The 117314-nt window shown below is 41.5% G+C and overlaps 6 protein-coding genes across 8 annotated transcripts in view; 5 read left to right on the top strand and 1 right to left on the bottom strand.

Moving 5' to 3' along the window:
* Positions 1 to 38295: 38295 nt before the first annotated feature.
* Positions 38296 to 52756, bottom strand: LOC105049108 (probable serine/threonine protein kinase IRE). The gene is made up of 15 exons (XM_073251367.1): positions 52575 to 52756; positions 51060 to 52376; positions 48692 to 48864; positions 48234 to 48483; positions 44724 to 44816; positions 44508 to 44648; positions 44291 to 44383; positions 42146 to 42353; positions 41948 to 42033; positions 40412 to 40500; positions 39331 to 39382; positions 39199 to 39255; positions 38932 to 39108; positions 38768 to 38848; positions 38296 to 38683 (listed from the first exon to the last, which is right to left on the bottom strand). The coding sequence occupies exons 1-15, from the start codon at positions 52725 to 52727 to the stop codon at positions 38603 to 38605; spliced, it is 3051 nt and encodes a 1016-aa protein (XP_073107468.1). The 5' UTR covers positions 52728 to 52756; the 3' UTR covers positions 38296 to 38602.
* Positions 52757 to 54063: 1307 nt separating this feature from the next.
* On the top strand, positions 54064 to 60940 carry LOC105044829 (phosphoethanolamine N-methyltransferase). 2 transcript variants are annotated; one of them, XM_019853969.3, is made up of 12 exons: positions 54064 to 54303; positions 54555 to 54673; positions 54973 to 55110; positions 55219 to 55356; positions 55916 to 56059; positions 57342 to 57452; positions 57552 to 57693; positions 59317 to 59597; positions 59915 to 60076; positions 60183 to 60236; positions 60418 to 60492; positions 60580 to 60940. In XM_019853969.3, the coding sequence occupies exons 1-12, from the start codon at positions 54288 to 54290 to the stop codon at positions 60676 to 60678; spliced, it is 1479 nt and encodes a 492-aa protein (XP_019709528.1). In that variant the 5' UTR covers positions 54064 to 54287; the 3' UTR covers positions 60679 to 60940. The 2 variants fall into 2 exon arrangements, with proteins under 2 accessions (XP_019709528.1, XP_010921161.1); XM_010922859.3 differs by having other exon boundaries at positions 54549 to 54673.
* A 2062-nt stretch (positions 60941 to 63002) lies between these two features.
* LOC105044820 (COP1-interacting protein 7) lies at positions 63003 to 71688 on the top strand. Its single transcript, XM_010922849.4, has 10 exons — positions 63003 to 63576; positions 63673 to 63858; positions 64170 to 64266; positions 64401 to 64437; positions 64693 to 64745; positions 64868 to 64917; positions 65036 to 65188; positions 67411 to 67634; positions 68245 to 70121; positions 70940 to 71688. The coding sequence occupies exons 1-10, from the start codon at positions 63518 to 63520 to the stop codon at positions 71339 to 71341; spliced, it is 3138 nt and encodes a 1045-aa protein (XP_010921151.1). The 5' UTR covers positions 63003 to 63517; the 3' UTR covers positions 71342 to 71688.
* A 666-nt stretch (positions 71689 to 72354) lies between these two features.
* On the top strand, positions 72355 to 74116 carry LOC105044815 (protein EPIDERMAL PATTERNING FACTOR 2). The gene is made up of 2 exons (XM_019852616.3): positions 72355 to 73106; positions 73208 to 74116. Exons 1-2 carry the CDS (start codon positions 73010 to 73012, stop codon positions 73480 to 73482), a joined length of 372 nt encoding a protein of 123 aa, XP_019708175.1. The 5' UTR covers positions 72355 to 73009; the 3' UTR covers positions 73483 to 74116.
* Positions 74117 to 78654: 4538 nt separating this feature from the next.
* LOC105049099 (probable 2' cyclic ADP-D-ribose synthase BdTIR) lies at positions 78655 to 79520 on the top strand. The gene is made up of 2 exons (XM_010928660.1): positions 78655 to 79208; positions 79448 to 79520. The coding sequence occupies exons 1-2, from the start codon at positions 78655 to 78657 to the stop codon at positions 79518 to 79520; spliced, it is 627 nt and encodes a 208-aa protein (XP_010926962.1).
* A 35820-nt stretch (positions 79521 to 115340) lies between these two features.
* LOC105044807 (ABC transporter G family member 9) overlaps positions 115341 to 117314 on the top strand; it is a 5373-nt gene continuing 3399 nt past the window's right edge. Inside the window, exons 1-2 of one of the 2 annotated variants that reach the window (XM_010922827.4) lie at positions 115341 to 115729; positions 116426 to 117209. In XM_010922827.4, coding sequence (XP_010921129.1) covers positions 115625 to 115729; positions 116426 to 117209 — 889 coding nt within the window. In that variant the 5' untranslated portion in view covers positions 115341 to 115624. Of the gene's footprint in view, positions 115730 to 115995; positions 116298 to 116425; positions 117210 to 117314 lie in introns of those variants that run through there. The other variant, XM_019852271.3, reaches the window with a different exon arrangement.

Here is a 117314-nt window from a genome sequence, read left to right as displayed (position 1 = left end):
GATAATATATAAACTTATAATCTTTAAAATTTATAATTATATAAAGATAATATAAATATTTAGTTTTAATTTAATTTGATAAACAATTTATAAAATAATTAAATATAGATAAATTTATTTATATGTACTGATTATATCAATAACAAGATTTATAATTTAATTTAAATAGTTTCTTAATTTTATACAAATAATTAAATAAAAATAATGAATATAAATAAAAATAGAAGATAATTCTAATTATTTACTTATAATTATGAAAATTATGTACTAAAAATAAAAAGAATAAATATTAATAAAATTTAATAGCATAGGGTGAACAATATAGGTAAATTAAAAATATATATATAAATAAAATAAACAAAAATATTTATAAGTGTTAGATTTTGTTAAAAATAAATAAGAGATAATTTTGTTAATATAGAAATCTACCCCTTAAGGATCCAATCCATCATTTTTTGCATCCTCCCAAATTGGGAGGATGCAAATTGATAGTGGATGGATGAGTAATCCCTCCTTTCATCCTTTTTTTCTAAAAAATTTTGAACCAAAAGATAAAGGAGACCATCGATCATTCTAATTTCATCCATCTTTCTTCTTATGATCCCAATCAAATATATGATAAAATAGCAGCTTTTGAAACGTCCAATTAGACTAGTGCTGAAAATGAAGAGAAAAATAATCTTCGTGCGGGATAATTTTGTTGGTAAAAAAATATGGTTCATCATTTTATTTCTTGGTTAGCTTTTTGATATTTATTGTTTTCTTATTTTTTATTAGTTTTCCTCAAAAATGATGGAATAGTCCTGCAAGAAAGCTGATTTTGTAAATTAGCCTAGGAGTAAGAACAAATAACAAAATTATATTTTTGGAGTGTCCATAGTTTTATTGCCCCATTGCTATAAAAGGAACTTTTTATGTTATTATTTTACTGTATTAACTTTCATAACTACTGACTATTAGTCATGAGCAGTTATTTAGTTATTATAATGATGAGGCCTATATAGATTTTAGATATGTATATGATACAAAGGAAACAACAAATTTATAAATCACTCAACATTTCATATTAACCTTGTCTATTAATATACTCGGTCTATACATCATGTTAAAAACCTAGGCATCAAGAAGATAATTCAAAAGAGAGAGATATACCTAAGTTTTCATATTTCATTGGGTAAAATATTTCTTCTGGATTGTATAAGAAAAATCTACTAATTGTTTACCTTCCTATTGTTTGCATCATTATTTCTCTTTATATAGTGAGAATTTATATTCCACACCTGATGTACCAACTCATTAAGATATGAAACTAACGATATTTCATCATATTGTGCGAAGAAAAAAAAATTGTACCATTTGAAAAAATGATCCTCAGAGATGATGGTGATCTTGAACTTGTCATGAGTTATGGAGACCTAGTCAATGGAAGGTGGGGGAGGAGAGCAAAGTGGTTGATGGAAGATAGAAAAGAGAGGTCGAGGCTCTATTAAGGGTGGAAGAGACGACAAGCCGAAAGCTTTCTTTGTTTTCCTCTGTTAAGGCCCAAAGAATGTTTGGAAGAGGATCTCTGTTATTCGCTCCGAAGATTAGGAATTTAGGATGCATTCTCCTTTCCTCTTTGTCGTTCACTCAGTAGAGGAGTGCAGCTAGGGCTTTTTTTACTTGGAAGAGTGGGTAAAGAACTTGATAGCTTTTTTTTTTTTTTTAACATATGCCGGTGTGGCTAGGTATGTGATGTGGCAAAATATCATTAGTCTGATGTACCGCTAAGTTGGTATACGGAGCATAAGATATAATTTCTTTGTGCGTAGCTTGGGGTAAGGGTATTATATTTAGGTGATTTGGTTATCCAAAGTAAATTTTCCAATCATTTTCCACTCATTTTGTCATTCACCTATACCATGAGCCTTTGTTCATTACATTTTATTACACAAAAAAAGGGAAAGGGGAACTTACAACTTCAAGGATTCAAAATATGGATGCCAAGAGACGTTTCAACCACTGGTCAGCCAAAAACATGTATATTAAAAATGGAAAGACAAAATATTATGCCAATCCATGTTGAGTGTAGGGGTGTAAACGAGCACAGCCAAGCCGAGTATCAAACTGCCTAGCCTCAACTTGTCGAGTCCTAGCTTGTTTCCCAATCGACCCAAGCTTAAACCAATCTAAGTTATCTAACGCGGCTCATGAGCAACGTGGATGGTTTGGTGTTCTAATTAGATGTCGGACTGGTACCACCGATAGCTCTAGGGTAGCAATCACCATTCACAACTATTCTTCGTTGCTGGAACCGGGTGGGTTCGACGGTCACCACTCACCACGAAGTGCCAAAGGAGGAGAGAGGATGGATCCGGACTAGTTCTATAATGCACCTCCCCATACAACATCCCTAAAGCTAGACATCTTAATTCATTAAACCCAATTTAACCCAACACTAGTTAGCATCTTTGGTTTGGATATACCAAGGTTAAGTCATGGATAGGTTGGCCCAACGATCAATTTATTTGAGTTCGACGTAGATGTAGAGACTGTCTGAACGAACCTATTCAATTATCAAGTTAGTTTTAGCATGATCATGACCCAAATCTGGATGACCGAGCACCAACCAAAATTCTCCTGACCCATGATGTAGCTCTTCACTAAGCCTCAGAGAGAGAGATATTAGAAAATATATCTCGAGATTCGATCCATATTGAGCCTATAGAGAGGTCCAGGATGACGAACGGAGTCCAATGAGTTCAAGAATAGCTCGAACGGAGTCCAATGAGTTCAAGAATAGCTCAAACGGAGTCCAAACAGAGAAGATACGCACGAAAGAAGATTGGAGTGGATGGCTCAATACACGAGGTGGCGGCGGATCATCGAAGGCCGACGGTGGTGCCGTTGGAAGCCGACTGTGGTGCCGTCGGGCCCAGCAGAGATGCGCGTGTGCGGGCGTGAGCGGCCCAGCATGCCGGCAGGCCCAGCGCGGGCGCACGCATGGGCCGGCCTAGCACGCGTGGGCGACCCAGCGCCCCTGCGCGATCCACTGAACACGCGGTCCACACGCAATTCAGAAGATTTTTTGTATGATCCGACAGTCCAAATTGCAGCCAATCACGATCGGACGACTGAGGATGAATCCGAGCTTGATCAGGTGATTGGACGGCTGAGGATGTGCATGATTGGACGGCTCTGGTGTAAGCCGATCACGATCAGATGGCTATGGATGATTCTAGACTTGATTGAGACTTTGTTTCCTAGTGTAACAGTATTTTGGAGTTTTTGGAGTCTATAAAACTTCGATTGATGAGTTGTCAAATCGCGTTGGGAAGCTGGTGACGTCCTGGAGGTGCAGAAAAGCTTCAACAGAGATTTCAAAAAGCTTTTGTAAGAATTTTGAGATTTTTTGTTGAGAGACTCTTGTACAAGGGTTGAGTGGTGAGTTTCTCTTGCATTGATTTTATTTTATTCTCTCATAGTAAATCTTGCACACCTCGTGGAGGTAGGCTTGAGGCCGATCTATATATTTGTATTGTGTTTCTTGTTTCTTCCTGCTGCATCTTCTGGTACCGAATCTTAATGCAACAATTGGTATCAGAGCAAGATAGTACCAGAGCATAAGTTGTAGCGGTGGTGATCGAGATAGAAGATGGAGAAGACAAGCACAATCAAGATTGAGATCAACATATTTGATGAAAAGAATAATTTCTTCTTGTGGCAGGCGAGGGTAAAAGACATGCTTATCCAGCAAAGGTTGATTGATGCTCTCTTGTGCGAAGAGAAGCCGACCACCATGTGTTGGGAATAGTGTCCCAAAGCCAATCATCAGTCTATTGACGGTTGTGCTCATTTTTGTATATATACATGAATTATGAATTAATAAAAATTATTTTGATATTTTTCATCACAAAATGTTTCATCTTCTAATGAACTCCGATGTTGTGGTGAAGTCCTTAGGACTATTTAGACTCGACAAAGGAGGATTTGTCGTTTAGTCCTTAAATCTGTTCGCGATCAAATGATACGTTGTTACCAAGGACGACAACGTTTATCAAGCATAGGTCATTGTGTGCCATATAGGTTGGTTGTCCTCTTAACCAATGAGTGTGGAGACACTGGTATGGCATACAGGTGAGATGTAAGGGTACATCTGCACTGAACGTGACTGACTCCGGAGCTATTTCTGCTGTCAAGATTTGCTCTGATGGAATATGGGTATAAATGTCCCTCCGACCTGAGACCGCCACGGTGACTTGCAAGCAACTCACTGCACTTAGGCACTGGACTACCTGAATTTCTAATTCAATGATGGAAGGCTGCTGGGTGTAGTCAAGTACTTGACTTGTCAGTGCGTGTGTCAAGATGGGATTGACCACTCCAGTTTAGGAGTTGTGTACAGTCGTGTTTCAATTTAGCAAAATTTTGGCTAGGGTAGTCTTTGTGAGGAGGCACAGAACTGTTTGAGTTGAGCACGATTCGGATGATCTAATCAGGGTTGACAGTTTAACCCTGAGTCGTCCTAAACACAGAGGTCAAAAGGATGAATTATACAATAACCATATTCACGTAGGTTCTGAGTGTTGCGATTGCGACTATTCAACCTATCCGATCGTCAGGTACCATTGCTAGATGGTCACTTCGATTAGTACAGAAATTGATTCCTGTGCTACCGGCTTAGGTTCGAACCTGCGGGGTCACACACATTAGAGGTTCCTATCTGATCTGATGGCTGATGAAGAGTCCTAATGCTCGTGGACTATGAGTCCTACGTGTCTAGGACTCTGTGGTCGAGAATTAGGATTCTCTGATCACGAGTCCCACACATTTTGGGTACCGGGGTCAAGAGTCCCACTGGTTTGGGACTCTTCGATCATGGTTACATATCGATGAATTCTGATGCCCGATTATCCATCGAATTTGGACTCAATATTTATGAGAAATTTAATTAGTGATTTGATTACTAATTAACTCAATTTAATTGAGTAATTATTTTTGGATCAAGTCCAATTGAATTGGATTCAGTTGGGTTTGACTCGATTAGGTTAAAAGTTGACCTAATCATCGAGATGGTTTGGTCCCTGATTTGATCAGAGGTTGGGCTTAATCAATTTTTGATTTGATTAGGATTTTATTGAGCATAATTAAGCCTAATTAAGTTGGGTTTAAATTAGTCTAATTGAGCCTAACTTATTTGGTTCAATTAGGTTGGTTTAAATAATGAAACCACCTTGACCCATTCTCCCTGCACCACATCACTTCCACTGCGTCCATTTGAATTCACGAGAAGGAAGTTCTCATAAATTTTTCCTCATGTCCTACTTTAATGCACCAAATGAGTGGATAAGGATGATTGGTTGGCCATTCAAATTCAAAACAAAGTTTGAATTTGAATGAGCAACCAATCTTAGCGCCTTGACCTTATCCTCTTTTAACACCCCATTTATTACACGAGAAAATATTTCTCATGAAATCACTCACGCATAAATTAAGCCACGCCCTCCTCTTCTCATGCCCTTAGTGGATAGGGATAAATTGATTTCCATTTGAATTCAAAATTTGATTTGAATTCAAATGTGCAATTACTCATCTTTATCCTCTCACGTGGATAAGACGTTTGACATTGTTTTAAAAGGAGGAGAAGAGTGGGGCGTGTGCAAAAAAAAATTTGGAGAGAAAATCTAGGCGTGAGGAATCCTTGTGTGCAAGATGAAGGTCTATATCCTTCTGAGAGAAAAAGAAAGAAAAAGTGTGCGCAGGGTTTCAGTGAGTTCTTCAGGGTTTTAGCCTAGAGTTCGGAAAGTGAGAATGTGAGCTACGAGTGTCGTGAGCCCACCAAATTTCAGGAAGATCTTCAACATCCTCTCAAGCACGTTTGCTAATGATCTGAAGTATTCAAAGAATCGACAGACATCGATCGAAGGAGTTCGATCAGCATCGACCGTCGAAAGGGCTCTACAACAAGCTAGCACTCGTGAGGAGTCGATCAGATCGGAAGCTTCGTGTGGATGATCCGTAGAGATCAGACATGCTGTGTAGCTGCATCGTGATGATCAGACTCTTCCGATGGTAATCAGATTGCGGTGATCTACTATCCGCACAAAGGTATTGTATTCTGAACATATTATAGTAAAGTGTTTACTGTTCAAATTCGAATTTCAAATTTAAATACATGCATGCTATATATCATATTTAGATCCCAGTGTAGGATAAATTTTTATTAATTAATTAGATTAATTAATAATTTTTACTGTAAAATAGTGATTTTGAAAAGTTTTAAAATTATCATTTTACCCCTGCACTGAATTTTCCCCATGAATGGTATCAGAGTGGGTTCTTAGATATGATATATATATTTGCATGTGTAGATTAAGTTGTAATCTAAAAATTTAAATTTAAAATTTGAATTTTGAAAGTTGTTCGAAATTCAAAATTCAAAAATTTGAAATTTGAAATTTGAATTTTGAAATTTAAAATTTAAAATTTAAAATTCAAAATTTTGAAATTTAAAATTTAAAATTTGAAATTTGATTGAAATTTCAAATTTAAAATTTAAAATTCAAAATTTGAAATTCAAAAATTTGAAATTTGAAATTTGTTTGAAATTTGAAATTCAAAATTTAAAATTTGAAATTTAAAATTTAAAATTTAAATTTTGAAATTGATATATTTAGATATACTTGATCCAAGTAGCAAGTAATCGAATTGGGTTGGTTGCCATGGCCATCCGGTCATAGAAAAAAAGTAGGATTTAAAGGTCCTCTCTTCCCATTCGATGGGGTCTCCTATGGCGGTAGGGGTGCCGATGCGATTATATCCCATGCAGATGAAGTAGCAAAAGGAATATTCATGATTTATTTTGATTGAGTTATTTTCTGTTATGTAATTAGCAATAGGATTGCTATTTATGAAATATGCTGATATATTTGTGTAATAAGTCAACATATTTGGTGAACAGAAAATAAAATCTTTAAAATTTAAAAATTATTTTCGAAATGTCAAATCCTAACCCATCAGTCCAAATACTTAATTAAAAGAATTAAGTGTTGTCTAGTAGATCTAGAATTATGAATTAAGACCTAAGACAATTGCATAAACTTGTGGGTCAATGGGTTAGATGGATTAGGTCCATAATTAGGTTAGACCTAAGGTTAGCTTAAAGAAATGGACTAAATTAGAGTAATTGGTCAAATCTAATCAAAAGTTGAATTAGATTAGGTCAAGGATACTCTAGACTCAACTCCAATAGTTGTAGTTGAATGGGTCTATGTCTTTAACTAGACCAAGATGGACTTAATTCATGGCTACACGGTGGAACCCTATTTACTAAGTTGATCAAATTAAAACTAATGAACCGATTGGTGTCTAAGGTAAGTTTGGCAGTTTGACCAGTGATTTTTAAGCGGAAGCTACTCACAGTGATTCGATCTCTGACGAGTTAATGGCTTATCCCCACCACTGATCTCACTTACCTGGCCAATCTGATGAATTAAGTTTTGATTAGATCACTTGATGATTAGGGCTCACCCATGTCATTAGGTAAATCAGTTTGACTGATTTAGGTGCTCCTAATGCTAGCTTTAAGTAAATCCTTTTTAATCTGACTTGGTGAAGTCAGTGGGAGGATTGAAATTGGCTGGATATTTTCTTCTCATCTATTCTTTAATAACATCTTCAAAAAAAAAAATTTATTAGGTCCTAAAAATGATTAAGTTATATTGATAACTAAGTCATAGCCTCCCATTAAGTGAGTGATAATGAGTCCATTAGTTTAATAATCATTGGAGGCCCAAAGGCCTGGTGCTTATTGACTAATGAAATTATCATTCATAGTATGATAATTTGGTTTGAGTCTTTCTGATGGTGGTTAGGTTGGCCGACCAAAGTCAGACTTGATCATTTATTGGTCTGATTCACCAAATCAAATCATGTTAATGGTTGGACCTAACCAAATTTTTTCAGTGGAGGCCAAAGCCTACTGATTAGGTTCTGGGATAAAATTAATTACTAGAAGTTGTTTAGAGAAACAACTGGTTATGAACCTACCCATAGATGCACATGGGTTGACCAACCAAAGTTGGGCTCGTGTGTAGTCTGTGTGGATTCTAATACCCACTAAGGAATTAAAGTAATTTCTTGAATTGGAGGTTGAGGCTACCAATTCGTAAAAATACTGGGAGAAACTTTAGACTAAAGTCCAAGTCTTTAGTATTAATAATTTATGTACTAATATAGATCTGATTTTCTTTTATGCAGCTATGGCCACTACCCTTTCGCTCGGTCATTATTAGATAATGACAAGCTCATGGGACCTAATTTCGATAGCTGGTATCGAAAATTAAAAATCGTCCTTGAGCATGAGCGGATCCTTTATGTAGTAACGGATCCGGCACCTGAGGAGCCAGCCCTGAACGCTCGAGGGACGGTTCGAGATACTTACCAGAAGTGGCTCAACGACCGCACCAACGTCTGGTGCATAATGCTGACGGCAATGAATGATGAGTTCAGTCACAGGTTCGAGAATGCCCAGCTACAGGAGATGCTTCAAATGTTGAACGACTCTTTTGGCACGCCTGACGATGTTGAAAGGTACAAAACTAGTTGTGCCATTTTCAATGCTCGGATGAGGGATGGAGCCTCAGTCACTGATCATGTACTGTACATGATCGAAATGATTGAGCACCTAAGTAAACTGGATTTTTTCCTATACGAGCAGCTCGGTAAGGATGCGATCCTTAATTCTCTGCCCAAGTCCTTCCTTCCCTTCCTTACTTATTTTCGAATGACAAAGCCTGCAGTGAACTACCACGGCTTGTTGGGGTTGCTGCAGAACTTTGAGAAGGATCACCAGCTCCATAAGGAGTCGGTGAATGTTGTGGGAGGGTCTTCTTCTGGTTGTCGACCCTTTAAGAAAGGGAAGAAGAACAAGAAGAAGAAGAATAAGAAGGTGCAGCTGCATGCTGGGATGTCTGCACAGGGTCAGACCAAGAAGCGCAAGCCCGACCAGAGCCAGGCGGAGTGCTTCTTTTGCAAGAAGTAAGGGCACTGGAAGAAGAACTGTCCTCTATACATTGCCTCACTGGACCCGAACAGACCAAAGAAGAAGCAAGGTACTTATATGATAACACCTTGCAACTTTTTCATTTGTGATACTACTGCCTGGGTATTGGATACCGGAAGTCCTTATCATATTTGCAATTCGATGCAGGGTCTGCAGGTCAGTAGGAGATTTGATGAAGGCGAGAGGTTCCTGAACGTTGGAGATGGAAGCAAAGTTCCAGTTCTAGCATTAGAAATCATGAACCTTGTAATCAATTCTCAAAATATAATTCTGAGTGAATGTCACTATTGTCCAAGCTTTTTATTAAATATGATTTCTGTAGGCCTTTTGGCCATGAACGGTTATCAATTTTTAATAAAAGAAAATGTTTGCAATATCATTTTGAATGGTGTTACAATGTTTATTGGACAACTTTATAATGGAATTTACTTTCTATCACAACCTGTTAATGTGGTTCAAACCTCCGGTAAACATCCTAGAATAGATAATGTGTCAGAAGTCTACCTTTGACACTGTAGGCTAGGTCATATCAATAAGAACAGGATAAACAGGTTGGCTCAAGAAGAAATTTTTGAAGTAGGTGATTGTGAATCACTTCCAACCTGTGAGTCCTGTCTTCTTGGTAAAATGACCAAGTCACCTTTTACTGAAAAAGGTGAGCGAGCCAGTGAACTCTTGGGTCTGGTACATTCTGATGTATGTGGACCCATGAGCACAAGTGCAAAAGGTGGATATTTCTACTTCATAACCTTCACAGATGACCTATCGAGGTATGGGTATGTCTATTTAATGAAGCATAAGTCGGAGTCATTTGAAATGTTCAAACTATTCTGAAATGAGATAGAAAAACAAACTAAAAAGTGTATTAAAACTCTTCGATCTGATCGAGGAGGTGAATACCTTTCCAATGAGTTTCTGACATATCTTGAGGAGAATGAGATTCTCTCTCAATAGACTCCTCTTGGAACACCACAGCATAATGGTGTATCTGAAAGAAAGAATCGGACCTTGTTAGACATGGTTCGATCCATAATGGGGTTTGCTGGTCTGCCGATCTTTCTCTGGGGATATACGCTCGAATCGGCTTGTTACCTTCTAAATAGAGTTCCGAGTAAGTCTGTAACCAAAACGCCATATGAGATATGGATAGGATGTAAGCCAGTACTCTCGCACCTTAGGATTTGGGGGTGTCCGGCTTATGTTAAACGTTTAATTATGGACAAGCTAGGACCTAGGTCTGACAAGTGTAATTTTATAGGATACCCAAAAGAGACCAAAAGATATTATTTCTACCTGGCTGATGAGCAAAAGGTGTTTGTCAGCCTTAAGGCAATCTTTTTGGAAAAAGAGTTCCTTGGTGAAGGGATTGTTGCCTCTAAGATCGAACTTGACGAAGTTCGACAGATGAAAAAATCGACACAAGTTGCTGAACCTGAATCGGATTTGATTAGATCAGATCCGGAGCCCATTGTTCAAGCACCCTTAAGGTGATCTGGTAGAGTACCACGTCAACCGGACAGATACTATGGTTTCTTGGTCCGGGACGATGATCCTATCAAACTTGATGAAAACGATGAGGATCCGATCACCTACATGGATGTAATGCAGAGACCCAACTCTGAGAAATGGCTAGAGGCCATGAAATTCGAAATCGAGTCCATGAAGGTCAACGATGTGTGGACATTGGTTGACCCACCCGAAGGAGTAAAATCCATAGGGTGTAAGTGGGTCTTCAAGAGGAAGAGGGGTGCAGACGGAAAGATGGAAACCTATAAAGCCCGTCTGGTTGTCAAGGAATATCGTCAACGTTATGGTATAGACTATGATGAGATATTTTCTCCTGTAGCAATGCTCAAATCCATTCGGATTATGCTTGCGATAGCTGCCCATCTGGACTATGAAATCTGGCAGATGGATGTGAAGACAGCTTTCCTAAATGGAGAGCTGAATGAAGAGGTGTATATGATACAACCTGAAAGATTCACATCCACTGATGAGTCTAAGGTGTGCAGACTACAGAGGTCCATTTATGGACTTAAGCAGGCATCCTGGAGTTGGAACATACGTTTTGATAGGACGATCAAGATGTATGGCTTCGTTAAGAACGGAGAAGAGTCCTGCATTTATAAGTGGGCTAATGGTCCAGTAGTGATATTTCTTGTATTGTATGCGGATGATATTCTCTTAATCGAGAATGAAGTCCCTGCATTACAGGGAATAAAGATTTGGCTGTCGTCACAGTTCTCCATGAAGGATTTGGGAGAAGCTTCCTACATCCTAGGGATGAGGATCTATATGGATAGATCTAAAAAGTTGCTTGGTTTATCTCAGTCTACATACATAGATACTATGTTGAAGAGGTTCAGCATGGAGAATTTCAAGAAAGGCTATCTATCGATAGGCCATGGAATTTTTCTCTCGAAGAGGGATTGTCCGACAACACCTCAAGAGAGAGAGCGTATGGGTAAGATTCCATATGCTTCGGCAGTGGGATCTATCATGTACGCCATGACATGTACATGACCAGATGTGGCATACTCACTAGGGGTAGTGAGTAGATACCAATCTGATCCAGGAGAGAATCACTGGAAGGTTGTTAAAGCCATCCTGAAGTATTTAAGAAATACTAAGGACTAGTGGCTTGTTTATGGTGAATCGGACTTGAGACTTATAGGGTTTACAGACTCTAGTTTCCAGTCTGATCACGATGATAGCAAAAGTGTGTCGGGATTTATTTTTATCCTTAGTGGTGGGGCTATCTGCTGGAAGAGTTTCAAGCAACACACAGTGGCTGATTTAGTTTGCGAGGTGAAGTATGTCGCTGCATCAGATGCTGCCAAAGAAGCGGTGTGGCTGAGAAAATTCATCACCGAACTCGGAGTAGTACCCTCTCTTGTTGGTCCAGTTCTGCTCTACTGTGACGGCTCTAGAGCCATTGCTCAGGCGAAGGAACCCGAGGCACACCAGCGGATGAAGCATATTCTGCGCCGCTACCATCTCATCCGGAAAATTGTGGATCGAGGTGACGTCGACCTTCTGAAGATCGACGGAAAGGAGAACCTGGCCGACCCATTCACTAAAGCCATTGTGGTGAAGGAGTTCGATGACTACAAGTCGAAGATGGGTATTAGAAACTGCACCGATTGGCTTTAGGCCAAGTGGGAGATTGTTGGAAATAGTGTCTCAAAGTCAATCGTCAGTCTATTGACAGTTGTGCTCATTTTTGTATATGTACAGGAATTATGAATTAATAAAAATTATTTTGGTATTTTTCATCATAAAATATTTCATCTTCTAATGAACTCCTATGTTGTGGTGAAGTCCTTAGGACTATTTAGACTCGACAAAGGAGGATTTGTCGTTTAGTCCTTAAATCTGTTCGTGACCAAATGATACGTTGTTACCAAGGACGACAATGTTTATCAAGCATAGGTCGTTGTGTGCCATATAGGTTGGTTGTCCTCTTAACCAATGAGTGTGGAGACACTGGTATGGCATACAAGTGAGATGTAAGGGTACATTTGCACTGAACGTGACCGACTCCGGAGCTATTTCTACTGTCAAGATTTGCTTCGATGGAATATGGGTATAAATGTCCCTCCGACCTGAGACCGCCATGGTGACTTGCAAGCAACTCACTGCACTTAGGCACTGGACTACCTGAATTTTTAATTCAGTGACGGAAGGCTGCTAGGTGTAGTCAAGTACTTGACTTGTCGGTGCGTGTGTCAAGATGGGATTGATCACTCCAGTTTAAGAGTTGTGTACAGTCGTGTTTCAATTTAGCAAAACCTTGGCCAGGGTAGTCTTTGTGAGGAGTCACAGGACTGTTTGAGTTGAGCACGATTCGGATGATCTAATCAGGATTGACAGTTTAACCCTGAGTCATCCTAAACACAGAGGTCAAAAGGATGAATTATGCAGTAACCATATTCACATAAGTTCTGAGTGTTGCGATTGCGACAATTCAACCTATCCGATCGTCGGTTACCATTGCTAGATGGTCATTTCGATTAGTACAGGAATTGGTTCGTGTGTTACCGGCTTAGGTTCGAACCTGCGGGGTCACACACATTAGAGGTTTCAATCTGATCTAATGGCTGATGAAGAGTCCTAATGCTAGTGGACTATGAGTCCTACGTGTCTGAAACTCTGTGATCGAGAATCAGGATTCTCTGATCATGAGTCCCACACATTTTGGGTACCGGGGTCAAGAGTTCCACTGGTTTGGAACTCTTCGATCAGGGTTACATATCGATGAATTCTGATGCCCGATTACCCATCGGATTTGGACTCAATATTTATGAGAGGTTTAATTAGTGATTTGATCATTAATTAACTTAATTTAATTGAGTAATTATTTTTGGATCAAGTCCAATTGAATTGGATTCAGTTGGGTTTGACCCGATTAGGTTAAGAGTTGACCTAATCGTCGAGATGGTTTGGTCCCTGATTTGATCAGGGGTTGGGCTTAATCAAATCCTGATTTGATTAGGATTTTATTGAGCCTAATTAAGCCTAATTAAGTTAGATTTAAATTAGTCTAATTGGGCCTAACTTATTTGGTTCAATTAGGTTGGTTTAAATAATGAAACCACCTTGACCCATTCTCCCTGCGCCACCTCACTTCCACTGCGCCCATTTGAATTCACGAGAAGGAAGTTCTCATGAATTTTTCTTCACGCAAAGCCCTCCTCACGCCCTACTTTAATATACCAAATGAGTGGATAAGGATGATTGGTTGGCCATTCAAATTCAAAACAAAGTTTGAATTTGAATGAGCAACCAATCTTAGCGCCTTGACCTTATCCTCTTTTAGCACCCCATTTATTACACGAGAAAATGTTTCTCATGAAATCACTCACGCATAAATTAAGCCACGCCCTCCTCTTCTCATGCCCTTAGTGGATAGGGATAAATTGGTTTCCATTTGAATTCAAAATTTGATTTGAATTCAAATGTGCAATTACTCATCTTTATCCTCTCACGTGGATAAGACGTTTGACATTATTTTAAAATGAGGAGAAGAGTGGGGCGTGTGCAAAAAAAATTTTGGAGAGAAAATCTAGGCGTGAGGAATCCTTGTGTGTAAGGTAAAGGTCTATATCCTTCTGAGAGAAAAAGAAAGAAAAGAAAGAAAAAGTGTGCGCAGGGTTTCAGTGAGTTCTTCAGGGTTTTAGCCTAGAGTTCGGGAAGTGAGAAGGTGAGTTACGAGTGTCGTGAGCCCACCAAATTTTAGAGAGATCTTCAACATCCTCTCAAGCATGTTTGCTGATGATCTGAAACATCCAAGGAATCGACAGACATCGATCGAAGGAGTTCGATCAGCATCGACCGTCGAAAGGGCTCTACAACGAGCTAGCACTTGTGAGGAGTCGATCAGATCGGGAGCTTCGTGTGGACGATCTGCAGAGGCTAGACATGCTGTGTGGCTGTATCGCAATGATCAGACTCTTCCGACGATGATCAGATTGCGGCGATCTACTATCCGCACAAAAGTATTGTGTTCTGAACACATTACAGTAAAGTATTTACTGTTCAAATTCGAATTTCAAATTTAAATACATGCATTCTATATATCATATTTAGATCCTAGTGTAGGATAAATTTTTATTAATTAATTAGATTAATTAATAATTTTTACTGTAAAATAGTGATTTTGAAAAGTTTTAAAATTACTATTTTACCCCTGCACTGAATTTTCCCGATGACCATGGAGGTGCGGGATTGGAGACGGCTATAGATGCAGATGGTGAGTACCATCTGTATGTACCTAGCAGATGAGATGGTGATCCATGTGCTTGACGAGACTTTCTCTACGGTACTATAATCGAAGTTCGAGGAGTTGTACATGATGAAGTCTTTCACCAATATCCTTTTCCTCTGGTGGCAGTTTTACCAGTTGCAGATAACCGTGGGACAGAGCGTGCAAGAGCATCTCAGCCACTTTCAAAAGATCCTCATCGATCTCCTCAGCATTGACGAAAAAGTTGAGGAGAAGACCAAGGTGTTGATTTTGCTAGTGTCGCTTTCTCCTTTGTATAAGTCCTTGGTGATTGCTTTGAAGCGAAAATTTAGTGCAGGGGCAAAATGGTAATTTTAAAACTTTTTCAAAATTACTATTTTACAGTAGAATTATTAATTAATCTCATTAATTAATACTAATTAACCCTACACTAGGATCTAAATATGATACAACAGCATACATTTAAATTTGAAATTCAAATTTGAATCAGTAAACGTTTTACAGTACTGTGTTCAGAACACATCACCTTTTGCGGGTAGTCGATCACCGCAATCTGATCATCGTCGGAGAGCTCTGATCATCACGTCACAGCCACCCAACTGTCTGGCCTCTGCGGATCGTCCACACGAAGCTCCCGTCTGATCAGCTCCTCACGAATGCTAGTTCGTGATTTCACCCTTTTGATGGCAGATGTTGATCGAACTCCTTCGATCGATATGTGCCAACTTCTTGGATGCTCTGGATCATCTGCACAGTTACTTGAGAGGCTGATGGATCTCTCTCTGAAATTTGGTGGACTCACGACACTCGTGGCACACCAATCTCACTTCCCGAACCCTAGGTAGAAACCCTAGGGTACACACCAAAAACCCTGTGCCCAATTTTCTCTCTTTTCTTTCTTTTTCTCTCGGAAGGTTTTGGACCTTCACCTTGCGCAGAAGCCTTCCTCACGCCCCAAAGTTTCTCTCCTAATTTTTCTATGCATGTCCCACCTTTCTCCTCTTTTTAAAACAACGTCGAACGTGTCTTATCCGCGTGAGAGGATAAAGACAAGAGGTTACACATTTGAATTCAAATCAAATTTGAATTCAAACGAAAACCAACTTATCCCTATCCTTTTGGGCGTGAGAAGAGAAGGGGCGTGGCTCTTTATGCGTGGAAAAAGTTTCACGAGAAACCTTTTCTCGTGTAAGTAATGTGGCGCACAAAATGGATAAGGATGAAAGGGCAAGTGATAAGTTATCCATTCAAATTCAAACATGCTTTGAATTTGAATGGCTAACTAATTAATTTATCCATCCATATGGCGCACAAATGAGGACGTGGGGAAGGGTTTTACGTGAGAAAAATTTTACAAGAAGTTTCTTCTCGTGAATTCAAATGGGTGCAAGGAAGTTGGGTGACGCAGGGAATTTAAAACAAGGTGGTTTGATTCAAATTGAGCCAACCTAGTTTAAAATAGGTTGAGCACAATTAGACCAAATTAAACCCAACATAATTAGGCTTAATTAGGCTTAATAAAATCCTAATCAAATCAGGAATTAACTAAACCTAACCCCTGATCAAATCAGGGACTAAACCACCTTAGCGATTAGGTCAACATTTAACCTAATCGGGTCAATCCAAACTGAATCCAATTCAATTGGACTTGATCCAAAAATAATTACTCAATCAAATTGAGTTAATTAGTGATTAAATCACTAATTAAACCTCTCATAAATATTGAGTCCAAATTCGATGGGCAATCAGGCATCAGAGACCATCGATATGAAACCTTGATCAAAGAGTTCAAATTCAAAATTTGAAATTCAAAATTTTGACCCCGGTACCCAAAATATGTGGAACTCATGATTAGAGAATCCTAATTCTCAATCATAGAGTCCCAGATAGATAAGACTCATAATCAGCCATCAGATCAGAAAGGAACCTCTAATGTGTGTGACCCCGCAGGTTCGAACCTAAGCCGGTAGCACAGGAACCAATTTCTGTACTAATCGAAGTGACCATCTAGCAATGGTACCCGACGACCGGATAGGTCGAATAATCGCAATCGCAGCATTCAGAACCTACGTGAATATGGTTACCGTATAATTCATCCCTTTTGACCCCTGTGTTTAGGATGACTCAGGGTTAAACTGTCAACCCTGATGATATCATCCGAATCGTGCTCAACTCAATTAGTCTTGTGACTCCTCACTAGGACTACCCTGGCCAAGATTTTGCTAAATTGAAACACGACTGTACACAGCTCCTAAACTGGAGTGGTCAATCCCATCTTGACACACGCACCGACAAGTCAAGTACTTGACTACACCCAGCAACCTTCCGTCACTGAATTAGAAATTCAGGTAGTCCAGTGCCTAAGTGCAGTGAGTTGCTTGCAAGTCACCGTGGCGGTCTCAGGTCGGAGGGACATTTATACCCATATCCCATCGGAGCAAATCTTGACAGCAGAAATAGCTCCAGAGTTGGTCACGTTCAGTGCAGATGTACCATTACATCTCACCTGTATGCCATACCAGTGTCTCCACACTCTTTGGTTATGAGGACAACCAACCCATATGGCACACAACGACCTATGCTCGATAAATGTTGTCGTCCTTGGTAACAACGTATCATTTGGTCGCGAACATGTTTAAGGACTAAGCGACAAATCCTCCTTTGTCGAGTCTAAATAGTCCTAAGGACTTCACCACAACACAGGAGTTCATTAGAAGATGAAACATTTGTGATGAAAAAATACTAAAATAACTTTTATTTATTTATAATTCATGTACTAATATAAAAGGAGCACAACCGTCGACAGGCTGACGATTGACTTTGGGACACTATTCCCAACAATCCCCCACTTGGCCTAAAGCCTATCGGTGCAGTATCTAATACCCATCTTCGACTTGTAGTCGTTGAACTCCTTCACCGCAATGGCTTTAGTGAATGGGTCGGCCAGGTTCTCCTTTCCGTCGATCTTCTGAAGGTCGACGTCACCTCGATCCACGATCTTCTGGATGAGATGGTAGCGGTGCAGAATATGCTTCGTCCGCTGGTGTGCCTTTGGTTCCTTCGCCTGAGCAATGGCTCCAGAGCTGTCGCAGTAGAGCAGAACTGGACCAACAAGGGAGGGTGCTACTCCGAGCTCGGTGATGAATTTTCTCAGCCACACCGCTTCTTTGGCAGCATCTGATGCAGCAATATACTCCGCCTCGCATACTGAATCAGCCACAGTGTGCTGCTTGGAACTCTTCCAACAGACAGCCCCACCATTAAGGGTAAAAATAAATCCTGACACACTCTTGCTATCATCTCGATCAGACTGGAAACTAGAGTCTGTAAACCCTATAAGTCTCAAGTCCGATTCACCATATATAAGCCACTGGTCCTTAGTATTTCTCAAATACTTCAGGATGGTTTTAACAACCTTCCAGTGATTCTCTCCTGGATCAGATTGGTATCTACTCACTACCCCTAGTGAGTATGCCACATCTGGTCGTGTACATGTCATGGCGTACATGATAGATCCCACTGTCGAAGCATATGGAATCCTACCCATACGCTCTCTCTCTTGAGGTGTTGTCGGACAATCCCTCTTCGAGAGAGAAATTCCATGGCTTATCGGTAGATAGCCTTTCTTGGAATTTTCCATGCTGAACCTTTTCAGCATAGTATCAATGTACGTGGACTGGGATAAGCCAAGCAACTTTTTGGATCTATCCCTATAGATCCTCATCCCTAGGATGTAGGAAGCTTCTCCCAGATCCTTCATGGAGAACTGTGACGATAGCCAAATCTTTATTCCCTGTAATGCAGGGACATCATTCCCGATTAAGAGAATGTCATCCACATACAATACAAGAAATACTACTGCTGGACCATTAGCCCACTTATAAATGCAGGGTTCTTCTCCGTTCTTAATGAAGCCATACGTTTTGATCGTCCTATCAAAATGTATGTTCCAACTCCGAGATGCCTGCTTAAGTCCATAAATGGACCTCTGTAGCTTGCACACCTTAGACTCATCTGTGGATGTGAACCCTTCAGGTTGTATCATATACACCTCTTCGTCCAGCTCTCCGTTTAGGAAAGCTGTCTTCACATCCATCTGTCAGATTTCATAGTCCAGATGGGCAGCTATCGCAAGCATAATCCGAATGGATTTGAGCATTGCCACAGGAGAAAACATCTCGTCATAGTCTATACCATAACGTTGACGATATCCCTTGGCAACCAGACGGGCTTTATAGGTCTCCACCTTTCCGTCTGCGCCCCTCTTCCTTTTGAAGACCCACTTACACTCTATGGGTTTTACTCCTTCGGGTGGGTCAACCAATGTCCACACATCGTTGACCTTCATGGACTCCATTTCGGATTTCATGGCCTCTAGCCATTTCTCAGAGTCAGGTCTCTGCATTGCATCCATGTAGGTGATCGAATCCTCATCGTTTTCATCAAGTTCGATAGGATCACCATCCCGGACCAAGAAACCATAATATCTGTCCGGTTGTTGTGGTACTCTGCCAGACCGCCTTAAGGGTGCATAATCAATGGGCTCCGGATCTGATCTAATCAAATCCGGTTCAGGTTCAGTAACATGTGTCGGTTTTTTCACCTGTCGAACTTCGTCAAGTTCGACTTTAGAGGCAACAGTTCCTTCACTAAGGAACTCCTTTTCTAAAAAGATTGCCTTAAGGCTGACAAACACCTTTTGCTCATCAGCAAGGTAGAAATAATATCCTTTGGTCTCTTTTGGGTACTCTATAAAATTACACTTGTCAGACCTAGGTCCAAGCTTGTCTGTAATTAAACGTTTAACATAAGCCGGACACCCCCAAACCCTAAGGTGCGAGAGTACTGGCTTACGTCCTATCCATATCTCATATGGCGTTTTGGCTACAGACTTACTCGGAACTCTATTTAGAAGGTAACAAGCCGATTCGAGCGCATATCCCCAGAGGGAGATCGGTAGACCAGCAAACCCCATCATGGATCGAACCATGTCTAACAGGGTCCGATTCCTCCTTTCAGACACACCATTATGCTGTGGTGTTCCAAGAGGAGTCCACTGAGAGAGAATCCCATTCTCCCCTTGATACGTCAGAAACTCATTGGAAAGGTATTCACCTCCTCGATCAGATCGAAGAGTTTTAATACACTTTCCAGTTTGTTTTTCTACCTCATTTCGAAATAGTTTGAACATTTCAAATGATTCCGACTTATGCTTCATTAAATAGACATACCCATACCTAGATAGGTCGTCTGTGAAGGTTATGAAGTAGAAAAATCCACCTCTTGCACTTGAGCTCATGGGTCCACATACATCAGAATGTACCAGACCTAAGAGTTCACTGGCTCGCTCACCTTTTCCAGTAAAAGGTGACTTGGTCATCTTTCCAAGAAGACAGGACTCACAGGTTGGAAGTGATTCACAATCACTAACTTCAAGAATTTCTTCTTGAGCCAACATGTTTATCCTGTTCTTATTGATATGACCTAGCCTACAGTGCCAAAGGTAGACTTCTGACACATTATCTATTCTAGAGCATTTACCGAATTTTTGAACCACATTAACAGACTGTGATAGTAAGTAAATTCTATTATTTAATTGTCCAACAAATATTGTAACACCATTCAAAATGATATTGCAAATATTTCTTTTTATTAAAAAATCATAACCGTACATGGCCAAAAGACCTACAGAAATAATATTTAATAAAAAACTTGGACAATAGTGACATTCACTCAGAATTACATTACGAAAATTGATTACAAGACTCATGATTCCTAACGCTAGAACTGGAACTTTGCTTCCATCTCCAACATTCAGGAACCTCTCGCCTTCATCAAATCTCCTACTGACCTGCAGACCCTGCATCGAATTACAAATATGATAAGGGCTTCCGGTATCCAATACCCAGGCAGTAGTATCACAAATCGAAAAGTTGCAAGGAGTTATCATATAATTACCTTGCTTCTTCTTTGGCCTGTTCGGGTCCAGGGAGGCAATGTATTGAGGACAGTTCCTCTTCCAATGCCCGTGCTTCTTGCAAAAGAAGCACTCCGCCTGGCTCTGGTCATGCTTGCGCTTCTTGGTCTGACCCCGTGCTACTGTCCCAGCATGAGATTGCACCTTCTTATTTTTCTTCTTCTTGTTCTTCTTCCCCTTCCCAAAGGGTTGACGACGAGAAGAAGACCCTCCCACTACATTCACCGACTCCTTATGGAGTTGGTGATCCTTCTCAAAGTTCTGCAGCAACCCCAACAATCCGTGGTAGTTTACTGCAGGCTTTGTCATTCGAAAATGAGTAAGGAATGGGAGGAAGGACTTGGGCAAGGAATTAAGGATCGCATCCTTACCGAGCTGCTCATGCAGAGGAAAGCCCAATTTGCTTAGGCGCTCAATCATCTCGATCATATACAGTACATGATCAGTGACTGAGGCCCCATCCCTCATCCGAGCATTGAAAATAGCACAACTAGTTTTGTGCCTTTCAACGTCGTCAGGCGTGCCAAAGGAGTCGTTCAACATTTGAAGCATCTCCTGTGGCTGGGCGTTCTCAAACCTTCGGCTGAACTCGTCATTCATTGCTGCCAGCATAATACATCGAACGGTGGTGCGGTCATTGAGCCACTTCAAGTAAGTGTCTCAGATCGCTTTACTAGCGTTCGGAGCTGGCTCCTCAGGTGCTGGATCCGTTACTACATAAAGGATCCGTTCATGCTCAAGGACGATTTTCAATTTTCGATACCAGCTATCGAAATTGGGTCCCATGAGCTTGTCATTATCTAATAATGACCGGAGCGACAGGGTAGTGACCATAGCTGCTTAAAGGAAAACGAGACCTCTATTAGTACATAAATTAATACTAAAGACTTGGACTTTAGTCTAAAGTTTTTTCCAATATTTTTACGAACTGGTAGCCTCATCCTCCAATTCGAGAAATTACTTTAATTCCTTAATGGGTACTAGAATCCACACAGACTACACACGAGCCCAACTTTGGTTGGTCAACCCATGTGCATCTATGGATAGGTTCTTAACCAGTTGTTTCTCTAAACAACTTCTAGTAATTTATTTTGCCCCAGAACCTAATCAGTAGGCTTTGGCCTCCACTGAAAAGATCTGGTTAGGTCCAACCATTAACATGACTTAATTTAGTGAATCGAACCAATAAATGATCAGGCCCGACTTTGGCCGGCCAACCTAACCCCATCAGAAAAACTCAATCAAATTATCATATTGTGAATAATAATTCCATTAGTCAATGAGCACCAGGCCTTTGGGCCTCCAATGATCATTGAACTAATGGACTCATTATCATTCACTTAATGGGAGGCTATGACTTAGTTATCATTATAACTTAATCATTTTAGGGACCTAATAATTTTGAGAATTTTATTAAAGAATAGTAGAGAAGAAATCATCCAGCCAATTTCAATCCTCCCACTGACTTCACCAAATCAGATTAAAAAAGGATTTAATTAAAGCTGGTATTAGGAGCACCTAAATCAGTCATACTGATTTACCTAATGACATGGGTGAGCTCTAATCACCAAGTGATCTAATCAAAATCTAACTTACCAGATTGGCCAGGTAAGTGAGATCAGTGGTGGGGATTTGCCATTAACTCGTCAATGATTGAATCAATGCGAGTAGCTCCCGCTTAAGAACCACTGGTCAAAACTGCCGAACTTACCTTAGACACCAACCGGTTCATTAGTTTTAATTTTGATCAACTTAGTAAATAGAGCTCCACCGCGTAGCCATGAATTAAGTCCATCTTGGTCTAGTTAAAGACATAGACCCATTCAACTACAACTATTGAAGTTGAGTCTAGAGTATCCTTGACCTAATCTAATTCAACTTTTGATTAGATTTGACCAATTACTCCAATTCGTCCATTTTTTAAACTAACCTTAGGTCTAACCCAATTATGGACCTAATTCATCTAACCCATTGACCCAAAAGTTTATGCAATTATCTTAGGTCTTAATTCACAATTCTAGACCTACTAGACAACACTTAATTCTTTTAATTAAGTACTTGGGCTGATGGGTCAGGGTTTGGCATTTCGAAAATAATTTTCAAATTTGAAAGATTTTATTTTCTGTTCACCAAATGTGTTAACTCATTTCACAAACGGGTCAGCACATTTCATAAACAGCAATTCTATTGCTCATTTCATAACAGAAAATAACTCAAAATAAATCATAAATTTTCTTTTAGATCTAATCTAACATATTCATGATAAATTTCTTAATTAAGTCTTTTCGCTGCTTCATCGGCATGGGATATAATTGCATCGGCACCCCTACCGTCATAGGAGACCCCATCGAATGGGAAGAGAGGGCCTTTAAACCCTACTTTTCTCCTATGACCGGACGGCCATGGCAACCAACCCAATTAGATTACTTGCTACTTGGATCAAGTATATCTAAATATACAAATTTCAAAATTTAAATTTTGAATTTCAAATTTCAAATTTCAAATTTCAAATTTCAAATTTCAAATTTGAGATTTCAACCAAATTTCAAATTTCGAATTTTCAATCTTTGAATTTTAAATTTTGAATTTTGAATTTCAAATTTCAAATTTCGAATTTCAAATCTCAAATTTCAAATTTGAGATTTCAACCAAATTTCAAATTTTAAATTTTGAATTTTGAATTTCAAATTTCAAATTTTAAATTTGAGATTTCAACCAAATTTCAAATTTTAAATTTTGAATTTCAAATTTGAAACTTCTAACAAATTTCAAATTTCAAATTTCAAATCTTTTTGAATTTCGAATTTTGAATTTTGAATTTCAAATTTAAACTTATAGATTACACCTTAATCTATGCATGCATATGTATATCATATTCTAGAACCTGCTCTGATACCAATTGAAGCGAAAATTTAGTGCAGGGGCAAAATGGTAATTTTAAAACTTTTTCAAAATTACTATTTTACAGTAGAATTATTAATTAATCTCATTAATTAATACTAATTAACCCTACACTAGGATCTAAATATGATACAACAGCATACATTTAAATTTGAAATTCAAATTTGAATCAGTAAACGTTTTACAGTACTGTGTTCAGAACACATCACCTTTTGCGGGTAGTCGATCACCGCAATCTGATCATCGTCGGAGAGCTCTGATCATCACGTCACAGCCACCCAACTGTCTGGCCTCTGCGGATCGTCCACACGAAGCTCCCGTCTGATCAGCTCCTCACGAATGCTAGTTCGTGATTTCACCCTTTTGATGGCAGATGTTGATCGAACTCCTTCGATCGATATGTGCCAACTTCTCGGATGCTCTGGATCATCTGCACAGTTACTTGAGAGGCTGATGGATCTCTCTCTGAAATTTGGTGGACTCACGACACTCGTGGCACACCAATCTCACTTCCCGAACCCTAGGTAGAAACCCTAGGGTACACACCAAAAACCCTGTGCCCAATTTTCTCTCTTTTCTTTCTTTTTCTCTCGGAAGGTTTTGGACCTTCACCTTGCGCAGAAGCCTTCCTCACGCCCCAAAGTTTCTCTCCTAATTTTTCTACGCATGTCCCACCTTTCTCCTCTTTTTAAAACAACGTCGAACGTGTCTTATCCGCGTGAGAGGATAAAGACAAGAGGTTACACATTTGAATTCAAATCAAATTTGAATTCAAACGAAAACCAACTTATCCCTATCCTTTTGGGCGTGAGAAGAGAAGGGGCGTGGCTCTTTATGCGTGGAAAAAGTTTCACGAGAAACCTTTTCTCGTGTAAGTAATGTGGCGCACAAAATGGATAAGGATGAAAGGGCAAGTGATAAGTTATCCATTCAAATTCAAACATGCTTTGAATTTGAATGGCTAACTAATTAATTTATCCATCCATATGGCGCACAAATGAGGACGTGGGGAAGGGTTTTACATGAGAAAAATTTTACAAGAAGTTTCTTCTCGTGAATTCAAATGGGTGCAAGGAAGTTGGGTGACGCAGGGAATTTAAAACAAGGTGGTTTGATTCAAATTGAGCCAACCTAGTTTAAAATAGGTTGAGCACAATTAGACCAAATTAAACCCAACATAATTAGGCTTAATTAGGCTTAATAAAATCCTAATCAAATCAGGAATTAACTAAACCTAACCCCTGATCAAATCAGGGACTAAACCACCTTAGCGATTAGGTCAACATTTAACCTAATCGGGTCAATCCAAATGAATCCAATTCAATTGGACTTGATCCAAAAATAATTACTCAATCAAATTGAGTTAATTAGTGATTAAATCACTAATTAAACCTCTCATAAATATTGAGTCCAAATTCGATGGGCAATCAGGCATCAGAGACCATCGATATGAAACCTTGATCAAAGAGTTCAAATTCAAAATTTGAAATTCAAAATTTTGACCCCGGTACCCAAAATATGTGGAACTCATGATTAGAGAATCCTAATTCTCAATCATAGAGTCCCAGATAGATAAGACTCATAATCAGCCATCAGATCAGAAAGGAACCTCTAATGTGTGTGACCCCGCAGGTTCGAACCTAAGCCGGTAGCACAGGAACCAATTTCTGTACTAATCGAAGTGACCATCTAGCAATGGTACCCGACGACCGGATAGGTCGAATAATCGCAATCGCAGCATTCAGAACCTACGTGAATATGGTTACCGTATAATTCATCCCTTTTGACCCCTGTGTTTAGGATGACTCAGGGTTAAACTGTCAACCCTGATGATATCATCCGAATCGTGCTCAACTCAATTAGTCCTGTGACTCCTCACTAGGACTACCCTGGCCAAGATTTTGCTAAATTGAAACACGACTGTACACAGCTCCTAAACTGGAGTGGTCAATCCCATCTTGACACACGCACCGACAAGTCAAGTACTTGACTACACCCAGCAACCTTCCGTCACTGAATTAGAAATTCAGGTAGTCCAGTGCCTAAGTGCAGTGAGTTGCTTGCAAGTCACCGTGGCGGTCTCAGGTCGGAGGGACATTTATACCCATATCCCATCGGAGCAAATCTTGACAGCAGAAATAGCTCCAGAGTTGGTCACGTTCAGTGCAGATGTACCATTACATCTCACCTGTATGCCATACCAGTGTCTCCACACTCTTTGGTTATGAGGACAACCAACCCATATGGCACACAACGACCTATGCTCGATAAATGTTGTCGTCCTTGGTAACAACGTATCATTTGGTCGCGAACATGTTTAAGGACTAAGCGACAAATCCTCCTTTGTCGAGTCTAAATAGTCCTAAGGACTTCACCACAACACAGGAGTTCATTAGAAGATGAAACATTTGTGATGAAAAAATACCAAAATAACTTTTATTTATTTATAATTCATGTACTAATACAAAAAGAGTACAACCGTCAACAGGCTGACGATTGGCTTTGGGACACTATTCCCAACATGCTTTTCTAGTGAGGAAGAGCACCATCAAAATAGACGAGGTCACCGCAGCAATTTTCCAGAACGAGATTCTCAAGAGGGAGAATCCAGCTTCGAGCTTAGGTAGCAGCTCAGCTTGGTGGTTTCTGGAGGAGCAGGAGGCGACAGATAAGATGACAGGAGATCGCGGTGAGGGTGGTCCAAGTCCAAGATGAGGGACTTGAGCAAGACCAGATATTACCGGTGTGACAAGTTGGGGTATTTAGTCAGAGTTGCCATCAACTCAGGGATCAGATGAAGGCTACTGCAGTGACAGTCAGTAGCGACTCAGAGGGTGATGCTGTAGAGATATCTGATGAAGTATCTACTTCTTTCCAGCAGTAGATTTTAGGTTCTGCATGCACCTATCATGTATGTTGTAGAGAAGAGCAGTTTGACTCAATGGAGAGTAGTGAGGGCACTGTTTATTTGCCGGATGGATCGAGCTGTGCGATTAGAGACATCGGGACAGCCAGCTGGAGGACACATGATGATGTAGTGAAAAAATTGGGGGAGATCTGATACATACTTGATTTCAAACGGAATCTTATCTCACTGAGCAAACTGAATTCGAGAGGCTACAGGATGGTAGCTGGTGGAGGAATCCTGAAAGTGTTGCACGACGATAGGATTATTTTGGAGGGGAAGAAGAGAACGAGAGGATATTACTACTTGACGGGAAGCCCAGTGCGAGGTAGAGCTTCAGGAGCTAGGAGGAGTCCAGAGCAAGGTGGAGCTCTAGGTGGAGGTGGATCGGACACAAGATGGGAGACTCGGGAGGACGAGAGGCAATATCGCAGGGTGAGATTCCTATTGTCGCAGGATGATATCTCGAGCAGGTCTTTGGTCAAAGTGGACACAGTTTATGACGGAGGTGAGATCGAGCGGCTTGGCTCGACTCTCATATTTGCCCATCTATGAGACAGCAGGTATGCCCTAAGGTGTGGGGGTGAGACGGATCACAGGTTCTCAAAGACAGGTGGAGGCCAAATATGTAGTCGAGATGGAGATTGTTAGAAATTATACCTCGAGATTTAATCCATATTGAGCTCACAACAAGGTCCAGAACGATGAACGGAGTCCAACGAGTCCAAGAATAGCCTAAATGGAGTCCAAACGGAGAAGATACGTATGAAAGAAGATCGGAGTGGACGGCATGGTGTATGAGGCGGCGGCGGCCGGTGGTGGTGCCGCCAGGCCCGGCGGAGATGCGCGCACGCAGGTGCACGCGGCCTAGCACACGGGCGAGCTAGCGTGGGTGCGCATATGGGCCAGCCTAGCACGTGCGAGTGACCCAGCGCCCCTGTGCAGTCCACCATGGACCGCAGGGCGCTGGGCGGTCCATGGGACCGGTGTGGACCGAACATGCGGTCCATATGCGGTTCAGGTTGTTTTTTGCACGATCCAACGGTTCAGATCGTAGCCGATCATGATTGAATGACTGAAAATGAATCTGAGCTTGATCAGGTGATCAGTGGCCCTGATGTATGCGATCGGATGGCTCTGGTGCGAGCTGATCACGATCGGATGGCTACGGATGATTCTAGATTTGATTGAAACTCTATTTCCTAGTATAACAATATTTTAGAGTTTTTGGAGTCTATAAAACTCCAATTGACGAGCCGTCAGTTGCGTTGGGAAGCTGATGATGTCCTGGAGATCTAAAAAAGGCTTCAACAGAAGTTTCAGAGGGCTTTTATGAAGATTTTGATATTTTTTATTGAGAGACTCTTGTACAAGGATTGCATGATAAGTTCCTCTTGTATTGATTTTATTTTATTTTTTTATAATAAAACTTGCACGTCCTGTAGAGATAAGTTTGAAATTGATCTACGTATTTATATTTTATTTTATATTTTATTATTATTGTTGGATATAAAATATCTTCAGCCGAAGCTCTTAACAGGATTGACCCTCGCAAGACTCCTCCGGCTTTCGGCTGCTGATGGCAAACTCCCATTGCACCGCCCGGACTCCTATGGGAGCCGGACTCCGCCCACGACTCCAACTGAAAGTAGACTCCGCCCGGACTCCTACGGGAGCCGGGCTCCGTCCCCAACTTCAACTACTGGTAAGTTTCGTCCGGACTCCTACGGGAGCCGGACTTTGCCCCTGACTTTAATTGCAGGAAGACTCCGCCCGGACTCCTACGGGAGCCGGGCCTCGTCTCCAACTCCGACTGCGGGAAGACTCCGTCTGGACTCTCACGGGAGCCGGACCTCATCCCCGACTTCGGCTGAAGGAAGACTTCGTCCGGACTCCTAGGTAGCCGGACTCTGGGCTCCTCTCAGACGGGTAGCTAACCACCTCTCTCCGCCAGACACTCCAGCCGAACTTCAGTCGACAGGCCTGCACTCCCTGGTGCGCCACAGCAACGGCCACGATCCTGCTCCACTTCCTGCAACGGATTCCGTGCGGCCCCATCACTCCCTGGCGGGCTGCAGTAACAGCCACGACTCTGCTCCACTTCCTGCGACGGATTCTGCACGGCTCCATTACTCCCTGGCAGACAGCAATGATGCCCACGATCCTGCTCCACTTTCTACGATGGATACCGCGTAATTCTTCCATATTCTGGCAAGTCGCGACAACGGACGCCGCTCCACTCCCCGCGACAGACTCCACGTGGCATGTTCCGGTGGTAGCCATGATTCCACTCCACTACTCTTCGCAACAAACTCCTCCTGACTCTGGACAGCCCACTGCCAGACGATTACAGATATCGCTATCAGTCTGTTACTCCCTCCGCCTATAAAAGGAGAACCCCAGATACGTTATTCTCTAAGCTCTATTTTCTATCCGAAAACTCTGCTAAAATTTTCATTCGAACACTCCATTCTTGTTGAGGCAGAGAACTGACTTGAGCGTCGGAGGGTCTTGCCGGAGCAACCCCACCTCCGGTATAGACTTCTTTTGCAGGTCCCGGCGGCGACCGCGACTCGCTCGACTCCAGCTTCTCCGGCGCAGACGGATTTTTGCACCAACAGGATTGGCGCTAGAGGAAGGGGCCTGTGTCTTCGCAGTACCCTTATTCTTAAAGGAGCGCTCAACGGGACCGCCTCTGGTCATTTTCTCCGACATCCACTCCTCCTTCTCTTACTTGGTCTTCGCCCGATGCCTCCCCGTAGAGCATCCACACGGCGATCCACGGCCTCCGCGGCCAGATCCCAGGCTCCGGCCTCACCTCCGGTCTCTCAGCCTCTACCCCTCCTCCGGCAGCGACGGTTGGCGCAGAGCAATTCGACCTGCTGGTGCAGCAGGTCAGAGGCCTCACTGAAGCCGTGCAGGCCATGCAACAGCAGCAGCAGTCGCAGGCATCAGTGCGATCGGAAAGAGCGTCGTCAGAACTCCAAAATCCGACGGTGGGACGGGCCACTTGGGCCAGCCGCCCAGTCTTTTCCGGAAAGACGAATCCAAGGGTGGAAAGCCCCCAATCAGACCACGACTCCACCCTCAGAAGATCTCTGCCTCCGTCCTGCCAGAGGACCCTCGAGACCCGTTGTCGAGAGGACTTCCTGGATCGGAGGCTTCAGGAGATGAACCGACGGATCGAAGAACTCCGCCACGCTCCCTCCGCTTATGGTGAGGACATTTGTACCGACCTCCCCTTTTCTCAAATGATCATGCAGGAGCCAATCCCGCCAAACTTCAAGCTCCCTCAATTTGAAAGCTACGACGGGACTTCGGATCCGGTTGACCACCTGGAGGCCTTCCGGACAATGATGCTGCTTCATGGCGCATCCGATGCCATTCTATGCCGAACCTTCCCATCCACTTTGAAGGGAGCGGCGAGAAACTGGTACTCGGTGCTGAAGCCGGGTACCATCTTTTCTTTCGATCAGATGAGCCATCAATTTGTGGCTCATTTTATCAGCAGCCGACGCCCCCGAAAGGGTTCGAAGTCCCTCATCAACATCAAGCAGAGGGAGGGGGAATCCATTCGGGCCTACATCAACTGTTTCAAAGTCGCCGCGCTGGAGGTCCGAAACTTGGACCAGTCGGTAGCAATGGCCGCTCTGAAGGGCGGCCTTCAGAAGAACGACCTTTTGTTCTCCCTGGAGAAGAAGTACCGCAGAGATTTTGCTGACCTGTTGACTCGGGCCGAAGGATATGCCCGAGCGGAAGAAGCCTTCAAGATGAAGGATGAGGAGACTGCGAGAGAGTGGCAGGCGGGAGACTCGAGTAAGCCCGTAGTCGAAAAAGGGGCAAGAGAAGCTCGACCCCGTTCTCGAACTCCTCCCGGGCACAAGCGCGCCCAGACTCCTCTGCGAGCGCACAGGCAGGGAAGCCCGAAACGCCGAGCTCAGTAGGGCTCTCCCCCAGAAAGGTTTCGCAACTATGCCCCCCTCAACGCATCGAAAGCCCAGGTACTGATAGAGGTCAAAGAGTAGCTCCCTAGGCCAGAGAGGATGCACACACACCCCGGGAAGTGCAATCCTAACAAGTTCTGCCTCTACCATCGCGACCACGGCCACGACACAGAGGAATGCATCCAGCTCTGAGACAAGATCGAGGAGCTCATCCGGCGAGGTCGACTTGATAGGTTCATTCGGCGCCGGCCTGACGGTAGAGAGGATTGGCCAAGGGCCCTGCCGCCACCTGAACCGTCAAGGAGGGAAGAGCAGCCCGGAGATCAACCTCCAAACAGGACCATCAACTCCGTCACCGGAGGACCTCAAGGAGGAGCAGACCTTCCACGACCATGGGACTTGAAAAAACTGTAAATGTATTACTAACGACTTTGCTTTGAATTAAAATTTTTTTTGACTTTGCATGGGCTTGTCACGACTGGGGATAACCCCTTCAAACAATTAAAATAAGGTCATGTTAGGAACAAGAGGAGAACCTCGTTCTAACATAAATAAAATGAAAGTCCGGTTCTTTAAGATCGGATTGGGGGAGAGGCCCATATAACGGCCCTTAGGTGCCCCCATGACTATGTTAGGAACAGGAGGAGAACCTCGTCCTAACATAAATAAAATGAAAGTCTAATTATTTTAAGGTCGGATGGGGGGAGAGGCCCTACAACGCCCTAATGTGCCCCCACAGCCATGTTAGGAATAGGAGGAGAACCTCGTCCTAACATGAGCAAAGTCAAAGGCTCGATTCTTTTAGACCGGATGGGGGGAGAGGCCTTACAACGTCCTAATGTGCCCCAACAGCCATGTTAGGAACAGGAGGAGAACCTCATCCTAATATGAGCAAAGTCAAAGGCCCGATTCTTTTAGACTGGATGGGGGGAGAGGCCCTACAACGTCCTAATGTGCCCCCACAGCCATGTTAGGAACAGGAGGAGAACCTCGTTCTAACATGAGCAAAGTTGAAGGCCCGATTCTTCTAGACCGGATGGGGGGAGAGGCCCTTGCAACGACCCTTATGTGCCCCCACAGTCCCGTCGGGAACAGGAGGAGAACCTCATCCTAACCTGAGCTGAGATCGACTACGTCAAGAACAGAAGGAGAACCTCGTCCTGACGGTAACAAAAATTCGACTGCCCAACAAGATCAGATGAAGAGGAAAGGCCCCTCAGCGGCACCTCTACACTTCTACGCAACCCCACAAAAAGCAAGGGGAGGACCCTCACTCCGAAAAGAGGAGAGAAATTAAAAAGGAAAGTGACGAACTACATCGGCAACAGATGAAAGACAAACTACGTCAAAGACATAGGGGACCTCGTCTCCACAAAGACGGGAGTTCCTATCGGACACCCCTGGTCCTCAAGAAGGCTCTTGACACAAGTCAAGAAAATAATGACTCCTTCGAGATAATGTGAAGTTCGGACCACCGAGCTCGAGCCTACGGCCATGGACGACAAGAAAAGCAAATCAGCGTGGCGACGACTGGGCACCTCCAAACGACATCGACATCGAACAAATCAAAAGACAAGAGAAGTTCGGTGGACGATAATTTAATACAATACATGAACGAAGTAACACAAAATCTCCTTTTCATTTCATTCGCGAAATATATACTATAAAGCTCAGAAGGCTAAAGGAACAAAAACAAAACAACAAAAACAACAACGACAGCAACGGCGACGATAAACAGACGAGCGACAAAAGAAGACACTTAGAGGAAGAAAGGACAAAAAGAGCCCTAAGGGGACCCGGCTTCCTCCGACCTCGGACTTTCGGCTTCGACCCTCGTCAGGGAACCCCTTGAATGTTCGACTTTTGCTTCCAATTTCTTCTCTCTCATTAATATCTCCATGTATCTTTGATGAAATCGCTGGCTTTCGTTCTCCGCCTCTCGACGCCTTTTTCTTAGGACCTCGGATTTTGCCTCCGCATCCTTGACGGCCTGCTGCTCGCATACCAGCTGGATCTTCAATTGCTGCAGCTCGGTCTTCCCCTCCCCAAGAGCGATGGATAGTTCTTTTGCAGTCCTCCTCAGGGATTGGAGTTTGTCGGAATCCCGAGCGGAAGCAGATTGAGCCCCCTCAGCTAGCTGCCTTCGAAGGCGGGCCACCTCGTCGGTCGCCATCCTGAGCCTCCCCTTGTACTCATCCACCTGCTTGCGCCAGCCGGTCTGGTATGCATCATAGCTCGCCTCGACATCCTGGAGCTGTTGCTGGAGGTCGGAGACCTTCTTCGACCACTCCCGATCGCTGTCGGCCCGAGACAAAAGTCGGGATGAACTTCCCTCCAGCTGGCCAATCCTCTCCTGAGCAGCCGACAGCTCCACCCTGAGAGAACTGATCTTGGCGGCTTGAGCCCAAATTTGATCGCTGGCATGCTTCTTGTGTTTCTCAAGCTCCTTCTCAAAGTTCGCCTTCCTCCGGCTGTACTCCATGATCCCCTTCACGTGGAGATTCCGAAAGTGGGTGGCCTCCACGATGGCTTCAGAGTGACTCTCCCTCAACCTGCGAAGCTCGCCTTCCGTCTTCTTCGACCTTTTTGTTAAATGAAGGACTTCCTTCTTCAGCCGCTGGATTGTAGACTTCAGCGGAATCTTCTGTGGTAGGGGAAGCGCTTCGGCAGGACACTGCCATCGGAAGACAAAAGCGTCAAGGCGCGCCTCATTACAGAAAGAAAAATAAAAAAGGAGGAGGAAGGAAGAGAGGAGAAGCCATCCACGATGAAAAATTCAACTTTATTGATTGAATGATTCTTGAAGACAAAAAGAAAAAAAAAATTACAGTAAAAGAAAAATACAAGATCGGAGGTCTCAGACCTCTGCAGTAGGAGTTGGAGAGCTCGGGGTCTCTGGAAGGAGGGCTACGGTAGCAGTAGCAGCAGGAGAGGGACCGGCCTCATCTTCAGACTCCTCGCCCAAGAAGCTGAGATCGAGCTCGAAAAATTTCACGACCACCTTCTCCTGGCAGAGCTCGAACCCCTTGATGAATGCTTCTTGACCGAACTTGATGTTCAGGTCCCTCATCTCCGCAGAAGCTTTGAACTCCTCCACCGCAAGAACCCTGACCTCCGAGACCAGGACCAAAATTTGCTCCACCAAATTGACGACCTCGGCCTCCGCCTTCCTCACCGTCTCCTCCGAGATCTGCTTCTCTTCCTCCCGGACCTATTTTTCTCTCTCCAGGGCCTCTTGGAGGGCGACTACCTCGGCTGCCTTCTCCTCGAGATGAGCGATTCTGGCCCGGTGACTCTCCTCTGCCTGGATGGCGTCCCTCCTCGTCCGGTTCGTCACCTCGATATTAGCAAGGAGCTGGTGCCCGATCTGCAAGGTCGACTGGGAGGTCAGAATGAAAGAGCAAGAAGCTAGTTAAACGAAGGGAAAGGGGAGGACGAATCTGTTTACCTCGAGGAAGGACCCCAGAGAGTCCCAAACCCGCTGTTCGAGATCGACGCGATCGATCCTCTCGACGACCTCGGGCAGGATGCAGCCGTCAATCAGCCACTTTATCAGATCCCTGTCATTAAAGGGATTCTCCTCTGGCTCTCCCTCGGAACTAGGGGACTCTTTAACGGCGGTTCGGTGGCTACTTACCCTGTGGACCACCGACTTCCTTCTCCTCCCCCTCTCAACCCCGGGCACCACCTCGACGCGGTCCCCTGAGGCGGGAACCTCAGCGGGAGAGCTCCTTGAAGGGGCCCGAGGAGCCAGTGGTTCGATGTCCGAAGGAACGTCGACCGCGGGGGCCACCTGAACAGGCGTGGCCGAGCTCGTCTCCTCCACTCTGGCCTTCTTTGCTGATCCGGAGGCTGCGACGTCTTTTCTTTTGTGGGCCTTGAGGCCCCGGGCGAGCATCCGCGCTGCCTCAGCGTTTATTCTTAAAAAAAAAAAATCAAATCAAAAATCGGCGATGGGGTGAAAAAGGAAGAAGTGCCACGAAAAAAAAAAAAGGGAAGAGAAAGAAAAGAAAGAAGAAGGACGGAAGAAAAGAAGAGAAAAGAAAAGATGGAATACTCGTGGGATCCTGGGGGCTCAAGTCGATGTTGAACAAAAATTGCTCCTTCAGAAGGTTGAGAAGGGAATGAACGAAATAGTCGAGAAGCTTTCGGGCGGCCTGAAGGTCGTCCTCCCCCAGACCAGGAGCCCGACAGACAGAGTCCCTCAGAGAGCCCCAAGGGGGCAGTCCAAGTCTCAAGGTCGGGCAGTGGACGAAGAGGTACTTCCCCTTCCAGTTGTGGATTGAAGAGGGAGCACCTTTCAGTAACCCCTTCTTGCCAAACTGGGAGGAGAAATACCACCAGTCCTTCACCGAAGGGTGACGTTTGAAGGTGTAAAAATGCCTAAACAAAGAAAGGGATGGCTGAACTTCGACTACATGGTAAAGGGAGAGAAACCCTATCAAAAACCTAAAGGAATTCGGAGCAACTGAAGCTAAAGAGATATCTAAGAAGCGAAAAAGGGCGACGACAAAGGGCGGAAGTGGAAGCCGGAGTCCGGCACGGAAGGCCTCCTGATACAGGCAGAAACGACCGGGTGGGGGAGTGCTAGCCCGATCGGAGGGGCCAGGAAGCTCCAGGTCGTACTCCGGAGGAATTCCATACTGAACCCTTATAAGTAGGAGTTTATTCGGAGTCAGGGAGCAGGGAATGGTACCCGACGTAAAAATCGGACGAAACCCAGCCCCAGATGTGGGTTCATCTACAGAGTGGGGGTCCTGAGGGGCTGAGGCGGAAGAACTCCCGGAACCGCTGGAAGTGGAGGTGCCGGAAGACATTTCGAATGATTTCAAATGAAGGCCCTAAAGAACCCGGAGAAATCAGGCGGGACAAAGGACGAGAGGTTGCGGGAGACCAGATCAGAGGAATGCGACAGAAGAAAATGGAAGAGAAGAGGCCCCTAAATGGCAAGAAGAAAGACGAAGGTTCCGGGACTAACCTAGATCGCTCTGAAGGATGCAGAGGGGCGAGGATAGGGACGACTCGAAGGATGCCTAGGGCCAAGGAATATGCCAAGGAGGGTCAGGGCTCTCGAAGAAAAGGCAGATATTGATAGAATTCTCAGGCGGAATAGGGCCCCTAAAGGCGGAAGGACGGGTTTAAATAGACCCTGGGATCCGACGTCATAATGATCGTGAATCTCCCCAGGCCGACCCGCGCTCGACACGTATCCCACTCGCCACAGCAGGCGGCTAAAAGCGGCTGACAGCTGACAGAGCCATTACTGCGCCGTGCCTGGGCCAGCGTACCAGCGAAAATTCTGAAAGGTCCCTTCGAATCGCCCCGATTCGAAAAGATTCCAACACGCGCGCATTTAATGCCAAAATATCTAGGGGGCGATCGTGCACAGGATTCAAGGAGACAACTTCGGCTGCGAAAATTTCTCTGTACTTTCTTCATTCGAAATTCGAACTCGGAAGTAGGAGGACTGGTGTTGGGTATAAAATACCCTCAGCCGAAGCTCTTAACAGGATTGACCCTCGCAAAACTCCTCCGGCTTTCGGCTGCTGATGGCGAACTCCCGGTGCACCGCCCGGACTTCTATGGGAGCCGGACTCCGCCCACGACTCCAACTGAAAGTAGACTCCGTCCGGACTCCTACGAGAGCCGGGCTTCGTCTCCAACTTCAACTGCTGGTAAGTTTCGTCTGGACTCCTACGGGAGCCGGACTTCACCCCTGACTTTAATTGCAGGAAGACTCCGCTCGGACTCCTACGGGAGCCGGGCCTCGTCTCCAACTCCGGCTGCGGGAAGACTCCGTCTGGACTCTCACGGGAGCCGGACCTCGTCCCCGACTTCGGCTGAAGGAAGACTTCGTCCGGACTCCTACGGGAGCCGGACTCCGGGCTCTTCTCAGACGGGTAGCTAACCACCTCTCTCCGCCAGACACTCCAGCCGAATTTCAGCCGACAGGCCTGCACTCCGTGGCGCGCTGCAGCAACGGCCACGATCCTGCTCCACTTCCTGCGACGGATTCCGCACGGCCCCATCACTCCCTGGCGGGCCGCAGTAACGGCCACGACTCTGCTCCACTTCCTGCGACGGATTCCGTGCGGCTCCATTACTCCCTGGCAGACCGCAATGATGCCCACGATCCTGCTCCACTTCCTGCGACGGATACCGTGCGATTCTTCCATCTTCTGGCAAGTCGCGACAACGGACGCCGCTCCACTCCCCGCGACAGACTCCACGTGGCATGTTCCGGTGGTAGCCATGATTCCATTCCACTACTCTTCGCAACAAACTCCTCCTGACTCTGGGCAGCCCACTGCCAGACGGTTACAGACATCGCTATCAGTCTGTTGCTCCCTCCGCCTATAAAAGGGGAACCCCAGATACGTTATTCTCTAAGTTCTATTTTTTATCTCAAAACTCTGCTAAAATTTTCGTTCGAGCACTCCATTCTTGTTGAGGCAGAGAACTGACTTGAGCGTCGGAGGATCTTGCCGGAACAACCCCATCTCCGATTTAGATTTCTTTTGCAGGTTCCGGCGGTGACCGCGACTCCTTCGACTCCAGTTTCTCCGGTACGGATGGATTTTTGTATCAATAATTATTATTTTTTTATTATATTTTATAGTATCGGATCCTGATGCAACAAGAGAGAGGCGTCATCATCCTACTACGTATTTAGTTATCAAGTTTTGATTCTTCTTCTCGGCGACGGCATAATTTTGGTAACATCAGATGAGCTGGTGGACCAGTCCAGCCACGAAGCTATATGCATAGACATATGTGCATTGCACTTTTTCTCATTCTGTCCATTTGCGTGCTTGTTGCTTCGATGGATCCGCAGGCTCAGCAGTGGGTTTGGTCCAATCAATAATCAATCCTATCAGGCTAAAATTATTTAATTCTAAAATTATTAATCCCAAATTAAGGAATAACTTTAAGACAGACCATATAAAACAGCTGAGGCATCAATCCACATGTCACGACAAACAAACAGTTTGGGGATAAGCAATATCTGTTTACAGTTTTTTCCCCAGTGCTAAACTGGCAGAAAACAGAAAAAAAAGAAGAAATGTTGTCCCATTTGCTAATGTTGCATTGCCATCGGTAAGCCATGATCCAAATCCTTCTAGAATTAATATACAAGCACAATTAATGCGGCAGCTATTGAATATAAGCCACAATAAGCAGAAAAATTCAGGGTTTAATCACCATAAATCATTGCCGTACAAATTTATAATCTGGATGATCGTACAAATTTATAATCTGGATGATTGAATTGCACATGCTGGCACCTTGTCTCGCTCAGTAGCATCTTGTAAACAGAATTGCCAAATATTTTCGAACAAAATAGTTTTCAATTGTCAAAACGAGAAATCTTCACGAATTTGCTAATACAACAACATGGGGTTACATGGGTAGATCAGAACCAAAGTCAATAAAGAGAGAGAGAGAGAGAGAGAGAGAGAGAGAGAGAGAGAGGACATTATATACAACTCAAGGTAGGGAAAAAATAGGGGAAAATAACACCCAGTCATTTCTTTGATTGGACTTTAACATGCGGTCCCTTGACCATGTCATTTAATTTTTAGTCCTGCTTGTACGTACTTATTTTAGTTCTTGTACGCGGTTATATTCTCCCTGCACACATTTTACACTGTCCCTGAACATACTTCTATCTGCGTGTATATAATTATTTGTAACTGATATACATAATGTAGAATTAGTCTGCACAACTGCTAGGAATCGGGAATGAAAGAAACTTTGAACCATGGGGTGGGTATTAAAGTCCTTGTCAACTAAAGGTTATAGTTCGGTCAATGAAGGGACCGGCAATTAAATACACCATTAAATAAAGAATTAAATAATCAAGTTGGAAAAAACAGTATTTCTCCTGTACAATTTAACTTTTCTTTCTTGTGTGTAAGTTGACCATGTGTCAAAATTAAGTAGGACCAAATCAGCATGCCCTTGATCATCCAACGATATGCAAAGAAGCATGATACCGAGTTCATTTATTCAATCTCATGAGATAACCATTCCTTGAGACTGAAATAGTGGCCATTGAAAGCACAATATCATTCCAATGTGGGCGCTAGGGTTTGGAAGCATCTGCTGAATCCATGCTACACTTTGTAATCAGATCATAATTCATGGAAGCCAGTTGTGATAAGTTCTGAGCACACAAAAATACAAGGTTATTTGTTCAGGTAGCTTTTATTCAATGGATGCAAGTAATCAGATGCTGATTAAGCACTACCTTAAATGAGAAGTTACTGAATGAGTACTTTACAGAGAGTGTTCGGGCTCCAAAGTCTGCCATACTGCCAAATTCATCTCCCTGCACAAGAAAAATATCAAGTATAACATGAGTGAGGTCTGAGATTGCTGGGGAACAAAAAGTAAAAGCTGTAATATTTATACGTCTTCATCCAGGTCCCAACTGTGAGGGCTGCTGCTGCAGCTCATACTGCATGTATCAGTCATATCATCATAATCATGAGATGCTGCACAGAGATCATCATCTGCTGTGTTCCATGGATGACGGCATGCAAAATAACTTGTGTCATCTTCACCTTCAGTTGAAGGAATGAATGCTGCCTGCAGCAAAACAAGCAAAAACCATCAATCATGACGTTGGGTTGCAAATACTGAACATGTTGGATAGCAGCTGAAGTTTAACCACTCAACCTTCTGTCTGGTGATCATATCCCAGTTTGTGTTTCTAAAGAAAGGATGCGACTTCACCTGCCTTGATGATTAAATTTGTATTAGACCGTAGGGAATAACTACCAAAGTTTAAATAAAAGAAAAGAAATTTACCTCCCCAGCTCCAGTTGCTCCAAGTCTTTGGACTGGGTTTTCAATTAGCAATCTGAATGCAGGGAAAATTGAGTTCAGCCAGTTCAGTATAACATGCTTGGTTTTAATTTTCAATCACAGAACAGAACTATTATAAATTTTAGACTCATTGGTTCAGGATATTGTAATCATATTTCATTATGTGAGGCTCAATCCTAGCCAATTTTCACATGTTCAAGAAAAAGCATAGTCAGACAGACAGATATCAGCAGTATGACAAATTATTGGGTGCAGACAAAAATATTAACCTAGTAGTTATCCATCAAACAAAGAGGTAAGTGCAGTTAGTAACTTTTGCTTGGGAATTTCGTCATCTAAAAGCCAAAACCACTGATGAGAACCAAAAATACTAACAACAGTACCAACAAATTTAATGGAACATACACCTGTCCACTATTTTAGAAAAGATTTTATATACCTTAAATCTGGTTTCATGTGTGATATTGGCCCTGGGAGTAAATATGGCTCAATTTTAGACAATGTATTGCGTGCTGTGATATTGAGTGAGGCAGATGTTTTAGTTGCTCTTCTCACTTCTCCTTTATCTCCCTTCTCCCTTAGACATGCTTCATCTATCTAAACACTGTAACCCAGTAGTAAGCCTCGAATTCTGCAGTGCATTCTCTTGCCATCTGTTGAGCATCTCCCCTTCTTGAAGATCTCTTGACCAGCCCTTATTTGTGGTTATAGGACACCAGGTTCCATTGGAGCAGGGATTGGTTACTGGTGTGAATTTATTAGATATTATTTTTCTACTTGCTTCATAAATCCAATATGGGATTTAATCTTGTTCTTTTCTAGTACGTTGATTGGTGAGATATTCATATTTTAGTTAGATTGGAGAGATAGTTAATATTTTAGTTATCACTCCTTTAAAATGAATCTGCTTTTAGTTATGATAAAATTAGGATTTTCAAGTATATGAACTTATATTAATCAATGAAGACTACTGACAACATAAACGTGTAAAACATTTGAAAGTAATGCTTGCAATAGAACACTTTCAAATCATAAAACAAATAAATCATTTTACAGGTCTTACTTGTCAATCAAGTCATGAGCTTCACAGCTCATCTCTTCTGGTATCTGTGGCCAAGGTATATCTCGATTCATGATATTATCAAAAACTTTCTGCAGTAAAATTAGAGGCATTAGAACTGAATTTTGTATAACACAATCATAGGATCTATGGTCATTTGAAGAAAAGAAAAAAAAAAGAAAAGAAAAAAAACACTTCCAAGTTCATGAACTATTTGGAGTACTGAAGCTTCTGCATAGAATATATAAAGCTTAAAAATGGAGTGCAATAAAACAATGAAGAACAACAGAAACATGTAACACATGCAACCGAATATAACCATTCTATGCAATAGTCATGCAAAATTAAGATGCTTGGAAGGAACACAATAAAAGCACGACTGCAGGAAGTCATATAAGCCCCCGTACAAAGTGTGCAACTTTGCATGTTTGCTTAGTAGAATAAAGATACATTCAAGCCCGGCTATATGATCAAAGTCAATAATTAATATTGATGTGCTTCTTCTGCATTCAAAAATAGATTTCCACAATCTAGTTATCACTCTGAAATTGCAATGTGGATAGAAAAGATGATGCCCAAGCTAGCTGTTACAAAATATTATCAATAATAAAAATTAAGGCTAATTCTTCCTTCAGCTTTTTGAAGAAAAGAGCTTCTAAGGATGGAAAAGTCAATAATATAATGCACACTAATATTAGTAAGAGCATGCAGAGCTAAGATGGAGGATAGCAAGAAAAAAGACTGGCAAGAAATGCCTCTGCAAAAGTACAAGAGTTGATCAAATAAACATGACCCTAACTTATAATGATGGTAAGTTTTTAAGATATGTGGACATATAACAAAAGTGTAAAGCAAGCTCGGAGACCTCTTGTCTTATTTTCTGCTTGGAATGTAATAGATCCTTTAGAGTTGGAATTTATTCACATAAAGTTTAAGATTACAATATTTAGTTTTTTATTTTCTACAATCAATGAGAGCAACTTGGATTCTGGTTTATGCCACTAATTTGTCACAATCCTTATGGTGGTTCTATTTTTGTTTTTATGAAATATTGACTCTATAAGGTAGGGTATGCTGTATAACTCAGAATGTTAGGCAATAAAAAATGTACATGAAAACATTGACTAAATGAGAATGTTAAGATGGACCTGTATTAAAACTTAAAGGATGAAATAAGAATTGGTTATATTAGAAGAGTTGTAGAAGTTGCACAAACTAAGGACAAAGTGATGGAAAATCAATTGAGATGGCATGGACATGTACAATGAAGATCTAAGAAGGCTCTAGTAAGGAGAGGTACTTTGGTTTGTATTCAAAATTGTAAGAAAATAAGAAAAAGATCTAAAGCAACATAGATGGAGGTGGTCAGAAAGGATATGAAGACTTGAAATAACATCAAAGTCTGCTCTAAAATAGGAATACTTGCCAAAAGGTTCCAAAAAGCTGAACCCAAAACATGGAAATAAAGCTCTCTAACTATAAAGTGTATGCAGCTGGAACAACTCTATTGAAAGACCAATGAATTGTATAATGAATTACCTGTGGATGTTCAGCATTAAATGGGGGAATACCTACAAGCAGTTCAAAAAGAATAATACCCACAGACCACCAATCTGCAGTTGGGCCTACAATTCAAGCATCATATAGTCACATTCTTCAAATTTATAATGTGAAAAAAGCTTTCAAATTTTAATGTGAAAAAAGATTAACTTTTCAACAATAATTAATGTCACAAACCATGTGGCATCCCCAATAATATCTCAGGTGCCAAATAATCAGGAGTGCCGACAGCAGATTGCTTTCTCCTCTGCTCCCGTTTCTGTGCTCGTTTTGTTGCAGCCAGTGGTTCATGATCACCTGATAGAACAGCACCGCTGAGATCTGGACCTGATAAATCATCAGTGCTGTTGATAAGACCAACCTTTGAGAGCCCAAAATCAGTCAACTGTACCAACAAAATATGAGAGTTTGGTAAGAACTCATGAAGAAATGGTGTACTACTCACTATGAAGCTAAGTGCTTATATTGATTGATCTGTGAAATCAACAAACAAGCGGTCTCAATCATTTCCTGAGTAAGCCAAGTTTGCAGCAGCATGACAATCATGCCAAGCCAGTACTGCACCAGCACACAGCACTAAAAACCTTGGTCAACCTGTTCTTGAGCTTATATATGATCACATCACTAATCAAGCTACCTCGTGGATTTGAAATCAATAAATAGCTATCAGTTGTGACCATGCAAGGCAAGGTTTGCTAAGATGCAATAAATGCTAGATCCTGAAATTTAAGATGATATCACAACATGCACTTTTTAATTAAGAGCATTCTGAAATATTGTCAAGAGGTGAGACATTTATTGCAATGGTCAAGTATCTCACTCAGCTAAGCAACCTCTAAGACAAGTTTGAAGTTGATTGTTCCATCCCAACTTAGTAAAAAGAAAATTCAATTATATTATAGAGCAAACAAATTGCAAATGTAGAGCTTGCTAGATGAGCTGATACTTTAACATTATCTAGTTTGCAACTCGATCAGCATATAAAATTATGAATTAGTTATAGTAACTACCAACATATCAAGACACCTGGTCCCATATGTTTTGCCTCTGGGATACTATTATCAATTTATCACTATAAATCCATATTCAGAAAAAGTTTGAAAAGGAGAGCCATTCTTCTGAAGGAACATGAAGTTTCTTAAGGCTACTAAATATGCAGATTATAACCAAGACTGAACTATGTCAACATGCATTGCCTGGTACTTCTATGAGCCTCATCCATCTCCTCATTCCCAGAAGTGGACATATCATGAACCATATTTTCCATGAGAGGCCCATGTAATCAGTCTGATATGGTCTTCCTTGCAAATTGTCTCTTTATTCTTCCTTGAGTTAGTAAATTAATTATGTTAGTGTCAAACATCAAAATACTAGACCTTTGCACTACTTCAAAAACATGGTTCGGAATGCAATACCATCCTAAACCACCTAGTTTGGGGCATACTGAATCATACCGAGGATAGATCAACATGGTTTGCTCTGCCCCTTGGTTTGATAAACCGGTGAGGGAGGGGGAGTGAGAGAAAAAAAGAGAAGAAAAAAGAGAGAGGAGGGAGGGGGGGGGGGGGGGGGGGGGGCGGGGGTGGAGGGGAAGAGGGAGAGGGAGGGGGCTTTTGTGCCCCCTTTCCTTCGGCTCTATGTAATAGGGGTAGAGCTCCTATTTCAAAATGAAATAGGAGCTTTGTCCCCTTTCTATATATTTTTTTGAATTTTTTTAAAGTGAAGTCGGCAGTTGTTGCCAACTTCACTTAAAATAAACTTCAAAAAAAAGAAGTAAGATCAACAGTTGCCACCAAAATGTAAAGGAAATGGAGCCCTTGTTATGCCATACGGGAGGAAAGGGAGCTCGAAAGCGCCCTCTTTCTCACTCTCTTGGCCTCTCTATCTCTCCCCCTTCCTCCCTCATCCTCTCCCTGCCTCCCTCTCTCTCTTTTCCTTTTCCTATACACATAACAAGGGCAAAACCCCTGTTACACAGCGCCAGAGGAGAGAGGGCTCGAAAGCCCTCGATCCCTCTTTTTTGTCTCTCTCTCCCCCTAGCTATCCCTCCCTTCCTCTCTTTTCCTCTCTTTCCTTCTCTTTCTCTAATTTTCTTGTGTCAGTATGCACCGGAACAACATGCTACAATATCATACTACACTATACTGCTGCCAACTAGCATAGATGTCAGTTTCGATACTATAGACCTTGCACGATTAAGTGTTGTAAAATGCACGAGATATCATGAATTTACATCACTTTAGTAAATGGATGATCAACTATATTAATAATGACCATGATTATATGTAAGCAACAGATAGAAAATAATAGTGGCATGCTGACCTTGATATGACCATCCCGTCCAATCAACAAGTTATCTGGTTTCAAATCTCGATGAATTATATTCATAGAGTGCAAACACTCCAATGCAAGTACCTGAAAAAAGTTATATTCTATTGTTGTATCATTATTTGCAAATGACCTTTCTTGCGGTAGCCAATGCAGTAAAATAAAGGCTTTTTGTCACGACTGCAATCAAACAAGGGATCTGTGTACTTACCACTTCAGCTATGTAAGTCCGTGCCATTTCTTCATTTAAGCAACCCAAATTTCTCAATAAAGAGTAAAGATCTCCACCATTCAAGTACTCCATGACCAGATACAGATTTTCCCTACATGTGAAGGAGTAGAAAAATCGGACCTGCTGATCGCAATGAAGTTAAATATGCATATCTACATGAAGACGTAACATTGAAACTTTTAAAGGTGTGCTCACCACAAAAGCATTGCGAACTGATATTAGGATGTTACGTTCAGCCAAGATACTTTCAACTGCATTCTTGCGAATCATATCAGCCTTCTTAAGAACCTATGTTCATGTAAACAGATATTAGTACAAGCATGAAGGATGATTGTTTTTTCCTATAGTCAAAAATATTAAGAGAACTTAAAAACAAAAAAAATCCTTTGTAATTAAAAGAAGAATTTAATGAGTATGGTGCCTATCCAATGTCAGTTCTGGTATAGGTCCAGCATGGGTCACACCTAAATTCCTGACTTAACCACAGACTGCTGATAATTCAACATTAAAGAAATCGATAAATAGCATATTAATTTGCAAATTATATATGTCAATGGCAAAATTTGACTTCTCTTAGTTGGTAGACTGGTCTAAACTGGGGAGTTTCATGTTGGACATATGAGATGTACTCTAAGCTCCCACATCATAGTTAGTTTGACAGATGAATTAACCTCCAATATTTAGGATGAGCCCCTTTTAAGTTACATATATCCTAGTTGCAGGCCCATGCAATGCATTTACAAGAGGAAAAGCATAGATAGCTACAACCACATTGGAGGAAGTATTGATCGCTGTGATCTCATTAGATAGACGAACTCCCATATTTCTTCTCAAAAAATGCACTCCTGTATTAGTGCACTGCGCTCCCTTTTTTCTTTCCCCTAAGCAAGAGATGAACTAATAGAGGTGTATTTTAATTAATGCATGGGTATGTGTATAGCACCTCACAGTTGGATGCATGGCAGCATCAGTTCAGCAATGATAGCGGTTGAGATCCATGGTCCATGGCTTGAGTAGTTTGTGCCGAAAAATGTATATACATGTACATACATACACAAAAATGCACGCACATATGTATATATGTATGTGGGCATGCAAAACTTTCACAACCAATTCATGGTTTAGCCTGAAAAAGAAAATCTATAGGAATATCTTATGGCAAAAAACATCAAACAGAACTAGGCTTGATATAGTTGTAATTGGCACCTCCATTATATGATTTTTTTTTTTCAAAAGAAAAGAAAAAGATGAAAGATCATTTTGATGTTTCAATAAAAGTGAAATTAGTAGAAACAAGGTTTTCCATGTTGGTTGTCATCATTGTACTTAAAAAAAAAAAAGGCATAATAGTTAATCCAGAGAGTGATCAATACCAACTCCAAGATATATCAACTTCTTCGGCCAATGGAGCTAGCAACCATAGTATTTTACTTTTCAAGAGCAATGCTTGATGAAAAAATCAATAATACTACAGCCCAAGGTTTCCATATATCGGTTAAGAAATTAATTAATGAAAATGTAGAAGTACAAGTATTCTGAAGCATGATGCATGTTCATATAGAACATGCAAGATGTCAACATTCAATAACTCAATTCTTATAGATATGCAATAGAAACCAGGACAATCTAAGATGTCAACAATGACAAATAAATATTTAATCGAGGTTTTAAATCCCATGGGCGGGATCGTTCTGGTTTTTCCTTCAAATTGGATGGTTGCTGTCCCGTCCTGTCCTAACGCTTAGGATAGGAGATGTCCCAGGATGCGCTGATCAGCACGTTGTGATGATGGCAGGATGGCTCCATCTCAACACTTGGGACAGTATCCTGTCCTGGCATCCCGTAGGATGTTCCATCGAGTTTTGTAACCATGCCTTTAATCATTAAGGTACTAACAATTGCCACAGGACTATAAGAATTGAAGGAAACACCTTTTAAGATATTTGATGGGTTTGGTGCCTAGTGGACGAGTCCAAATAAGATGGATTGTATGACTACTAACTGGTACCAATATTATGAATTATTATAGTACATCATTGCCTGCACTTTTTCCCCCCTATGAAACATTCATTTCTAGCAAAGCAATATGACAGGGTACCAAAGATTAATAACTTCTACTTAAATGCACCAGATCTTCCCTAACAATTGTTGCCATTGTGTCTTTATTTCAAAAATACAACCACCTTCTGTTGTAGTGATAGGCATGCAGACAATATTAAACCTGACATATGCATGATGCATGAGTGACCTTTTTACACCAGAATAGGATCTTCAAGCTTTGAAAGTTCTATAGAGGACCATTACTATTACAATGTACTCATTGTTCATCACCAGAATTTGAGGGACCGTAACAATGAATCTGCCATCTGTGAGTAGTGCTGGCAATTCCACTGCTCAAGTTAAACTTGCTCTACAAGAAGTCCCTTCAAACTCTTTTGCCAGAATGTCTATTTTCTGGTCAAAATCTTTTGGCAATATGCCTTTGTATTATTTCTTTTGGTATCATTTTAGTTAGATCATTCTCTACATCTGAAACCTGCTTGGAGTTTTTACTAAAATAACGGGATTATGTACATCTATTTATGATGTTAATCAGAGTAGAGGTTACCTAATTTAAAAATAAGAGTTTCAGATGCATTTTAGGGTTAAGAGATAAGGAATTCTCTTAGAGAATCTTATTGGCTGCAAAACTTCTCAAACAAGAGAAGTTTAAGTCTTAGCTGGTTAGGAAATAGTTTCATATTTTCCATATTTTTTTAATATTATTCATTTTGATTAAATCATTATAAAACACTTACTCTGTAATGGATTGGACAAAAAAATCTTTGAAATTGTTATGAATTTTTCTGTCATTCACACGTTCTTTTTATGAGGTTATTTAAAGATAGTAAAGTTAATAATATGAAGATTGATTCTTTTAAATAAAAATATATCTTGTGGTGAGCCTTTGCCTTCCTTACTTTTTCTCATTCATTTTTCTCAGTTCAATCTCTTTTTATCTTTCGTATTAAAGTTACAAGAACAGATTATCTAACCTGTACCTTGGTCTACATCAATTTGGCACTTCACAATTTCATCAAATCTGATGGATGACAAACAATTCCAATGACCATCCTTAAAGCATAAGCACTCAGAGAACCAGTGAAACCAGCAGAAATGGAGACAATATGGGGTTAAAATGACAACTACAGAAATGATCTTACAACTTCAGTGGATATAGACGATAATACCACTCATGGAGAATAAGTTCAACCTGGAGATTTTAATCCCATACAACCTAAAGGAGATGACTTGTTGAGTAAGATCAGAAGTCACCAACAAACAGAAGCAGGCCATAATGTGCAATATATTCAACAATCTCATGTTTACAGAAATGAAGGAATGAAAGAAACCATGGCCAAGATATGCAGGTAACAAAGATTTCAGATCCAATAATTTCCTTTAACGAAAAAGCTAGTTTGTTCAATAAATTGATATCGCTTGTTGACAGAAAACTTGGTACAACTGGAGATGGAATACTGAATCAGGTCCATAAGAGGCATCATTATTGATATAATTTTATCATGGAGAAATGAAGTGGAAAAGCATCCAGGTGACTTCAAGCGATATAATGACACATCCATTAAAGAAGAGATTTGAAAAAAAAAAAAATGTAATGCATATCTTTCAGCCCTAAAATATCCAACAAGAACAAGTATGGAGTACCTTTATCGCAAAAAGGTCGCCTGTTACTCTTTTCTTTGCAAGAAAAACTCGTCCAAATGCCCCTCGACTTATTGGTTTTATTATTTCAAAATCCTCAATAGATGTTCGATCTTTAAACCGTGCATTCAAAGGGCTTGTTCGTGAGCTACAACCCATTCTGTTTTCTGCTGAACCATCTTTACCAACCATAATACATGAAGAATCTTTATTAGCATCATCTATGTGCCCACATAGATGTATGAACTTCTCCCTGTCAAATTAGAGGATTAAACAAGGTGCAGTACTAACTAAATGAAGTAGACCGAAATCCAAAAACAACTGGTTAGATAGAATTGAACTTAGTCTAATGAACAAAGTGTTGATTAAAATAGTATAACTGTAAATTAATTGTACTATGGCTCCACATAGCGTCAACAACTTTGGGAGGCATCAATTATGTAACTGACAATTGAACTCACTGCAGTAGTTTAGCTATCCGTCTTCCAAATGTCTCAACGACAAGTGCATCAACCTTTCTAGTGTCAATAACAGCATTTAGGTCTTCCAGATAGGAGCTCAAATATTCCAACGAGCTATAGTTGTAAGTTTTTATACTTGCAATGTCACGAACAATATGCAATAGACTCTCTATCTGCAAGTAAAAACAGAAGTTTATAATATGCATAGAATATTTTATGGTTGATAAAAATCAAACCACATGTATTTTAAAATAAAGAAATAACTCTGATATGGCATCCTTGCATAGAATACCCGGTGACAAAAAATAAACAAGAAACAAGATGGAGTATTAAAATATCAATAGTGACAAAGTTCCTGAATATTATTGCAGCGTTAGTGTATCAACTTAGGCATATAAATAGACGAACCAAAAAGCCATCATGATACATCGTATCATTTTTAGGGCCAAGAAAATCTGAACACCATACCAAGTATTTGGCACAACATAACTATGGTGCAGGTGAGTTGTGACAAGTATGGCTCCGGCGTCACCGATAGCCGTGATTGTACAGAAAATGGACTGGTCAGGTTATATCACAGCATTAAAAAGGTCTCGTCTGAAGTTACTACCATCCAGTTTCAAGCTCAACTTGGTTGAAATTTTAAGTCTATCAAAACATAATGGTTCATCTACCAAGGAATCTTAACCATCTGATTGTATTAAATGAGAATACATGCAACAAAATTAAACAGGAGTGCATAATTACATCTCTAAAGCTTGAAGATATTTAAGAATAATTAACTTTTAACATAAGTATCTCTATTATTTATATGAATAAGAATTAAAAATATGGGTCTTGATCTTCCAGTCAAGTCTCAGCTGGGGAAAATCGGGCTGACACTAACTTGATTTAAAATAACCACATCTACTCCACTACCAGTCATGGTTCTAATTGGGTTAAATCCTAATTGACCCATACAGGACCCCAAACAAAACCTGGGATAGGATGTGCTCTTGGTATGTTATTTGGCCCAAACCAATGCAAACTGGTTTTTACGAGGGCGAATCACTCAGTTCCTAATAGTTCAGCCCCGTAAGGGCCCCATGCCAATTCAGGGCCTCAACAATTGTGGGAAAAGGGCTTGAAGTGCTTTTCTCCCTTTGTTTCAAAGTAAAAGTGGAGAAAGAGAGGAGAGGAGAAAAAGGGTACTGCAATTTTTTAATATAAGTATTTTACATTTTAAATTATACTTAATTCAATATATACTGCATACACCATTCCTTAGTCATGTAATATAAAAAGTTAAAGTATATTGCATTTAAACATAAAAAAAAACTCAAAACACTCTATTTTTCACTCAAAACTAGATAATGAAAGCTTAAAAACTTTGAAAGGTCTATATATATATATAGAGAGAGAGAGAGAGAAAGTACATTGAGGTTGCATATGATAGCATACCGTACCATATTGGTTCTCCTACAGGCACAGAGTCCAATATTGAGACTGCATACCTTGCTGAAAACTTCATCTTTCTTATTCTTCTATGAGGAGTGGCCGCAGAAATCACGTATATATCATACTATATTATATTTTATTACATTAATATTGTATTATTATCATTATTATGTTAAAATAATCTTATTAGAATAAAAATATTATTATATTTTTTTATAAATATAAATTTTTATTTATTTTATTATTTAGATTAAAATATTCATACAAATAATTTATATGTTAAGAATATTTTATAATCACCATTTTTGATAGCACAACTAGTTAACAATTGAAAGCACTGTAATATCCATTACTACCTTTACTTGATATTAAAAGCACTTTCGGAATTTAGTTACCAAACAAATGTTAAAGTTCCATAGAACTTCATAAATGTAGCCAGTAAACATTAAATAGCTTTTCATTAAAAGCTCTATTAGTAAAAGCTTTACTATCCCACATTCTATAGATAAAAGCTCTACTACTATCTATGGCAATACCAAAAGGAACCCTAAAAACTTGCTTATTAGGATGCTCAACCTGGACGGCCACTGAGACTCGATAGAATAGTGGAGCATCTAGTTCCATAGAAAAATCAAGACACTCTTGCCGCATAGAACTTAAAACCTTGATATTAGCAGCTCATCAATGTCAAGAAATGATGCCGTCAAATGGACCACTCAAATGAATAAATATTTTGATTAATATTCTTTCCTTATGACTTACATCAATTAATGTATAAAATGAATCCTATGCCATAATCATGAGAACAAGAAGAAAATAAAAAAAATTCAGCACCAAAAACAACTGTTGAGGCAAATACCAAGTCGACCATCTAATTCTACAGACCAAGTATGCAGTCCTATGTTAAGAAAATGGATGAACAAGAGCATACCTGTTGAAGGCTTTCAATCTTTGAAAGTGCCTTCGGTCCACTCATTAGCAACTCAATCTGTCTAGTCCTTGGCGTCAAGGGTGATTGTGGAGACATGCTTCCTGAAGATGATGCACAATGTGAACCATTCAGCATTGTCGGTAATTCATTTAGGTTGTTCATGGTTAGAGCACTAGCCACTTCTAGAGAACACTCCCTAGTGCCAGCAGATGGAGAGGATGAGTTATTCTGACATAAAGACATGTCATCGGACTCTTCAGTAATACATGAGGCACTGATTTTTGCAACCTCTTGGTTCACAGCCACCGTATCAGAACTCCTTGATGTACAGGAGGCCAGAATCCTTTCAAGGACTTCAGCAACTTTCTCCAGCCGCTCATCTATGGTTAAACCCTTTGAATCACATCTATCGGCAATAGTGCATACTCTAAAATGACCCTCTGCATGTATGGTTGGTATCTCAAAATCACAAATCCTACATATCATTTTCGGCCTCCCATCATCTAGGATCTGTTTACCTTCAGAGTAATCACTCGCGACATCTTGGTCCTTCGAGGATGGCTGCATCAAACTGTCTAAGATCTCAGAGCAATGCTCAGAGACATCGAGGATTTCAGCAGTCTCATCCAAACCCACTTTAGTTTTATCTGCCTGTGGCAAAGAATCTGATACCTTCTTCATGGGGGATTCATCTTTTGCATCATGGAATTTCTTCAGATTCTTCTCAGCAGCTGATGGAAGCTTCTTCCATGAAGACATTTTTGCTGGTGAATCTGTCTCCGCTGAGTATCTTAATGGGCGGCCAGCAAAATCTTGACTCAGATACCGATACTCTAGGATTTTCTTCCTTATGAGCCTATCTTTTATAGAACTCGTTGCGCTCCTGGGGTCCTGCCCTGCCTCCCCCGAACCAGTCTGCTCTGGATAGACCCCCAAGTCGCTAAGCTGGTGAAGACCAAGAATATGGTCCTCCTCCCCATAAATGCCCTCCTTCTGGAACTGAAGCCAACGAGTGCACCTTGTGAGGATAAAAAGAATCCTGGTATGAGCTTGCTTCAACGTGCCCATGGGCAACTCCTGGCGACGGTCGTCCAGATTCTGAACAATTCCCTCACATTTGAGCCAGAACTCATCTGGAGGCATCTCCGCACACTTCTGCGTTACGACCAAGAGGTCCTCCAAGGGCATCCTCCATTCAGGATGCTCATCGGCAGCTTTTTCAAACATGCCCACCAGATCACCGGCATATACACCAAGCTCAGCATTAATTTCATCCTTCAAGCGATTAAACTTTGTTCGAATGAAGGCCATTATATCCTACAGTAATCGGATGCGGATGAAATAAATGAATGCCCGTGCGATGAATCGCTAAATGATTGAATTTTGATGATGAAAAGGCATCAGATAGGGGAGAGGAGAACAAGAAACAATTATAATACACATACATTTTCATAAAAAAGAAAGAAAGAAAGAAAGAAAGAAAGAAAGAAAGAAAGAAAAAGAAGAAATCATTACTTCGGGGCTGCTGAGTCCGCGAAGCTTTCGGATTGGAAGATGGTGGGGTGTTTTAGAATTCAATTCATGGGAGAAGCTCTTGACGTCGGTGGGGCCTCGCTTCTTGCGGCCGCTCGTCGCCCGTAGGATGGCGCGGAAACGGGGGGACTGCATCTCCTTGGCCGCGTCAAAGGTAACTTGGCGGTTCCCACCCTGAGACGGGGACAGAGACGGAGAAGGAAGATCGCCACAAAAACTTCGTCAGGGTTTCCGGCCATGCAAAATCAAAGCACGAAAGAATCCTCAAGAAGATACAATTATGTGGTTTACTTACCTCCATTCGAGACCACGACGTGCTTATGGTTTGGACGGGAACCCGAGAGATTGGAATTGGTTGTAGGCGCTTACTTCCTCCGGATATAAAGAAGATTTATTTCTTTATTTCCTTTTTATTCTCTTTTAAAGAGAAAACAGAGAGAGATAGAAAAAATATGTTAGTTATATATAAGAGGATAAAATGGATAGATGACAACGGGAAATATTGATTGGGAGAAGAAAGAAAGAAAAGATTTTTTTTTTTAAGAAAAAAAGAAGGTTTGGAGCTAATATCAGTCCTTACAAAACGGAAGCCATGGCCTGACCGACGTTTTCTCGACCCTTTGAATCCGCGCCTCTCCCCCGCTTCCTGTCGCCTTCATCGGAGGAAGGTTAACTGCCGCTGGTGGCTTCGTGCTACGGGGCCGATGCAAAATGTGGGCCTCGTTCCAGAAATCTGGCCCAAACTTATAACCTAGTCCGGTCCGAATTAGGGCCCGACTTTAACAGGGGGTGACAAGTGGTTCGGATTCGATGATGGATCGGATCAATAGGTATTGAATCATAAAATTAAAAATTTAAATTCAAATTATTTATTAAATTAATAAAAAATTTAAATTTAAATTTAAATTATTTATTAAATAAATAATTTGATAAAATTAATTTAATTTATTTATTAAATAAATTAAATTAAACTAAACCGATTAAATGGATTAAATAAATTAAATAAATTAAGTTAAATGAATTAGAAATAGATTTAATAAATTTTAAATAAATTAGATAGATGTTAAATGAATTAAATAAGTTAAACATGTCGGATTAAATGGATCACAAATAGGTTAAATAAATTTTAAATAAATTAAATAAGTTATTTGATTCAATCCGATTTGAATATTAAATCGACTACGGTTAAATTAAATATTTAAATATTAAATAAATTAAATAAATTAATTTATTTATAATTTAAATTTATTTAATGTAAATTTAAATTTATTTATAATTAATTAAATATGAATTGAATCCACGGATCAGATCATATTTTTTCGATCCTACCTCAGTAGTCCTGGGGTTCGATAGCGGATCGGATCATACTTTCTCGATCCTACTTTAGTACTAGGGTTTAATTTCAATCCTCGCTTCTCCGGAGACTATATATATATATATATATATATATCCATTTTCCGCAGTTGGACGATCAAAGAGCGATTAGAGGGAGGAGGGGCGAAGAAATCGTAGGCAACTCGGCGTACCGGAAGAAAGTGTTGATGCAGCAAAAGGGAAGGTCATACAACCGCAGATCTCGGAGCTTCTCTCGCTCTCGCGTTGCCATCGAGGGCGCTTAGCTGCTGCTCCTTCTCTTCCTTTTTCTTCTTTAGCAGACGCAGTCGGAGCAGCCACCTCAATCACAAGACGAACAAAATGGCTGCCGTCAGTGGTAAGTCGATCTAAACGATTTCTTGACATTAACAGAAAAAAAAAAAAAATTCGATCTCAGATCTGGATCTAACAAGACAAAACGAGATTATTTTAATTTTTAGTTATGTTTGTTTGAGGAAAAAAATGAAGAGATCTAGATCTGGAACGCTTCTCCTGTGCTGTTTGTTTGTGATTGGATGCTATTGGTTACGATGATATGATGAGTTGGGTAGTAGTCATGGTGACGGTGTGCTTTGGTGGCAGGAGCAGGAGAGGAGGAGCGCATGGTCCAGAAGAGCTACTGGATGGAGCACTCCAAGGACCTTACCGTGGCGGCCATGATGCTGGACTCCCGTGCCACCAATCTCGACAAGGAAGAGAGGCCCGAGGTAATACTACTCTCTTTGTTTCTCACATGCAATTCGGGAAATATCCCAGGCGGTGTTATGGATCATTTTACTTAGTATTTTGAAAAAAAGGAGTTTTCTGTAAATTATTTGATCGGATTATCTTTGCCTTCTGATGTTTTTATTATGATAAATGAGGATCTGTCTTCAAGTAGAATGCCACTCTGCCTTTTGTGTTGGTATTTTACTGTTTATTCTTCATGATTATCATGTTATAATGTACCAGACTTTTGACACCAGTGCTATTTCATTTTATGTTACTTGATTTTATTCTTTTGTAGGTTCTCTCTTTACTTCCGCCATATAAAGGAAAATCAGTTTTGGAGCTTGGGGCTGGTATTGGTCGCTTTACTGGTGAGCTGGCAAAAGAAGCCGGTCATGTTCTGGCTTTGGATTTCATCGAAAATGTGATTAAAAAGGTACTCAAATGTTCATTCTTGTGGAGAAACTATTGGTTTATGAAGAGTAGATCTTGATGCAATATATTCTCACTAGACATCTAATCTTGAGTTACCCTCTATCTGCAGAATGAGAGCATCAATGGGCATTTTACAAACACAAGCTTTATGTGTGCCGATGTAACATCTCCAGACTTGCTGATTGAAGAAGAATCTGTGGACTTGATATTCTCAAACTGGTTACTGATGTATCTGTCAGATAATGAGGTGATTTGCACTTGACAAGTGATGCTATTATATTTTAACTTCATTAATTGTATTTCACCTAATTTGGAAATTTAGGTATTTTTGTATTTCTGAAGATCAGTGTTTTTTCTGACATAAAATTACATTGTTGCTTTCAAAGTTTCACCACTAAACCAGATAACCATATAATTACAAATTCAATAACTATATTATAATGTATGTGTGTTTGTATGCATGCATAGATATGTACATTTAATTAAAACGTTACCGGCAATTTTCTTAAAGAAAGCTAAGTTTACTACTTACATTGTATTAAACTGTTATCAGACCTTATGAGTAGGTGGATTGATGCGATAATTGAATTTGATGCATTTTTATTTATGGGATGTTAGCTTGGTGTTCTAGTTCTTATGCACTACATGGGTCATATTTGCTTTATTTGGTTAGCCATTTAATATATGGACCTTTGATGCTGTGAGTTAAGAATTACATACTTATGGTATTGGCATTCAAATTGCGAGTTTTTGTTTTGAAATGCTTCCTATGTCATTTTCTAATCTTTTTTGGTTGTTGGATGAAGGTGGAAAGGCTGGCAGAAAGGATGGTGAAATGGTTAAAGGTTGGTGGATATATTTTCTTCAGAGAATCTTGTTTCCACCAGTCGGGAGACTCTAAGAGGAAAACCAACCCAACACATTACCGGGAACCAAGGTTCTATACTAAGGTAATATACATTACTGTCAATATCCTTCAATTGGTGTTCTTTCAGTCTTGCACATAGTCTCTTTTGATGATGGGTGCTCTATTTGACTGAAATTTTTGGGTGTATATCTTCTTCCTTGGACCAAACATGTTAGCTTTTAAAATGATAATTCTCCATAAGTGTTTTGACTTTGAGTTAGGCAAATCTGTGCTTTTGAAGACTTTTGAAGCATTAGTATTCTCACTACATGAACAGATTTTTTTTCTATATTTTTTTCGAAATAGCTTTTACAAGATTGGGAGATGGATATGAAAAAAGAATTAATCCAAGAATTTTTCTGCAATTGCATTTAATATTTCCATGGGAGGTGTGGCAACAATATATGACTTATAGTATCATGGTGGAAAGTTCCCCAAAACCAGTGTCTTGTTGGACATATGGATGCTTAAAGAACAACATACTCACAGCACACTTCAAACATTCACTTCCCTAAAAAAAAATAAAAAAACAATTTGGAAGAAGGTTTAAAATACAGTTTTGGTTTCAGTTTCAGCTGTGGGCCTGTGAAGCTTCTGTTTTGACACTGTTGATGATTTCAGAAATCTTGTTTTTGAGCTTATGGTCAAAAAAAGAAAATTCAAACAAAATGAAAAATAGAAGAAAAATAAAAGAAACTTGGAAAAGTTATTACACAAAACTGTCAAATATTTTGTGTTCTATAGATTCTTTATGCATGTAGTTTGGACAATTTTAGAATGAAGTTGACATTGCATAAAGGTAAAATATATTGAACATTACTAAAATTTTGTACCAAATATAACATACAATTTACGTTTTGAAGTTTGTTTGGTTGAAATTCACTCTCTTGGCAATTGACAAGACTCTTTCTCAACACTCATTAGAACCCTTAGATAGTAACCTCTCTCTAAATGTGAGGAAGCTTATTGCTAAACTGCTAATGTAGCTTCCTTGCAATGTCTGTTGGTTTTGGATGTTGTGACTATTTATGTCCCCTTAAAAATTTGGAAGCAAATATCAGTCTCGTCGTAACAGCAGCTGTTATTGCTACTTTGGATCTTTGTTTCATTTGTATTTCTTTTGGCCTCTTTTTTCCAATGTCATTCCCTGTTTGAGGCTGCTTGATGTCTAGTATGAAGTCATCCAAGACAGTAGGAGACTGTTTCTAGCTCTCATGAACCCCATAAATTGGCTGCTTATATGCTTGTGGAAGCACACATGTTGTATAGATTAATTTTTTTCAATTTAACGTCTTTCTAGTTTCTGATTTGAGTTTTTAATACAGGTTTTTAAAGAGTGCCACACCTTCAATGGCGTAGGAAATTCCTTTGAACTCTCTCTCATTACTTTCAAGTGCATTAGGGCTTATGTAAGGAACAAGAAAAATCAAAATCAAGTAAATCCTTCTCTCCCTCTCCCTCTCTCTCTCTCTCTCATGTGTACTGGATTTCTTTTCCAAATAGAATGGTTAATTGAGTGTGTGAAAATTATGTAGATCTGTTGGTTATGGCAAAAGGTCAGATCCACTGATGACAGGGGATTCCAGCGCTTCTTGGATAATGTGCAGTACAAGAGCAGTGGAATTTTACGATATGAGCGTGTCTTTGGAGAAGGTTTTGTAAGCACTGGAGGAATCGGTATGCATATTATCAATTACCTTTTCTGGTCTTCTTTTTCCTTTGTAATTGTGAAAAACAATTTTCAGCGTAACTCTACACAACTAGGCAGTAGTTCCTGTGTGCATTGAATTTGTTGAAAAACAAAATTACAAAAGATGATTGTTCTAATAGTTTAAGCAATCGGGTTGACACCGAAATTTTTCCAGATTCCTCTTCCCTTATAACTGCTGGCTATTTTTCTGTTCGCAAATTTTTTAACCTATTGTATTTGAAATATGCATGACATCAATTTGTCATGTTATTTAGACAGAAGCATATTGATTTGCTTCATCTTTTCCTGAAGTATTTGAATCAGCTGTGGTATGAGAGTTATGCACCACATGACACCACATGTTATCTAAACACTTCAAATTTTCATTTTTGTGAAGTCTGTAACACTTGAAGACCATGAATCATGATGTCATTACTATCATGATGCATATACGAAAGTTATCACGCCATAAACTTGTATTTAGTAGACAATTTGTCAGTTTTATCAGATTGTGAACTGATTCGACCAACTAATTGTTTATTGTATATGTGCAGATACATATGTACATGCATATGTATAAAGTATAGTCAGATAACTCATTAAATTTCTTGAATGTTACCATGTCAAATTCCTTTAGACCCCATGGCACTTTTGTCATGTTAAACATTTTTGGTTGCATAAGTGCTGTTAAGCTATATTAAACAAATACAAATAGAGACGATATTTTGATTCTTTAGGATTTAAAGATATATTTTGCATGCAAACTTCTTGAATAGAAACAAAGTTGGTTAGGATGATTGCACATGGACCTGAATGAGAAAGCAGGATACAAGCTTATGCTACTGGATTGTTATTGTACAGTGCTGCATAACACTTATACACACATTGATACATGATTTTATACATAGCAGAGCAGCAGTTTGGAATGTCTTTTAATTACTGGGGTATGATGTGCACAGTCAAGAGGGAATAAAAATGGTGGCCAAGTGTAGGACTCTTCTGCCATTGAGGAGTCTGGGGAGGGTCAGTGTATGTAGCCTTACCCTTATGTACATAGTGGTTGTTTCCATGTTTCAAACTTGTGACAGCAAGGGCTCACGTTTAGTAGCCTAAAGGGAATATTTTGCTAAGAAAATAGTGATGGCGATGAACTTATACTTACTGCAAATGTTTGTGGAGTTGGCTTATTTTGCAAGCACTCATTGGCTTAAGTCTGGTGTTGTTGGTTGCTCACAATCCTACAGTATTGTTAATACTTACAATTATTGTTTTCTTTTTTACCTTGTGCTTTTCATAACTGTCTGTTCATGTTAGAGTATTTTCCTTATGAAGTTTTGTTTATTTGCTAGTGTCCAATATTGAACTTTTTACAAACATACATTCTCTAAAGAAGAACAAGAAAGAACAGAATGCTGGGCAACTTTAAATGAGGATATACAGAATCAAAATCCTTAATAAGTTTAAAGAGTCACAATATAGCCATTACACTCATTAATCATTTTTCTTTGTGAATCTTTCAGTTTTATTTCCTTCTCTGATAATATTCTTGTTGCTTTTCTTTGTGTTAATTCCTCCTTGATTTACATATTTTACTGTCCTTATATGATCAGAGACTACGAAGGAATTTGTGGCAAAGCTGGCACTTAATCCTGGACAGAAAGTCCTTGATGTGGGATGTGGCATTGGGGGAGGCGACTTTTATATGGCTGAGAACTTGGATGTGGATGTGGTTGGGATTGATCTTTCAATAAATATGATCTCCTTTGCTCTTGAACGTGCCATTGGGCGCAAGTGCTCAATTGAGTTTGAGGTTGCTGACTGCACCAAGAAAACTTATCCAGATAATACATTTGATGTGATCTACAGCCGCGACACTATCCTTCACATACAAGTATGTCACCTCGCATAGCATTTGGTAGGAATGGTGGAGTAAAAATTTTCAACCTACTGTTTTTGGATTTTGAGTGCGAACATTTATCATGTGGTTCACATTGGACTGTAGGCTTCTCAGCTGCTTCATTCTTTTAGGATATACTGGGTTGTTTATGATTAGATTAAAAATCCTGATAACTGTCGTATGTATATTGATTCAGAATACATTACACTGGTGAACCAATTGGTTTTTTGGCCATGTTCTTCTTAACCTGAAACATCATCTATGCAAAATTAGGTTGACACTGAATAGTTTTGGTAACGTGGTATTTTCAGGACAAACCTATGTTGTTCAGAAGTTTCTTTAAGTGGTTAAAACCAGGAGGAAAGATTCTTATTACTGATTACTGCAAGAGTTCTGGGACACCATCAGAGGCATTTGCGGAGTATATCAAGCAAAGAGGATATGATCTTCATGATGTAGAGGCTTATGGCCAGGTTGGCTTTTGTCCCCTCTCTATGACACAAATGCACACACATATGAGAGAGAGAAGTTGAATTATGAAAACAGAATAGCATATTCATATAATCTTTGTCTTATCAGATGCTTAAAGATGCTGGTTTTTACGAGGCTGTTGCAGAAGATCGAACAGATCAGGTTCTGACTTCATCCTCCCCCTTTCATATAGTTTTATGGAATTGTTTTTGTGTGGTGAATTGACCAATAAATCCTCCTGCTTTATTCATATGAAAGCCAAAGGTGTACAGTGCATAAAATGAGAAGCAAAATGTTAATACTATCGCTTAAAGGCTAAAGGATTTAATTACTTTTCATTCAGTTTCTAGAAGTTCTTCAGAGGGAATTGGATGCTGTTGAGAAGGATAAGGATGCTTTCGTGCAAGAATTTTCAAAGGTAGGATGTTTTGGGTGCACAAACTTGCATTTATGTGTTCCTTCATTGTACTTGATGTTTAATATACCAATCTAATTTGATGTTCAGGAAGACTACGATGAAATTGTTAGTGGTTGGAAAGCAAAGCTGAAGAGAAGTTCGTTTGGTGAGCAGAGGTGGGGCCTGTTCATGGCTAAAAAGAAATGATCAAGTTCTCTGGCAACTTTTTTTAATAATGCCCATTTATCTTTTTTAATAATGCCCATTTATCTTGTTGATCCTTCCTTGAGCAGTGTTGATTTAAACTTGCATTTGATCTTTGGATTTGGTTTATTTTGTTATTTGCTTTTAGTGACTTAAATCTTTGTGGTATCTGATGGCTTCACTCCTTTGAAAGGGGTGAGTGAGTGGTAAACCTATTAAATGAATCTTAATCTTTATAAGATAATGAGAATTGCAGATTTAATTAGTCTCCCCGCCGATACTCCCCGCCGATAGAATGTTGCAGGTTTCTACGAGATTGCTCATGGATGGCTGTACGAGTCCTACAGCGGATTTGCTGATCAAATCCAAGCTAATGGACTTGATCACCAATTCTAGCCTGGTCATGTGGTCAACAGTTAGGGCTTTGGGGGTTAACCTAACCTTCTGTGATTGATGGCAATGCTAATATTATCAAATCCATGAGCAAAAGCTATTGAAAGTCAATTTCTGTGCCTCCCCCTCCAAACATGATGCTTGTTTAAACTTTATAGATCTTGAAAATCAATTTTTTTTTGATTTTTCTATAGTTCTTTTGTATAATATTTTATTATAAAAAATAATGATGATATTACATATTTATTTTTTTATATATTTTATTATTTTTTAAAATAATATTTATTATTATTATTTTTTATTTTTTTCTTTCTTTGTTCGTGGCTTCATCGCTTCCAACCTATCTCTCCACCTCAGCGCCATCCACAGCTCTTCTGTGCTCTTTTCTTTGACCCCTCAAGCCTCCTCCGCTCTTTTGCATATGCCCTCTTGCGGCTTGTGCCTCCTCCGTGCGTGCTCTTTTGGCCTGCATCTCCTTTGCACCATCAACCTCTCTTCTTTTGATTATGTGCCTTCTCTCTCGTGTCCACTATCGTTCTGTGCCCTCCAACCCCCCCTCCATGCCACCATCGTCACCGCATCCATCACCCCCCATCCTCCACGAATTGTGGCTTCTCGGTGCTATCGCCAACCCCTCCTCCCAACTTCAGGCATTTGTGGCTTTTTTGTGTTCTTCTCTCCTCTGATGGTCCATGGAGAAAGAGAAGATTTTTTGAAAAAAAAAATAATTAGATTATGATATGAAATAATTTTAATTTTTAAAATATTTATCATATATATATATATATATATATATATATATATATATATATATATATATATATATATATATATATCCTATCAAATTAAAATCTAAATAATTCATATTTAATTTATCGATCAGAAATAGATAAAAAGTAAAAAGATCAAAATACTTTTTTGGAGTATCGTAGCAAAATCTTCTCATAAACAACTATAAAAAAATGAGTTTGACCAATAATATGTTGACCAAGATTATAAGATAATGATTACCCACGTGTCATTAATGAGACAGTTTTTAGTTTTTAATGGAAATTGAGAACAGCTATTAATAGGGAGTTATCCGTCGAGAAAATTATCATACTGGCTAGGCTAAGATTTTGCTAAAATTAACGAAACCTCTGTGTTTCAGATGGCGGTGTTTTATTTACATTCTTATTCTCTCAGTGTGATGTCAAAAAGAACCAAGCTGTCTGTGAATAACTCCAGCTCAGTTTAATAATACTATTTTTAGCCCACTTCAGAGAAGAAATGGGTCAAGTTCAAACACTTTTTGGAACTGTACACAAAAGAATCAAACCCGAACACTTTGTACTCGCAAAAAAAATCAATGGAAAATCCACTTGGTTCGATCTGCTGCGATCAGTTCCATACTCCACTCCGAGCACTCTTACGCCAAAAGTTGCATCCTTGTCTCCGTCTCTGCTAGCTGTGTATTAACTGGCATAGGTGTGATCTCCGGCATATCCTATCTTTTACACGACTTCCTGTCTTCAAGCGATTGTTGACCTTTCCATCCCCACCGCGCAACTCTTAAAAAAAAAAAAATACAGATGACAAAAAACAAAAAGGTAGGGAGGGGTCTCTGGGTTAGAAAAGGGCTGGATTCTGTTCTTTTCGCCTTTATTCGGAGTCATTGCTGTTGAGGAGTCATGGAGATGCAAGAGTGACTTGATTTATTTGCTTTAATACAAGTTTCTAAAATATGGTTGTTCCTTGCTCCCTTGTCACTCAATAGTTCGATCTGAAATTAGATAGTAATCAAAGCAACAACTGACAAGTCACTGGAGAGAACCACCAACCGCTGAGCTGGCAAAGGAAAGGAACCAGTAGAAGGGCCGCGTCGGCAGCGAATAGCGGTTATGTTTTTCTCTCGTGGAAGGATCCTTCGCACAAATCTACGTTGGATCACCCTCCGCGCAGATCGCAAAGCTCTCCGAACTCTGTCATCCAGTTGTCTGCGTAGCTCTCAAAGCGACCAGTGGGCGATCCGCAGGTGAATCCTTCCTTCGCGCGACCCCAATCCCTCGACAGAAGCCAAGAAGGCAAAGAAACCTCGGATAGAATTGAAGCGGAGAGATTAATATCAGGGGCTGGATGTGAAATATTGCTTTTAAAGTAATCCAAACGAATCCAAAATCCACTTGGGTGGAGTGGGACATGGAAGGAAGGTGGAGGGCGATTTGAGAAGAAGGGGTGGGGCGTGGTGAGTTGTGACAGCCAACCCTTCCGTCCCCCACCGCCCGGCATTTGCTCCCACCACCGCCGTCGCCATCTCGCCTTAATTCCGCGGTCAATCTCCCGGCTCAAATGCAATCATCATCGCCACCACCGCCTGCCCGCTACCCGTTCGGACCGCTCGCGCTGAGCAAAGCTGCAGCTTAGTTCCCTTCCTCCGATCTCATCATCTCTCCACCAGGTCACCTTCGTCATGGATCCGAACGCTCCTCTCGCGTACGCTCTCTTCCAGCTGACCCCTACCCGGACTAGGTACGCACGTCGTTGCTCGACTGCATTGCGGTTTCTCTCTTCCTCTGTTCTCTCTCGCCGGAGTGACATTATTTTTTCTTTACTGTCCCTACGAAGGTGCGACCTAGTGGTCTTTTCGGTCGCGGGGGGTGGCGGTGAGAAGATAGCATCGGGGCTGCTGGAGCCATTCCTCTCCCATTTGCGATGCGCCAGAGATGAGATCCCCAAGGGCGGCTACTCCATCACCCTCCGCCCCCACTCCACGCCGCCGCCCGCCTGGTTCACCAAGGCCACCCTCGAGAGGTAGCGCGACCCACCCCCTCCTGTAGTTCTTCTTTCATAGCCAGCGTAGAGAAAGGCAAGACCATCCCAAAAAGAAACAGAGGAGAAAGAAACAGAGTCATAGAAGGGACGGAACGAATGAAACGAAAAGCTTACAAATAGATCCATTTATTTCTATGCCGTTCCTTGTCCCCTCTTCCTTTAACTGGGTAGTAGTAGAATTGATTTGCGGGGATTCAAATAATTGCATATCACCCTTCTCTTCTTCAGCAGACGGTTGATCATACTTGGGAATCTACGATTTGAGATCTTTGTGATGTCTTCTTGCTCAGGTTTGTTCGGTTCGTTAGCACTCCTGAGATCCTGGAGCGGGTGGTGACGATAGAAAAGGAGATCCTACAGATTGAGGATTCCATTCACTTGGGAGAGGTTGGTAACACCCTTCCCGCTTGCTTTATCCCTTCTTCTCGTCTTCCATGATTTTCATGTTTTGTCATCATCATTTTGCTCTCTTAATTTCTTCTAATTTTTGTGCTCTCTTAATTTCTTCTAATTACTGGCAGGCACCTAACCTCACTGGAACGGATCTAACAGATCAAGGTACTGTTGTATGCTACATAAAACTAAAACTAAGCAACTCATCATAATTTCTCATCATCCTAGTGAATTCTTATGTTCTTTTAATTACTCTTGTTTTCTATGTCATTTTGCTTGGTCTTTGTCTTTATATATTTGCCCCTTCTCTGTGGATGCTTTGCCACTGGATGCTTTCATTGATACTCTCTATCTCATCGTAGATCTGTATAGTATGGCAAAGTGTGTAACTGAATGTACTCATGCCTTTATGTTGTCCAGGCAACATAACTCTTGCAGACAGCAACAAAAAGAAGCCAGCGATTCCTTCTGAGGTATCTCTCATGCTTTTTGAGGATATGTCAGGTTATGCAGCAATGCTTATGTCTAAGTTGTTGTTCTTTAATTTAATTTAATTTAATTTTTTAAACTTCCTGCGATAATGGATTGTCACCAGTTGAAAGTTGAATCTCATGGTCATGACGCTGCACAGAGAGAAAACTCCAAGTAAATGATCTGACCTTTTGCTTGCCCACATTTTGTTAAATGCATCTCCTTTCCAAGCCACAGAGTATCTTATGCTATGTTACTCCATTGCATGCTGATTCCATTTTTGTCTTGATAGGTTATGCCTTCAAAGAAGTTTAGAAACTCGACAAGTGGTTCTGTTGAAAGAGCAAGGCATGGCATATGCTAGAGCCTGTGTTGCTGGCTTTGAACTAGGTCACATTGAGGATCTTGTGTCATTTGCTGATGCTTTTGGAGCTTCTCGTTTGAGGTGTGAAGTTGTTGTCAATCAAATTTAGTACTTGTCTTCCTGAAATCTCTATTCTATCTTCTGTTGCATCTTCTTCTGTATGATGCTTGTTTACTGTTGAGACCAAAATTGATAACATACTGGTTCACCTTTTAGGCCATGGTTTGAAAAGGTACTCACTTCTGTTCTGCACCCAATGCATTCTCATCCAAAGTAGTTCTCCAAGATAGGAAATGATTAAAGAATGTAAGCAGATAGACATCTTAGTGAATAAATATCTCAGCAGATCTGGTTCCCTTTTCATCAGAAATCATCTCCAACATAAGTTCAAAGGCACTGTTCATCATTATCTTATCTTCTGAATAAATATCTCACCTTTTGTTGCTTGAACAGTTCCTTTGAACTTATGTTGGTACAGCATCATTCATATGTCTATGTTTTTCTCTTATGCTTTTGTATATCATCTGAAGAGATATCCATCTTTGCCTGCAGAATTTTCCCTTAAGTTTGATATTATGAACTTGTGGATTTATATCTTTCTGAAATCTGATGTATTTGAGTTGTGGTAATGAATATACATGATATTGGTTGATGATAAGGTTTTCAAGAATCTACAACCCATGAAGAAATTTTGTATAAAGTTATACTGAAGAGAAAGTTATCAAGCCTAGCAATTTTTGTTACAACTCAGCCAATTACCGCACACTTTAATCTATATGATAGGTAGGTTGCATTTTTACCCACTTTTCTGCTACAGCATTTCTATGATAAAGAGTCTCCTTGTGACACTTAAACATGTTTATCAAATGTGTGAGGATATGTCAACTGCTTCCATTATTCTGCAAAGGTCTGTTATCTCATCAATTTCAAAAGGAATCAAGGACTATACGAGTGAGTGCAAAATCTAGGAGATTTAAATGTTTTCAGAATTGGGAAATTTGTATATGAGTCACTCGAAAAAAGAGTATCTTCATATTATATTAAAATAACAAAATTAGGGTGATCTTAGCACTCGAAAGAGGAGACTCCATGGATATCAGTTAACTTCCTTTCCTTTTTTCTTTCTTTCTTTGGTAATAGTTAAATATTTCTTTATGCATTGATTATAGTCAATGCAACTTGATGCCAAAGGACTAAAAAAATTTGCCAAGTACTTGGTTTTGGTTTCAGTTTGTAAAGTGATGATCGCTTATTTTTCTTGTTATTCTGACTTTGTTGCTTTTGATTTTTTTCCTAATTTAATTGCCACCAAATGTGTGGTAACTAGAGCTGAAACCACTAAACTATGGGATATGCTTGTACATGGAACCCATCTTTCGAGATATAATAACCCCGATATTCTTTCTAGTGCATACCAAATGATGCACCTCGAACCTGCATTATTACCTCATTGTTGGCCAAAGAAGATTTAAAGAACAAGACCTAGAAAAAGAAAAAGCTCGAAAGCATTTCTGTGCTTTCTAGAGAGGTTTTCATGGTTTGCTTAAGAAGGATGCTGCCCAAAATGGCATCATATCTCAACTCCATAAATAGTGATAAATTTTGGTAATGAACCATATGGTTAATTGAATTGTGAGACCGGGGTAGTGAAGTGACAAAAGGAAGGCACTCCAAGCTGAATAAAGACAAAAATATGCAGAGCAGGTGATAGGCTTATGATTGTGGGCTTAGGAAGCATGTAAATACGCATGCACTATGACAGATTGCCGTTGCTACCTATGTTCCATGGACATGGGTTTGCGATTTCGGTGTGTGCATGTCTAAGCATCGGATCCATGTTTGTTAGATGCGGATAATTTAGGAATCAGAGGGTCCAAGTAATATCGATTGGAACCATGCATTGCCTCTTGTCCTCTCATGGGTGGGAAAATATGGTGAATGGAAACAAGCTATTCCCATGACTTTATTTATTTATTTATTTTTTAGCCATGAGGAAGGGACTATTTTGAGGTAATTTGGGATTTTTCTTAAATTGCCATACCGAAGCCTTCCCTCCATGTAAGAGTAAATTACAGAGATAATTAATTTTGATAATTTTGGTGTCGTACAGCAGTCTAATCTTGAAATTGATTTGATTTTGTACACTTGGTTAATATTTAGATAGATTCATTTGCATGATCAGCCAATGTTACAATTGGTCGTGAGACTTATGATGTCAACATGTTTTATACCTGTTCTACTCTTTATCCATTTATTTTCAGCAATTGTTTTTTTAAGAAAAATGTACTTCTGTCATTATGTAGGAGCGCATGCTTGGAATTCAAAGAATTGTGTAAGAAAAAGGAGAAAGATAAGCTTTGGATGGATGAATTAGCAGCAATGGAAGCAATTTCCAGACCAGCAGTATCACATTTATATACCATGCCAGTGGGTCATGTGGCTGCTTATCAAGTTGAGCCAAATAGCACTCTTGATGAAGCGTCAGCTGATACAACAAATACTTCCGCATGCTCAAATACAAACAAAGGTACTAAATGTGTATCCATAAAGTGGCGAACATATAACTAGAGCTTGACTAAATATTCCTTCAAAAGAAAAAAGAAAAGAAATTGACTAAATATCAAGTTCTATCCATGCCGGCTTTGTTTAGCATATTAACAATTAAAACGCGTTCTGCTGGTAAATTGTGGAGGCTTATGTCATTAAAAATCAGTATTCCTTGCAGGTCCATGTCAATCTGTGCTGGCCTATGCTGGTTGCTAGTGGCTGGTGCAGTTCAACATGGACTGGCTGTTATGGTACATTGGTGCAGAGTCCCTGTATTTTGCATGTATCTAGCAGGTAAATTATGTAGTTTAAAGTACAGATCATGACATATCAACATGTAAAACATTTGCTAGATGTAGGCGCCTTTATGTTTCTTTTCCCAAGCATTGTGTTCTCTGAACTTGTTGGTTCCGTATATAATGGTAAATCCAAACTGTCGCAAATATTGTTTTTCAAACTTTACACTTGGGGACTGGTCTTCCTTAAATTACAGGCTAAAACAATTAAACCGTTATGTATCTATATTTTGGAAATAATTGTTCTTTTCCAAAGCTTTCCTCCACTTATCTGATCATAGACTCCATTTTCAGATGACAACATGCATGAGCCAAGTCAGGAGAAATTGCAGTCTGTAAATGATAATATATTCCATGGTATACCTCAAGCTCCAATTGGTTTGGCAAATGATCTGCCTCAGTACATGTACAGTTTTCAAGGTCCCGTTGCACAGCAAATGTCTCCATACCAAGGATATGCTTTTTCTGGTATGCAATTCAGCTATCCATATTATCTAGGAAATCTTCAAAATATGCAGTGGCCTCCATGTACGGAAGAGTCCGATCATGGTACCATGAAGAATGAGGATCGTCATCGAAGGAGCAACAAGCCTCCACACATGAAAGAAAAATACTCAAATGGAAAAGCAAACAAAAGCAAGCAAACTACTTTGGGGCTGCAAGATGGGTACTCTGACCAGATTTCCTCTGGTTCCGGTAGTGAATCAATTGATGAATTGGATCATGACATGTCACCTGACAGGGAGACTCTGGAAACAGGAGTAACTAAGAAACAGAGGCCCAAAAACAAGAGCTCAAGAACAGTTGTCATTCGCAATATTAATTACATTTCTTCGAAAGGAAAAGATGGTGGCAGCTATGGTTCCTCTGATGAATCATTAGTTAAAGATGATTTCTTGGATGGTGATTTCCTAAAAGACAAGGTAAAAAATGTTGTTGACTCTATACAGAAGCACCGTAAGTCCAGTCGGCATCGAAACAAGGAAAGATGTCATGTTATGAATTCCAGCAAAGCAGATTATGGAGAGAATAGCTCAGAAGCAAAAGTTTGTGATGTTGAAAAAAGTGATGAAAGTTGGCAAGCTTTTCAGAATATTTTAATGAAAGAAGAGGAGTTTGATTATAATAAAATGGAACATAGAACCAGAGGCACAGTAGAAGTTGGGGATGAGTACATCATCATTAAAGACCCTGAATTGACAGAGCAATCTGTTCATAGCCATCCACTTGATGTGGAAATTGAGAATGGAACAAAACACCAGCCAGTTGCAACTGATTCAATCATAATAACTAAGAGGGATTCTAATATTGCAGATGGGAGACAGATGGAAAATTTTGAGTGTGATGAAAATTACTGCAGAGGCTTACAAAGAACCCAGGGTGTCAATGAGGACGTCTTATACATGCAGAGCACAAAACCAGAGGGTAACGTCCAAGATACTCCATCTAATTATATGAATGAACCATTTGTACTCAGAAATCAGAGAGGCGAAGATTGGTTTGTTGTCAGCAGATCTGATAGATTGACAGAAGCACAGTTATCCACAGAGCACACTTTATACGAAGATGACCAGGCTCAAGCAATACATGATGACCATAAGAATAGCATGGAGACAAATGAGAAAAAACCTCTCATTGATGAGTCTTTCATGGTTCCTACCAGGTCAATCATAAATGAGCAACATATTTCTCAGTGGGAAACAGATACGAGCATCATTTCTGGCATTACACTGGTTGATGCCACATGTCACACTGACAACATGGATCATTCCAAAGAAAGGGTTAGAAGTTTACATGATTGTGAGCCTGATGATCTCCAGATAGTGCTAGAACGGAATCCGGGAATTGAAACTGTACACTGGATTCCTGAAATAGATTACACCGCAGAGATTACATGTGCCCAGGTCAATGAACAGAACTCTGGTGCTGAAACAAATAGTTGTACTGATAATATTGTGCCACCTAACTGTAAGGAGAGCACAAGGAGTGGTGATATCGAAAAAAAATCCCTACATAAGAATGGTGGCATCGAAAAAAAACTCCTAGATAAAGGTTCAAAAGTTAAAGTTGTACGTGGATCTCTTGGTAACGGTGAATCTAATGTTTTCTCAAGTAATAGGAGACCACCTACCATAAGCAAAGCAGCACCTCAAAAGAGCAAAATAGAGAAGGTACTCAATGCAGCCCTTCATTTTTTCATATATTTGTGGCGTCTTACTGAAATAAATGCTTATTAATATCAGAAGAGGTCCTTAGTGCTAACAATGCTAAACATTGCCTTAAAACAAAAGGCACTAAAATGCTATGTCTATAGAAGCCTATACTTAGCATGCTTCTTGCTTATTCCATTCCATTACCTGTTATTCACTGATTTCATGCTTTGGCATGAATATAGACATATTATCAATTTTTTCTTTTTCTCCGAGTAAGAAGGCCTGAAAACTATCAATTCCTTAATGCACTGGTTATTTCTGATAGCCCGAAACTCATATTGAGATCTTTATGGGTGAAAATGATCTTATTTGTTCCATTTTAGCATTACAAGGAGCATTTGTTCAGGTGGCCCAGAAAATGTTGTAAATTGATAGTGATTGCTTATATTTTTATGATTCACGTTGCTTCTACATAGAACACCTTACATGGCTGATGACGATACCCTTTTGTCAAAAAATTTTTCCTCAGAACCTATTTAAAAGCTTGGACATGATAACCATTCTATTAGATCCCTATTTAACCTAAATAGACATCCAGATTTGATAGTTTCATGAACCTTGGAGAAGTCAAGTTGCAACTCACAGAAATATGATATTTATGAAGTAACTAAAAAAGGAAATAAAAGAATAATAAATAATCAATTAATGCCAAGGCAAGGCTTGCATTTATCTAAGTTGATCTCTTTGCAGGTAAATTTCTACAACTAACTTGCTACTCCTTGCTTGCATCTTCTTGTTTCCTCTATAAAGAAATTAATTTGTATATTTTGCGACAGGAAGAAGAAAATAGGAAAAGAATTGAGGCATTGTTGCTCGAGCGTCAGAAGAGAATTACTCAGAGAAGTGCAAGTAAAACTACCAATTCAACAGCATCTAAAGATAGCAAAACAGAAAGTAAATCCACAACAGGTTCTTTAAAGCATGATGGAAGAATATCTCACTCGGCAAGTCAAGTAAAGAATAAGCCAAAGCTGCATAAATTAGACATCGCAAATACAGCCAAGGAAAAGCATATGAATGGGAAGAACATAAAAATTTCGGAGATAGTAGAGTCAACACCGCTGCCTCCAAGATTTGTGAATTCTGAGGCGTCATACTCAAGGAAGAAAAGGGTCAGCAATGGAAGCTCTGCGACGTCAAAACCAATCAGGAAACTACTATTTGAACAAGCAAACTAGAAGTTTCATGAACAATTGATTTGAATCTCCTTCAGCTAGGAGAAAGGAATATCAAAGGGCATAAATTATGGGGTGGGACTACTTCAGCAATATTTATATTTATTAGCTGTCTGCTATTTTCAGCCAGTGCTGCTTGATACCACCTTCGATTTGGGATTGCTGCCATCATAAACTAAACATGTATCTCAAAGATCGCATCACACGGGGATATAGTATGATTGTGTTATTTTTATGGAGTGTCGGATAGAGGAGATTGTTTCTATTTTTCTTTTTTCTTTTTCTTTTTTTTTTTGGTTTGGTAAACTATTTCTGTTTTTCTTTGTTTGTTGGAGGTGATTACTTGCCTAGTTGAGTTTCTTGGTTGTGCTATTGATTCGATTGCTTTGAACTCGTAATTACTCGACACGCTAAAGATGTATGCATATTCTTTCAAAAGTTTGGCGCCTGCCACCAATAAATGCTTTTTGAGTACTTCATCTACAGGACATTTAGTCTATCATGGCTACGTGTTCTATAATAGGTCATTTAGAGGTAGCCAATGGTTGTTAGGTCAGCTGGTTAGCTGAGAAATTGCTTTTGTGCCGATGTAGGATTCAATTCCTAGTGGTGACATATTATTATTATGATAATGATTGTTAATATTAATATTAATATTTTTGTTGGACAAATCATGTCCTTCATTATGAGCTTGACCATCACTTCCCTAAAATTTAAAAAACAACTAATTTTTATATAACAAATATTTTTGGAGAGTATGTGTCGAACGTGTGGTGCAACGCCACAAGCAATCAGTGGTCCGCCAAGTGATCAACCATTTACAGTGATGGGCCTGATTGCGTGGTGCAATTTTACCCAGCCTTTGGGCCGCACAAAAAATAAAATAAAATAAAAAATAACTAGAGATGACCGCTGAACCCGCTGCCCTCGAAAAAAGGATGATCCACGAACCTGCCTTGCTTGTTGCTGCTGCCTGAGTTAGTGACCATTAATGATGGTCACATTATACCCTGGGTTCAGCCTGCCTTCCGGGGCTCGAGGGGGTGATCCCATACAATGCTTGTATTATAGCGTCCCCCACCGGCAGGAAGGGCCGGTCACTGGGAGCAGCGCAGCTGGCTGGTCTCGAACACAGAAGAGGCTAAATATGCAACCACGGTTCTTCTGACAACCACGCGCGGGCGTGTGCGAGAGGAATATGGGAAGGGACCCACCCAACCTGAGATTTGGAGAAACCAGCACGGTGACTCCGGACGCTGTTCCCGGGTGCTGGTGGAGGAAGCTGATACGCTCCGTAGTTAATGGCCCCCACGACGCGAAAGGATGCATTCCGTGAGACGAGGGGGTGCATTGCCACCCAGCACGGGCCTAGCCCCGGCGCACACTCGCAAACGCCATGAAGCCTGTGAACACCTCTCCTTTCTCATGTGATCGCCACAAACCCCGACCCTTCTCGCCCCTCCCCTCCCCGTGGAACTTACCTTTATCTGTGATGCGATTCAATTCGTACTATGTGCATATAGATCCCTTAGTCTGCAAGGTTCCGGGTAGAGTTGGAGAATATCATTCTCTGAGGCTTCACGTCTTCATCATCCTTAAATTCCCAGGCCCTTCCTAGATCAAACTCGGTCGTCATCCTTCACAGATTAACTAACTATTAAGCGGTCAGCCATGAGAGTTTCTTCCGCTCATGCCGCCGTTTTTACCCTTCTCATCCTATTGCTTCCGACGGTTGTTGTGGGAAGACAGATTGGCCGGAGTCGTCGAGGTACGGTTGCTGCTTTCTTCCCTGCTTATATCTTGTGCCAATCCTAACGATTTTTTTCATTCCAAAGCTTTATTTTGGGTGTTCTTCTCCCATGCACGCAGATGGTTGGCACCATGGAGCAAGGGCTCCAGCCGTAGTTGGGCGGGGAGGCAATGCAGGAGCCGGGCTGTATGATGAGGAGATGGGGAGGAAGGGGAGGGCGGAGACGGTGCAGGTAGCGGGATCCAGCCTGCCTGACTGCTCGCATGCGTGTGGATCATGCTCGCCGTGCCGCCTCGTGATGGTGAGCTTCGTGTGCGCGTCCTTGCAAGAGGCGGAGACCTGCCCGATGGCCTACAAATGCATGTGCAAAAGCAAGTCCTACCCAGTTCCCTGATCTAATTTCTTGTCATGGATCAGCACGCTACATCGTAACGGTGATGATGATGTTGCCTCCGGATACGTAGACGTAAAGTACGTGCTACTCCATAACGGTGATGATGATGTACTTGGCTCTGGATACGTAGACATAGAGTACGTCGTCATGTAGGTACTCATATGATGCTGCGTCATCTCTGTCGCAATGCATGCCACGGGACTTGTAACTCATCATGCCATGCAAATAACAGCCATTATATCTTAAATCTTTAGAAATTGGGCTTCCATCCTTATAACCTCTAACACTACACCGGTTTGCTGCGTGTAAGATCACCCATCGTAAACACAAAACTCGACCGGAGGAATTACCAGCAGCTCAGGTTGGACGAGATTTATTGCAGGTTACCTCCTTGCGCGAGTATGTAAGGCATGCAAGCGTATCCCAAGATCGAGCCATTCCGTCCCTCACCTATTGATTTGGAATATTAGCTGCAAAGATTTTCAAATTGCTGATGAAGTCAATCCGGTGGCCCCATCTTGAGTGCAGATTCCAAAGTTATTTTCCTCCAATCCAGTCGCCATATGATGGGTAGAGATCAGAAAATTAAATGAACGCCAGCCATTTGTAGGTCGTCCATGTCTCTCCAATCGTTTCAAAACTTGATAGCCACAAAATTTGTCCTTCCATCATTTCTATTTTGAAGGAAAGAGATTCTCTACAATCTAGTACTCTTTTTTGAACTGTTCTCTATACAATGCAGTCAGCGGGAGTTTCCTACTAGTTTACGTGCACGACAGATTTTTGGCACGCCATAAATGTGGATGAGATTCTTCTGCTGTTGGGTAATACTACATACCCATCACCCGTTTTTATCATCGCTTAATTTCACCAGTCCTATGTAAAAGGAGGGGCACGGAATGATGTCATGGGCCACACACATTGATTGTCTGGCAGCCCATGTACCATCCTGAGGCAGGCCCAGGTAGCAGTCAGGTGCTTGAGTACTGTTTATTTCCATGTAGGTTGAAACCGGATCGGATATGGATTTGATATCAGTATATCCATATCCATATTTATATTTTCTGAGAAATATAAATACGATATGGATATTAGTCTGATGCAAAAATTTATATCTATATTTATTTTAAATGGATACATATATAAATCGAAGTATGAATGTGAATATGGATATAAGTTAGATAATTAAATTTTATGACTACAAAATCAAAGATATTACTAAATAGATGATAAATCAAGTTAACAACATATTAATATGGTTGTCTGTTTTCCTTAAAAATTAATGAATGCTATATAAAATTACATAGGATTACAATTAGAATTGGATATTCGGATATGGATCGAATAGTTATCTATCCATATTCATATCCATTTTTTTTTTTGATAGATATGAATACAGATATGGATATTAATTCGATGCTCAAATTTCTGACCATATCTGAATAGATTCAGATACGAAAATAGATTCACACGGATATTATTCATACTGCTTTCACTCTTATTTTCATATGATCGGGTGATCTAAGCAATGATGCAGAAATGAGTGATCCCTAGCATCTTATCTTTTTCATTTGATACCAATGAAAAACCAATCATCCTTAATAAATTGAATGAGAATCAAGAAATGCACAATCTCTAAAACCTTCCAATTATAGAAATTTTCTACAATTAGGCTCCAGGGAATTCACAATCCTTTTAGGCTTTTTGTACCATGCGTAGCATCTATCAACTGAGCCCTATCACCGTGTACCATTAATTTCTTGCACCACCACTTTGCAATAAGGTGCGATACTGTATCGGAATAGAATCCTTAGCAATGGGATCTTTGCACCGTAGAATGTAGTACCATCATGGATAGCCATAGCATCATCCATTTCAGAGACAAATGGCTTTCCTTCATCACCACAATACTTAGTGTATCGCACTAATAGTGCCTCGCTGTATTTCAGGAACAAGCAAGAGCCACTCATCTCCAAGATAGATGATGTGGTGACTATCCGTGTTGGTACTAGACTTTATGGTAGGGGCAAAGATGGATAGAATAATATTCATATAGATCCATTTTTATATCCAAATCTATCCGGATATGGATAAAAATTTGAGCATTCAACTAATAGCCATATCCATATCTATATCCCTCAAAGAAATATTGATATGGATATGTATAGATAATTACTATCCGATTCTATTTGTAATCTTATTTAATTTTACATAGTATTTATAAATATTTTTAAAAAATATATAACCATATTAATAAGCTATTAATTTGATTTACTATCCACTTAGTAATATATCTTTGATTCTGTGGTCATAAAGTTCACTTATCCAACTTATATCCATATTTATATCCACACTTTCTGTATTTAATTTATGTCTACATCCGTTTAAATCAAATATGGATATAAATTTTTATATCTGACATATATCCATATTTGTATCTATATTTATTAAATAAAATAATATGGATTTGGATATATTGGTATCCGATCCGTATCAGATTTAGTTTCAACCCTACTCTACGATGAAAAAGTTGCACTGTAGAGAATCTGAACTCTATTGTATCTAAGACTAGATTGGGGTTTGATTTTTGTTGTCGAGATTTTGTTTATTTGAACAGAAAAAAATGTTTCTTTAAGATGACTAAAATTTGTTTTAGATTTATCTCTTTTTAATGTCCAATTCATGTCTAAGTTATGCCTAAACTAGTAGAAATAGCAGTGGATCGGATATGTGTTGGATTGGTCAATATCTGTGTAACTTAGACTAGTAGGAATAGCAATGGATTGGATATATATTGGATTGATCAATATCTGTACCTATCTCATAATTTAAAACTCTAAACTTGTATTCGCATCATACCCATCTCAAGTCAGGTCAAGTAGTGGCTCAGGTCGGATAGATAAGAGGGGCTGGATCATGTTGAGTAAAAAACTCATCATATAAATATTATAAATAATTATAACTTTGAAAAAAGAGATTTAGATGAAGAGTATATCGGGTTGGATTCGAAATAGAACATATTATTTCTCATATCTGATTTGAACCCGCTTCGGATGTTCTATCCAGAACTCATTTCTACATTGAGTTTTAATTAGGTTGGATAAAACCATCCCATCCGAAATGTTGAGTTTTAATTGGGTCGAATAAAACCATTCTGTTTGAATAGGATCGGATACCCGATGGGTTGGCTAAAATTGCCATCCCTATAGACTAGTCTCAAATAGTTCCGTGTTGCAGCAAAGCTAGAGGTGGCTTGATGAAGGCCTTATTACCTATCTGATCCACCTAATCTCCTTAATTAATGATATGCTGGAGAGAGAAAGATATTTTAGAAAATTAGAAAGCAGTAATAATATTATTTAAAAAGAATTTGGCAATTTGAGTTTCAACTTCATAAAGCTACTGAAAAGTGTACAAGAAAGTATTCTTCATCTTTCCCACAGCTAAGGAGCATGGGAGAATAACAACATACAGAGAATTCCTATTAATTTTTATGAATAACAAAATATGTTTTAATTCGTGAACATACTACGTACCAGTAATTATATTATTTTTGAGGATGGTTTTGCGGCTCGTATATAATACATTAGGAAGAAAATTTTACACTCTTCTTGGATAATTTTTTTTTTTTCAAAAAAAAAAAGGTATCTTCTTGTTATTCCAGGCAATAGAAAATATCTGTTTGTGGAGCAATTGGACTTTTATGCATGAGATAGCTTGATTGCCAAGTAAAAGGTGTGACCATCGGGACGGACTTTAGTTGACTTTCAATTGAAGTATATTAACCTAATCAACGAATATGAATTTTTTTACAATAATTTTTTTTTAAAAGAATAATGATAGAAGTGCTACCTTCCCAAGACAAGTCCGGATGCTTTTCCTAGCACGATTAGAGAGAAGAAAGATGCCCATGGGAAATTTTCTGATCTTATTTCTAATTATATTTTTGAATGTTTTCTCTTTCACCTTAGCTAGAGCTTGGGCAACTTTTAATTAATGTAAGTGCACCCTTAGAGGCAACATCATATTATTATCTCTTGTGAGTTGCAGCTGCAGCCATGTATTGTTCTCTGTAATGATAACAACGTAAGTTTCCTCTATCCGTCCACGTCATCTACCCACCCACACCCAAAAAAAAAAAAATGATGATGACAATTAAGATGGCAATTCCTTGGTACCCGGATATAAGTATGCTGGTCCATTACCATTATTCTTTTAGCTCACCATGAAGGAACAAATTGGCTTTTTTTCTCTTTTTGATTTTTTTAAGGAAAAAAAATTGGCATTACAGTCGTGAGAAATAGCTAGAAACCAGGTAGCTGTCTTTAATTTGATAGCAACGCCAGCATCTTTACCAAAAAAATAGAAACGCTTGCATGGTGAAAAATAAAATCCAATCCAATATTTCATGTAAAAAAAAGAAGTTTGCAAAGGAAGCTCCATTTTATTGTCTTTGTCCTATCTCTAGCAATAACATTCTTCCATTAATTCTATAGAAAATTCCCACCGTTTGTCCTTATCTGGATTAAAAACGCCGGCTACGCGCGTTCCAGCTCGGAATAAAGATGCCCCTTCTTCTTACGACGTGAAAACTTTCCAACTTTCCAGAACCCGGAATGCCGGAAAGGGGGAAGTCCGGTCCTTAGCATGCCAACGTTCAAGGAGAGAGAGACCAGCATGGCTGAAGAAAGATATGCGCCTCGTGCAATAAAACCTGCCGCTCCTCTACGTGGCACCTCGTGATGCGCGGTGCAATATTCCGCGTACAGACATTCCTGACATGTGCATCGGCGATGAAATAAAAATATAGAGCGCAGCGCGTTTTCGTATTTGAAGGTCCGAAATGCCTCCGCTTTAGCAAACATATGCTAATACAAATCAAAATTCCGCTCCCGTCACTTTGAAACGTTCACAGGCAAAATCAACATCCGCCGTGGAAATCAAACTCAGACCTTGACGATGGTCGATCCGTTCAACTCACGCCTATCACCCCTCCACAATTAAAAACCACGCAACCCCGCCCCCATCGTGCCGTTATCACCCAAACCCCGAAAAATCCAGCGCACGCAAACACCAAAAAAAAAAAAAAGCAGAAAAAACGAGAGACAGAGCGCGGACAAACTAACGCCCTCAGAACTAACACAAGCACCGTCCACCGAATCCAGAGGATCCATGGCAGTTACTTCCCGCGCTCTCGCTCGGCGCCTCACCGCCACGGTCGTGAGCTGTTATCGAGGCCGGAGGCAGGCACCCGCTGTCCCCATCGCCGCCACTGCCACGGCCGCTGTCCAGAGAACGGTGAAGCCGGAAAGGGCCAGGCGCCTTTGCGACGTCTTCATAAACCACAGGGGAGCCGACACGAAACGGACGGTGGCCGGGCTGCTCTACGACCGGCTGGTCCAGCTCAACCTCCGGCCTTTCCTGGACAACCGGACGATGGAGCCGGGAGACAAGCTGTACGATTCGATTAACAATGCGATACTCGACTGCAAGGTTGGGATCGCCATCTTCTCTCCCAGGTACTGCGAGTCCTTCTTCTGCCTTCACGAGCTGGCGATGCTGCTGGAGGCCGGTAAGAAGCTGATCCCGATCTTCTGCGATGTCAAGCCCTCGGATCTCCTGGTGGCGGACGTCCAGTCCCATCCGCCCGAGGAGATCGAGCGGTTCAGGAAGGCTCTTCAGGAGGCCAAGTACACGGTTGGCATCACATTCGACTCCCAGAATGGGTAGGGGGAAACTTCTCTTTTCTTTTTGTTTTGTTTTTTTTTTATAATGAAGTATGTATGTATGTATGTATGTGTGTTTGTGTCTATATATATATATATATATATATATATATATATATATATATATATATCCGTCTCGTTATCTACTTGTCTTGCAATGTGGTTAATTTTAGCCTTGTATTTTTCGCTTATCACACTTTTCTCATGGTATGTTCTTGCTTGGATGATTATTTGTTCAGGAACTGGTCGGAGTTGGTATCACGCACCACCGAGATTGTGGCGAAGAGCATAAAAGAGGAACGGGGTCGCTGACAAGCTGAGGAAGGATGACCATTCTTTCCCCGAGACTGATCGAACTCTTGATTAGCTAATAAAGAAGTTGCAAATAAGGAGACAAAAATTAACGTATTCTTTTTTCTTCTTCATTTATTTCTGAGAAAACCATTCTTTTGTAATAACTACAAGATAACCACGAGGGACCCTTAACCTCCAAAATGTATAGGTTCCTATTTTTTTGCTGTCGGAGGATTTATTCGCATCCTGCTGTCAGTTAACAGCAAATAAATAAATAAATAAATAAATAAAAAGAGATGTTTTCCTCCTCCTCCTCCTCTTCTTCTTGCAGAATTTGCAATGGTGGTTTCAAGAAACCGCTAGGTATCGTGCCTGGTTTGCTGACATTTCTCGACTGCGAAAAGCCATAAGACTATTATGTACTCAAAAAAAAGAAAAAAAAAAAGAAAAAGGGCCATAAGACTATTCAGGGAGGAATGTGGACCTCGCAGACTACGCGTGACCGAAAATACGTTGGCTATACCCAATACGTCTGACCGTCTAAAACGTTCGTACGATGGACGACGACACGCAGAGATGTCCGATTTGAATTAAAATTTGCAAATTCCAAGATACTACATGCTGAGACATCCGTATGAGAATTGGTCTTTTACTCGCTTGAACGAAGGAAAAGATCGAGTCGCACGACCAGGATATCACGACGAGGTCGCGAGTGCTGACAATATATATGACACAATGAGTCCACTTCAGCCTTTTCTTTCTCCTCGTCAACCTTTCAATAATCCATATATTCGACGCAGTGGAACACCTCCACATGATCTGGAGTGCTAAACAGTTTTCGTCGGGCCAACGATCTTACTCCAGGTGCATATATATATATATATATATATATATATATATATATATATATATATATAGAGCTACATTGATCTATTTTATTGGCTAAATATAATTTAGGGTCATGTTATGAAGTGCCTCCCGGGGCTTAATTTTATTAAAAGCAGTGTCCTCGTTATTTTACACGACATGGAATTAATTTAAGCTTTCTATGCCAACAACCCGTAAGTCAGCATATTGGCATCTACTTCCCATGTTTCTGATTCAAATTAAATTAATGGTGGTGAATTGCAGAGATTTTTTTTTAAAGAAAACTTTATGGACTAAATTTAGAGAAATATCTTATGACTGAAACAGTATATATGACAATAGCCAATGCCAGGACATTCAATAATATTTATTTGAAAATGTTTCTAAAAATATCAGTTAATACAATATTAGTTACCACGTCACAGAATGTTTTTGTTAGTGTTTTAGCATCTTGTATGAGCGCTGTTTGTTATATTGATTAATTGATATTTTAATGCATTATGTTTAAATCAATACATCAAAATATCTATATCAAATTTTAGCTAGCGTTGGGATAAAATTATATATATATATATATATGGTATCTCATTCCCTCTCAGTACCAATTATTCATTGAGAAGGCTAGAATATATGTCGTGCCTATTTTGTACTCATGTTGCTGGTGTGGTCCTTGTTTTGACTATTCAAGAATGTCTGCCAAAAATAACATTTTCACTCCTCTAGAGTTATCTAAATTGTCCAATTTAACACATTGTACCCATAAAAGGGGGAAAATAGATAAGATCTTATTTGCACTCAAATTAATAAACTTGGTTGAATCAGAAAGAATGTACACTGAATTAAATCAGTCATTTATTCTAGCTTATACCAATTTACTTCTCTCACTTCTAGCATTATTGCTGAATAAAGGAGAATCAGAGCTATATTTTTTAAAATAAAGTGTATTTATATTAGGACTCACAAGTAGGTGGTTTAGCAATACTTATATTTCAGCAGTAGGGTTGTAATTTTTCTCATGCTTGATGTTCTATATACAAGACAACAACAGATTACATGGGGTGTAATCGAGGATTGTTGCATAAAATTGATCCAAAGTCTAGTTAGTCTCACTATATCAATTACCGATCGTTGGCTCACAAGAATCACCTAAAATTATATAAAGTCCAATCAAAAGACTAAACAAAGATGAATGCCCCATTTTATTAATGTCTTGTTTTTCAAGCCCTGCTCTCTTTAAAAGTACGGTACTTCTATAGTCATCGTTTTTCGGAGAATATTACAGAAGGGCTTATAGCTATTATTAGTGTAGCCTCTTTTTCTGGATAATAAAGAGCTGAAGCATTACCAATACTTAGGTAAACATATCCAAGGTCCAGAGACGTGGCCTCCAAGAAAATAGTAAAGCGACCAACTGGGGTGTAACCCCGTCAGCGATTCTGGAAAAAGAGCAACAAATTAATTCTAGCAAATATTTTCATCATTTATCTGGTGCCATATCTAATAATGTAAGCTATTGTCACAATAGTGTAAATCTAAGATAAAATCTTTGATTCTGCATGCCTGCCCTCTTACATGTTTATATCCATGCCTCTTATCTTCATTTGTCTATGTTCTTATTTTTTAAGATAAAATGGCCATGAAGGACCATAAGTTTTCCAATTTACCAATCTAAAGATTTACAAAATGCATGAATCGAAAAAATTATATTTATCTATCACTCAAATAATTAAAAATTTTCTACAATCAATTAAAATATAATATCTTACGTATTCTAATCTAAGATCTGTAGTTTTGGTGCTGGGTACCATACTGGTATAACACCAATTTGATGCATTGATTTGCACTCCATTTGAGACAGCTCAGCAACCATTTTTTTTTTTTTGGCTCGTTATCATGGTATACTACATGAAAATCAGACAGTATGAGCCAATATAGCATATAACCAATATAGATAGATTCAATTCATATAAAGAACAGAATCTCAGTACCATATTGGTACTCTAGTGGGAAGGTATGGATTGGTAGAGTTGGAAGGGTAGATTTTACTGCATGCAGTCTATCATATTTATTATTTACCAAACAATAAAGTATCAATGTTCCATATAACATTGATATAAAGATAACAAGGTTAGATTTATGCATGAATGAGTTTGGATTGTATTTTTCGTATAAAAGAGTGATCAATCTTATTTTGCAATGTTGCTTGTCGGACCGCACTTTGCATAAATCTTAAAATACTTTGAATCTTTTCATTTATCTATTTACATAAATCTCAAGACTACTGTTTCATGATCCACTGGTGGCTTTGTGGGAAGAAAGAGATAAATTTTTCATTATTCGTGCGAAAGGTGCAACCTGAGAATGGATTTTCCTTGCGTAGCATTGCATGGAGCGGTGCGTTTGTGGATGACGCTTATTATAAGATGGATGATTATCAAACAATACGTGATGCATGCAGAATAGTCGTATATGGCTCTGCATCCTACGTTGGACACCATTCATGGGTACACCACATCTTGTGGTGCCACGTGCACATCACAGGAGATCCTGGTCGGTGCAACCCTCTTTTGTGTACAAATATCCATGTGTGGTGCACTTGTCTATTGATATTTGTGTAGATGATGGATGATATACGGAACAGTGTCGTGGAAGATAATCCAAGAACCTAAGCGTGCAGAGCAGGAGGCGCATAGTTCCTTCCCAATTTCCGCTGCAATAGGTTTTGTAGGCCGAATTTTTTGTTTTTGGGGGTAAGATATAGGTCAAATTTCCTTTTTTCCAACCATGTGGTGATTGATCCCGTCGAAATTACTTCCAAACAGGCAATGCCTCTGGACCGAGGTGATCACCATGTTGAGTTTGTCACAGGGAACGGGTTAAAGTCTTTCGCGAGAACGACCATCCCGGTCTTGAACTCCTGTCAAACGTACGCTTTTTTCGCTATCGAAGAAAGTTCACCAATTCAATGACCGAGTCAGAGAGAGAGAGACGTAGGGAGTTATGAGCGCAGGCTAGTAGGGTAGATTTGACATAATCTTCCATCCAATTCTGTCTGTGACTGTCTGTGATCACCCTCAGGTTCCGTCTGTGAGGAGGTAGAGGAGACGTCGCCCTTATTGTTTAATGCACGAAGTCCGTTCCGTACTCAACGGACGATGGATTAGCTCTACCGACCGAACGCGACACTTCAAGCCTAATTACAGCTGAACAAGTGACTGCGCCCCCAGTTTGACTCGAGGCTTCAGTCGAGGGAGGATTTTTGAACAGCAGGGCTTCAGTTAGAGAGCGTAATTGAATGGCGATAGCTCCCCTCTTTGAAAAAAGAAGCAAGATCTTGGTGGGTTATCAAACTTATGTCAAATCAACAGGAGTTGTCGCTGGCTTCTTGATGGGTTGACGTTTCGTAGGGCTTATGGTGTTATATATGCTCAAAAGTGATGGAGGATAGCATCAGACTTTGTTTCTGCGAGATGGTTTAGGAAATGCTTGCACACGTTTACGAGAACCTGATGGGGTGATGGTTTGGTCCAGCTATGCTGGATGAGATACTTTTGACAGAATTCGGGATGGTTGCGATTTAGACGTGAGGTGAGGTGGTTGAGATGGGAATTCTGGTGAGAAACCAACGAGGGAAGCAAGATGTCGTCAAAAGCAACAGCCTGAACTTGTCATAAGAGAAGCAGTACATGAATGTTATTGTTAGTGTGGTTTAGTTGATGCGAGGAGTCTTGATTCTTGTTATAACAATGGCCCAATCCTTGGGAAAAATGAACCTCGCAATACATACGAGTTCGGCAGCAAGCTAATTCAGGCAGATGGCATGACCATGCAAATAGATGAGCGAGCTGGCTGTCAAAGCCATGCAAATAGATGAGCTGGCTGACAGCCAACCAGCAGTAGAAGAGGTTGATTCCTTTTCTAAGCCTTTTTGGATGGAATATTATGCTTACCTACTTAGCTAGTCACCAACAGATGAGCAGCTTTGCCACATGCTGTATTAGAAATCTTTACTGTTGGGGGGTAATACCTCGATCATGATGAAGATAGGGAAGAAATACCCTCAGTTAAGTCGGCTTTCGGTCCGGAGATGGCTCTCGGACTTCGCACCAATTTAAGGGATATTACAGCTCAAGTTTCTTCTCTAAATATCTTTGACCGATCCTTACTCCTAATCATATATCATGTCAGTGACTATATCAAAATATTCTGGGATGTCTGATTTCTCCCTGTGGATGTTTGTGCTTCCTATGCTCGTTCGATCTCCATCTCGGCTTACAAACTCCATGGCAACCTTGATCCCTGTATCGGCTGTCAATCCACTCTCAGCCGACCAATCCTCAGCTATTGGTTCAGGATTTCGGTCATTGACCCCCGGAGGGCCTTCTTATAGCTCTGTCACATCCTCCCATTTAAATATGGAAGTAATCATGAGTAAGGCGAGTCTCCCCCTATATTTTCAATTCTTAGCTATCAATTCATGTAATTAATAGGTGGGGTCCTTATGTGCCATGAGGTGACCACTCACCAAAGCTGAAAAAGCCTAAGGGCCATATGCGGTTCTCAAGGATATTAAATGGGATATAAAAATCTCTGGCAGCCTATGCATTAAATATGCAGGGGGTGATACTTCAACCATATCGAAGACATGCACCAGAAGAGCTCCCAAGGCTACAGCACCGTTCCCCACCTCAATTGTCGACTCCAGATTTCGGCATCAAACTGGACTTCGGCAAATGATTTCAGTTCGGATGGCTGATGCTCACCTCGATCGAGCTTTAAGCCACCGGTCTAGAAGCGACACACGGACATTCGACGTCGAGCTAGAGGAAGCCCCAGCTCTGGTGTCTTCTCCAAAGATCTTTGATCGATCTTTACTCCTAACTGGCTTCGGAGTCATTCACTATTATAACCCATTACTTTGGGGAGATCGATCCTCACTCGATCCCATCAAACTATGTCACCCCATATGAGACCAACCCACTTCGGTATCCGACTCAGACCAGCGAACCTCGGACTTCAACCCTCGATCCCAACTCTAGCATTCATATTAAGCTCGCCGCCAGCCGACGCATGACCAGCCTGAGGCCTATCTCTCTCGATCTATGGTTCGACTGCCATGCCTGATAGCATTTATCCGAAATCTCCAAGTACCTGTCAAGTTGGATCATTAAAGGCAATGGCTTATCATGATGACTCATAGAGACCTCTCTACGGTCTAGTAATGTCATCCCTTCAAATAAGGCAGATGGCCCTAGTCCGACAACTCCTGTCCTTACGGCGGTGGCCCCTACGTGTTGTAAAGTGACAATATTTAAAAAAGTCAAAGGGCCAGGCACACCTCTCAGAGACATAATTAAGGGTAAAAAGGTCCTTTACAACCTTTCCGCTCTCTCTTTACGACCCAATCTTGGGCGGCGTCGAGGTCCATTAGGGGACTTGGTCCCAAGCTTCATCGAACCTGGTCCCAAGCTTCACTGAACCCACCGACGGATCCGGCTCCAAGTGATGCTGAAGCTCCTGCCAGATCTGAAGTCATCCACGGATAGCACCACGCCATTCTCGAGCATGGCCCAGCCCATGCCATCGATCTCCCCTAGCTCCTGATCCGAGCCCCCTTGGCCAACAGTGCCGATCCCTACTAAACCTGAGGGTCCGAGGCTCTCCTCCGATGATGCCAGACCTCCCTCACAGTGTCGATCTCTCTCCAAGTTGGCCGACCCGAAGCTTCCTGCATGCTCGAAGCTTCCTCGTGCGCCAGCATGAGCCTCCTGCATGGCCGAAGCTTCCTCGCACGCTCACATGTGCCTCCTGCAGCCTGAGACTGAAGCTTTCTTGCACACTCGCAAGCCTCCCAAGCATGGCCGAAGCCACTGGCGGCATCGAAGCTGGCATCAATGGGCTTGAAGCCTCCCAACGCACCCCCGAAGTGCCTACCTGTGCCGATCCTCATTGGATCCGCGACATCAAAGCCTCCGATGCACCTCTTGCTAGCACCAAAGCCACCTTCATCAACATCCGGTTCACCGAACCCAAACTCTCTTCGCTTAAGTTTCCCCCTGATCGGCAGCAAGCCCACTAGATCTGATCCACCGAAGTTTCCTCCCTTCCTTGTTCCATCTCCTTCAAAGACATCAGTCACAGGTGTTTTAACACCCAGTTTCAATATGCCCAATCGATCTTTAACTTTGGGTATGCCCAAACCCGGTCTCCAATCAACCTCTTTTGCACTTGGGCTAAACACCAAATCAAACAAAATTAAACAAGATCCTATCAAATATTAAAGTTGGAGATAACAGACCGAAGCTAATTCTTATAAACAGTCGAACATACGACAGACACTAGGAAAGATTGTGACCTAGCTCATGTCTTCAGAGAAGCAAGTTGATTTGTACTCCCTGGGCCTGACCCTGGCTCAGGTGAGGGAGTAGGGGGCATATGTTGGGGGGTAATACCTCGGTTATGATGAAGACATGGAAGAGATACTCTCAGCCAAGTCGGCTTTCATCCTGGAGATGGCTCTTGGACTTCAGACACCAATCTAAGGGATACCACAGTTCAAGCTTTTTCTCCAAGGATCTTTGACCGATCCTTACTCCTAATCATATGTCACGCCAGTGACTATATCAAAATATTCTGAGGTGCCTGACTTCTCTCCATGGATGCTCATGCTCCCCGCACTCGTTCGATCCATACCTCGACCTACGAGACTTATGGCGACCTTGGCTTCTGCATCGACTACCGACCCACTTTCAGCCGACCAATCCTTGGCTACTGGTCCCAGACTTCGGCCATTGACCCATGGAGGGCCTTCTTATAACCTTGTCACATCCTTCCATTTAAGGATGAGAGTAATCATGAGTAAGGTGAGTCCCCCCCCCATACTTTCAGCTCTTAGCTATCAACTCATGTAATTAATAGATAGGACCCTTGTGTGCCATGAGGTGACTGCTCATCAAAATTGAAAAAGCCTAAGGGTCATATGCGGTTCTCGAGGACATTAAATGGGAGATAAAAATTTCTGACAGCCTATGCATTAAATATGTTGGGGGTGGTACTTCGCTCTTTAGTCATACCGAAGACATGCATTAGAAGAGCTCCTAAGGCTACAGCACTGATCCCCACCTCAGCTATCGACTCCAGATTTTGGCCATCAATCTGGACTTCAGCAAATGACCTCAGTTTGGATGGCTGATGCTCATCTCGGTAGAGCCTTTAGCCATCGATCCAGAAGTGACACTCGGACATCAGGCATCGAGCTGGAGGAAGTCCCTGCTCTGGTATCTTTTTCGAAGATTTTTTTATCGATCCATACTCCTAACCAGCCTCGGAGCCAGTCACTATTATAACTCATTACTTTGGAGTGATCGGCCCTCGTTCGATCTCATCAGGCCATGTCATCTCACGTGGGACCAAGCCACTTAGACATCCGATCCGAACCAACGGACCTCGGACTTCAACCCTCGGTCCCGACTCCAATATTTACACTAAGCTCGCTGCCTGGCAGTGCATGACCAGTCTGAGGCCTATTTTTCTCGATCTATGGTTTTGCTATCGTGCCTGATAGCATTTATCCGAAGTCTCCAAATAGCTGTCAAGTTGGGTCATTAAAGGCAGCAACTTATCATGATGACTCCTAGAAATCTCCTTACGGTCTAGTCATGTCATCCCTTCAAATAAGGTAGATGGCCCTTGTCAGACGACTCCTGACCTTATGATGGCGGCCCCCACGTACTGTGAAATGATAATATTCAAAAAAATCAGGGGGCCAAGTACGATACCTCTCAGAGACATAATTAGGGATAAAAAGGATTTTTACGACCTTTCCGCTTTTTCTACAAAGGCTCCCACCTTACCTATATAATAAGGTAATCTGCGGACTTTCAAAAAGGTACGTCTCTTCTCTTTCTCATAAATGCTCGCTCTTTTTCATCTGTTATAGAAAATTTGATTTGAACGTCGGAGGATCTCCGTCCGAGCCACTCCTGACGGGTTCTTTTCTTGCAGATTCAATCACCGTCGACCCATCAGCCGTCACCTCGCTCCAGGATCTCCGGCCCGGGATGAGTTCCAGCCACAACATTTACAATGGTAGGCTTTAAAAGGATCATGATTTAACTACTTCATGTTTGCCTTTTGCTTTGTCCGATCAAGTTATCATAATCAGGCTTTCACATGTCCAACGATCTCATGACTCATTTGCATTCCTGCACAAACTCATGTATAAGCGGATGGTAATTTTCTAGCTTCTGCTACCAAGGAACAGAGAATATTACCATTGCTACATCTTTTGTTTTGTTTTGCATTTTTTTTAAAAAAGAAATTTGATGATAAGGGAGGCTGAAAAAGAAGCCACCCGGCTTTTATTTGAGGCCAGAGAATATTTACAATGTGGTGATCATCAGGCGATCGGGTGCAGAGTCCAAGAAGAAAGATGAGGAAGAAAACCAACAGCAACATAGAGTTGCTGATAACTAGAAATGCTGAGAACAAAGACGAGAGGCCATATCGATGTAAAAAAGATAACATCACCAAAAGCTTGATAGTTGTAGCCGATCTATGCACCACCGGGGCCTTAAAATCCTGATGCAACATAAACAGAGGGAGCTGATCACATGATGCTGAAATGAGAGACAGAGCACCGCACCTCGTCGTTCGACGGTGCCGATTTGCATGAATTGAAACAAAAGAAACCTGGCACATAGGCAGCAGAGAACGATTCGTAGAGAACTGACGCCGGCCTAAAAGAATTTCCATACCGCAAGCTGACACAGTAGACAGAAACAAACGAATTTGTGGAGATCATCATGCATCAACTAGGAAATCTGACAGCCTTCTGACCTTTTTGTCAAGCCTCATTTCAAAAGTTACCTCTTTTTTTGGGAGGAACTATTCGTTCGAACCATTCTGTCACATGGACTTGGGACCGTTCAAAAAAAGATCATCATATCATTTAATAAGATTAAAAAATCCAATAAAGTTGGATTGAAAGTGACTAAACATGGTTAACCGTATCTTTTATTTCCATTCACACTTTGCAACCAAGCAGGAAGTCTTGAAATTTTGAATTATAAAATTTAGAGTGATATTTTATTGGAAGACCCAAAGTCCACGTGGTTGAACAGCTCTAACGAATAATTTCTCCTATTTTGGTAGGCAAATACATTAGAAGTTTAGGGAAAACTACGACAGAATTATTCCTTGGACTTGATCAACTTGTGACACTGATTGATGGTGATATTTAAGCAGGCATTATGAAAAGTCTCTTGCTTCCTCAAGATCTATCAAGTTACCTTTGTTGCGACAGGTGGTTATTGGTTGGACCAAGTCCACCACTCAGCTCGTGGACCAATCCAATGACGAAGCAACAGGCACAATGAGAAATAAAAAGAAAAGGAATGCAATTACCCATGTTGTTTCATGGTTGGTCTAGTCCACAAACATTCAAAAGAGATTGAGTCGCTTTTGAAATCCAATGACAGTCCCTCTTCCTATAATTTCATTACATTTCTTCGCTATAACTCTGCCAAACTCTATATTTCTTATTCTTTATCAATAAATTATTGGGAAGTATGCCTTCCTCTTGGAGCCATCAAAATAGGTCGGCCCGGCCCTTCATGAGCTGACCCCATTTAGGGCCAGATCAAAAAAAAAATTTTAATAAATGGATCATCAAATAGGCAACCCAGCCTTAGTTCTTATGAGTAAATGGTCTAAATGGATTGGTCCTTATAATTTATTAAAAAATTAAAAATATTAAAAAAATATTAAAAAACTCTCAAACATAATACTTCATCAAATAAATAAATAAAATAAATCTCTGTATCAAATTTTAAAATACTAAAAATAAATATAAAATAACGTCAAAAAATTTATAATAATATCATAATTTCTATTTTCTATAAGAAAAAAATATCAAAAACTAATTAAACTCCACAAAATCAAAGAAATCAACAAGTAACTAATATTGTTCAAATAACATTGAGTCCAACTATTGAAATTCAGTCCATATTCTTAATTAGAATATTTTAGATAATTTTTAATTAGAATATTAGAAAATAAATGGGTGGCTTGATAATTTTTTTTTTAAAACAAAATAAACAGATCATAAATAGATCGGGTTAAAAATTTTTTTTGTTAAATAGACTGTCAAAATACTAGTTCAATTCTATTATTTTAAGAGTCTACATGGATCCATCCGTAAATCACCACTTATTTTGGCAGTTCTAATTTCTCCTGCAGCTTCAGTATTAAAAGAAAAAAAAAAACTTGCTAGGAATGCCATTTATGGTGATCGGTATTGGTGTTCCCCTGCGTCATTTCGTTGATCATGTTGGGGTCCTTTCTAGAGACTCATAGTCTAAACATGAAGATCAAATATTCTATTTCTATTTCTCCATTTCCTGTATCCATTTCGCCATTTAAAATTGTCCAACAATGACCATATGAAGCAGCCACATGCAATCGCTTCATATCTACAAGTGAAATAATATTAAATACGTATATGTTGTGATAGATAGGAAGAAAAACAAAACAAGAAGGAAAAAGAAAAAAAAAATTAGAGAAGAACAACTGCATATTACATTTATGTGATTTGACCTATTGGCATATGTTTGTGGATACAGACGATGTAAAAGCTTTGCTATAAAAAAATAGAGATTACAATGTACAGGATTCCCTTACAAACCCTAACCTCCTATATACCCGATCTTTAGAATACTCAATTCATCTCTTCTTTTGAGATTACAAAAAATATATATAATAAAATAAATCAACTTAAACTCAAACCGATACTCCTACAATAATCAGATTAGTCCAATGTATATAAAAAGATAGGTTGATTTCGACTCAAACTGATGTCTTAAATCAACTTGGACTCGATTTCTAAGATTTATAAACTCAAAACATACTCAACTATTCATTTTTTATTCAAAATCTTCATTTTATTTATTTTTGAGTTCTAAAATTTTTGTTTTAGAACTTATATAGAAGGTTTTGGTTGATACAATGGTAGGTTCAAAAATAAAAAGATGTTATAAAGAGAAAAACATAAATAAAATATTTTTACTCAAAATAAAATTTTTTGATTTTATGCACGATCTCTAGATTTTATAATATTTATTGTTTAACCAAACACGTGGTTCTTTTTTTTTTTTTTTTTTTGATAAGAATATATATGGGCTTATAAAGATAGAGAAAAAAGATAATCAAATTATATTATCTTTTTTTAAAAAATAAAAATAGCTTATCTTATTTTTTTCTAGCATATGTTCTTTCCTTAGGTTGCATTTGATAGCTGGTAATCTATCTAGATTGCTAGCAATTCAAAATGAGCTCACACGAGATTACTATGTCTGATATGCTTTTTAGATAGCAATCCAGATTGCCTTGATAATCCAGATTACCACTTGTTTGATGATATTGTAGAAAAATTTTTAGATAAAATTATCATTAAAAAAAATCACACAAAATCCATCCCTCCACCCTCCTTCCCCGACGACTCTAGGGATGACATCAGGTCAGATTCGGGAGAGATTTCTAACTATCCAAATCCAAACCCAAATACCTAATAATCTATCCAAACCCAGCTAAAAAATTATCGGGATTGAATTTTATTTGCCCAAACCCATCTCAATCGAATTTTGGATAATTCGGATTTACCCAATCCGAACCCACTTAAGCCACATTGAGTATTTTTTTTCATTTCTATCAACTTTAAAATCATACTATCATTCCGCAAATCATACCTACCTTAAACAAATAAAATTAAACAACACTTACTTTCATGTTCAATAAAAATAAAATTCAAATTATCTTAAGCAAATAAAATTCAATAACGCTTAGTTCCATAATACATAGTTCTACATTCAATTTAAATAAAATTAAAATATCATATAAATTTAACAGATCATGACAATCAATAATAACACTTAGTTCCAATACCTCTAAAGTAAATAAAAATATAAATATAATTAAAAAAAAAGCACATCTAAGTTTCAAGTTCTAAAAAGGCTTAAACAATAATTAAACCTACTGTCAATAGCCGATGCTTGAAATTCAAGTTCAAATTTAAAATATATCGAAAATAGTAATCATATTGGTGTGTCTTGTGATTGTATGAATATTTTTTAATCTTTATTTGGCTAAAATATTTTTCATGAATAAGTTAAGATTTAGTAACTAGTAGATGATAATTGATTAAATATATTTAATATAATATATATATTAAAATATTAAAATAGTTTGGATCGGGTTCGGGTTAGGTATCGTGTTGGGTGCATAACTACTTAGTCCTAATCCGAATTCAAAATTAAGTATTCAAATTTTACCCAAATCTAGTTTAAACCCAGTTAACGCATTGACTATCCAACCCAGTTGGGCCGGGCCGGATCGGGTATCCACGGATTTGGTTTTTGTTGCCATCCCTAGGCGGCTCTCACCCTCCTTTTATTATATATAATAATATGACATAATATATTATAATATAATATACTATTATTATATTATTATTATATTTTTAAAGTAAGTATATTATATTACAATAATATATGATAATATATATTATATAAATCCTATTATATATAATAATAACTTATATTACATAATATTATAATATTATACTCCTATATATTGTTATATTATTATATAATATAATAATATATATTATATTATATTAATATCTTATATTAATATAATATAGTATATAATATAATATTATTATATATAATAATATAGTATATTATATTGTAATAATTTATTATTATATTAATGTATAACATTATATATAATATATTATATTAATATATTGTAATATATATTATATAAATATTATTCTATATAACAATATCTTAATTATATTGTTATATTATTATATTATAATATATTATAATATATTAATATATAAATATTTTAATATATTATAATAATATCTTTTATTAATATAACATATATATAATAATATAATATAATATAATATATTATAATAGTTTATTATAATATCATAATATAATATTATAATATACTATATTAAAATATATTATATTATATTATATTAATATCTTATAATATATATTGTAATATAATATAATATTATAGTATATAATATATAATATAATTATATAATATAGTATATAATTATATAATAATATTATATTATTATATTATAATATAGTATATTATATTATATTATATTAATTTATTATTATATTATCATGTAATATTATGTATTATATTAATATATTTTAATATATATATTTATATAAATATTATTTTATATAACAATATATTAATTATATTATTTTACTATTATATTATAATATATTGTAATATATTAATATATTAATATATTAATATTATAATATATTATAATAATATCTTCTATTCATATAACATAATATATAATATAATATATTATAATAATTATATAAATATCATTATATATAATAATATAATAATTTATTATTATTATTATTATTATTATTATTATTATTATTACTACTACTATTATTATTATAAGATTAAGGGGATATTTTAGGAATTTGATTTCATATAACCATTAATCTGATTGTCATGCTAAATATATCAATCAAGATTTTAAGTAATTTTACTATAATATTACCTATATATACCAAATACAGTAATCAATATTACTGATAATTTAATGATGGTAATTTATCTTGAAGGCAATATAGATTATTTTCAAGATTGTTTGGTGATGCACCGAATTGCAACCTTAGTTCTTTGCCAATATTGAAAACACCATTAGGAAGCAGTTGAAAAGTGTTAAAACAGTTTTTGCTTTGTTGACCTGGCTGCTTAATGGAGCTTTTGGTTAAACACAATCACTCGTATCATACATCAAAGTTTTCTAAAGATCGCCGGGTCTCTCAGAGCTCGAATCTACCATAATCAGCCATATAGGAAGCCACTTACTCAACTGCCTTATTAGCCTCTTTGAAGTTATGCTTAGTAGCCAAATGACGCAATTGTCGATACGAGTCTGCAGATGTCCATCATCGAGGAATGATTACATCCCTGACTCTGAGCCTCCGAAATGATCCAGAAGATGACCAAACCAGAGTTCTCTTTCAATATAATTGCGATCCGCTTGTAAAATAGTAGTAGCATAAACGAGATCCTTCCATGCAGCTCTTAGTTTAATCAATACGACCATTGAACAAACGGAAACAGCTACCTGCTCCCATGAAAAATGTTAAAATTTTGAAAGATCTTAATTTCATCCTCATTATCCATTCTCCATTTTATGGGATAATGCTTAAAGCTTGAGTTTAAGCTTTACTCACATAATGTTGCATAGGAGAAAGCTAACTTCATGGTACTTGCTTGAAGTCCCTCACATAACTTGCCAGTGGTTCTTCGGGTTTGTCCATTTGTGCGTAGCCTGGAATTTCAAACAATGACTATGTTGTTAACTAATAAATTGTATACAAAACAACATATTATTTTCTTGGAGTAACATGATTTGGCTAAGATTCCTGAGCAAACACTTATTGTAGAAAATTAATCTGCATTTGCCTAGCTGAATGCAATACCATATATTAGCTACAATAACTTGATTTGATTGAAGGATATAAAGATGACATTCTGGCTTAATTCAACCACGACCATACAAGATGGCGGACATTGATACGTGAGGTCTGTTGGCGTGCCCTTGCCTACGGGCTGGGAGACAGAAACTACAGGGAGAAGACCATGAATCGGGAAAGAGAGAGCTCAATTGGAAAGTTCCACGGGTAGAAAGGAAGACTTTGAAGCCGGGGTTGCTGTTTTTTCAAAAAAGTGATCAGGGAAAGAATCCCTTTAAGCCGTCATCAGTCAAGTGAGGCAATCAATCTCCTTTTTCGTGGTTGACCGGCACGTCGCGTCGCTTTCATTCCTTCTATTCAACATAGAAAGTATGCTGGTTAGCTCATCTGGTAGCTTGCCTTCTTCTTCTTCTAGTTCTAGCTAGTTGGTTGCTGCGATATAAGGAAAACGTTCAGAATGGAGATGCGTGTGCTGCAATCTAAAGTGCTGTACAAGCCTGGATAGCCACCATGTCATCTATTTTAGAGATAGACAGCTGCCCCGCGTCATGCATCAGCCGTCCTTGGCACCGAACGCTCAAATTCTCGAAATAAACAACAATCGTCCACCTCCGAGATACACAAAGCCATTGATCACATAGCCTCCAGATTCACGAGAAGAGTGCTAGCAAATCCTTGGCATGCGCAGCAGAATGATGATTTATGCCTATCAATCAGGGTTTCTGTATATCATCTTCAAATCTCGGTGAATGCTGGCAGGTGATGGTGATGCATCTCAAAAAGACTCTGTCCAAGTACAAGTGGATCCAAAAACCTGCGTCTAAGTCTAACTAGATTTTTTTTTTTCCCCCTCAGAAAAAAAGATATAATAAGATATTAAACAGTGGAGTAGTAAGTTAACTAAGGAGCACAATTATTTTATTGTAGGATAAAAAGCTATTTAATGTGGGCAATAATATAGCAATGGTTTCATTATATCTTATATTTTATATTTGGACTCGGATAAGTTTGGATTCACTCATTATCTTCCATATGCACTTCAAAGATACGTGTAGCAATTCATTATATCTCAACAGTAAACTGCCGTCCACTATTCACATATGAAATGGATGAATTTAATATATATATATATATATATGAAAGCAGAAACTGAAAGAAAGTAGATTAATAATTTAAGCTATTATGTAAGCAGTAAATTATTACCTATGAATGTTATTTGGATTAAAATCAACATTCAGTCTACTATGTGAAAATAGAGAGAGTGTGTGGAAAGCATTATATTTTTAAAGTATTGAAAGAATCTTAAAAGCATTCATTGAAAATAGAGAGACAATGAAAAGTATTATGTTATTAAAGGATTGAACTGAAGCCTATTTATGTGAATTAAATTATGTTATTAAAGTATTATATTATTATATTCTTGCAATTAAAGTCCATCAGGAATTTGGATGGACGTTATTTTGCCGTAACTTTGCTACTAAGCATCGTATTGTGGCCCATAAAATTGACGATTATACATTTGTAATTAAAGCCCATTCGTTTGAATTCAATCGGAGTAATTTAGCAAATCATTTATGATTGCTCATCATTCATTCCACTACCATAGCCGAGAATTTGGATTGACATTAAAAATTTGGATGAACAGATGTATAAGCTGTTATTTTGTTATAATTAACTACTTTGAATTTCATAAATTTACTGTTAATCTTGTTTGGAAGTTTTCCCATTATTAATGATATATGATGCTTATCAATATTAATTTTAAAATTATTTTTTACTTATTTATTAGTAGAATTAATAATTAATTTTAAAAAATAATAAATTATGTGACTTAGAAGGCTCAAAACTAGTTTTACTTAAAAAAAGAAGCACCGTTCATGGTCTATCTTGGACCATTTTCTTTCCTTGTTCGGTCTGTCAAAGAAAAGGTAACTATTTCTTATCCAAAAAAAAAAAAAAAAAGGAAAGGGCAGCTATAAATTGTTAGATAAATTCTTTATGCATGGGGTGCGGTGCAGAATACGTGCATCATGTGTAGTGATTGGCTCATGCATGCATGGAGCCGGTAGTGGTGTAGAATTTTTTTTTTTTTTTTAATTTAATTCATATGTGAGTCAATCATGCGGTGCACAAAGAATTTCTCTAAATTGTTACGAGGCGCCCAGCTTATGAATGACAAGCCCAGCTCAATGTTCAGCCCATTCAACAGACAGTGAGCCTCTGCATCACTCCCCTCAAAGCATCACGGCATATATCATCCCAGCGTCATCGCTCCACTTTAGTTCGTAATATATTGCCCTTCCATTTGAGTCATGACAAAGTAATCACATGCTAGCAATATTCCGTTCCTGATACGGGGGGCCACCCGCCATCAGGTTCCAAAGCTTCCGCCTTGGTGTATGATGTTTTCTCTCGGCTTCCCTTAGAATATGTTGGGATATACCGACCGATTCTATCCGATCGATCGACTCCATCCGACCGACCGACTCATCCCGACTGACCGCGGGCGACACCGACAGCAACTATCGATTGCGCCCCGATCGGAGCGGGTCGGCCTAGCGGCCCCACGTCGCCACCGATCGCCTGAGGGCCGACCCTCCGTCACCGACTTCCCATCGGATGGGACGCCAATGACTCACTATCGGTTTGGATGGCTGTCGTCCCACCTCTACCGGCCTTCCTAGATGTCGGATGAGCGGCGTGAGCTGCAGTCCCATCAAGTAAACGCCGTACGAGTGTCAGGGGGCACTACCCTGCCAGGAAGCCTGGGGCATTGTCCTGCTAAGGACGAGAATTAATTCCTAGGACCTGTCAACTTTGTCAACGGCATGACAACTTCCGACGATTTGACAACTCTCCAGTTGTCTACATCACCGATGGCGAGGCCATACCGCCTCCTACTATAAATCGGAGAAGGCAACAGTGCTAGCAGGGGGGGCTTCCCAAAGAAAACACTCATGCTTGCTCTCTCTCTCTCTCTCCCCCCCTCTCTCTCCGTAGAGCTCCTTGTCTCCTTTTCACTGTTGCCTAGTCTCCTCTCTGACTTGACCATCGAGGGTCCCCGCCGGAGCAGCCTTCGGTCAGTGTGGACTTTCCTTTGCAGGCGCTCGTTCCCGGCGACCAGGCGACAAGGGGATTGGCCGCAACAGATTGGCGCGCCAGGAAGGGGAGCGGCGAACAGTCACGTGTACAGGACATCTACGGACGGTACATTGTCCCTACGAAATTTGAGATGACGAAGACAAGAGCTCAACGGTCGAGGGTCACTGGATCGGCGAGGCGCTCTTCCCGCCGAGAAGAGGCCTCCCCTCCACCCCCCATGGCGGAGCCCAGCTCTCCGCGTCCCGGAGTGACCACGGAGGCGTAGATCGCGGCTATAGTTCGGCAGATGATCGTGCTAACAGACACGGTCAAAAGCCTTCAGCAACCGATCCGGCTGCCGCCTTCACCGGGCGAGCGACCGACGGCGCATCCGATACCCTCCAGGAGTAGCCGCCGACGCCCGCACCGTTCGCCGTCGCCTTCTCCAGAGCCCCTGTCACCCCGCTCTCACCGGAAGGAGGGGGAGCGCCCACGGCGCGACGCCCGTCGGGCTCGACGACCCTCCCCTTCCCAGCTGGAACGGGCAAGGAAGGAGAAGCGACCGCGGACGCCGTCCGCCTCTCTCTCGGACTCCTCTGGAGACTCCACTCCTGGGGTCTCCCAGCACCGACGGATCGACGACTACGAACGCAGGTTCGATGAGATCGATCCTCGACTTGCCCAGTTGCAGGTGGACGGGCAGAAGTCCTCGAATGACGTTGACTTTCAGACCGCCTAACCTCTCTCCCGACTCATCCTTGACGAGCCGATCCCCAGTCGGTTCAAAATGCCGTACGTGGAGCCCTACGACGACTCCACCGACCCGATTGACCACATGGAGAGCTACAGAGCTCTCATGACGATCCAGGGGGCAACCGACGCTCTCCTTTGCATTGGCTTCCCCGCCACGCTACGCAAAGCTGCCAGGGCTTGGTACTCCGGTCTTCGATCGGGAAGTATCCACTCCTTCGGGCAGCTCGAGCACTCATTCGCGGCCCACTTCAGCACTCGCCGAAGGCCACCTCGAATATCGGACAGCCTTTTCTCTCTTAAACAAGGGGAAAATGAGACGCTCCGACACTTCGTGGCACGATTCAATGCGGCCACGCTCGAGGTTCGGGACCTCAATGAGGAAATGACCGTCTCGGCCATGAAGCGCGGGCTGAGGGCATCCCGGTTCACCTACTCCCTGGACAAGACCCTCCGCCGAACGTACGCTGAGTTGCTGGAACGAGCGTACAAGTATATACGCGCGGACGAGGGAGCTTCCGACCGACGCCTGGCTGAGCCCAAGGGCCCGAAGGAGAAGCGGAGGAAGGGTCGGGACCCTGCTGTGCCTAGCAGGCCCCCGACCGACGGTCGGGTATCACCCCCACGACGGGACCAGAGGTCGCCCCGACGATGGAGCCCGAGGCCGACGCACTCTAGGTACGATTCCTACACTCCCCTCTCTGCTCTCCGTGCGCAGATTCTGATGGAGATCGAAGGGAAACAGTACCTGCGACGGCCTCCGCCTTTGAAGGCAAAGGGCCTCGACCGACGGAAATACTGCCGATTCCACCGAGGTCACGGCCACAATATCGAGCAATGCATCCAGCTTAAGGATGAGATTGAAGTCCTCATCCGTCGGGGATATCTCGGTAAATTTCGGAGAAACCCACCAACCCAACCCGTTGCCGAACGACGACCCCAGCCGACCCAAGAAGCGACTGATAATCGACCTACGGCCAGGGTCATCAACATGATTTGTAAACGGCTAGGCCCGGGGACGTCCACTGGAGGGGAGCCGGCGAAGAAGCTATGCCCGGACGATGTGATTACCTTTACAGAAGAAGATGTTCGGGGCATCCAAATCCCCCATGATGATGCTGTTGTTGTCTCAGCAACAATAGCCAATTATGATGTAAAAAGAATTTTTGTAGATAATGGAAGTTCAACGAACGTTCTGTTTTACTCGACCTTCTCACGGATGCGACTGTCGGCCGACCGACTCAAGGGAGTCTCTACGTCCCTAATAGGTTTCGCTGGAGACGCCGTCGCAGTGGAAGGAGAGGTCATCCTGCCCGTGACGGCTGGAGCCGAACCACAACAAAGCACGGTCCTCCTGACTTTCGCGGTCGTCCAGGTGCCCTCCGCTTACAACGCCATACTCGGAAGACCCGGACTGAACGCCCTCAAGGCGATAGTTTCGACGTATCATCTCCTGGTTCGGTTCCCGACCAAAAATGACGTCGGAGAGATGCGCGGAGATCAACACCTCGCCCGTCGATGCTTTCAGATCTCCGCTCAAAGCGACGAATCGAAAGGCCCCCTGACGGCCGATAAGCTGGACCAACGGGAGGAAGAAGAGCGGGGCGAGCCGGCCGAACGGCTCGTTCCCATCGCGATAGCAGGGAACCCCGACCGGAAGGTATGGGTCGGGTCTCAATTATCCGACCCCGAGCGACGACATTTGGCAGAGCTACTGAAGGCAAATACCGACGTATTCGCTTGGTCGGCGATGGATATGCCGGGAATTCCTCCAGAGACGATGACCCATCGACTCAACGTCGACCCATCAGCGAGGCCGATAAGGCAGAAGAAAAGATCTTTCGCTCCAGAAAGAAAGAAGGCCATCGACAAGGAGGTGGATAAGCTACTCGAGGCAGGCTTCATCAGGGAGACCATTTATCCTGATTGGCTCGCCAACGTTGTGATGGTGAAAAAAGCCAACGAAAAATGGAGAATCTGCATCGACTACACCGACTTGAATCAAGCTTGTCCAAAGGACAGCTTCCCACTTCCGAAGATCGATCAGCTGGTGGATGCGACGTCCGGCTATCGACTGCTCAGCTTCATGGATGCCTTCGTAGGGTACAATCAGATTCGGATGGTGCCCGAGGATGAGGAACACACCGCTTTCGTAACCGCCAAGGGCCTCTACTGTTACAGAGTAATGCCGTTCGGACTGAAGAACACTGGCGCCACCTACCAACGACTGGTCAACAAGGTCTTTAAAGATCAGATCGAATGCAACATGGAAGTGTACGTCGACGACATGCTGGTAAAGAGTGCGCAAATTTTGGATCATGTCCGGGATCTCGAAGAAACATTTCGCACTCTACGACGACGTCGGATGAAGCTGAACCCGACCAAGTGCACCTTCGGAGTGACCTCGGGGAAGTTCCTAGGATTCCTCATCTCACAACGGAGAATCGAGGCTAACCCCGAGAAGATCAGGGCCATCGTCGATATGCGACACCCGGACACCAAGAAGGAGGTGCAGCAACTCAACGGAAGGATCATCGCGCTCAGCCAATTCATTTCTCGGTCGGCTGAGAGGTGCCTCCCGTTCTTCAAAACCTTGCGACAAGCCAAGCAGTTCTCTTGGCCGGACAAGTGCCGGCAAGCCTTCGAGGAACTGAAGAGGTACCTGGCCTCTCCGTCGCTCCTCGTGAGACCGATGGTCGGGGAGGTCCTGTACCTTTACCTGGCTACTTTCCCGGAGGCAGTTAGTTCGATGCTCGTCCGAGAGAACGAGAACTGGGTCCACCAACCGATATATTATGTCAGCAAGGTGCTCCACAAAGCCGAGACTCGGTACTCGAAAGCAGAGAAAATGATTTTCGCTCTAGTCATTTCGGTACAGTGACTCCATCCGTACTTCCAGGCACACGCCATCGTGGTCCTTACCGACCAGCCCCTGAGAGCTATCTTGCACCGCCCCGACACATCAGGAAGGCTGGCGAAATGGACCGTGAGACTGGCCACGACCTGCCCTCAAAGCTCAGGTTCTGGCCGACTTCATCACCGAATGCCCGACGACCGACCTACCATCGGGGGAGGGAGGCCCCACGGAGGTCGGGACCCCCGACTGTGACCCCAATTCGACCTGGGTGTTGCACATTGACGGAGCTTCCAATGCTCAAGGGAGCGGGGCCGATTTCCTACTCACCAACTCGGAGGGGGTGGTTACTGAGCACGCCCTCCGATTCGACTTCAAGGCCTCCAACAATCAAGACGAGTATGAGGCGCTCGTCGCGGGTTTGAAGTTAGCACTACAGCTCAGGGTTGGCCGACTCAAAGTCTTCTCCGACTCTCAACTGATCGTTGGGCAGATCAAAGGCGAGTTCGAAACACGGGATCCGACAATGGCCAAGTACCATCAAAAAGTGAAAGATCTCGTGGCGCCCTTCGAATACTTCGAGATCTCCCACACCCCAGGGCGGAAAATGCTCGGGCCGACGCGCTCTCCAGGCTCGCGACGTCCGACTACGGTGCCTTGGGCCGGACCTTCGTGGAAAGTCTTGAGCGGCCGAGCATCGACGAGGTCGAGGAAGTACTGCAATTAGTGGCGGAGCCGAGCTGGATGGACTCGATCACTCAGTACCTGACCGACGGATCTACCCCCGAAGACCCTACGGAGGCCAGACGACTCCGGTGGGCGGCTTCCCAGTACGTGATGATCGACGGCCGACTGTATAAAAGGTCATTCTCCTTTCCCCTGCTGAAGTGCCTGGGGCCGACCGACGCGGACTATGCCCTTAGAGAAGTACATGAAGGAATCTGTGGCGATCACTTGGGGGGCAAGTCCTTGGCTTACAAAGTCCTGCGACAGGGCTACTACTGGCCCACTATGAAGAAGGACGCTGCTGAATTGGTTCGGAGGTGCGAACCATGCCAGAAGTATGCCAATATACAACACCGACCCGCCAGCCAGCTTGCTCCGGTCATCGCCCCGTGGCCCTTCGCCCAGTGGGGAATCGACATACTCGGACCTTTTCTCCCAGCATCCGGACAACGGGAATTCATTATCGTCGCGATCGACTACTTCACTAAATGGGTGGAAGCCGAACCCTTAGCACAAATTACTGAGCGGAAGATGGAAGACTTCGTATAGAAGTCCATCATCTTTCGGTTCGGACTGTCAAACACCATCATTACCGACAATGGGCGGCAGTTCGACAACCAGGACTTCAGAGACTTCTGTGCGAGATTTCAGATCACGCACCGACTAACCTCAGTCGGGCATCCACAGTCTAACGGCGAGGTCGAGGTGACCATCCGAACCATATTGCATGGGCTCAAAACCCGACTGAATGAAGCCAGGGGCCTCTAGATCGAAGAGCTGAACTCCATCCTATGGGCATACCGGACGACACCCCATATCCCGATCGGAGAATCACCTTTCAGCTTTGCCTATGGAACGAAAGCCGTGATCATGCTGGAGATCGGATTGCCATCAACTAGGGTCGAGCAATATCGTGAGCCGGATAACTCCGAGTGTCGGAGGGCCGACTTGGACCTCTTACCCAAGCTCCGACACGAGGCACAACTTCATATGGCTTCTTACCGATAAAAGGTGGCCCGATATTACAACGCCAGGGTAAAGCCAAAGCTCTTTCGACCTGGAGACATGGTCTTGAGAAAGGCGAAAGTTTCAAAATCCTTGGATCAAGGAAAATTATCCCCGAACTGGGAGGGACCCTACAAGGTAGCCAACGCCTACGGACCGAGAGCTTACCGACTGAAAACCCTGGAAGGAAAACCCATTCCCCGAACCTGGAACGCCGACAATCTGAGGTTGTACTATCAGTGAACTCTGTACCTCCCCCATTTGGAATACGAACCCAGTTTAAACTTCGGAGTCTGGAGTTTCGACCCTTCGACTGTGGTTCGGCGCTCACTAAGGAATGCGAGCCTCCGACGTCCCAACACGGACTTAACGTTCTACTGTGGGCCGTCGGACTGATCGCTGATGGTGCGTCGAACGTTTGAAGGACCGACGCGCTTGCGAAAATGGGAGTTACACTCCTTCTACATCTAAAGCTTTCGGCTAGAACGTTCGGGCAGAACGATCGGCCGACTCGCCGACCCCGCTCCGGTCGGGAAAGGCACAAGCGCCAACGCAACCAACGCTGCGTTCGCGACTTACCGACCGGGTCGAGGCCGATCGAAGGGTATTCGGCTTATCACCGTTTATCACACGGCGCTGCACAAGTGCCCGACCTACGTCTGGGCAAGGGGAACCCGACTTGCCATCGCTTTTCCGACCAGACACGTCGACCGCACGCGATGATGTACCTGGCGCAGTCCGACTGATTGCATCGGACGACACTAGGGTCATCGGGGTGCACCCGAAAGACGGTCGACTTTCTTCCCCACGGACAACCTTCGACTCCGCCGGCACGACCGACTCAGTGGACTCGTGCCTGAAAGTCGGTCGACCCCCGACTCATGCCAGGACGACGTACGTTCGACTCTGGCATTCGGTTTACGGCCTAACGACGGATGTTCGGTCCAGGTCTTGAGACGGGCGATTAATGGTCGGGGTTCGTCTTGCCTATCCTATACCGAACCACCGACTATCTCGACTAACGACTCGGGATGACGTTGGGTGTCCTAATGCGGCACGCCAAGGCTGTGACTCTCCAACCTTATGACCCCACGATTACAAGTACATCCCAACAGGCAAGAAAAGGAAGTCGAAAAGGGAACTAGAATTTTCTTAAGTTTATTTGATTACAAAATCGGACCAAAGCCCGGTTACAAGTGCGCAAAGAAAAACGAAAACAATAAAGGAAGACAAGGCCGCGATCATCCTTCGGAGTCAATCTCATCGACTGACAGAAGCTCGGGGATGACCGGTGTATCCACCATGATCGGCACTGGGTCGACGGTCGGGGCAGGATCGTCGGTCGGTGCTGGACTGGCGGTTGGCGTCGGATCATGGGTCGGGGCCTGGTCAGGAGTCAGGGCCATCCCTCCTTCGAAAATCTGTTCCGGGACGGCCTCTCCCGCCACAGCGACACCCCCCGACGACGGGTCGGCCATCTCTTCCGTGGCTTGGTCCTCGACCCCCGGTGGAATGATGCTGCTGAGGTCCAGCTTCGGGTACAGAGCTTGGACTGCGTCCCGACCATCCTCGTACCCCATCTGGTACGACGCAAAGCCGGACTCCAGTAGCTCTTCTCGATACCGGTCGGAGCCACAGAAGTCGTCCACCGCCCGACTCACTGACTCCTTCGCTGACCTTGCCTCCGCTTCCGCCCGATCGAGAGAGTCCTTCGCCGACTCCGCCTCTGCCTTCTCTATGTCGGCATCGGCTTGGGCAATCGACAAGTCCTCCTCGGCCTTGGCGAGGCTCGCGTTCGGCCTCGAGCTCGGCGGCGACGCCGTCTCGTTCGCGCCGCAGAGGGTGCGCAGTCCGGCCCTTGTGCTTGGCTTCCTTACGGGCCGACTTGAGCTCGGACCCGAGATGAGAGATCTCGTCCACCAGCTTTGCCTCCCGATCGGTCGACTGCTTCAAGTGTTCGACCAGCATCGCCCTGTCAGCTTCGACGGCCGCCGCCCTGTCCTTCCAGGCCGCACGGACGTTCCCGAACCTCCGGTACCCAGCCTCAAGTTCGGACATGGTATAGATTAGCTGCAAACGTGGGCACTATGTTAGGAAAGCGAAGTAATGAAAACATTAAGAACGAAGGAAGACGAAGTGGAACTTACCTCGACCATGGTCGGGTAGAATGAAGATAGCATCTCGATCACTTCCCGAGACTTCAGCACCTCCACGTCGGCTGGGAGAAGGATCCCCTGGCACAGTCTCCTGGCCAGGTTGTGGTCGGCCAGCGCCGACGCTCCTTCGGGGGCCTGAGCGCCAGGTGGAGCGGTGTGACTCCCCGACCATGTGTCGTCAACGGGGTCCATCGGGGCTTTCCCCCGATCGGCCGCCCCGACCAGCGGATCGGGTAAGGAAGGGATGCTCGAGCTTGACACAGCACCCCCCATTGCCGCTGCAGACGCCGACGGATGACGTTCGGGTTCCCGAACGACGTCTGACGCTACTCCCATCGGCGAAGCCGCCGACGTTCCTTCAGCCGCTACCTCCGCCGGCCTTTCCTCCGGTTGCACCGTCGGAGCCGAGAGTGCAATCACCGGCTCCGACTGATCGGTCGCCAACACTGCGACGGTCGGCGCCGCTGCGGAGGGTTTCTTCGACGGTCGTGAAGGTCCGGCCCCCGACGCCGGTCTCTTCCTCGCCGCATATTGTCTGATCTCAACGTCGGTCGGCCTCATCCTCGACGGTGTCCCTGCAATGCCGACAAAAGGATCAGTATATGCACGAGAACGAATGCCAAATAAAAAGACAACCGATGGATCGGGCGATACCTAGACGGGGGACCAAGCTCAGGCCAGCGTCATAGAGGGCTTGTTCGGTAACAAGCTCCCTCTACTTCGGGACCGACATGTCTTTGAATCGGTGGAAGTCCTCCCGATCGTCCACCTCCACCCGGCTGTTCTCGTTTGCCTCGGTTCGAGGCACGCCCCAGTGAGAAGGGAAGCTCCAGGGAGAAGAAGAAAAAACAAAGAAAAACTGGTTCTTCCATTCGTAAATGGACAATGGAAGGCCAGTGATAAAGAAAAGTCCCTTCCGGGGGTTGAAGAGCCACCACCCTCGGGCCTTAGGGTGGGGTCGGAGGACAAAAAATGCCCGAAAGAGAGAGATACGAGGGTTGGTCGGCAGAAGCTGACACAACAAGGCGAAGCTGATTATTAGCCGAACAGAGTTCGGCGCCAGTTGCACCGGACAAAGTCCGTAATAATCTAGCAGATTCCGGACGAACTCCGGAATCGGAAGACGAAGACCAGCTCGGAGATCCTCGACGTACAATGCCACCTAGCCCGCGGGCGGGTTGTTAACCCGACCGCCGGTCCCTGGGGCGGAAAGTCGGAACTGCTCCGGGATACGATACTGATCCCGGAGCCGATCGACAGTCGGCCCCGAAAGCGAGGAAACCTCAACTTCTGGAGTCGACCGAAGGTCGTCGGTTGGGTTTCCCGACCGAGCCTCCTGAGGAGAGGTTCTGGCCATAACACCAGAACCAAGAAGAAGACGAAATCGAAGAAGGAGGAGGAAAGGAAAGGAGGGGACGAGCTCCAAACGAACCCTTGCGGGAGTGGGGGTGGGCGCAGCTGCCGTCGACGACAGAGAGACCGCTTGGGCAGAGTCTCCGCAGCGAAACCGTCAGAAATGGAGCTTTGAGTACATGTGGCCCCATATATATAGGACTGTTCGACGGCCGAGATGATGCCGCGCCGATCGAGACTTCTTGGATGAGCGACACGTGGCGGCATCCAGGCCCCCTTTCGATCCGGCGGTTCGACGCACCCTTCCCGGAAAGGCCACACCGTCCTCATTAAATGCGAGGGGCGCCAGGCCAACAACCTCTGACACATGGCGGAAGGGCCGCGATTCGGAATTAAATTATCCGCGGCGATTCGCATCCCCGACGGGATGCCTGACAACGACCCGCGTCCCCAGAACCGGCGTCGGACGGCGGTTTGCGTTCCCCAAAAGGCGCAGGACACCCGATCGCCTGGCAACGGATCGTCCGGCACTCGATCGTCCGGCACTCGATCGTCTGGCACCCGATCGCCTGACACCGGATCGTCTGGCACTCGATCGTCCGGCACCCGATCGCCTGACATCGGATCGTCCGGCACTCGATCGTCTGACACCCGATCGTCTGACACCGGATCGTCCGGCACCTGCTCGCCTGACATCGGATTGTCCGGCACTCGATCGTCTGACACCCGATCGCCTGACACCGGATCATCCGGCACCCGATCACCTGACACCGGATCATCCGACACTCGATCGTCTGACCCCCGATCGCCTGACACCGGATCGTCCGGCACTCGATCGTCTGACACCTAATCGCCTGACATCGGATCGTCCGGCATCAGATCGTCCGGCAATCGATCGTCTGACACCCGATCGCCTGACACCGGATCGTTCGACGTCGCGGCATCGGACAATGGGACACCTGACATCGACTCGCCCGGACTATCCGTCGGTGAGGTCGGCAAACTCGATCCAGGACGCAGCAAGGAATCCAGTCCTTTCGCCCAACGTCCTACCTGCATGGAGACGCGGGCCAATGTGACATCAGGCTCAGGAGTGGGGGGGGCAACTGTTGGGATATACCGACCGACTCCATCTGACCGACCGACTCCATCCCGACCGACCGACTCCATCCGACCGACCGACTCCATCCCGACCGACCGACTCCATCCGACCGACCGACTCCATCCGACCGACCAACTAATCCCGACCGACCGCGGGCAACACCGACAGCAACTATCGATTGCGTCCCGACCGGAGCGGGTCGGCCTAGCGGCCCCACGTCGCCGCCGATCGCCTGAGGGCCGACCCCCCGTCACCGACTTCCCATGGGATGGGACGCCAACGACTCTCTATCGGTTTGGATGGCTGTCGTCCCACCTCTACCGGCCTTCCTAGATGCCGGATGAGCGGCGTGGGCTGCAGTCCCATCAAGTAAACGTCGTACGAGCGCCAGGAGATACTACCCTGCCAGAAAGCCTGGGGCACTGTCCTGCTAAGGACGAGAATTAATTCCTAGGACCTGTCAATTTTGTCAACGGTATGACAACTTCCGGCTATTTGACAACTCTCCAGTTGTCTACATCACCGATGGTGAGGCCATACCGCCTCCTACTATAAATCGGAGAAGGCAACAGTGCTAGCAAGGGGGGGCTTCCCAGAGAAAACACTCAGGCTTGCTCTCTCTCTCTCTCTCTCTCTCTCTCCCCCTCTCTCTCCGTAGAGCTCCTTGTCTCCTTTTCACTGTTGCCTAATCTCCTCTCTGACTTGACCGTCGGAGGGTCCCCGTCGGAGCAGCCTCCGGTCAGTGTGGACTTTCCTTTGCAGATGCTCGTTCTCGATGACCAGATGACGAGGGGATTGGCCGCAACAGAATGTTCCAGACAAAATTATATATAAGAGGCGTGGGAGATATGGTAGAGCCATCGATTCCATGCGCATGCAAGAAGATAAAAAGGTGCCACGGTTTTTGCAAGTGAAAGAAAAATGGAAAAAGAAGAAGATTGGATGATGGAGGCAATCTTTTAAGGCTCTGAATGCATGGCCGCAAAAAGCAATTCACCTCTCATGCCAGAAACAACCTTAGTTTTGCGTCGACACTCAAGATTGCCATTTTTTTTTTTGATAAAAACGGGAGGTGATACCATCCAAATTTTATTTCAGAGAGAGAGGTTACATTAGTTGGAGATGGATATCGTTGACCTAGATCAACCAACGATCAAGAGGATGGAAAACTTTCCTAGGCAGGGATTGAGCAGTCATTACAGGGTATGAAAGATGAGTTCTAGAAAAATTTACTTTAGCTGTTGGATGATTTTCTGAATCCTTGTTTTTGATTTACTCTCAATGGTTGACGTCCAGCCTTGAATCGTTTGACAGATTCTCTGAAACAGGATGATAGCCGTAAGTGCTTCGAATTGAAGAGCCCTCTATTTCATTTCTTTTCAAATTAACTAGCAGATGATGGAAGCAATGACATCCCAGTCTTTCTTTATAATTTTTGAAGTTGTTCTTGCCAGCTTTCCCAACGATCTTCTACTGATGAGGATGCATCTATGATATGAAGCTTGGATGCGATTGTTTGCCAAATGAATGAAGAATATGAACAAGAAATGAATAGATGATTTGTTGACTCAGGAGCATAGCAGCACATTGGGCATTCATACATTTGTCGGACATTTCTCCATTGAAGGTTTTTTGCCGTTAGGATTTTGTTATGAAACAGAAGCCAAGTGTCATTCTATCTGGAATGAGGATACGCCAGATTTTCCTAGCGAGCGATGACCAAATACCTCCATTGCTTAGGAAATGGCAGCATTCTCTGATAGAGAACCGCCCGCCCACTCAAGATTGCCTCTTGTAGTTACAAGCCAAATAGCTGAGTTTCTCACTGATTGAAAGAAGAATAACCCTTGGAAACCAAAAATAAGAGGGAAGAAGAAGAAGAAGAATAACCTTCTAAGAGCTATGTCCTTGGTGGAAGCGACGTGCTCCGGAAACGGACCGCGTAGTCTGAGATTTGATGGCTCATTGGCTCAATGTGTTAGCGTAGCTGATTCTAGAATTTGCTCTTAGTTCTCTTCATTTGTGCTTCGTTCTCGTGATCGGTTTGTAATATAGAGGGCATGCTACTCTTGACCTCTTTTTCCTTTTTTGTGGAAGAAGGGAAGGGGCGAAGCCCCAAATACGGCGAACAGTTTGCCCTTTCTGCCATCGTGCTGGTATGCGTTCCCAAGAAAGACGCTGCAGCTGGCCTCCGTATTGCATGGAAGATGGGCTTGGACGTCCATTCAAATTCCCCTTTCTTAAGATGCCTACAACATTATCCAAATATAAACCGGCTGGGAAAACCATGCCTTGGAGAATACCAGGAAGTCGTTTTCAATTTCAAAAAAATAAATTTCAAAAAAAAAAAAAAAATTGATGCTTCAACCGTTCAACAGCCTACATGGTTGGCAATAACACCGCCAACAAAATATTTCATGTGGTTGATGAATTCTGATCCTTCCAATTTCTAAGGCTCAAATTGACAATCCAGGCTTCTGTATATATTACAGTTAGAGCTGATCATACATCAGGCTTGGGCACGGAAAATGTTAATTTTTTAAGTAGACTAAGCCTGAAGCTTAATTAAAAATGAATATAGTCTAGGCCTAAGATCTGACCTATAATCAGCTCTAATTATATTTTAGTCGTGATAAATTGAGACCCATGCTATAGATGGAACGGTGATAGGGATGGCAGACAGGTCAGGTCACATGCTAGTTGGGTCAAAATTCATTAATCAAAACCCCACCTATTCATTGGATCAAAAATCCCAGCCCAAACCTAAACTTTCTATTAAACAAGTAACACGATTTGACTTACATAACCCATTTAATAAACGAGGAATACAAGCTTAAATGGGACGAATAAGTTACGTATGTTTGAAGTGAATTAAATGGATTTCAAACAGATTAAACAGATTGGTGACCGGACCTATCTATTAAATGGATCGAAATAGATTAAAAGGGCCAAAGGTGTAAAACTGAACCCAACTCAATTGATAGATGGCTTAGATAGACCGATCATTTTATGATCTGAACCTGCTTACATAGATATGTTAGCTGTAAGTCAGATCATAAATTGCAAGCTTTACCTGTAGTAGACATGGATGATCTTTATATTCCAGGTTAGTCATGATAAATTGAGACCCATATACGGCGACCCCTATAATATACAACAAGACCCATGCACAACTAACATCGATCGAACAATAAACGCGTGACCGCAGAACTGGGCCGTCAAGTACCATCGAGACTCAGGTTTTTTGATAGCCTGTTCAACCTGGTCCTGCTAAGCTCATGGACGCTTTTACACTTCTATAGAACAAATGTGGCCTATATTTTTTATCATCGTGCTTGATGGAACCCTTTTCATGTGTGCTCCGACAGGAATGGGCTGCTAGAAAAATTCTAGATTCTTTGGTGAAGTTGCCGGATGTAACTTCAGGGTCACATTAGCATGCATGCATCACTCTTAATCCTATCAAATGCTCTCTGAATCGGACAGAGGTGCATAACCACTAAATTTTCTTGTCACGCTGTGAGCTGCTCATCTCATGGGACAGTTTAGTTGGGGTCGACGTCTTTACCTATGTTGAAGATCACTCATCCAACATCCTTCTCTATTTATGATAGTCGTAATTATCTCGTCTTTTATGATAATAAAGCACAGTGTCAAATTAATCTGATTGCCCATAATGATGGATATAGTATTTTCAAGGAACATTACCTTTCGTGTTTGTTTCGATAAAAACATTAGCTTTTCGTTTGAAAATATGCAAGTTATAGAATGCAGCTTGGGAAGGCTGGGACAATCCAGACCCAGCTTCACCAACAAAAGTGAAACAGTAACCAATCCGGCAACGAGCCAGGCCATCAAAATGTGAAGCTGATTTAGACCAAAGGGTTTGTTTGGTACTTTGGTTAGAGAGAATCCTGCATGGAAAAATGAATTCGATGTAAGATTACTATATTTGATATAAAGTGCCGGTGAAAGAGATGGTAAAATAAATGATGAATTACATATCCATTTTACTGAGAGAGACTATAAAACAACTGTCATCAAGAGATGATATTTCTTTCCATGCTAGACTATTGAGTGAAGATAATCTAAAACTATCATCTTTTGATAGAAATGCCCCTCACTTATATTATATTAATATATCAGATAAATTAGGCTTATGTAGACCAGAGTTGGATCCAAATCTGATCAAATTCTTTACCATCCATTCCATTCAATCCGCATGGATCTCCAAGCAGCTAAATAAAAGTTAACGTTTACTTTTCCATTCGTTTGGATATGAAATTTTTTTTTTTTAAATAGCCAACTATTAATGTAGATGGAATGGGTCACGAGAGTCTACATGTGTCGTTGGATCAGCCTTGTATTTATTGCAAAATTTGTGTTTATTCTAAAGTATTTTTATTTATTCTCGATTTATTTATATTTATTCTAACAATATTTATATTTATTCTAATGTGTGATGTATTTATTTCATCCCAAGTTTGTGTTTATCCTTTGTCGTTGTTATTTATTGCGGAAAAACATAAAATGACTTGTCCTATCCATATCAATGGTTACTTTAATATGGATGAGATATATAACTTTACGTCTCTTCAATAGTAAATAACAATGAAGGATAAATATAAATTTCGAATAGAAACAATATAAATCCCATCAAAATAAATATAAACTGTTTAAGAATAAATATGAATGAGTATAAAATTAACAGAAAAAATAAATACAAACTCTATGAATAAATATAAATGCTTCAGAATAAATATAAATTTGCCTCCCAACTCTATGTGGATCGGATGGTGGGGAACTCGATCAAATTTAGAGCCAAATCCGATCGACTTGAACCCAGTCTATTTATTAATATATTATAAATATATAATAAATATTTTTATTATTAATATATTATTTATATTAATATAATATATATTTATTATATGTAACTAATAATATTACATATAAATTTATATTATTTAATAATAATTATATATAATATATTGCATATAGTATATTAATGAATATATTCATCATTATATATATTAATAAATATACTAATAACAATAAATATATTACTACATATTATTTATTTTTAAGCTAATTATTAATAAATCTATCGTGGAATTTATCAACAACTAATATATTTATTTATATACCAAAAATATATTAAAATTTATTTATAAAATAAAAAATATTTGCTGATGTTTGTATAATTAATTAAAAATTTAATCCATGTAAATATATTTCAATATTTGAAATGGCCAATATTAATAGCCTTCACATAAGTGGACTATAAATGGCTAGTAAATAGATTGAACAAAATAAAATATCATTTCTTGATTTCTTCATCCAAGAGTATTGTTGAAAATTTTATAATATTTCTATATAAATTTATTTTCAGCTAAGCTATTCATTATCTTTTTTGATGTTTTTTGTGGAGTAATTTTTTCACTAATCAGACATGCTTAAATTTATTTTTCATTACAATTTTTTTTTAGATCAATAATTTCTAAGAATCATTATATTACTCCATAATCTGACTAACCAAATGAATCCTAAGAATTTAAATTTAATGCATAGTCGTCTTTTAATAGGACTAGAATTATACGACAAAGCAATAATTCAGCTTATTTTTAGATTTTGTTATCAATTCCAAAAATTAAAAGGCTTAGGTTGATTTCTGTTTGGATCCTTGATTAAAATTGAAGCTAAGATAAAGGTTCCTATTACAGAAAATCGGATTGCCCGTGGGTTTCCCAAGCCAAAATGCCGTACCAATTCATTGCCATAGGTTGGTTTGCAATGAATGCTTGCCAAATTTAGTTTTGCCTCAAATGTGTCCAAAGCAACTAGGTTCACTGTACAACGTGCCCGAATAATAAATTTAATTCAAAACTAACTGATTAATTCGATTTCCATATGGAGGAGAGGATACCATATATAGAAGTATCTGGGAAAGATAGACACATAAAACATTTAAGTCTTACTGTTTTCAGAAAAACGCAAGAGGCCACGTGCGAATGATTATTTGAAGAAACGAATGATGGCATTACCTAAAACATCCGTAATTGAAACGAATAATTAATTTCAGCGCAAAGCAGCAACTAGTAGTAGAAACTTTGATGCAATTTTATCAAGTTATGTATTCTTTTCTCTTCTTTTTTTTTTTTGATTGAATATTTTTTTCTCTTCTTACCATAGTCATTTATCATCTGCGACTTGATTTACCATAGTCATTTTTTGTAATATTACCGTTTCTCTCTTTAGTAAATTGGGTTTAACTTATCTATCAATTAAAAAGGCAAAAATCATATGGGGCAAGCACCATAAAAAGAAATATGTTATGAACTTCTGATTTTGCAATGTCTTCCCAAATACCTTATATTTGTTTCTGAAATGTCAATTACAGCCTAACAGATTAACATTATCATCTGCATATTGTATTTATTTATAATCAAAACTATACAACCAAGCTCCTAGAAAAAAAAAAAAAGGAAAGAATAAATAAATACGGGTATTTTTAACATGCAGTCCCTTCTTTGACCCATGTAAAATGATGAGGGGCTTTCATCACTATTTTTAAAGGTGTCGAATATTATAAAAAATTGTAGTCGTTAGATAAAGGACGTTTTATTGAAGGCCCGCTCACGTAAGGGCCGATCATTAAAATCCCCGAGAATATTTCCACTTCTAGGTGTGCTTGGAAAAGCGCAAAACATGGCTCTGCGAATCTGGCCATATCTGGTGCGCTGCGTCCCTTTATGGCCCTTAAATGTGGTATCCAAACTGCATCGACTGGCTTTGTCGAGCGGAACCGGGCGTGATATGCTGCTCTGGGTTCGTCGATAACACCTTCCCAGAACTAAACCTGGTTTAGGCCAGATGACTCCACGCGTCGCTTGTGGTTGCCCACACCGTACCCGTCTCCGACTTCTCCTTTTCAGGCTCCAGTCCACGGTGTACGAAGCCCCGTGACTCACCCGACCGGCCATTTGCTGGGAATCACGACGACGGTCCGATGGGCAACGTGGGGCGGATGATGGAGCCACAGTCCGAGTCGGTTGAGGATGTTCGACCCAACTCGGGCGAGTCGAGAACGCTGAAAAGTTGGCGAAGGAGGTGGGGTTGGTGTGGGGACCATTATCGCGATAGGAGTTGTATCTTTCACACGAAAGAAGGTTTCGCGTGAATAAACCGTTGGATCGTGGAATAGCCACTTCAAGATGTGTGCCGACGATTAACTAGTGGTTTGGGAGCTGTGTAGGAAGCAATCCAACGGTCGATTTCGCGAAAGGAGATCGATCGTTCTTCTTTGCGAAAGATACAACCCGAAATCCATTCGGGGTGGGGCCCATGCGCAACCCTAATATGACGGGGAATATGAAGGGGAGCTCACAGGTGCAGCTTGAACCCCTCGAACTCCCCCGTGCTTATATCAAGGGTGTGGGCACACCTCTTTCTTCCTCACAAATTGTCCCCGTCCTCTTCTCGACCCCTCCTCCCCATGCACAACGTGGTCCTGAAGGTTTTGTGACACATAGACTGAGTGATACGAGACGGAAACGAGAAAGGGTCTAGGCTTGCTCCTTCTACAGCAAAAGTACTAGGAGGGAGAGGGGGAGAGAGGAGAGAATCCAGAGCGTGATTCTAGGTTGAAGCGGAGGGGAACATTTAGAAGAGGGGGGACGGGGTAGATGATGGAGACAGAGATGCAAACCCGATCGCAGCTGGAAGCAGCCGAGGAAGGTGCAGGTCGTCGTTCCATCTTCGCCAAAGCCAGCCATCCGGTTACAATCAAGGTATGAGATCGATCGCATGGCTTCAGCACTTCCCTTTGCTTTTTGTTTTTTTTTTTTCCGGAGAGCGCATTGTTTTTATTTCCCCTGTTTGCCGATTCCATTCTTGATTTTTTTTTTTTAAAGAAAAAGAAAACGAAGAGTGGAACGGAAGGATACGAAATGATTTCTTGCTTCTAAACGAGAGACTATTAATAACCAAAAAAAAAAAAAAATCAACAGTTTATTTCCAACCCTATTTCTTAATTTGCTGCTGTTTTGTAAAAACAAGGCTGTTCCTTATCGCAAACAGAATTAGTTGCTCTGATTCCGTAGGCTTGTTATCTTCGTCCTTTCTTGTCGATCTGGCTTGTGCGGTTCCGTAATTGTTTCCGAGAGCCGCGCCTCGGTCAGCCTTCGTTTCTAAGTTTCGCGAGGCAGCCTCCGTATCTCTCCCCCTCGTCTCCCAGTAGAATATGGCAGGGCTCGAAACACACTTTGCTATCGCTAGAGCATGGCAATGGAAAAAGGCCCACCCGACACAAGCTACGCGACAAAAGGACCTGAAGAAGAAGGGAAGCGATTAGGGAAGGTCCATAAAGCATGTCTTCCCTTTCACACCTTCAATGCTGTTCTCTCTCTTTTCAAAAAAAAAAAAAAAAAAAAATCCATTTTTTTCAAACTAATTCGTATTAATTTTTCTTCTACGGGATCATGCAGTTCGAGGATGTGGTGTACATGATCAAAACCAAGGCAAACGGCTCAAAGAAGGGCGAGAAGACGATACTGAAGGGGGTATCGGGGGCCGTGGTGCCGGGGGAGATGCTGGCGATGATGGGACCCTCAGGGAGCGGAAAGACCACCCTGCTTACGGCCCTGGGTGGTCGCCTCGCCCGCCCAGGCCGCCGCCTCTCCGGTAGCATCACCTACAACGGTCGGCCTTTCTCCAACTCGCTCCGGCGCAATATGGGCTTCGTAAACCAGGACGACATCCTGTACCCCCACCTCACCGTCTCCGAGACCCTCCTCTACACCGCCCTCCTCCGCCTCCCGCGTACCCTCTCCCGCGACGAGAAGGCCGCCCAGGCCGAGGCGGTCATGGCCGAGCTCGGCCTCCTGGGCTGCAGCAACAGCATGATCGGCGGGTCCCTCGTGCGCGGAATCTCCGGCGGGGAGCGCAAGCGGGTCAGCATCGGCCAGGAGCTGCTCATCAACCCCAGCCTGCTGCTCCTCGACGAGCCCACCTCCGGCCTCGACTCCACCATCGCCGGCCGGATCGTGACCACCATCGCCGACCTCACCCGGGGGGGCAGGACCGTGCTGATGACCATCCACCAGCCCTCCAGCCGGATCTTCTACATGTTCCACAAGATCCTGCTGCTCTCCGACGGCCACACCATCTACTTCGGCAAGGGCTCCGATGCCATGAACTATTTCGCCAGCATCGGCTATGCCCCCGCCGTGCCCATGAATCCCGCCGATTTCCTTCTCGACCTCGCCAACGGTAAGCGTGCATCGGCTCAAACCCTCGTCCTTTGTTTCCTCATTAATCTTCTTTTTTCCTCCAAACAATTAGATTTACCCCATGCGATTACTTACCTTTGTTGGA

Source organism: Elaeis guineensis, chromosome 2 (genome assembly GCF_000442705.2).
Source record: "Elaeis guineensis isolate ETL-2024a chromosome 2, EG11, whole genome shotgun sequence".
NCBI classification, from domain to species: Eukaryota; Viridiplantae; Streptophyta; class Magnoliopsida; order Arecales; family Arecaceae; genus Elaeis; species Elaeis guineensis.
This window is presented reverse-complemented; position numbering and strand designations above follow the sequence as displayed.

Excerpts from the sequence above, each read along its gene's own strand:
- LOC105049108 (XM_073251367.1), bottom strand. The coding sequence starts at position 52,727 with ATGCAGTCCCCCCGTTTCCGCGCCATCCTACGGGCGACGAGCGGCCGC. Across the intron at positions 42,034-42,145 it reads ATTATTGGGGATGCCACATG|GCCCAACTGCAGATTGGTGG; the intron begins GTTTGTGACATT and ends CTTGAATTGTAG. Across the intron at positions 39,109-39,198 it reads ATATGATCACCAGACAGAAG|GCAGCATTCATTCCTTCAAC; the intron begins GTTGAGTGGTTA and ends GTTTTGCTGCAG.
- LOC105044829 (XM_010922859.3), top strand. Across the intron at positions 55,357-55,915 it reads TGTATCTGTCAGATAATGAG|GTGGAAAGGCTGGCAGAAAG; the intron begins GTGATTTGCACT and ends TGTTGGATGAAG. Across the intron at positions 57,453-57,551 it reads ACAAGAAAAATCAAAATCAA|ATCTGTTGGTTATGGCAAAA; the intron begins GTAAATCCTTCT and ends AAAATTATGTAG.
- LOC105044820 (XM_010922849.4), top strand. The coding sequence starts at position 63,518 with ATGGATCCGAACGCTCCTCTCGCGTACGCTCTCTTCCAGCTGACCCCT. Across the intron at positions 64,438-64,692 it reads AACGGATCTAACAGATCAAG|GCAACATAACTCTTGCAGAC; the intron begins GTACTGTTGTAT and ends TATGTTGTCCAG. Across the intron at positions 65,189-67,410 it reads TTTGGAGCTTCTCGTTTGAG|GAGCGCATGCTTGGAATTCA; the intron begins GTGTGAAGTTGT and ends GTCATTATGTAG.
- LOC105044815 (XM_019852616.3), top strand. The coding sequence starts at position 73,010 with ATGAGAGTTTCTTCCGCTCATGCCGCCGTTTTTACCCTTCTCATCCTA. Across the intron at positions 73,107-73,207 it reads GATTGGCCGGAGTCGTCGAG|ATGGTTGGCACCATGGAGCA; the intron begins GTACGGTTGCTG and ends CCATGCACGCAG.
- LOC105049099 (XM_010928660.1), top strand. The coding sequence starts at position 78,655 with ATGGCAGTTACTTCCCGCGCTCTCGCTCGGCGCCTCACCGCCACGGTC. Across the intron at positions 79,209-79,447 it reads ACATTCGACTCCCAGAATGG|GAACTGGTCGGAGTTGGTAT; the intron begins GTAGGGGGAAAC and ends TTATTTGTTCAG.